General features: G+C 54.1%; 11 protein-coding genes, 1 long non-coding RNA gene and 1 other non-coding gene across 15 annotated transcripts in view; 4 read left to right on the top strand and 9 right to left on the bottom strand.

Moving 5' to 3' along the window:
- LOC119093838 (uncharacterized) overlaps nt 1–9,976 on the bottom strand; it is a 10,330-nt gene extending 354 nt beyond the window's left edge. The window contains exons 1-2 of the mRNA XM_037216851.1: nt 9,672–9,976; nt 1–170 (exon numbers count right to left, since the gene is read on the bottom strand). The exon at nt 1–170 is cut by the window's left edge and continues 354 nt beyond it. Of these exons, the coding sequence (XP_037072746.1) occupies nt 106–170; nt 9,672–9,909 (303 nt within the window). The 5' untranslated portion in view covers nt 9,910–9,976 and the 3' untranslated portion in view covers nt 1–105. The remainder of the gene's footprint in view (nt 171–9,671) is intronic.
- Nucleotides 9,977–10,195: 219 nt separating this feature from the next.
- LOC119094504 (uncharacterized) lies at nt 10,196–11,192 on the bottom strand (the record flags this gene model as incomplete). The annotated part of the gene is made up of 2 exons (XM_037217561.1): nt 10,239–11,192; nt 10,196–10,197 (listed from the first exon to the last, which is right to left on the bottom strand). Coding segments are annotated over exons 1-2 (828 nt in total), but the record flags the coding sequence as incomplete, so codon positions are not given.
- Nucleotides 11,193–20,721: 9,529 nt separating this feature from the next.
- Nucleotides 20,722–25,647, top strand: LOC119093708 (E3 ubiquitin-protein ligase Siah2). 2 transcript variants are annotated; one of them, XM_037216710.1, is made up of 3 exons: nt 20,722–20,819; nt 22,259–22,619; nt 25,473–25,647. In XM_037216710.1, exons 2-3 carry the CDS (start codon nt 22,329–22,331, stop codon nt 25,632–25,634), a joined length of 453 nt encoding a protein of 150 aa, XP_037072605.1. In that variant the 5' UTR covers nt 20,722–20,819; nt 22,259–22,328; the 3' UTR covers nt 25,635–25,647. The 2 variants fall into 2 exon arrangements, with proteins under 2 accessions (XP_037072605.1, XP_037072606.1); XM_037216711.1 differs by having other exon boundaries at nt 20,807–20,889.
- Nucleotides 25,648–29,821: 4,174 nt separating this feature from the next.
- Nucleotides 29,822–39,905, bottom strand: LOC119094503 (lys-63-specific deubiquitinase BRCC36). The gene is made up of 9 exons (XM_037217560.1): nt 39,362–39,905; nt 38,079–38,212; nt 36,811–37,018; nt 36,535–36,614; nt 35,709–35,831; nt 33,891–33,999; nt 33,465–33,601; nt 33,018–33,266; nt 29,822–29,860 (listed from the first exon to the last, which is right to left on the bottom strand). The coding sequence occupies exons 1-9, from the start codon at nt 39,420–39,422 to the stop codon at nt 29,822–29,824; spliced, it is 1,140 nt and encodes a 379-aa protein (XP_037073455.1). The 5' UTR covers nt 39,423–39,905.
- A 1,445-nt stretch (nt 39,906–41,350) lies between these two features.
- On the bottom strand, nt 41,351–43,213 carry LOC119093273 (corepressor interacting with RBPJ 1). The gene has a single exon (XM_037216206.1). It carries the CDS (start codon nt 43,004–43,006, stop codon nt 41,600–41,602), a length of 1,407 nt encoding a protein of 468 aa, XP_037072101.1. The 5' UTR covers nt 43,007–43,213; the 3' UTR covers nt 41,351–41,599.
- Nucleotides 43,214–48,391: 5,178 nt separating this feature from the next.
- Nucleotides 48,392–62,216, top strand: mus81 (mus81 structure-specific endonuclease subunit). The gene is given in 16 exon segments (XM_037217559.1): nt 48,392–48,618; nt 52,062–52,225; nt 52,916–53,045; nt 54,699–54,781; nt 55,172–55,271; nt 55,675–55,833; nt 56,134–56,324; nt 56,634–56,725; nt 57,412–57,494; nt 57,954–58,093; nt 58,722–58,724; nt 59,016–59,163; nt 59,197–59,272; nt 61,090–61,228; nt 61,853–61,953; nt 61,955–62,216. Coding segments are annotated over 15 exon segments (1,842 nt in total). The 5' UTR covers nt 48,392–48,618; nt 52,062–52,090.
- TRNAK-CUU (transfer RNA lysine (anticodon CUU)) lies at nt 61,671–61,743 on the top strand. Its single transcript has one exon. It is a non-coding gene; the product is annotated as a tRNA-Lys (tRNA).
- Nucleotides 62,217–62,300: 84 nt separating the features above from the next.
- On the bottom strand, nt 62,301–64,670 carry LOC119094501 (uncharacterized). The gene is made up of 4 exons (XM_037217558.1): nt 64,447–64,670; nt 63,835–63,956; nt 62,804–63,055; nt 62,301–62,312 (listed from the first exon to the last, which is right to left on the bottom strand). Exons 1-4 carry the CDS (start codon nt 64,553–64,555, stop codon nt 62,301–62,303), a joined length of 495 nt encoding a protein of 164 aa, XP_037073453.1. The 5' UTR covers nt 64,556–64,670.
- Nucleotides 64,671–64,877: 207 nt separating this feature from the next.
- On the bottom strand, nt 64,878–70,090 carry LOC119093638 (zinc finger protein 593 homolog). Its single transcript, XM_037216628.1, has 5 exons — nt 70,037–70,090; nt 68,464–68,631; nt 67,407–67,507; nt 66,805–66,923; nt 64,878–65,131 (listed from the first exon to the last, which is right to left on the bottom strand). Exons 2-5 carry the CDS (start codon nt 68,557–68,559, stop codon nt 64,983–64,985), a joined length of 465 nt encoding a protein of 154 aa, XP_037072523.1. The 5' UTR covers nt 68,560–68,631; nt 70,037–70,090; the 3' UTR covers nt 64,878–64,982.
- A 3,158-nt stretch (nt 70,091–73,248) lies between these two features.
- LOC119093581 (uncharacterized) lies at nt 73,249–74,762 on the top strand. Its single transcript, XR_005093639.1, has 3 exons — nt 73,249–73,398; nt 73,768–73,863; nt 74,325–74,762. It is a non-coding gene; the product is annotated as an uncharacterized LOC119093581 (long non-coding RNA).
- A 14,237-nt stretch (nt 74,763–88,999) lies between these two features.
- Nucleotides 89,000–106,617, bottom strand: LOC119094499 (Golgi resident protein GCP60). Its single transcript, XM_037217557.1, has 12 exons — nt 106,527–106,617; nt 103,952–104,124; nt 103,455–103,596; nt 101,740–101,880; nt 100,663–100,773; nt 95,579–95,666; nt 95,173–95,259; nt 93,372–93,411; nt 92,775–92,899; nt 92,200–92,365; nt 90,660–90,787; nt 89,000–90,261 (listed from the first exon to the last, which is right to left on the bottom strand). Exons 2-12 carry the CDS (start codon nt 104,088–104,090, stop codon nt 90,178–90,180), a joined length of 1,251 nt encoding a protein of 416 aa, XP_037073452.1. The 5' UTR covers nt 104,091–104,124; nt 106,527–106,617; the 3' UTR covers nt 89,000–90,177.
- A 529-nt stretch (nt 106,618–107,146) lies between these two features.
- Nucleotides 107,147–112,644, bottom strand: LOC119093501 (dnaJ-like protein 60). 2 transcript variants are annotated; one of them, XM_037216461.1, is made up of 6 exons: nt 112,618–112,644; nt 111,334–111,433; nt 110,908–111,001; nt 110,294–110,487; nt 109,708–109,878; nt 107,147–108,037 (listed from the first exon to the last, which is right to left on the bottom strand). In XM_037216461.1, exons 2-6 carry the CDS (start codon nt 111,405–111,407, stop codon nt 107,884–107,886), a joined length of 687 nt encoding a protein of 228 aa, XP_037072356.1. In that variant the 5' UTR covers nt 111,408–111,433; nt 112,618–112,644; the 3' UTR covers nt 107,147–107,883. The 2 variants fall into 2 exon arrangements, with proteins under 2 accessions (XP_037072356.1, XP_037072355.1); XM_037216460.1 differs by having other exon boundaries at nt 112,509–112,618.
- Nucleotides 112,645–138,768: 26,124 nt separating this feature from the next.
- Nucleotides 138,769–140,201, bottom strand: part of LOC119093196 (solute carrier family 22 member 15) — a 10,935-nt gene continuing 9,502 nt past the window's right edge. Inside the window, exon 7 of the mRNA XM_037216109.1 lies at nt 138,769–139,943. Within this exon, the coding sequence (XP_037072004.1) occupies nt 139,722–139,943 (222 nt within the window). The 3' untranslated portion in view covers nt 138,769–139,721. The remainder of the gene's footprint in view (nt 139,944–140,201) is intronic.

Raw genomic sequence — 140,201 nt, 5'->3', positions numbered from 1 at the left:
TGCCGGCGGCGCCGCACGCCGCGGACGTCCTGCGCCGCGCCCTCAGCCGCGCTCACACTGGCCCTGCGCGCACAGCCACTGGTCGGCCCCGGTCGGCGCCGCCGGCTACTTCACCGCCGGCTGCTGGTGCTGGAGCGGGAACGGCACCATCTCCATCGCCGCGACGCCGTCTGAAACGAGAGAGAGCGTCGTCAGGCGCACATCCGCCGCCGCTGGGCCGTTCTTCACGCGACGGGCGCGGCGCGGCGGCCGGCCCACGACCGGCGACACGCACACCGAGCGCGCCAGCCCGGCTCCTAATTGCGCGCCATTACGTCCGCCGATGGGCACTTACCCCGAATTGAACCTGGCCGCGCCAGTTGGGCCCCCGCTGGCCAATGGCGGCCATTACGCGTCATTCAGGGCGCCCGGGGATGGCGGTGGAGCAGCTCGTCTGGGGCGGCGCGACCCGACGCAAACAGCCGCTGATTCCGCCGGCCGCGCCGCCTCAAAGGAAGCCATTGTGGCCGGGCATAAACGCGGCGCGCCCGGCGCCCGACGCCGGCCTTATAAATAACCGATCGCCTAATGACGGTGCCCGCTGACGGATGGCCTCCGCCGGCAGCCGCGGCGCGCACAGTGCGACCATTGTGGCGCGCGCGCTCCCACGGCGCGCCGCGCCGCCGGCGCCGCGCGCCATCCCGCGCCGGCCGCCGAGTTTCGGCTATCGTGCGGCGATCGCGGCGCCGGCGCTTTAAATTCTGCGTCGCTGCCGCCGAAATGCCGCAGATATCGGGGATGCCGCTGCCGGAATAATAACATGACTGCGATGGCGCTGCGGTGCGCCCCCTCTGGCGCTCCGCTTATCGAATTCCTGTCCAATCATCCGCCATCTGATTAGACGCTTCGGCGATCAATAGTCGTCCGTTAATGAATCCTTTGAGAGCGGCCGTAAAGCCTGTCTCGGTACCGCGGTCTGACAGGCCGGCGGAACACACGGGAGGGGCGGGGATGATGCCGGCCGGCGGGTGGGGAACACCGCGTGGGGGTTGGGGGACGGGGTGCCACGCTAGCCCCCGGAGCGTGGTAGAAGCAAGGCGGACTTTCTCCACGCCGCATCGGCCAACATCCTTCAACTCCCACAGCTCCTCTGTGTCCGTGCCAATAAATCTCCGCCGGTTTCTGACGGTCTCACCACGCTCTCGCTATCTCACCGCCGGAGCCACGCCGACACCGCAGGTCTCACAAATCCAAAAAAAAACGTTGACAATGTTGCCGATTTCCCACCAGTTTACGATGACATGGTGCAAGCGCAGTTTTGTCCAGTCACAACGTCGAGCTAGGTTTTTGGCTGCTGGCCTGCCCCGTAACATCCATCCGTTAGACTCTTCGCTCCCACTGCGCCTCGGGAGAGGCTGACGAGGCTGAGGATGACATTAGCTTTTAGTTCCGCATCGCTGCAGACCGGCCAGCCAGCCAGCCAGCCATAGTTTAGGCGGTGCAAACCGTTCAAACAGTTGGAAACTGGTTTTCAAAGCAGGCGTCCATCTCGTAGCAGATGCACGGACGCAGCAGGTCAAACACAAATCCCGTGATAATTATCTGATCCAGCAACCAGACAGCCGCAAAACCTAAGCTCATGTTGCGGCTGGAAAGACGCTAAGCCGTCAGCGGTCTGCGTTAGCATGCTGCACGCCGCATCAGTAATACACGGATTTAAAAAGGCAAAGCCTTCCCCGGACAGCCCGCTTACTCGACGATCAATACGTCTGCAGACCCTGACTCATCGGGCGCGACTGCCGCCGAGTCGCGGTGAGTCAGCCGGCCCGAGTCGGCCGGGGTGAGGTCACCCGGCTGACCCCCGTCGCGCCGCAGGCGCCGACTCGGGTCAGCGCGCCGCGGCCGCGACGGGCACAGAGCGCGCCGACAGGAAGCGCCCCATCGGCTGCCAGGAGCCTGAGTCGGAACATCCTGTCTGGGGGCGGGGCGCGAGAGCACGACCTCGAGCGAAACTCGAGCGCCCCCGCTCGGGCCGCGTAAGCCGGAATAGGCGGATTGGGGCGGACAACCGGTGAGTGAGGCCAGGGCAGGCTCCCATGACGCGGCGCCGAGCGGATCACTTCCACAGAGCCGACCGCCGCGGCGGGGCGGATGCTGGCCTCGGCGGCTCGTTCCGACGAACAAATACCGACAGCGATGAAAACCCGCTCACTCGAAGAGGCAGTTCACGCCAAGCAGGTGATTAGAGGCAGAGCAGCTGGGCGCCCTAAAAGGAAACATCATATCGCTTTGACCTCCTTTTGGGACTTCACCGTTGCCCTTTTCTGGCGCAGTTCCCGGTCTTCCTCTGCGTCTGCGTGCCTCTGCCTCCTTTGCTCTCTCTGTTTCCCTCCCGCTCTCACCGCCCGCAGGTTCAGGCGGCGCGTTCGTGACTGGGGGTCATTAGCCATAAATGGCCGGTGTTTTATGACCGTCCAGGTCATCACTGAACATACTATTGAGCCATTCACTCTGCATTTACGTTAATCTTGAATGACGCCGTTAAGCCGCGCCACGAATGCCGCGTGGCACGGATCCCGCGGCGCACCCAGCGCGGACCGGACGGCGCGTCGGCGCCCCCCCCCCCCCCCCCCCCGCCGGGGTTCGGGGGGGGGGGGGGCGACGTCCGCCGAGCGGCCTTAAAGCGGACTCCATGGCGCGACTATCAATGACCGGCTCTCACCCGGCGCCGGCGCGCCTGTCTATTCACTCACGGCAGACTTCAGTGATCATTTACACTAGATTAACGTTATCATTCACACTCGGCCAGATTTAATGCGGTACAGCAGGTGCGGTGATCGTCCAAGCTGCAGCGAACTATTATTCATGGCAAGACCGGATCGTCATTCACAATGGCCCAACAGATTATCTGTCACGCCACATCAGAGTTTTGAGCAAATACGGCATCGGAGCGCGACTAATGACGCAGATACGGCTAGGATATGAGCGCTATTTTTCACCACACCCGGCAACTTTCCTTCGTAGCGATCTAAGGGTAGCTAAGCACGAGCGCATCACCATGATAAACGACTGCCGTGCTTAGTAATCCGGGCATTAGCGAAACTGCCGCATTTATTTTAGAGGTCGTAGCCAGCTGAGTACACAGCGAAATATGAAAACACACCGCCATCTGCCCTGTAAATTACTAGGCTTTATGGCGCTTTTAATTACCCGCCGGTGATAAATATTTTTTCACGGCCGCGGCGGCGGCACGGCCGGGCGGCGCCGTCTCAGCGCCCACCGTCCGCCGGCCGCCGCAGCCCCGTTCCTTGTGTCCAGCGCGGCGGGTGGCGCCGATTTCGCAGCACTGATCGACCAAATATTGACACGCGGCGAATATTTGCCCATCGGAGGGCGAGCCGGGCTTGTCGCGGCACTGTTTGCCGTCCGATTACGGGGTCCGGCCGGAGCGGGGCGGCGTGGGGTCGACACGGCGGCCGCGGGTCCGCCGCCGGTCCCGCCGTAGGGTGCCGGCGTCTAGATTGACGGCCCCGAGCGCGATTCGCGCCTGGCGCAGCCGCGGGGCAGCCTATCTCGCTAACAAGCGCCGCGCCTCCGGTGGCGCCGCTCGGGGGAGATCGCCCGGCATTGAGCGATCCATCGTCATCAGGCCGACAGGCGCGGCTCGTCAGGCGCCGCCGCCGGCGGGTCTGGCCGGCGCGCTCCGCGGGTCACGAACGCCCCCGGCGACCCGTCAGCGCGACAGGCCGCCTGGGGCGAACCGCAGTCACGTGACCGGGTCGACGGCCGGCCAGATGGAGCCCCGGCCGGCTTTGGAACTTGACGTTAATCCTGGACCCCGGCCTTGCCTGCGGTTTGGCAGTATGTTGGACTCTGGAGCCCCGTATAACCAGTCTGCTTCGCTTTGCCCGGCCCTGGCCCTTCGCTCCATATGCCGGCCATGTCTGGAAGCATATCTAATATGTCCACCGCGGGTAACGCACGTCCTCAATGAATCATTTCATTGGAACCGCGGGCGCCGAAAAAGGATCGATTGCTGCCGGCTCCGTCTGTAGATTGCATCAGCTGAGGCATGTCGCCGTCGTGTTAGCGTTCCGTCGCGGACGTCCGGAGTTTCATCAAGGGGCTGGTCCGGAGCTTGAAGTTGGGCTCGAAGCAGGCTAAGTTTACCAGCCGATCCTGTCTCCGCCGGGCGGGGACTGATCCTAATGTCCAGTCGCTGGCAGCTCGGAGGCAAGCACTCTTGATGAGCGTCAAAATGTCAGCGGCGTGGCGGCGCGATGCGCTCAGACACATCGCCCTAATGACGCATCGGATGCCCTAATGACACGTCGCGAACAGATGCAAAGATAGAGCCGACGAAAGTCCCAGCACGATGGCAGAGATAGTCCGCGGTTGGGGCGGGGTCGCGAACTACATGTGTTCAGGGGAGTCAAAGACCTCCGAAGTATCTGACGACAGATTACGCGAGCAGGGACATGGCTTTTCACAATGCACTGCAAACCGCGCCGGTGTCGTCGGTTGTCGGAACCGTACAATCAGCCACCGGGCCACCGGTCAGTCCCCGAACCATCACGCCAATGGAACACCCCGTCCGTGCTACCCGTGCCCCACGTGCTCGCGTCCCACCGGAGCACCCTGTCCGTGCCACCCGTGCCCCATGTGCTCGTGTCCCACCGGAGCACCCTGTCCGTGCTACCGTGCCCACGTGGTTCCGCTCCCACGGGCGGGCGGCCGCGGCTCACAGCCCCCTCCCTCTTCCTCGCCACCCCAGGTCTGTGCCTCAGCACCGCCATCATCGCCCCTAGACGGAGTGCACTCACTGCCGGCGCACTCGCGGGGACTCGCGCCGGTCGGGGTCGGGACGGATGACAAAGCGGGTGCCCGCCCGCCGTGAAGGGCATCGCGGCGGCGGGGACCACCGGGGCGGACCTGCGCCTCTGCGCTGTCGGGGCGGGTCCTGAGGCGGCGGAGCGCTGGAAATCAGCTGTCAGGAACCCAGGAAGCGTACCTCGAAGCACGTCAAGCTCCGGGCGTCCGCCATCTTTCCCATGCGTGCCGCTGAAGTGTGTTTTTCGAATTCAACTGAGTCAACTCCCGCGGGAAAATGATAACCATTCCCGTTTGCTATTGCTGACACTTTCGTTCCCAGGACCATTTTTGGCAGTTCCTCGAACAGCAGCTGCCGTGTTCCCTGTTGGTCACCTCCGGCGTGTGGCCGATAACGCAGCTGACCCCGTTCTCACGGGCCCGGCCACTGCTCCGTCGCCGGCCTCCCTTATCCTTCAAGGATCGGCCCACGGACCTTATCCCTGCGGTGATCAACCGGCGGCAATCTATCCCTTCATCGATCTACCATCCGCCGGTGACCAGATCGGTGTCGGATCGGTGTCCGAGAAGCATCCTATTTGGCGCCTTTTGAGCTTTTAGCTCCTCGGCTTCGTGGCGTCACTCCAAACGTGAGTGACGTCAGCGAGTCAGTGCACAGGGCGGGACAGGGGGCTTGTGAGAAGAAAGCGGGACAATGCGGCGAGAGAAAAAAGCCGTGTAGCAACGAGGCGCCGCTCCGCTGGCCCGGTTAGCGGCCGTGAGTTTAGCCGAGCGCAGGCGGGCAGCGGAGCGTGGACACCAAGCATGTGTCATTTGGGGTAGGTGCGGAAAACGACCTCGCTTCAGCGCCGCTCAAAATAGGCCCTCGGTTGCACGCGGCGCGTGCAAGGCCTTCGAGGAACGACGTGGTTCAATGCCAGTCACTCCTTCGAAGAAAAGCTTTCCTGACCGTGAATGGACGGTTTCGAAAAGTTTCTGTTTTTCAATCTGTATGGCCGTTGACAAATGTTGGGAGACAGCCGACAGTCTTCCCATGCCCATTTACGCTATTGAAAGGAGTGACTGGGGCATGCAAGACTTATGCCAAAATCGACATCGATTCTCACTCGCAGGGCACTGAGGCTGATTCGGACATCGAGCGGCGCTGCATAACTTTAAGTTTGATCCTTTTCCAGCTCGAGAAGAAATGGCGCACGATTGAGGCATACAGCTGCGAATAATACGCGTCACTAAATGAGCTTTGGAACAACCGATGCAAAATATTACGTAACCAACATATGAAGAGAAGAGAGCCACAGATGATGGTGCTTCATCTGGTTTACATATAAACTGAAACGCCATTAACTTGCATTCAATTTCGGGGAATCGATTCCACCCTGACTCAACAAAAATGTGGTTGATTCCTGTAGCCCGCTCCGGCTATAACCCGAGTCAAGCTCAAACAACTCTGGGCGCGGTATATTACACCGTTACAGTGTTGATCAACACACCCGGACCTCAAGTTCAGTTAGTTCGCAGACTCACTGGTTGTTAAATGCACGGGTTCCCTACTTGGCGACTGCACAGGCTCACTGGCTGCCGGAAGTGGGTGGCGCCGTGCCCTGGCACTTCTGCTCCGCCTGCGTCGGCCTCTGAAACGCCGCGACGGCGACACGAAAGGTCGTAGCCGTGAAATAAACAGCCATAACTGTGCCGCGGGCCATTGAGGCTGCGGCTCTACGTGTCGTAACCACGGCACGACGTGCCACAACTGCGACGAAGGCCATCATAACCGTTACGACCCTGCAGGGAAGACGCTCACAGCTGTCGGGGAAACGACGCTTGAATCTTCTTAACTGCGCTACTTTACGGTTAGCCGTGCAGAACATAACCAGGACGGAACAAACCGAGCGTGACGTATTGACACATCAAAGAAAGATGTCGGCTGCCTTCGAGTCCCACGACTCAGGCCGTTTTCTTGGTATGCCCTGGCCCCAAAGCACGCCTCTATCCTTTTACTTTAACCGCAGCACATTTAGTTTAGGGACATCTCACCGTTTGACTCTCTGCCTTTTCTCGGCGAACCAAACAGAAGTACGCTACCTTCCCATGTCTAATTAAATGCTACATTTGTCTTACGCGCAGACGTATGTGACTTTCCTTGCACTGAGAGGAGCACTTAAGAACCCAGACTTCCGCGCCGCCTCGCGAAGTTTAGGCCATTTCTGTGACGTCACGATCCGACCGGTCCTGATTAAGAGCCGACGGGTGGCGACGGGCGAAATCGATCGCGCCGCGCCGCCCCCGGGGGAGGGGCTCCGTCAGACGGGCCCCAGGCGGCGTTCGTCGGGACGGCGGGACGGCGGGGGGGGGGGGGGGCGGACGGTGCCGGCCGCGCCCAGCTGGCCGCCGGCTCCCCGACAGGCGCAAACCCAATAGCGCCGCTTCTTCATCGGCCGCCTAATGACATTTGTCACGGGAATGCGCTCATTAAGCGTGGCCTGAGCGATAGTCGGCGGCGCAGCTGACGCCGTCAGCAGGGGAGGGGGCGGGGGCAGGCGGCACCACCCGGAGCGCGCAGTCATCGAACGCGTACGGGCGCCGCCGCCGCCCTGCGTGCCGTTCAGCGGCGGCGGAGGCGGCGGCCAAAGCGGGGCGGGCGCCCGCACGGCCCTCTAATTGGATGGGACCAGCCTAAAAGCGCTTTTGACAATGCTATTACGCCGCTTTCAGCGCCGCTGACGGAGCGGGGCGTAGGCCAGCCAGGCGGGGAACTGATCCCATTTCCCGGCATCACGTCGCCGCGTGCCGTGGCCCATTAGCACGGAAAATTCGCCATTCAACTGCACAGCCGGCCGATACCAGCCTGGGGCCTCCCAAAACTCGCCTGCGAGATAACCATCAGAGGCCTTTAATGCGAGCGTCCGGCACGGCCGCAGGCGGCCATTGTTACACCATTTGCCCCGAGTGGCCGGCGGGGGCGCCGCGGTCCCTCATTAGTCCTGCATCACTCTGGAGCGGCGCGGTTCGCTCCGGACCACTCCTGCCGGCGGGCGCGGCGCGCTTGCGCGGGCGCAGGAGCAGCACGACGGGGTGGCCACGTGGCGTCAGGAGGGCGGCGGGTGACACTTCATTACCGCCGTCCTGCGCGCGTCCGGCGAGGCCTGGCGGACCTGAGGCCTGGCGGACCTGAGATCTGGCGGACCCGAGGCCTGGCTGACCTGAGGCCTGACGGACCTGAGATCTGGCGGACCTGAGGGCTGACGGACCTGAGGCCTGATGGACCTGAGGCCTGACCGACCCGAGGCCTGACGGACCGGAGGCCTGACGGGCCGGGGAGTTGCGAGCTGACGGCAGCACGGTCTGGTTGGCCCCTCAGTCGGGCGCCATCAGGCTCAGCGACAGACAATCAGGGGACGCGCCTGAATGTCAGCCATTGAACGCAGCGGCTCCGAGTCAGCCATGCAGGCTCAAGTACATTCAGTAACGAACCGTTCTTCGCCAGGGCCCTTCGTTCCCGGCTAATTGGCAACGGCACTGCGTCGCCTCTGCGCATCATTTGTATTCGTCGCGCGCGCCGCTCGACAAAAGAACCTCGCGCTGGGCGACACACAACTCGCCGGCGCAGCTGAGTCGATTTGTTAAGGCGGGGCACTTATTGCGTTACGACCCATGCGAGGCGCCGGCGCGAGGAGAAACGACGACATTGCGACGACTGACGACGCGGTACAACGGGGGCGACGCATCGGGGGGGGGGAGGGGAGGGGGTTGACAACGACGTCCCCCGCCGACGCACCCCCACCGTTCCGCCGTAGCTGTCAGAAACTAATCGCGGCACAGGCTGCTGGAGTTATGAGGCCGCGCCGGCTGGCGTAAAAAATGATTCATTTCCAATTTCCTGCGGCGCCGCGATCGTCCGATCGCCGCTGAATGACGAGCCTATCCGAGCGACCGTGCCCGGCCAGCGAGCGCGGAACGCTGATGAATCGCCTGCCAGATTACGATCGACGTACCTTGCCAAGACAACCGGCGCACACGGCCGCTGCTGAGGGATCACCGCTCCGTTCGGGCACCGTGTGTGCCGACGAACGCGGGAGAACACGCATCCCTCGTCCGCCCGCACGTCCACGGGTCAGGTCGTTTACATCGGCGCTGGCGGAGCGCGGGGTCGCATAGTGATCTCATACGGGCGGTCCAGTATCAAATGTTTGCCTGATCTGCATTCGTGAAACGAAACAGATGGCCATCATCTCCAGCTGGCTTCTTTTTATTGCCGCAGCTGGTATGCTATGCCAGATACGTAAGCAATGCTGATCCCTTGTCAGTCCAACGAGAATGAAAGACAAATGATGGCGTCATAAATAATTGAGAAGCGGCAGGCTATCGATACATATAAACCGGCCGGTACACAGAGATGCCAGACGGCGATTGCCCAGTATCGGGCATATCGACATTCTCACAACAGGTCGTATCGGTCCGGAATAATCGGGACGACTTTCCCCGCCCCCTCCCCCCGCCGCCGCCACATTGTTTCGCCCAGCCCCGCGATAGGCCCGCCCCACCCATTACGGCCCGTATACGCCTTAACAAGCCAGCCCACTGATACCATCGTCACGGCAAAAACGTGCCAGCGGGCTGGCAGCGCATTTATTCACGGGGATGCTATCGCGCGGGCAGACAAGCGACCCCGCCGTGTTCCGAGCCCGTCAGTGGAAGGGGTGGGGTGGGGTGGGGGAGATGCGGACAGCCGTCACCGGGCCCACCGTGTCCCGCCCCATGCCCGACCCCTGACCGGGTCACAGGCCGGCCGACGGACAGCCGCGTCCGCCGCCGTCGGCCGGGCTCTGGCGCCAGCGTCCTGCCGCGCCAGCCGAGATACTTACTGTGCCAGTGGCCGAGGCGTCGGCGCTTGGCCACTTCGTCCAGCGCTGTCTCGTGCCGCCGCTTGCGCTTGGCGAGCACGTCACGGGCGGCGGCGTCGGAAGGCGCGCCGGCGCGACGACACCACTCGGCCGGCTCGAGCTCCACGCTGGAGTAGCCGCTGTCCGAGTCACAGCTCACACTGGGCGTCACGAACGCCAGCCGCGTGCTGCCCGGCTCGGGCGCAAACCGCTCCAGCATGCAGTTGTAGCGCGGCGGCTGCTGCTGCTGCTGCTGCTGCTGCTGCTGCTGCTGCCGCTGCTGCTGCTGTCGCTGCTGTTGTTGTTGCTGCTGTTGCTGCTGCTGCTGGAGTTGCTGCTGTTGCTGCTGCTGCTGCTGGAGCTGTTGCTGCTGCTGCTGCTGCTGCTGCTGCTGCTGCTGCTGTTGCCGTTGCTGCTGCTGGCGTTGTTGATGTTGCTGCTGCTGGAGCTGATGTTGCTGTTGAAGGAGCGCCGGCTGGTGCTGGAGGGGCACCGGCCTGAGCTGCTGCTGCTGAGGCGCCGGCCGAAGCTGTGGCTGCTGCTGCTGCTGCTGCTGCTGCTGCTGCTGCTGCTGGAAGCGCGGCCAGTCGCACGTCACGCCCGGCCTCTGGAAGGCCGGCGGCACAGCGGCAGCGGTGGCGGTGACGGCGGGGGCGGCCGGCGGCGGCGCGCACGCCTCCAGCGGCATCCGGCGGCCGTAGAAGTTGCACAGCTGGCAGACGCAGGCCGAGCCGAGCGTGCGCCGGTGCCGCAGGTGCTCGAAGTACTGCGGGTGCACGATCAGCAGCGGCTCGCTGTTCTCCGGCGGGTACGCCTCCTTCGGCAGGTCGTATTCGACGGTGGTGTCGACGAACAGCGGCTGACTCAGGTCCCTGGCGGCGTCCGTGGAGGAGCTGACGCGGCTGGAGCGCAGCGGCGCGCAGCAGAGTGGCGCCGGCGGTGCCGGCCGCACCGGCACCGCCCGGCCCGGGTACAGACTGGGCGGGCCGGCCGCGCCGCGCGCCTGTTGGCTCCTCCCCGAGTACAGACTAGTCTGGCCCGGTGCGCCGCACGCCTCAGTCCTCCCTGGGTACAGACTAGTCTGGCTGAGCGCGCCGCACACTTCACTCATTCCCGGGTGCAGGCTGGCCTGCGTCTTGCCGCACACGTTCGTCCTCAGAGGGTAGAGGCCGCCGGCCGCTCCGGGCGCACCGCACAGCTCCTTGGCCGACCAGAGGCCGCAGGCGGCCGCCGCCAGCTCCTTGGCGGGCTCGTAGAAGCCGGCCGGGCCGTGCCGCCACACAGCCTCCAGCGTTTGGGCGTGGTGTGAAGCCGCCGGCCCGAACGGCACGCCCGAGGCCGTCTGGTGCACGTCCGGGACCATGGCTGCGCGCATTCAGAGTCGGCACACGCGCCTCAGCTGTGCTGACATGCCGCCGCCGAAGCACTGAACGATCCCGGGCTCCCGCGTCACTATCAGCTGATCAGTCCCGGCCGGCGGACGCGCGCGTCCTCCCCGCTCGGCGCCGGTCGGCTGTCTGAATACCGACGCCCGGCGCGGCCGGCCGGCCAACGTTCGACGCCCGCCCGCCAGGGGCGCTGTCGGCGGGCGCCGCGCATGTAAAATACGAGATTCCGATCGAGGCTGGTTCCGTCCCCATGGGCGCGACCAATGAAAATAAATTAAGATTTGCCGCGTGTCCCGCGGCCGCGCGATGGATGGCGTCCCCCGCTGCGGCGGCCAATGGCCGTAACTTGCCTGCCCTCGACAGCGCGACGCTTTCGAAGACGGACGAACGTGTAGGAGCGGAGCGCGGAATGCTGCACATCGATCACGACCTCCCGTGAGTCGGGCACGGAGTAAACAGACCCCGGCTCGCTCCGGCGCGCCGATGTCCGTGCGCCGATTGCGCCCCAAGGTACACAGTCGCTTCATTTGTCAGTTGGGAGCGGCCGCCGCCAGCGCGATAGTAAAATCCGCGACACCGCTGTTTATTTTCCGAGCCGAGTGTGAAATACGTCCACGGCCCTCCCGCGAGCGCAGTTTCAAATATTTATTCGCGCCGGACAAGATGAGCGGGGCGGTTTACCGGCGCGAGACATGCGTGTCAGACAGGGAACATGGTCTCAGGGCCAGGAGGAGGGCTCACCAGCTGTAGCCAGCAAACCCTGCGCGGTTTAACGCAGTGCCGTTCCCAGGGTCGGCACGGCCTGCAGTGTGCTGAAACTCGCTATCTTCCTCTTCAAAATAGCTTCCAAATGAATCTGTGAAATCCTGACAGCATTAATACCGTGCTATAGCCACGTTGTTTGTTGGGCGTTATTTGCTGGCCGTAACTTGACAAATGTTGAGCAAGTGCCAGGGCACCAAAAGCCGGCCTCATAGATACCTGAAAGGAAACTTTTTTCACATGCATGCAAATTACAACATGCATCGGGTGTACAGAGTTCCCCATGCCTCGGTGCAAAGTACCTCGTCATAGCGCAAATGACTGCCGTACCGGGTTTTTGCGGTCAGTGCACACGGCGTGCCTTCGGAAGCACGACGTTAACACCACAACAAAGACCAAAAATCGGCTCCAACAAGCGCGGAGGTGGCGCCTGGCCGGGGCATTTCCCGCGGAACTCAACGATCGGCTGACTCTTTCGAGGGGTCATGCAGGAAGGGCGGCGAGCGGCGGCCGCAGCCGGGCGCCAGCGGATTGGGGCGCGGCCCTTGTGACGTCACATCCCCGGTGATTGTCTCTCGGCGCGGCGGCGCCGCCCCGCTGCCGCCGCCGCCGCGCCGACGGCCTGTGGCGTGGGAATTGGCTTTCATTCGCGCGGCAAGACAAGCGGCGCGGTGATATGCAGGTTTTAACATCATTTTTCTCCTTTGACATTCCAGTTTGATTGCTACATTGTTGTAAAATCGGATTGCCCGCTGCCGTGATTACGGGCTGGAGCATTAGTCACAATAGTTTTTCCTGTCGTTTGCTTCAGAAATATGTGCTACTGCCATTCAGCTTTATTGTTCCTCTTTCTTTAGCTCCGTCCGTCTCTAGCTTTCAGGACAGGAAACAAAACTTAAAACTGGTTTGGTGTGCCTGTGTGTGATAGGTAGAGGTGCGCATGCACTTAAAAAACACGCACAACGGTGATGGACAGACAGGGGCCCGTGCAAATGCGGGGACACCAAACATCGTCAAGGAAACGAAATAAGGGCGCGCCAAACAAGGGTCTACATCCCATGGGTTCTGATGGGTTGGGATTTCATGGCTTGGGTTTATGATCCCATAAGGTTATCTGCTTATAAGATTCTTGTATCGGATCATGGGGTCCATACCGGGCCTCAGGCACATGTCTGCCTGATTTCACACAGCCCACTGCAGCACACTGAAACGTCGAGTGCCGTAGAAAAGCTGAGACGTCAACACGAAAGGCAACTGCAAAGAATTTCATACCTTACGGACCTCCTAAAACAACTCACAACCACGTGAAAAGGCAAAATAATCATTACAGGAGTCTGCAACAGAGACGCGTCCAGGAGTGTGTGTGTGTGTGTGTATGGAGGGGGGGGGGAGGGGCCTTGCCCCCCCCCCCAGTTCTCGAGAGCTCAATTTTTTTGGCATTTCCTACCCCCCTGAGGAAAATTTTGCCTGCATGACACTGTGGGGACCGTGGCACCGGACACGCATCTGATGCTTCCTAACACAGCGGTACGAGATCTCCTGGCGTAGTCCCCGGAGGCACCTCACGGGGGTTCCCTGAGAGCCGAGCCCGCTGAAGGCCCCTGTGCGAGTCTCCGAAGGGCTCCTGTCGAGGCTCCCCACCAGGGCACTTCTCGTCGCCTCCTGACGAGACCTTTGTTCGCGGGAAGATGGGGTCAGTAGATCTCCGCACGCAATGGCGTGCATCAATTTGCAGTTTGGTGCCACGTGCGTGCCTCTGCAGGCGAAAGATCCGCACGCCTGCAACACTTGCTCATAAACTTCGGCCATCCAGGGTAATTTTGTCCACGCAATACGTCATATACCCATTGCATGCATGCTTTCATTAGTCCTGTTGACGTGATGTTATGATTACAATGGCATGCACATGATCACCCTGCTGAAAGACACATCACAGATACACAACCATCAGCAGGGAGTTCACACAATCGACCATAAGCACGCACGGTTGTGAAAAGCACGTCACGTCTACTGCTGCTGCTATAAAGAGGCACGTCACCTTTACCGCCTGCCAACACGTCACACGCAAGTAAAAATGCACGTCGCTTCTACTGTCCGCTGGCACGCCATCACGGCCCAGAGCCGCCGAGCGTCGACCTTGTCCACCCGGCCCGGACCGCCGATCGGCGGCGTATCAGCGTCAGTGAGTCGCGAGGCAGCCGCAGCCCCGAGCCGCGAGGCAGCTACAGCCTCGAGCCGCGAGGCAGCTGCAGCCCCGAGTCGCGAGGCAGCCGCAGTCGTGACCCGCGAGGCAGCCGCAGCCCCGAGCTGCGAGGCAGCCGCAGCGGCGAGCCGCGAGGCAGCCGCAGTCCCGAGCTGCGAGGCAGCTACAGCCTCGAGTCGCGAGGCAGCTACAGCCCTGAGTCGCGAGGCAGCCGCAGTCCCGGGCCGCGAGGCAGCCGCAGCCCCGAGCCGTGAGGCAGCCGGCAAGCCGCGAGGCAGCCGCAGCGGCGAGCCGCAAGGCAGCCGCAGTCCCGAGCCGCGAGGCAGCCGCAGTCGTGAGCCGCGAGGCAGCCGCAGCGGCGAGCCGCAAGGCAGCCGCAGTCCCGAGCCGCGAGGCAGCCGCAGTCGTGAGCCGCGAGGCAGCCGCAGCGGCGAGCCGCTCGCCTCGGCCGGACGGAGCCGGTTGTTTGGTTCTGATTAGCTGTGCCGGCCCTGCCCGCTGCCGGAGGCCGCGAGATATAAATCTGGGTCGGGTCCCGAACCGGCGACCGATGCGGCCGGGCGATACCGCCCCGAACAACACACCAATGACTCTAGATATAAGAACGCGGACGGGTTCTTAGCTGTCAGCTCAAAAGTTGCTCAATCAGCCTTATCGGCGTCGTTAAAAGAGTTGTGTAACGGATTTCTCTCTGACATAATGGAGGCCACCTGCTGAACTATGTGGGAGCTTTAGAACTTTAATTCCGCTCAGCAGTACAACGTCTCTACTTTGCCTCACAATTAGGCTGCAACTGCTGGTGGGTGCGGCATTGTGTCCCAATGTTTGACAAGTGTGCTCACAGAGGGATCAAATTGATTTTGCAACATGTCATGCTTTTGCAGAAATGTGTGTGCATGCAGGCTGTCGTTCTGTAAACAACATGTGCTGTACGCTGTGCATAATGGCATGCAACTGTGCGGTTTCATTCCTGTCGTGTAGTAGCAAATACCGTCACCGTATAATATCGTACCCGGTTGGATATTGGCTATCCGCAGACCCCAGTCACCGTTTGCAAGCGCTGAACCACCTGATCGAATTTGCAACTTCGTTGTCACTGGGTCACCGTTGTCGAGGCATAATGGCGCAGCATTATGCAACATTGCACAGTGTTATAGTTACAATAGCGTATTATCGCGTCCGACAAGTCTCTCGGTTTGTACCGACTTTGCGTGAGCTATTCTCAGCCTTCAGCGCAGAAAAAATACCAGTCCAATTAGTTGACTAGGTTAATTACACCGAGGCCGCAGGCGAAGCGAGTCTTAATTGGCTGTTGGATACTTCCACTTTAGAGGACCGGTCCGGGTTGATTCGGCCAAAATCCTTGCTGCAACCAATATAACTGCAACCACCGATGGCAGCTTCATGCATTTTTCAGCGCAAAAAACGCGATTATGTGAGGCTGCGTAAATTTTCAGACATTGCAGCAATCTGCTTCATCAATCGCGATTTTCCTACATCGTTGCAAGACGACGATAGAATAGAGCCGTGTTCACTCGACCAGCATGGGAAACGTAACATTTGTGGACAGAATGTGTGTGAACCGAGCATATCCCATTTGATTACCATGAACTGTGTGGAATTTGTGATCAGAAAAGATGTGAGCAAAATCTAAAAACTTCCTTTCCGACCAACAATGGGGACGTGACACCAGCTCAATGTAAAAAAGACTGCACAAAACAGCTGGAAACTGGCCTTAGACATTTACAACCCGGCGTCACGGCGAAAGCATACCGCCACTATTCGGCAGCGGGGAGAATGGACAAGCGTGACGTCATTACCGCGGGTCGGCGCGTGCAGCCGGTCTCGTTCGTTCGGACACAAACCCGCGATCAGCCGCCTTTGGGCAATTTCAAGGACTGATGTCGGACCTCGGCGAACGGAGCGCTATTGAAGGCGTGGAACGAGCTGTACGGTAGGGGCGAATGCGGCGCCCACAGATGACGTGGGTAGTTCGATGCCGCCTGGCCCGTAGGCGTGTCGCCGTAACCGACCGGGGAACTGCCAACGTCGTCGTTTTCGAAACCTGTTCCGAGCACAGCACGATGCGCAACAAACACAGGTGATTTGGAAAGTGAAAATGCACAGGCCACAGGCGATTCTCTGCTTCAGTAACAAACATCTACTCAAAACACTGTCGTTTCTAGCAGTGCTTCGCTCTCTCTCTCTCTCTCTCAGTCACCTTTTCTGTAACAGACAGCAAAGGCATCGGCGTCGACGTTCTCGTGCCCTTTAACATCGGTCCCCGAAAACGTCAACATCTCCGTTGCGCAGAGGGCAAGAATCTCGACCTTCGTGACGTCCGTATCTGGACGCAAATGTAACGGCCTGCACCTAGTTGATATGCAGCGCCCATGGCCGACGTAGCATATCCACCTTTGTTAAATTATTTACATTCCACTTTACAGCTCACGTCTGGCCGCAACTTTCATAGCTGGGGCCACAATGAGCAAAACGCTCTTCAACGCACAAGCCAACAAAGTCAGGCAAACAAGCGGCAAACAGGCTCCTTCAGGTTACGTGCAGTGTGCTCTTACCGCATGCTAATTGCGAAGGTAACACATGATCCGCTTTCTATCTGAGTGGGTCCTCGATCGCACATTCAACGCCCGAACGCGGCTGGAAAGGGTGCGCTCCCGCGAACAAGCCCAGCTGATTGGCCGGCAAACAGCTTTCTTTTGAAGGTAGATGACGTAAACTTTACCTCGACTCCACAAACCTCGGTTCACACATTCACGTCAACACAACATTTACACAGTTTGGTCATTTTCTGGGATGGAAATGGAATGAGATCTCCAGCAAAGGCCGACCAGAGGTTCGACGGATAATCCCATTTGGGCGTGCTGTAACTGCCATCTACCGTTCGCACGACAACGTTTAGTGCATAGATTCCGCAGAACACAGGTGGCGCTTTACTTGGCGAAACACGTTGACTGCTGTAGTAGTGATGCGTGCACGCAATACTACCCCAGGCAACACGCCCAGAACGTGTCATCTAAGGTGCGATAAAACTCAATTATGAACTTAAAGAGTTTGAGTCCGGGTTCAGCCCTCTTAACCTGAACATGGACCCGACTGGCCCAAGCCGTCATCGACCGCGCGTAGAGATCATCTAATTGCGAGTGAGGCAGTACCACATCGTAACCACGCTGAGCCGAGCAAGCCGAGCGGGACTTAAATAACCAGTTATTTCCAGCGGCCCGGCCAGGCTAGTGACGCTTTTGACGGAATTACGTTTTTGCGAACACCGATCGCATCGCCATAAATTTTTCGGCCACAAGTTGCCTGGTCCTTTAAAACTGTGCCGTGATATTTACAAGGCTTTTGCATGCAGACTCTTTGATCATAGCAAATTTTGGTGTGGTGTTACATTATCGCCACTATGCCATTTCCTCGTCCAATTAACATGGGAAAATTAAAGCTTCCGAGTGGGAGAAAAATCATGAACGCGAATGGGAAACCGGTCCAGGTCTTGGCGGCTAGGAGGCGTGGCGACATGGGACCAACGTACACTGATTGATGATGAAATGAACAGCCTTACCAGCAAAAAGGCGGACCAAGATATGTGATATACAATCATGCTCAAAAAACGAATCCATCCGTTGTTGGGCATTTTTCACACGCTGGCGGCTGGGGTTCAATTGACCCCCCCCCCCCCCAGAAGGTTTTCCAAAATACTTTTCAGATGGCACAGTGTAGCCGTGAAAATTTTGCATGGATGTAGACAATTAAATAGCGGATCATTTGGCATAAAAAATTGTATATACCTTGTAAGGATCGCTGACCCACGGCAGGTCAAAGTCAGACCACAGATTCAGCGAAATTCGAGTGTTAGACGAAGCCATACATTTCTAAAATACTTTCGTATGCAACACAACAATTGAATGAACAGATTTCATTGACCTTGGGTCAAGTATGAAGGTTAGACCAAGGCCAAAATCAGCCTGTTTTATTAGCATAGAGTTTGCAGTATGTGGTAGTTTCTGGTGCTGATATTGAGTTTATTGATTACAGGAGCTGCATGAAGCATCGTCCATGTACTTCTTTAAGGTCAGAAAAGGTCACTGACCTAGAATAACCCAGGTCAGTATTCTGTTTTCATGAGCATGCTGTCTAGCGTAATCTTTGTCGCATATTCAAAAGGAAATCTCTGGGCAGTCTTGTATGATTTTGATCACCACGACCTTCGAAAGGTTAAGCAAGGTCACTGACCTCAAATGAACATGTTGACTTTTACTTAGAATATATATTAAGTTCTGGGGCGACTTTGGAGACCAACGTGCAGTTTGAGCTATTTGACCTTATTGAACTTGAAGATCATGACCTAGGAGCCACAAACTTTGATCTAAGTGAGTTCACGTACATACCAATACACCCTGTGAATTTGGTATCTACAGTTCTCTTAGTTCCTGAGATCTCAGGAGGTCAAATTGACCCCTACACGAGCGAAAGGTATCCAAGCGACTACGCACGCGCGTCTTAAGGATCCGCCGATCTCGACCACCAGAGCAGGCGAAAGCGTTTACTGTTAGGCAATGTTAAACCATGCTTATGCGGTGTAGCTGCACACGCGCGCGCGCGCGCGCGCACACACACACACACACATACACACACACACACACACACACACACACACACACACACACACACACACACACACACACACACACACACACACACACACACACACACACACACACACACACACACACACACACACCATTCTCTCAGAAACCCACAGACAATTCACTGCGTTCTTAATCGATACAGACAAGCCCCTAGCTGTCGCTTTCGCTTTGAACTTTCGATCCGGTCACAAAAACGCACCCCACTTGAACGGCATCCTCTTCGTCATCCAATCCCCTCGCAGGCCCAATGTTCCAGCTCAGGTCATTCCGAAGTGTGTGTCGGGGATCTCAGAGGGACGGGGTTCGACTCCCCGCGGAGCCCGCCTTTACTGCCAGGGTGAGAGACGGGCGACACCATATAGCCAGAGTAGCTGAGTGTGCCGTAAGGCCTCAGTGATGACGACGACGGCGAAACTCGTGTGCGGAGTGAAATATTGATGCTAAGTTATTGATGCTAGTTAAGAATCTTCGCCTTCTAAGCTCACCAACAGGGATATCATAACGCAACAATCAGTTCAATCCCTATGAGTTCTGAAAAAACAACGGACTCCACTGCCTTAAGCTTAGGTATTATCTGCATGGTGATAATGATCACGCTTATCACCTCGTCCATTCTTTGTCATATGAGGTATCTTAATGGTAAACTAAAAGGGTATCGTGTAAATCGTGTTTCTACACAAGCGCAGAGCTACATTCCTCAACAACAGAACACTCGTTGCCCTCGGTAGGATCCTGGTGGTCTCCTCCGATCCAGCTGTCACTGAACAGCCTCCGAACTATCAGAAATATCAACAAACAAACAATGCTGAGAACAGTTAGTGTGGCAAAGCTGCTACACCGAGTATGTTCTAACGGTACGCTGCTTTCCATGGAAGTTGGTGTTGCTGCTGTTATAAAAACGGTGTGCCGACAGTGCTCCTGACACAAGTGCTGCTAACGACAGAACTTCTACGGCACGACTTCTACACACCATTACTTTCCAACACAAGAACTTCTAATGCATTAACTTCTCGGCGACAAAACTTCTAGCATAAGAACTTCCACACGACGATGCTTTTGCGCGACAAAAGGTATATCACAAAAACTTCTGCGTGTCATCACGTCAGATGGAAGAACTTCTAACACATAGACTGCCACGCAAAAATTTTTAGCGCAAACTTCTACACGAAATTCCTTCCAGGCGACAAAATGTTTAATGCAAAACTCACGTAAAGATATTTGCGATAGAAGTCATGTCGTGGAAATTTGGTAGTCAATTCAATGGAAAAGGGGCCTGCAGTTTGTCACCGAGGGTCAGTGGGCGAGGTGTTCAAGTCCCTGTCGAAGAAAAGTCCCAGCGTACCAACGTAATTATGGAAATTCGATATCGTTTGCATGAGCTCCACGACAGAAGCTCTAACGCAATTACTGCTAACTTCCACAACCTCGCAGTAATTGCGTTGGAAGTTTAGTCGTGGATTTCGCACAAACGATATCGAATTTCTATAATCACGGTAACACGGTGGAACTATTTTTCGACTGGGGCTTAACCGTCTCGTCCACTGACCCTCAGTGACAACCCGGGAGTCCCTTCGGTTGAAATTGGACGTAACATGCATATATTATATATATCCATGCGAGTAATACCTTCTTCAACATTTGAGGTAGTTTAGCGTAGTCATCTCTCACACCGATCGCCGCGACGACAAAACAACTCTTGGCTTGGAGCCATGATCGAACCCCACGCCTTCCCGCGGACGGCCCTGATGCGAACACGCTCCCCCTGCTGCCAGCCGTACGCCAGCCCCGACCAGGACTGACTTATCGCACCCACGAGCCGGCAGTGGCAGCTCGGGGTTCCCCTCCCACTGGGACTGGCCGCACCTCCCCCATCAACTCTCAGTGACAGCCAGTGTCCTCTGTGTTCAGCCTCAGGCCCCGGGACCCATGGCGTGTTTGTGAGCGCTGCGAACGCCTCTGCTGGCAGCTGGCACCGCCGGCGTCCCGAACTATCCGTCCCCGACGAGCCGCGCGCCAGTTATCTGTTGGCTCCGGTCGGCGGCGGCGGAGACGCGCGACTCGCACCACCCGAGCAGGGCAGTTACGTCGCCGTCTCGTCCGGCACGAGCAGGTGGGCTCCTCGGCCGTCCCACTCGGGCCGAGCAGACGAGTTAACCCGCCCTTTCACCCGCTCCGAGAAGGTGTGTTATCTCTACAACAGGTACTACCCCTCCCCCTGTTATCCCCCCCCCTGCACAGATGCTTTACCCGCCCCTCACCCAGCCCAAACAGGTGATTCGCTGCGTCCTTCCACCAGAGCCAGAGCGGGGCGGTTGATTTACCTACCCCGTTCTCTCACCCGATGCGCTCAGGCGAGCATCGCATTCCACTGTAGGACGATGTGCAGGTTTGTCGGGCGGTGTTTGGGTGGCAGATGGCGCGTTTTGAACGCGCTTATTGGCTGAAGTCGGGAGAATGATCCGCTCAGATGCGAGCCTCGCGCCGTGCGCCAGCCGCAAGGTATTTTTGCAGCGGGTGTTGTGCGGGGCGCGCCTATTTCCTCGGAGCGGAACGTCAGTGGCGGCGGAAAGAAACTCCCATTAACGCCCCAACGTCCCAGTAAAAAAACGGCCAAGATAACAATTTCGTATTGAGCGACGGCAGAGGTGAATTGCCACGGAATGACAGCCAGGTGTAACGCCCGGCAGGTCGGGACACTTCTGCGTATCGATGCTGTGTCTTTGGTGCATCATAAGCCGCAGATCAAAGTCATCCGATCAGAAGTCTTTAGAAGATCTATTGCTTGCACATGAGGATGCTGGGTGTTGAAGGATAAAAATTACGTTTGCAATAACATTGTTTGCTTCCTATGAATCGACGTGGGAGCGTCCGCTGCTGTACTGTGAAACGTGTGATCTGATTGGTCCTGGCATCAGAAGTCGGCGTATCAAGACTAATGTAAGCGACTGTATTGCAGACAGTGACCCTCTTTCCACAAGCTGATTCGGCTCGAGTGATCTGACGCGTTAGTCGTCTGTTGGGATTTACTAACAAGTGCCGGGGATCAAGCCATGTTTGCCACGTGCGGTGGGTGGGACGGCCGGCACGCCATGATGCAACGCAGGGCTGCATAACACCATGGAACGTTCAGACGGGCGGCGTAACATGCCCACAGGCTCCCTTGTTTGACCCAATCCGACTACATTTATGTTCTCTGCGTAGCATGAAGTGAAAATTATCGGCATCGAGCATTGCCGCCCCAACTGAAGCAGGCATCTTTTAGCTGAGAAAGTACGTTTGGGCACGTGTGTACACACATTTCTCCTTCTGTTCGTACATACATTCTCCATTCTCTTCATACAGCTCTGCAGGTTGCCAGAGCAGCGAGCCCGCCCGCCCGAAACTAAGCTGGATCGGCTCCTCATTGGTAATCTGTACTTGCGTCAGTTTAACGAACGACTGCATCTGAACACCGCCGAAGCCATGAGCCGCCTTGAAGCCAGACAAACCCTCCGCCCCACGTGCGCTCCACCAAGTGTCCCGGTGACCTGGTCGTGACTGTGCCGACAGGCTGCAGCCGTGACACGTGCCGCCCGTCTCGTGGCACGTGACGCCCGTCTCCGCCGGCCGGAGGGTCGCCATGGCCCAGCAAGGGGACGGCGGAGGCGGCAGTCCTCCAGCGGCGGCGCCTCAGCCGACTTCACCGGTCGACTACCCGGCCCTGCTCCGGCTGTTCCAGTGTCCAGTGTGCAACGACTACCTGCGTCCCCCCATCCCCCAGTGCAAGAAGGGCCACACGATGTGTGAAAAGTGCCGCCCGGCCGTGAAGGGCATCTGCCCGCTCTGCAAGCAGGCCGTGGCCAACCAGACTAACATCATGATGGAGAAGATGTGCGCCCTCATCAAGTTCCCCTGTGGCCACGCCGGAAAGGTATGCGTCACACGCGCGCGGTGTGCTCAGGTCTGGCGATCGTGTCGGATTTGGATATTCTGGTCACTGCAGGTGACATTAAGTATCGTATGTGATCATGTCGTGGTCCATGGCTTCGTACGTTCCCGCCATGGTCTCCTAAAGCATTTTACGCACCTCACACAACCACGCGTCTCCTGAGATTTCTCGACTTGAAGTCATCTATCAGAGATGAGACGCGAAGCTCAGCGTTGGCCCGTCTGAAGAGATGCTAGAAGGCACATTTAATCCCACCGATGGTCAAACTCAGCCGTGATACCATGTCAAGCCCAGCTGTGAGGCTTAGCAAACCATGTGATATGCAACATGTTACCTACCATACAGATATCAGGCAGACAGCACCAACACTAAAGCTAATGGCGCCAGACGCCTCTGGAAACCATCTTACGAGATGGGATCCAACGGAGGCCATCGGCGCAATCCTGAGATTATCGGCGCATTCGTCATTCCCGCCTTTCATGAAAGCTCAGCACGTTCACCAGCATCTTCGTCACATTTTCACCGGTAGCGTTTGCGCGCCAATTCATAAGCAACATTCATCGGAAAATCGTTTGGCAGTGGAGGTGCAAGACTGCGAACCAGGCTGGTCGCCACATCCCGGTACTTTGATGTTCAGTTCTGGTGAACGCTTAGATCAGGCCGGCGAAATTTTCCGGAAATTTTGCAACCAGAGGAACTTGGGTACATACAGTCAACTGTCGAACTAGTCTGGGACAATTGCCACCCCCATTACCTTGTTATTTCGACGATATTGAGGAATTCCGTTAAGTTACGTAACGTCTATTCGTAATTCGTTTTCGTATTCGTAATGTGATTCGCGATCTTTCGACGGCAAGCGCTTCACCTGCAGCAGACAGCCTCATTCTGTCTTTGCCTGCCCCGGTCGCTGAGGTCTGATGCATCTCCGAAACAATGATCCCGAGACCAACTGTTCGCTTTACGGCATGCACTTGAATCCACACGGCATGACGCACACAGTGACGCGCATCTACGCGCCAATACAATTGTCCGTTTTTGCCCAGTTATCTTATGTTATCCCGTGTTGATGCGGCACTACCTTGTCAAGATCTGCGCCTGTTCCTAAACCGCGTTGAGTAGGTTCTCTCGGTCTACAATTCAGAAAAGGTCAAATTTGGGTGATATCACCATGCTGCGAAAATACCTTGCCTGATGATGCAACTTACGCCTGTACGGATGCATTAGAACATCGAAGCAAAACGCTTAGCGAATTGTGCCAATCCGTTAAACGTTTTGTCGTAGCATGACGCTACGACCAATACGGGTGCAGAATGAAGCCAGCCCTCAAGAGCGTAAACATCAGGAGTGGGCTCCTGAAACTAGACAACTTCCGCTCGATGACGTCACGAGGGGCTCGGCCAATGACATCCTTCTAAACTAGTGTGATTTGCCTGCAGGGCATATGGCGTGGCAATTTTCGGTGTTAGCACTGCTAGAATGAGTTGCTGGATCACGTGTGTGTGTGAGAGACACGGAGGCGAGAGCTCCGGCCTGAGTGCAACTGAGCTCCACACAAGTTTAGAGAGCAAAGTGTGTCAAAGTGTGGAAAGAAGAGTCCAGGAATCTCTGAGTCTGGGAACCGCTGAGCTAGCCAGCGGTGCAGAAATGCGGGTGATCGCTGCATGATCCTATCATTTAAAGGGAGTATGCTGACTTTTTATATTTGTCATTTATTGTTAGGCTAGACGAGTCCAAGCTGATCTGCGATCCCAATTGTCTCTAAATCAGTCTGAACAACTCCGCATTTCGATTTGAAGTAGCCGCTCCAGCGGCAGAAATCTCATTGGACTCCCTGCTCATCGTTTTGAAAGCGATGCACTAATTTTGCAAAATGCTTGAGCAAGAGATGCTGCGAAGCCCATAAACACGCATGAAGTCCGTGAAGTTTCTGAATTCCATACGGAATCACATGCTGAGTTGGAAACCGAGGCACGTACCGCCGCGTGACGCCCTGAGTCACGTGGCATGCTCTTATTCTCACCACGTGATGCTACGAGTCATGTGGTGAGATGCATATCATTCATCCCGACTCCACTGAGTTTTCCGGTGACATAAACAGGAACACTCGCCAGCCCGCTAAATGGTCAGCGTGCGGAAGGGCGCGTAGAGCGACGAACTCGGTGACGGGGTGCAGAGAGGAGTTGCCACCAGGTCAAAGTCTTCTCCACTTGGGCACGCTGTACGTGAGGTGGGATGGGTATCAGTCGTCACATCAGAGTATAATAAGGTCTATAATGACCTACTGATTCAGATCAACCAATGCGCTTCTCGGTGGTTGGCCTTCGTCGCCCGCTGTACCAATCACAAGCTTTCATTCGTGTGACGTCATTCATACCAGAAGAAGTGCTTTTTGAGCTGGCAGACCCGCCATGTGCAAGTTAAAATAGCTCATAAATGGCTACCCCTAGTCCGTAACAGCTAACGACGTCCGTTAGCAGGTTCCTTCGTCATCATAATGACGGCAGTTGTGACGGCGGCGGTCGCGACAACTGCAGTTGTCGCCCACTATTGATACTATCTTAGTCTGCCAAGCAAGAAATAAGTACAGTGCTGTGACAGAATGTTGGCAACGTAATTTGGGCTCGAAAATAATCAAAATCAATCTCCCAGTGATATAATTAGACGTGACCGATTCTGAGGTTTCACCAGAATATGCTTTTTGAAATATGCTCGAAAGGTGGGACGCTCCCTCGTCGGGAATCCAGGCAACGCCGCGTTTATGCCGCAGTGGGGTGTCGCACCGTGCACAAGGCTCGCCTCCTGGATCCCACAGCGTGCGGTCTGCTTTCGTTGCAGGGCTGCGCGGAGCTGGTGCCGCTGCGCGAGAAGCCACACCACGAAGCTGTCTGCGACTTCCGGCCAATCCACTGCGAGTACGCCCGCAACGGGTGCGGCACCGTGCTCTGCCTGCTGGAGATGCCCGGCCACGTGCGCCAGTGTCACTTCCGACCCCACTGAGTGTAGTCGCGGCGCCGCGGGGCCGCGCGGCGCGCGGACCGGCGCCCGGCGTCGTCCGTCGCCCGCGGCAGCCGCGTGCGGGATGGTGGTCCGTTTACAGCTGGTTCCGTCGTAGCAGGTGAGCTTCCGGCTTCGATGAGTGGGCGATGCCACCTGATGGGGACAGGGCGCTGTGTCTGGTGGCTGCTTGGGAAGAGCGCTGAGCTAGCCGAGTGCGACACTGCGGCGCGTGTTGGGTGGTCCTGGCACCGTAACAGGCAGGGTGAGAACGATCCCCTTAGAGCCGAGGGGCGGAGTACAGCAGACGCGCTGCTTGGGTAGGCTGGTGGCAAGAGCGCGCCGCGGAGTCAGCGGGACGTCATCGGAGAAGGTCGCCAACAGCATTGTGTCTTAGGCGGGCACATGGTGAAGACACGCCAACGAGAGTAGAAGCAGCTGCCAGTGAGGGAGACAACGATAGCCGCTAGAGATCAATGGTTCCAGTCTGTGTGAGTTTAGGTGCGAATGTGGGATGGTTTTGGAGACCCCGAGGCAGTGAGGCTTGAAAGCAGTTAATCAAAACTAGTTATGGTGGGAATATATAAGCTGTTTTCCTTAGCTCAGCATGTCAGAATAGGTCACACTGACATAATTTTTCGTAACTTTCTTTGTACTTGAACGTCACGCCTATAACTGTGACTTTAAGTGCGCTCCATGATCAGCTCGCCATCTACATGTGTTTCTCGCCAGAAGTCAGTTGGGAGATCTTATGTTGGGCTAGTTCTTACTCAGTGCAAAGTAGGGACGTTGCCACCGGCAGTGACAAATTTCTCCGGAATAGTCGCTGCGATGCGATAGTGATCAGCTGTCGCGGTGCATTTCGACTGTAGACCACAAAGGGTCAAGGTCCCGCATCTGCAGGGCGCTTGAGAGACAACGGCCATACGAGACACTGTGTTTCATTCAGTGCTCTGCTTGTCGCGACGTGCACTTGTTCCTCGGCATTATCGTATGAATACACAGGTGCTGCACTAGCACGACCCCAGTGGCTGTTTTCCTTTTGTTAATGCGCCTGTCGAAGTCGCCTGTGATTGGATGAAGTAAACGTGACTAAGTGGCAGACCGATACCCAGCCTTCGCCATATAGGCAAATATATATATTTCCCACGCGATTTTTCAAACGCGTCGAGTTCCGACGGACTCTGTACATAACACCTGTCCTGACGTATTACTCTGGCACCACATCTGTCAGCGAAAAAATTCGCCCCTCTCAGCTTCCCATTACATCGCAAAAGAACACGGGCATCCACATAGAGAGGCCCCACCCCGAACCATGCGCGGCCCAGCCGACCAGGACCTATTTCAAGAGCAAATCACTTCGGATGGGGATTTGGGTCAGCCGGATTCTGAATATGACATAATCTAAAATCTGCGTATTTCGCCGACCTTGCTGTGATGTCGAAACTTGCAGACAACTTCCACTTTCCATGTGTTGTTTTAGTTAGAGCCGAGTGAGCTTTGTTAGAACCAAGTTTGGACTCCGGACTGCAGAATAGTAGGTCGGCCGCAACACGGATGAGCAAAACATTTCTGTGCACGCTGGACTCCGCGTTCAAACGCGGTTGCCATTGATACACTATCTACAAAAATGTAGTTCTGTCTGTACGTGCGTATGTCTTCTTTTGCTTTTTTGAACGGATTAAACAGATGGTAATAAAAGCCTGAAATTTTCACAGCAGGCATGTGCAAGAGCGACGAGTGCGCACGCGTGCCGACGACTCGGTACGGGTCCGATCAGCGGCTTACGGTCGGTCAGCGGGGTGGGGAGGTTCGCTTTCAAACCCAAAAGGGCCGCTATGATCATATGCGTGGTGAAACAGGTCGAGCGGTAGTCAAGCCATAGATCAGATATTCACTTTGTTGCGCGGGCAGTGACTAATCTTGGGATCCCTATTTGTAGGAGAATGCCGATGTACATGCATAGCGAATAGCGCCGGTGCACAAAATGTGGAATCGCAGACTGAGGACAACCGTGGGGACTAAATGTGCAGACAACTTATGCAGCACTACTTGCCACTATCGGAAACGCCGCAGGAAGTGAGCACTCGACAAGCTGCGCATTGTGTATCAGGCTGAAATTGCGCGGCATCGAAGCATTGCTGCAGTGGAAAGATAGTCAGAAATACAGCGACGAAGTTAGAGACATGACTGGCCTGTGCTTTCGGCATACAAAAGAAAGCACGGCTGATAACCAACCGACCACCGAGCACAGACTGTTGCTTGAACTTTGCACTGGCGCATTTGCACGCCTCGACATAAAAGGCTTTGCCCGTTTCGTTAAATATGCATTCCAGTGCTAACAGCCCGCACTGCAAACTTTGGAAGTGCTTCAACGATGTTTTGTAGCCATTCAGCAAGCGTCCTCAGCAAGCGATGAGTTAGCGCCTTTGTTTTGGCCGTGATGAGTCGGCGGCGGAGGCATGATTTTAGTTTCATGCTCTGTTAGATGCCAGTGTCAATCATTGTGCACAGACGGGGGCGTACGCGCAAAGAAGACCCAGGGGCACTTGTCCCCCTTTACCAAATTAATGACATGCACAGGCATGCACGTGACTAAATGTTGTCAGCTGAAAGTTCCAGATGGGCACGTAAAATAAGATCGGAACATCGGATGCTATTTCACCGCACGCGAGCATTTCTGCACGCCTGCGGCACGCGGAGTCAGGTTTTCAGTGAGCATATTCCAGTTGTGATCCCAGCGTGGGGCGCGTAAAAGCAAGCCGTACTTTTGGGGTCATCGCAAAAGTCAGGATGACATGATTCCGTTCGCTTTTGCCACCGATCCAAAGGCGTGCATGGCGGCTTTACGAAGATTGTTTAGGTGCATGTGTGTGTCCATTAAGATCCCAACACAACACATTGGCCGCGTTCAATGATGATGGGTAAATAGAGGCTTGCGTTGCGTTGCACAGACCGTGATCCGCCGCGCTGTAAAAAAGATTGTTCGACAGCACATCACACGACAGCAACAATGAGTAAGCACGGGCGGCGAAAGCGAGGGGAGATGCATGGGAAGCTGTCCCCATTCACTCCCCGTCGCTAAAAAAAAAACAACTGTTGTAGCAAGTGTTGAGTGAGTGAGGTAAGAGCAGTCAGCTGAAACCCGGATCCACAAAATCTAAACCGTGCAGTATGACGCTGCATGAAAAGAAACGATGACAAATCACGTTTGCCTCCAGAATCCCTCGGTGGATTCGTCGTCACCGGAAGTAATTTGACTGACAGATCCCAGGGGCCAACCGGCGGACAGATCGCAGGGATCGGCAGACCGACAGATCCCAGGGGCCGACGGACAGACAGATCCCAGCGGTCGACAGACCGACAGATCCCAGGATAATATGACAGATCTCAATTGCAGTCACAAGTCACTTGCGTAATATCACCTTTGCCACGTTCAAAACTACACATTTTGCGTTAACTCACCAGTTGGATTCGCCTTTTTACGCGGTGTGCCCTATCTTCCCCGTGGTCACAACTGTCCATGAAATTGAGCCGATCAGAATGAAATCCAGCAGAAGCATCACAAACATGAAAAGCACCTGTTAGTCACATCCTCGCCCAAATTGTGGCGCACATTTATGCTAATTAAATTCCCGATGACAGACTTGGGATGATAAAAATAAGATGGAAAGCATTCGATGTCATTTTAGGGCACTGGGTTCATTTTGCGGACCTATCTGTCTGTCTGACCTGTGTGACGTTTCAAAAGCGACTTTTCGCTCAGTTTTTCCTGTATAAGAACAGCCGCCTCACCCTAGAATGCCTGGCCCCCTTACAGAATTTATGCATCCACCGCGACTCCCATCTTTACCTGAGCCGTTTCAAAGTCCTTGTGGGACGTGAGCTGCCCGCGCGGCAAGGTTTCCACGGAGAGAAGAGGGATTTCGCGACTTGCTGAGTGGGGGAAACTCAACATTTACCGCTAGGGATCATCTCCCCCACCGCACTTGGCGTGTTAAAATAGTCGCTGCGGCCGACTGATCACGGCGACAGCGGGCGCCGACAAGGCGGGGCGGGTCGGCCGCCGCCGTCGTGCCGCCCCGCCGCCGCGCCAAACGCCCCCTGCCGGCCGTGGCCCGTGTCAGCCACGCCGGCGGCGCCGCAACGCATCTGCCGAGGGACGTATCCGTGTCAATACCAAGGTCGCGTCAGGCCGGGACGCCGGTGGCGCCGCCGGCGGACGGCTGCTGCGGTCCCGCGGGTGCGCTATCAGTGACAGCGCGTCACTCAGAGCGACGCGTTTCTGCGGCCACGCGACGCGGCAAGGGGCCGGCCGGGGCCGCCAAGAGCGGCCCCGCCGCGAACGACGGCTGCACGGACGGACGAACCCCGGGGAGGGCGCAGGGCCGGCGCCGGGGGACGGCTGCGCGCAGGCGGCGCTGGCAGGGACGTCCGCGTAAGGGCGGCGCCAGGAGACGTCGGCGCAATGGCGGCGCCAGCAGGGACCTCGCACGGGCGACGCCAGGAGGGGCGTCGGGACAGAAGCAGAACCGGCGAGAGTGCCAGAAAGTGAAAAACCAACCGCACTGGGCATGCGTCGGCTCCAAAGCACACACAGATGACTTGATCTCTAACTCGAGGCGCCCTCGTCTCGGTGTGATCCAGGGCGTATTTCGTTGGCCGATGGCGACCTATTTATGAGACCAGTAAAAGCAAACAAAGTGGCCAAACGGTCAGCAGAATTGGCCAGGACGGCAGGACAAGACCTACAGCTTACAGGCAGCACAGCCTCATGCTCATCCATGAATAGATGGCACTGTTCGCCCCACACACGCCGGTGAATGTCCATTTTTGAAGTGTGCTAATGAGGTGCTCCTTCCGATGGGCCGTCAGAAGCGACAGTATTTTGCCCGTCGCCGCCTGGGGCTGGCCGCCATGACAAGGGCGACAATAAACGTCAACAGCAAATATGCGGTGAATGTTGGCTTGCCGGTCCTGGTCTAAAGATACCTGGGAGTACCAGATCCTGCCGTGAATGTGTCGACCGTCGGCGATCTGCACTTTGGCAGTGCTCCAGCCGCGGCCAGCAGGCGTCCGGTCTCACACCACGGGGACGGCGTGCGGTCGGCCGGCGTGACCCACATGGGGCGATGTCACGGAAGATCATGAGAGGGACCGTTCTGGTCAGCCCGGCAGAGGAACTTTACCCAAGACGTCTGCGATGCGATCGAGTTTTGAGAGTCCGTTCCTTTCATGCATCACCATTGATCTAATCTTAATCTGTGACACACTCAGGATGGTGCTGTCCTTCCTAAAACAAAAACATAGTTCCGCTCCCGGGTCAGATCCGTTCAAAGCAGTCACATTAAGTCGCACTTTACCATTAGCACTATTATCGGCAAGCTAGGACACCATAAGACCCGGGAAGCGAAGACACCATGAGAAGCGGTCGCACGGTGTCGTCTGAGGGTCTGTAAGACACCAGGACGTGACAGGACAGCATTCGAGCATTGAAATGACGCCGATAACATGAAGCGCGCTTGCACTTTGCGGCAACCAACTCGCCATCGGAATAAGGAGCCGTCCACGCGACCGTGCACTAGCCCGCGCGCGTGGAGCCCCACCGATTCCGCTACATCGCCTGCCCCGGCGGTGCACTGGACCCAGAATGCTGGCCTGACGCGACCACACGAGACAGCGGCTCCACGGGACGCGCGGCCACACCGGGTCCGCCGCGAAGCTGCCATCGGCAGTTATCGGCAGCATAGCTGGGCGCTGACGCGTGCCCGCGGCTGGCGGCGAACGCTGCCCCGCCTTCGCGGAGCCGGTGCATCACCGATGAGCCAAGTATCTCGGACCTGGTGCGGACGGCCCTGGCGGGACAACGGGCCCGCTCGGATGGCCGACGCAGGGACAACAGGCCCGCTCGGATGGCCGACGCAGGGACAACAGGCCCGCTCGGGTGGCTGACGCAGGGACAACAGGCCCGCTCGGATGGCCGACGCAGGGACAACAGGCCCGCTCGGATGGCCCACGCAGGGACAACAGACACACCCGGATGACCCGCGCTGGACCAGCGACACGTTGCTCCCTAGAAAACGCCTGACGGCGGGCGTGATACCGTCTGCCAGTTTTCTCTGCGTGCCTGGAGGCACTTTGTCTCGGCTTTGCATGCCACTCAGGCACGTCTGTCCAAAAGCCTGGGTCCGAATGAATATAACGGTCATCAAGCGGAACCCCTTATATTTCATTAACTAAGGTCCAGGCGTCGCTTCGTTCAGGTCCGTCCCGCATAAACACCGTGATCACGTGTGACTCTGAAACGACGATGGTTACAAAACAGACGCTCAGCGGCAGTAGCGGAATCATGGCGCAACTGGCGTCGCACTTGGTTGGACGACAGTCCACCACCGTCCAGCGCGCGCATGCTATAGGATCACAGCCTGATACATGCGGATTCACATGCCACATGAGGCATGTCACCGCAGCTGATGTCGGCACACAGCAGCACGTGCCAGTCTACGGCGCCGTGCTCACGCCATCGGCACAGGAGTCGGCACTGGTACCAGTCAGCCCACATGCAGTTGCTTGAAGGCGGCCCTCCGTGTCCAACCCCCTCTCACCCACGTCCTGACCATGAGCGTCACGTCCCGGCGGGCCGATCTCAGCAGGCGCCAGGGAGGCGGCTGGGGTCTGAGCGTGACGCGCGCCAGCTCCGACGCTCCCACGTCCGACCCCAGCCCGGGAGGCTGCGCCGCCGCACCGGCCCGTCGCGTCATCCTCTCCAGGTCTCCCCTCCCGGCCCGCCGAGCCGCAGCCGCCCGCCTCCCAGCGGCGCTGTCCGTGTCGGTCATCCCTCACGGGCTGACATCTCGGCCAACAGTCCATCACCATCGAGCTGACATATCGCGGCAGTCTCCTGAATTCCACCCCGAGTCAGCCGCTTACGAAAAACAAGCACCTGTCACAGCACCCGTCCGCACCACCTGAGGCTAGCGCTCACCGGCCGGCGGCCGCCGCCTCCGCGCCAGCTCTGCGCTCTCGCCCGCGTCCGCGTCGCGTTCGGACTTCACCACCACCGGTCGCGACCGCGGCGGGGGTCCGGCGCCGCCGCTGCCGTCGCCGTCGTCTTCGGATTTCCCCCTCGGCCGTCGTGACCGCCGCCTCGGAGGTTGCCCCACGCTCTCGGTCGGGGCGAAGTCGTCCTCGGCCAGCGGTGGCAGTCCCCGCCGCCGCGCCGGCGCCTTGCCCGCGGTCGCGCCCGCGAAGGACTCCTGCTCCACCACGGCCCCCGCGCCGGGCTCCTGCCTCACCACGGCCCCCGCGCCGGGCTCCTGCCTCACCACGGCCCCCGCGCCGAGCTCCTGCCTCACCACAGGCCCCCGCGCCGGGCTCCTGCCTCACCACGGCCCCCGCGCCAGGCTCCTGCTTCACCACGGCTCCCGCGCCGGGCTCCTGCTTCACCACAGCCCCCGAGCAGGGCTCCTGCTTCACCACGGCCCCCGAGCAGGGCTCCAGCTTCACCACGGCCCGCCGTCGCCGCGGCTCCACCCCACCCCCTTCCGCGTCCGCGTCGCTCTCGCACTTAACCCTCGCCAGCGTCCGCTCCTCGCACACCCGCGCACTCTCCGCCGCGTCCCGGTCACCCTCGCGCTTGGCGCGCGCCGCGACGCGCCGCCGCTTCGCCTCTGACGGCCCGGCCGCACCCTCGGCGCGCGCCACCGCCACGGCGGGCGTGCTGGAGCCGGAGCCGGAGCCCGACTCGTTGGCGGCGGCGTCGCGTGCCGGCCGCCGCGGCCCCTCCTCCTCCACGGAGTCGGCGTCGGCCGGCTCGCGCTTCATGGCGCCGGCCAGCCGCGCCAGCAGCGCGTCGCGCTCGCCAAGCAACCGCTGCAGCGTGCGCTGGTTGTGCATCAGCCGGTCCTCGAACCAGCGCACCAGCGGTAGCGTGAGCAGACCAAGCGTCTGCGTGGTGTTGCGCACGAGCACTGCGGCAGAGGCGGGCACGGTCGCTCGGAGTGCGCACAGGGGGGGGGGAGGGGGGGGGGAACACAGGGCGCAAGCACACATGGTAACGAACTACTGGGTACGGCCGCACAGCAGAAGGGACAAAACAACGAAAGAACTTCGCACGGGAGGTATGACACGCGTGGGTGATTTGCGGACGGCACAGCGCTGGGCGCAGAGCATTCTAAACTGAATCCCTACCAACCCGGCTGCGTCCCCTTGCCCGTTCACGAGGAAGGCACAGACAGCTGGCCGGGCCCGTCTCAGTACCTGCCTGGTTGTGCATCTCCGTCAGGGTGTCACCCTCGGTGGCCGCGCGGACGGCGTCGAAGGCGGTGACCTCCTCCTCGCAGAGCGTCTCCGGCAGCCGGACCAACGCCTGTCGGCCCACCGGCCGTCAGAGCCGACCATCGGCCCGCGGCGCCGCACGCGCCGGCCAGCCGGTCAGAGGGCAGCGGCGGGTGCGTCCACCGCGAGCGGGGCCGCGACGGGCTCAGTCACACCAGGGAGCGCGCGGGTGGGCGGGTGCGCCCGCCGCGAGCGGGGCCGCGACGGGCTCAGTCGCACCAGGCAGCGGGCGGGTGGGCGGGTGCGCCCGCCGCGAGCGGGGCCGCGACGGGCTCAGTCACACCAGGGAGCGGGCGGGTGGGCGGGTGCGCCCGCCGCGAGCGGGGCCGCGACGGGCTCAGTCGCACCAGCAGCGGGCGGGTGGGCGGGTGCGCCCGCCGCGAGCGGGGCCGCGACGGGCTCAGTCGCACCAGGGAGCGGGCGGGTGGGCGGGGGCGCCCGCCGCGAGCGGGGCCGCGACGGGCTCAGTCGCACCAGGGAGCGGGCGGGTGGGCGGGTGCGTCCACCGCAAGCGGGGCCGCGACGGGCTCAGTCGCACCAGGGAGCGGGCGGGTGGGCGGGTGCGCCCGCCGCGAGCGGGGCCGCGACGGGCTCAGTCGCACCAGGGAGCGGGCGGGTGGGCGGGTGCGCCCGCCGCGAGCGGGGCCGCGACGGGCTCAGTCGCACCAGGGAGCGGGCGGGTGGGCGGGTGCGCCCGCCGCGAGCGGGGCCGCGACGGGCTCAGTCGCACCAGGGAGCGGGCGAGTGGGCGGGTGCGCCCGCCGCGAGCGGGGCCGCGACGGGCTCAGTCGTACCAGGCAGCGGGCGGGTGCGTCCGCCGCGAGCGGGGCCGCGACGGGCTCAGTCGCACCAGGGAGCGGGCGGGTGGGTGGGTGCGTCCGCCGCGAGCGGGGCCGCGACGGGCTCAGTCACACCAGGCGGGCGCGGTGGGTGGGTGCGCCCGCCGCGAGCGGGGCCGCGACGGGCTCAGTCACACCAGGCAGCGGGCGGGTGCGTCCGCCGCGAGTGGGGCCGCGACGGGCTCAGTCGCACCAGGCAGCGGGCGGGTGCGTCCGCCGCGAGTGGGGCCGCGACGGGCTCAGTCTCACCAGGGGCGCGCGGGAAGTGGCCAGTTCTGCAGGTTCTGGGACAGCGCGGCACGATCAGAATTATCCCTAGGTTAATGTGATATAAACAGCTGCATGGAAATCGAGTCGCAATTGCAATGCAATTGCGGCACATTTCTGTAACGAATGAAAACCTGGTCTACGGCGCGGCACTTCGCCTTACCAGTAATAACGCTGCATCTTTTTATGATTTTTGCTTCGGCTCACAGCACCAAAACGAGGCAGCCTTTAACGTCAAGATGTAGGTAGGTTTCGACATCGTGCAAACGTCTCCCTTCCATAAGCGGCACGCTACAGCCAAAACTTTCTAAACCAATTGCGCACAAAGAACGAACGGTTGGCAAAAATACCAGTGTCGTAAGCCCAGAGACCGTGGAACTTTGTACCACATAAGTAAAACCTTCTTATGGCAGATCCAATCCCACGAGTTTGACGCATCCAACGATCGCGACCCCTCCTTCCTCAAGCCGGCACCATCTGACACCATCTGGCGCCAGCCGGCACTACCTGACACCATCTGGCGCCAGCCGGCACCATCTGACACCATCTGGCGCCAGCCGGCACCATCTGACACCATCTGGCGCCAGCGGCACCATCTGACACCAGCGGCACCGCTCGGCCGGCGGCGGCTCACCTTCAGACAGTGGGCCGCCAACGTGCGCGTGGACTCGATGCGGAGCGGTATATCGCGTCGCTTCAGCTCACCGCCAGCCTCGCGCGCCGACTGGAAACAGGCCGCCTGCACCCGCTCGCCGCCCTGCCGGCACCGACGGCTCAGCCGAGCACGACGCCGGCCGACCGCCCCGCCGGCACCGCGACCGCGCGCCAGGGCGGTGTGACGTCACACGGCCGGCCGGGGCCGAACAGCTGCGGCCGCGAAGGCGGCGCTAGCTGCGCAGGCGGGACTGGCACCCAACGGCACCTTGGCGTTTTACCCCATACAACGCAAAAGAGCATTACAGACAATGGGCCACACAGGGAGCTATAAAATCATACCTTACTGGAAATGAAGACAAAAACTTATTCCAAAGAGCGGTTTTTGGTTACAAAAAATCCAGGATAACAGCAATGCTAGGACTTTTGCGCTTCGTACCGTACCGTAACGCTGTGGACCAAAACAAACCAATAGTTTAAAGCACCATTCGGTGGGGCATTCCTGCCACAGGACTATAACTTTCAAGAACCCGACTTAATAGAATAATTGTAGCGTCAAGAACAAACCCCGGCAAAAAGTGGGAAAAAAAGAAAAAGAAAAAAGCAGTGCAAGAATGCAGAGGACCCAGCAGGTTTCCAAACACTGACTCCTTAAGCAAGGCCAACCTTTTAAAGGAGAGCGGCCAGGGACTGACTGGCCGCATGTGCCGAAATGGTCCATATTAAGGCATTAAGACAAACCATCACCGTGCATGCGTGAGACCAGCTCTTGGGCAGCAGCCATTTGTTCGACGCATGTGACCCACCTGTCGGTTCGGGAATACCGAGAATATCACGCCGGCAAAGCCCCTGTCCATCGTCTGGAACGATTCCTGCGTGTTGATGTCTGAAGGCCGGGCGGGCGGGGTCAGCCACCCCTCGACAGCGATCGAAGCGCCATCTACGCGGTTCACATACGGCCCGTGCCGCGCACACATAACGTACATAGCCCACACAGTGCACCACCGGACACATGCTAAAGCAGCTTCGCTAGTTCGCGCTCCAGCGGAGCCGCACCAGCGCCGACAGAGGGCGGCGCGTACCTACGACGGACGGCCAGACGGTGATGTGCGGGTGCGAGTGGTACCAGCCGACCACGCGCACTGTGCGGCCCAGCTCGGCGGCCAGCCGCTCGGCCTCGCGCGCCGCCGACAGCAGCTGCGGCGTCGAGATCTCCACCCGGTCCTTGCGCTTGTCGGAGCGCACCAGCACCATGGCCGAGCACACCCGGCATACGTCCTCCGAGTCCAGCTGGAACGCACGGGGGGCGTTCGTCGGCGACACGTCGGGTGCACCTGCTCAGATCTCAGAGTGGTGCCTGCAGCAACGCCGTGGATATCTACAGATAAAAGCTCTCAGTGCCTGATGGCAGGCTACCAACCAAAATGATCAATGTCACGAGATTATTTTCAACATCCGCTCACATTTCCACATCCGAACCGAAGTCATTTCCGCGTGTATTTGCCGTCACAGCCGACCACTGTCTCGCTGGCATCCATCAACCTCCTCTCTAACGTCCGTGCGCGCCGAGGCTGACGGCCGGCGCTTTGTTGAGCCCACGGTACCGCGCTGTGGCGGCAGGCTGCCCACAGGTCCCCGCAGCCGCCAGGTCATGGGGCGCCGCCACCGATACCTCGGCCGGGGGTGGTTATCGTACGTCGAACGTCGCTCACTCGGGCGCTTTACCATTACGGAGGTGAGAGGGCCACGGGTCACCTGTCAGCGAGGACGACTGACAAGCGACGACTGTGAGATCTGAACAGCATGGCCCGTTCAGCACTGATTTTTACTGGATTTGTTGTGTTAGCATCTCAGTTTGCGGTACTATACGATTCGGTCCCATAAGGCCCAATGCAAAACGTAAAATAACGAACGAAAAAAGCAACAAGCCAAACGGTACATGTTAACAAGGCGAAAATGCTTCCACGGGTAATGTTTAGCAGTTATCATGATAAGCCTGACGAGAAACGCTGCGCCCTGTCCGCTTGTTTGCTTTCCGCGAACTTTTACATTAAATGCCTGTTGAACGCCAGCGCCAGCGCTAGCTCTTTCTACACTGGCGTGGAAAGGGCTAGTACAAGCTCCTCAGGGAGAATACTGCTCTGGCTTGTCAGATAGCCTAACACCAATAATTCCAACTTCTGACAAAGCAAACTAAACCTAGCACATCAATATCATATCAGAGTAATAAAACTCCTCAGAACAATCATCTCCAAGGCATAAAAAACAATATTCATAGCTAAAATACTCAAATAAAATACTCAAATCATTTATCGCTCTGCCGACACTGAAGTCGTCATTTGATACTTACATCTCCTAGGAGGAGACCCATCACTTCTAAGCTCTCCGTGGAGAGAGCATGGGTCAAACATACGAAATAGGCATCCGATGATATTCGTAACTCGCGCAGACTCATCTTTGCTTGGTCCAATGTCTGTTCGAAATCTGCAATGACACAGCTGTGATCATTTAGAGCAATGGGTTATCTATTTTGATGATGAATTGAGTAAGGCTGGATGGAAACAGTCAAATGTGATCCAAATAGATCAGAAGTTAGTGCACATAGACACATCTCTCAAAATTTGAGAACCACTTGCAACTTATGTGCTGGCTTCTGCACTATCTGACTTACTCAATTAACATTAATTTCTATACCTCATGAGTCCCCCCCCCCCCCCCAGAAAGTGATTAAAGTGATATGCCAGATATTCCCAGGCAGAAGTCAAATGAGCAAAGTACCAAAAGGAGAAGGCCTGCATGCACAAATGCAAGTGCATGCATGCACATGAGCAACTATGAAATGCAAAAAAAACATTTTCACACACCAGGTGTGCACCACAATGACAAAGCAAGGCCAGCCTACATGATAGCCTACTACCACACTGAAACATGCACATGCTTTGATCATACATCCAATGACAGACATTCCAGACATACATCAGTCAAGCTGCATTCAGAAGACATGAGGAAAACAAGATGCTGTAAAAGGTAATATTAGTGTCAAGGCCTTGCATGGAAAAGCAGCTTGCTTCACAGACTAACTGCATGAGCTGTGCACCAAACAGCTGTGATGTCTATATGTCAAACAGACCTGAAACTTGGTGGCTTCCTGAATATTCTGCCAGCATGTATGCTCCAAACTTTAAGGCCCAGGCCCATTCAAAGGAAGTTGTACATAATTCATGCTTACAAATTGAGTGTCATGGCAAGATAAGCAGCATTCCACATGACATGAGGTCTGAATTTTTTAAGCAAGACTTTCAGATTGTAACCAAGCCTATATGAATGCATAGGCCTCTCCACTGGTATTACTGTAACTACTGTTACTTGCCATGATATTCATCATAGGCTTCTCTCCTAACTACTGCAGCTGTCTATGATCAATGGTATGAAAATAACTGCAGGAGATTGGGGAAGCAGGTGTAGGAACATCTAATTTTCCTAGCCTTAAATGTTGTTTGGATAGTTTTTGATAACCTACAGCCACTGCATTAAGATCAGTATGCATCCACACAGCATAATTATGCTTATAGTAGCCCTGCCTTGCAGTATTGCTCAGACACCCAACACACATGCACACACACATGCACATACCTTGCAAAGTTGTGGGACTTAAGGCCATGATTCCACATTGTGTAGAAAAGATTATGATCATCAGTTTAACAGCACCTGCCTGTTACTCAATACATTACCTTCCAAAATTCCATTGGACTGAAAGGGCTATAATCTAGTCCAGATCCTGGTGGCTGCATTCAAGTTATCATGTCCAGGCCATGCCTTTCCATTTTTGTTGTTTGCAGTTATCACATCTTAAAGAAATTATCTCCCATACATTATATATTTATTGATATTGAGTACCTATTTACAATTATCCACCTACTATACTTGGAAATAACCTGAGGAAGTTTGTGTCAATTTTTGGTCCAGAACAGTAAGCATTTCCTGATCTTGATCTGTGGAAGCTTGGAGAGCACTTACTGGTGGCAAATACAATTTGTATGCCTGCACCATACCTTAAGGTGAGTATCACAACCCTCAAGCAGCCCAAACAGATCAAGGGGGTCAACCAAATCACCAATCTTCCTCCCCAAAGCTGAGAGTTTGGGCATTAATGACTTAAGACTCATGAGACAAGAAAGAAACCCAATGAGCGGATGAAAACCAAGAGTTTGGAATTTGCCCCCCATGCCGGCCTCCGACCCCCCCCCTCGCCCACCAAGGCAACGTTTTTTATCCGCCCTTTTATCCACTGGCAGTGCTGAGCTCAACTTACAAACCACCGAAAAATCCCAACCTCATCACACCAGAACACAGAATGTGGGTACCAGCATGAGGCAACTGGGCATCACAAACCTCGCAACACGCGCGCGACCTGCACGCCTCAACGTACCAGATTAGTTCTCAGATTGGCCGCCAGGGGACAAATAATTCCCAGTTCCCGCGTCAGGTAATGTAGTCGCGGTCCAACATCCCTGAGATAAGGTGTTTGAAACTAAGGTGAGCTATCACACATTATCTGCGACTTCGAACCTTAATATCTTATCTAGTTCTTTGAGCAACGATCGTCCCCTGTTTCCTCAATGTGATGAAACCAAAAACTCCTTGCATGCGATCGAACGTACCGCAGGCATGCGAATAAGTACAACCAGTAAGCATTGTAATGAAATATATCGGTTTGATGCTAACTACCGTCGATGGGCAAACGACGCAGAAACGACACCATTTCTTGACACCCGCTGTTCTTTACAGGCGTCCCGCAGTGCCGTGGCCATGGTACACGCCCACCCAGGATCGAAATTCGCATAGACCGACGATTCTACGACGAACGGCCCAGTCCACAACAGTTCTAGCTCATTCGAGCACACACACGACTAAAACTCCAATTCTCTATACACAAAATGGAAATGCTGACAATACTAGCCTGCGTGCCAAATGGTACGAGCGGTACGATTAATTCGGTACTATTAATTTGAACGGTAGGTGACGCTGCAGAAGCCGCCCAGGTGGCGTCACTGTGCCGGTGTCACGCCGTTACGCAGTGCTGTGCAATCACGCAGTCCGCGCGGACGTCGCATGCCGGAGGCGGCAGGTAGCCGCACATGTCTAGGAACGCGGGGAACCGTGCGTTTCGCAGGCAGCCATAAAAACTCTACTTTCCAAAAATGCTGAGCCTTAACTCAATGACACCACCTTGAAAGAACTGACTCCAATATTACTTTTGAATATCCACTTTTAAGGGGTTTCACCACCTTCGGCTGGGTTCACATATCAGTCGTTTGAAAAGTGTTCCACCACACCGAAGTGGGTGCCGTTATGACCGTTGCGTTTCCACGTTTCTCTGACTTTAAAAGCGACCACCAAGCGAGCGCTCTCCCCACATCTCAGCCTCCGTCAGCCTCGGGAGCCGTGAGGACGTGCTGCAGACACCTGGGCAGCAGCGCAGGCAGCTGCTGCTAGTGGATGGCTTAGGTGGATGTGAATGTGTGGAGAGTGGATGTGCAGGTCACTTCTTGCACACATAAGGCGAGTAGCTCTTAGCTGAGGCCCCTGCAGCACAGCATAGTGGGAAGAAATTTAAGGTACCATTCACATCCAGCATGTATTTACAGGATACATGAGTGGTCAGTGAACAAGACTTCAGCCCATTTTCATCATGATACATGTGGTGCAATTTATGGTGCAATGGGCATGATGTTCTACCCATTAACATGTAACAAAGGAGAACTCAGCATCACATGTGAACATCAAGAAGATCCCCAATGATGTGCTAGTTCACTGAAACATATCAGACCAAGCATAAAACAATCATCTTTCTTCCCTTGATCTTTTCACCTATCTTTTGTCATCCTTCTCATGCTTTACATGGTGATCATGTCTTCTGTGCTTGTGGTTGTCATCTCTTCTTCTGCCCCCTCTGTCCCTCTCTGGTGACCTGGTGCTGGATGGTGCATCACTTCTTCTCTTCTTCCTATCAGGTGACCTGCCATTGTTAGGTGATTCATCACTTCTGCTTTGTGCCTTTCTCACAGACCTATCCTTTTGGGCATGTCTGGATGATCTGCTGTTGCTTCCAGGAGAACTGTGTCTCTCTCTCTTTACTTGTTCAGCATTTTGCCTACCATGTTTCCTTTTCCTTGAACTGCTGTTGTGTGCTGAATCATAACTAGATGAACTGCTGTTACTTTCTGGTGTATGATGCCTTCTCTCCCTTCCCTCATTTCCATCCTTCTGCTTTCTGTGCCTGGATGAGACTTTCTTGTCATCTGAACTTTGCTTTGCTGACCTTTCCATCTCATCATTGTGCCTCACATGACTTTTGGTGTGGCCTGTGCCATGTTCCTTATCATCAGTTACTGATGAGCAGTATTTTTTCTTGTGCTCTTGAGTCGTTTTTGATTTTCTCTGAATGCTCTTCTTGTGACTTTTCTCCTCTTTGGTTGTTTTGCCTTTCCTTTCACTGTCATCACTCTCTGAACTTGAATCTGATTCAGATGAAGCCCTTTTTGACTTTGTCTTTTTCTTTTTCTTATGCTTCCTTTTCTTCTTCTTTTCGAGCTTGACCAGTTTTTTTAGCAACTTGAGTTTTTGCTTTTGAGACAAAGACCTGATGAACTGCATTTCTTCAGTCTCCTCTTGGTCTGCCTTTTCATCATCAGGAACAAGCTGATGGACAGGAATAGGGGCAGTTCCCTCAACAACTCCTGCCTTCAAAGCAAGACCACCATCTCGCATGCCTCTCATCAGCTCAAGTGGGTCAGTGGATGTTGTTGGGTTTGTTAGCTCCCATGGAGCAGTATATAACTCACACTCCTTATCAGTGTTGATGTGACCCCACTTCTTGCACTTGATGCACCTGACATTCCTGACCTGGATCCCAAATGGTTGATCCCTTATAGTGTCATCATCTTTTGACAAATAGCTTTCTCTAGGCCCATTATACTTCCTTTGCCATTCAAACTTGAACTCAGGCTCACCATCTTCTCTTTCACGCTCCTTTTTCATCCCGGCAGGTGGTTCATACATGAAATTCAAGCTCAGTTTCTCTTTATTTTCCCCTTTGGCGAGAAGAGCTTTGTTATTGTAAAGTTCCTGCTCCTTGTCATACTGAGATTTCAGTTCCTCCTGCTTTTTCTTTTCAGCATCTGTTTTCTGCTGGGCCATCCATACTCTTTTTAAATTGTCAATGGACCCAGGGTGGAAGAACTTCTTACACATAAAATTGTTAAAACCTTTCCCCATGCTTGAGTGTGGGTGGTTGCAACACTAGGATCACGGGATGCGTGCAAACGACCTTGACCTGTACACAAGACGCGGTACTCCGAAGCCAGCGAGATGTACCTGTTGAATACAATCACTTGAACAGAATTCACCAGTGCCACTTTTTCACCCGATACATCAGACTCTGGAACAACCACGAATTAGACAGCACCTTGTGTTAACACTGTTGGAACGTAAAGCTTTGGCTGGCATTGAAACAATCCCGTCATATTTGTCGACCACGGGCAAGTGTACGCCACAAAAATGAAAACATGTCACCACTCTCATGCATTATTGCATTGTCCGTTCGCTCTATGCAATACTGTATCAAAATTCAACATTTGAGGCAAAAGACGCCTGCTGCACATGATATCAAATTGTAATATTTGAACCCTTTTCTCTCATAATTTTAGTATTGCATTAATGAAAAAGTGGAATCTTCCGTTGATTTCGGTGTCCTTCGGAGCTTCAGACACGAAGCTCCTCACTCCAAAGGAAAATTCGCCGGTTTACAGGATGATACAAAATTCAACGCATTCAGTTCCCACTGCCCCCAGCAAAAAAGAAAAACACAAGCGAAACGCGGGCGAAGCATATCTCCAGAGCACGGTTCGTACGCTGAGTTTTTACTCTCCTGGCACCATTCTTTTACAGCTTCCCTCAGTTAGATTCGTAACATGGTCGGTGAAAGCAAATTCTCAGTCATTATATCAACACATCGCATCGCATTATTCAGAGATTCCTGGCGTCTAATGTAGGCAAATCAGCATAACATTAAAGTGATAAATCAATTTTCAAACTGGGCTCAGAAAATAAGTCGCAGGTCAGGCGTCCTTCATTCCACACCTCGCAGTCAAAATAATACGGTTCGAGCCACCGTTAATTATTTGCGCCGTAAAATACCACACGCACACACATGCTTGGCCCCAGCGATGATACCACGCGACAAACAGCCATACCGAGACCGACCTGTGAACGGGACATACGAGCTTGATCCATCAACCACGCAATCTCTGACGGTCCAAGATTCATTCAGCACAGACAGCAATGCCGAACAACCCAAGCACGCACACCGGAGATGAAACGCATGAACAATTGTTTGTCAGTGATATGGATGAGCGATAAGAAAACTCTCAGTAGAGTCCACAGAACCCTACCGAGGCGCAACGTGATGTAGATTTTACGACCACTGGGTCTGTGTTCGACAGATCAGTAATGCAGCTTAAGACCACGTTTGTCGAGAACGCAAGCCGCGCATTAAGCAACCGAAACATCCACCAGTCTCAGCCGAGCGCGGAAAAACGTTCCCGGCAGCGGCAGTACAACCACACCAAACAGCTGAACACAAACAGCCCATCAGTTTGGGAGGTGAGCGTCTCGCGAACGTCACCAATAACGGCGCCGCAGTCTCACAGCACATCAGTCGGTCGCCGGCGGATGACACCCCGCGCCCGCCGGCGGCACCACGGACCCCAGTGTGGGGCCAGACCGTCACTAGAGGAAGCCCGGCGACTCTGCCGCCCACGAGGACCGATGCCGCGGGCGCGGCTCCTCCTCGGGGACCTCCTCCACCAGCGGCTCGTTAGCCTCGTCGTCCCAGACGAGTCGCGCGCAGTCCCAGCTGGCGCGGTGGGTTGGCGGCGGCGGCGGCGGCGCGCCCACCGACGGCCAGTCGTCGCGCGCCGGCCTCGCCCGCTTCTCGGCCGCCGCCGTCGGCGACAGCGCCATCGGCACGCCCGCGCCCAGCGACTCGAACTGTACCTCGAACGGCGGCTGCAGTACCGGCTGCGTGCGCCGCCGAACCGCCCGCTTTGCCGGCGGCGCCGCGACCAGCGGGTCACCCTCGGCCGGCGGCCGGTCGGCGGCGGGCTCGCTCAGCGGAGGCCGCGGTGCCTCCTTCGCCACAGGCCGCTTCTTCTTGGTGCTGAACTTGAGCAAGTTGGCTGCCACCATCTGGTCGTATAGCGGCTTGAGCGTGGCGAAGCGGTTGGCGCCGCGGCGAATGATCATCGGCGATGGGAGCGGGATCTTCATGGTGTTGCGGATGTAGCCGTAGCCGCGGCGCGACACCAGCTTCTTCAGCTCGATGGCGCGACGGATGTCCTCCTCGGTCCAGCGTGGCTTCTTGCCAGAGCGAATGACGCGCAGCTGCATCGGCGTGAAGATCTGCTCCAGGCCCTTCACGAGCAGCTCTCCGCGGCGCTTCTTCTTCTTGTCGCTCTTCTCGGCCTCGCGCGTCTTCAGCCGCCACTGCGAGCAGTTGGCGCTGCTCATGCTGCAGCGCCGCTCCAGCTGGCGGATGCGCAGCTCGCGGCTCTGCTCCTCCTTCTGCGCGAGCCGCTGCTGCCCGCGCACACCCGCCTTGAAACGCCGGTGCTCGGCGGTCACCTCCTGCAGGCGCAGCTCGCGGTACTTGACCTGGATGCGGCTGTACATCAGCGCCACCTGCAGCTCGAGCGTCTGAAGGCGGAGTGCGCTCACCGCCCGCCAGGCGGCCTCCGGCGTCAGCGGGCGCAGCGTGTCGGCGCTGAGCGGGTCCACGGGCGCCATGTACTGCTCGCGCTGGGGACGTTCCTCGCGCAGCGTCAGCAGCGGCCCGGTCGCCGCCGACTCCGGGATCTTTTCCGACCAGTCCGGATGCGCGTTGCGGAACTGCACCTTGGCCACCAGCTGCTGGTACGTGGTCTCCAGCTGCTGGATCTGCTGCCGCTTGGCGTTCACGTCTAGCATGTACTGCGTGAGGTGGCCGGCCGGCAGCTTGAGAGGTGGCGGCGCCGGCGGCGGCGGCGAGGCGCGCCGCGACAACGGCGGTCCGGCCCGGCCTCGCTCGGCGGCCGCGCGCCGGCGTCGCGCTCAGCGTGGGCGCCACCCGGCTGCGGCCTGGCAGGCTGGTGACCACGCGCACCGGACGCGCGTCGCGGTCGGCCGACGAGAGCACGCGGACCAGCGGCAGTCGGCGGCCGTCGCGGGTCACCTTGTCGATCTTGGTGCGCCTGCCACGGCCGCGGCCAGGCAGCGGCGTTCGCGACTGGCCTGTAGCTGGTGGTGAGGACTTGCTTAATGAGATGGTTGGCTTCCAGTCACTGCTCTCATCCTCACTGTGCTGCCAGAGATCCTCCTCCAACAAGTCCAAAGGCTGGTCATGGTTCTCAGTGTTGATGTTCTCATTCTGAAGATGACGGTCACAGGCACTGTTCTTGGTGTTGATGAAAGGCGGATGATCCGCAATGACCCTCAAATGACATTCATCCATCAGTAGTCTCCTGTCAGATGCTATCTATGTGTACCTTCCCAGGATCATGCACCTGCAAAGACCATAGGAGGCTGTGATTGGGTGTCACCAATGTACTTTTTATGTGGAATAAGTGTGAATGCTTTCCTCAAACCATTGATTTCAATGTCAGCTACCCCAGCTTTCACATATAACATGCATTTATATACTGCTTCTGTATTTGAGTATTCTTATGGCCATTCAAGAGCAAGTCTCTGCTCAAGTTATTTCAGACATCTTATGGAAACATGTACCATAACAATCAGCCAGTATGTCACGCTCCACCAATGTCAGTGCACAATACACAATGGCATGCTGGACATTATGGCTTGTGAAGTTAAAGCTTTGTCATAGTGATTATGTTCATCCAAGCTTTCAGTCATCATAAATATTATAAGCAAGCACTGCCATTGTTTACATTATCTCAACCACATTAACAGCTTTGTCATTGTCAATTTTGTTGAAATAATCTCCCTCCCTACCTACCTAACACCAATGGTCAGCAGCAAGACAAAACATCCCCAGCTGCCAGCACTACTTAACAACATAACCAGCCATTCCTGTTAAGAGCCTCCAATGAACCTGAGTCAGAGCATAGCTTAACCACATTTCATCCATAACAAGGGGGGTCATCAACCCACAACAAACTAGGAGAAGTGGTGCCTTAAATTGGTGTCCATCTACTAACACAGTACATACCTTTTGGCCAATTTGAGTCCATCCAATCTCCACAGGGTGGGGCTCATATCTACAATCCCCACAAACCGCCAAGGAGAAGGTCTTCTAATCTATTTTTTATCCAAAACATTAGCAAAAGAACACTTCAAAGAGTGTCAGTAATGAAACCAACTTCTGTCAATTCTTTCCAAGCATTGCCAAATGCTTAATGCCTAGCTTTCCTAGAAAACATGGGTACCATGGCACCCAGATGCCATCCAAAGATGTGATGTAACAAATAATGATGCATTCTTTTCATGTGTGGGAGCAGTTGATTATGATGGTTGCAAAGCTCGCCGCCTCTCGTCACTATGCTCGTTCACTAAAACAATTATCTGAGGCCTATGCTATTTAATGACAGGGAATTTAACTTACCGTAAACCCCGAAATACAGTATCTACCTACCCACACTCACTTCTCTGCCGCCCGTCCGACGCAGAATGCCAATCTCCCCTTTGCTACTGTCCCACACTGCTATCGTGCATGCCCCTGCTCTGACCCGAACCAATTTTGTTTGATATAGCTTACGCTGACGTGATTGACGCAGATAACACAAATGACAAAACTGTCCACAGCTAAATAATGAACGGCGGGGCATTGGGGCGCTTGCACCAATTGCATGATCAGTATGACGTATGCACTTATTCAGGACTCAGGGCAGGGATGTAGTTTATTTTTCATTTGAGAGGGCTTCAGCCCCCTCCCTCTCGACTGGGGCTTGAGTCCCTCCTGGCTTTGAGATAAAAGAGGTCCGAATCTGGTTAGAAACAAGTTTGCTGGCGTATTTTTGGGGATTTATTTCCTCATTTTTCACTGTTCAGGCCCCTAACCCATGGTGCGAAACTTAACCCCAAGGCTCAGGAACAGGGGTGCAACCAGGATTTCAGGGAGCGGGGGGAGGGCGGCAGAATTTATCAAATAGCGAGACGCATGGCGATATTTTTATTTCTTCCTTCCTTCTGTCCTGACCCACCTATGATGAAAAACGTAGAGAAATCTGGGCCTAAGAAAACAAGGCGGGCACCTGATCAGGAACCACCTTATCAATTTTCTCCAATTAACACTAGCCGGACTTTGGAAGCGGCCACATAGTTTGATTCAAGGGCGGGGTTTCGACAACATTAGTTGGAGGGGGGGGGGGGGGGGCGGCTGAACAGTGCAAATGACCCAACCTACGCCAAAAAACATACTTCTCCCAGATAGGCCCTCTTTTTTCCCAGAGTTGGGAAGGACTAGAGCCCAAGTTGGGTGGTCTAAAGCCCTCTAACTGAATTGAAAACTACATCCCTGGTTTGATCAGCCCTTCAGGAGGTGGTAAACCCGTTCCGGCGGTAAAATAACAAGCTGTGAAATTTGGAACGCATGTCCGTCACCTGTTGAACGCGTCAAGTTTTGATTGTTGCAGCGGCAAATTTGACTGCTGTAGCGTTGTCTGTAGATCCGGGGGTGATTTAGTTAAAAAACAGACAGAAAGCATTGTAGCTTCGGTGGGTAGGGGCACTCAATACATGCAGTCCCACTGTTAACTGGTCTTCAAGTTCTTGAAACTTTGTGCCGTACGGTAACGCCTTCGAAGGGGAATTAACTTAATCATCTTCTGGATCAGGTATGGCTGTTCAGGAACATGATTATAACATGCCCACAAATCGCTGCACAGACCTGATGTAACCTGGCAATCCACCAAGTGATGACTGATGACTATAGATTTTGAATGTGCATGGGTTTGCCGTGTCATGGCCGTGATCATTCCTTGATGGTCCTGGGCTTAGAATGTGGTGTGCCAGACTAAGTGCATGTTGCAAAACTGGGGGCTTGAAGCTTGACTGTGTTATCAGTTTTTGCTGATAAGATATGTGCATCATCCTAGACTTTTAGAGTTATTTTGGCCATTGGCTGCTTTGTGATTGCACATGAAATCCCTTATGTGCCCCAGGGTACCAGGGTACTAGGGCCCCAGGTGAGTTGGTACCAGTGGCCCAATGGCCACTGGTACCAACTCATATGATGTTTTTAAACCCATTTTTAAGGTGAATAAATTTGACACCTCCAGCCTGACATAACTCTGATGTCTGTTATTTAAGCTGATGCCCATACTCACATGCAGTGTTGGAAAAACTAATGCTGTCAAATTTTAATGTCCAGTTATTCTCTCTACTCTTTTGGTCTGGAATTTTAGCATTCTCTTGATATGGTCTATTGCATAATATCAATTTAAAAACTGCCATATTACTTTTTTTGGATAACAGCTGTAGCTGGCATACACAATATGGTATGTCAAGTTAATGTTCATTGCTTTTTGGGTTGTCATAATTTAACCATTGCACCTCATACAAATATTGTGCCCAATAGCATCCTGTGTGTTATTGGGGCTTTATGGCACACTCAGCTTCTGAAGCCACATGGATTATGGTGGCACCTGCCTTGTACTGGCAAAAAGGGCAGTGACTTCTAGCACAAGGTGTTTTCTTCTTAGTTCAACAACTTGAAACTAATAAAATGCTGGTTGTCATAAAATTGTCCTTTATTGAGGCAAAGCCATGCTGTGGTCATCCCACAGTCATCATTTCAGTGTTGCAGAGCTTGCTAGTAAAACAGTCGCTTCAATGCACATCTGGAAAACGAGAGCCACAGAGTTCCATTGTCCATGGTGCCGCCCTTCCTGCTGGGGTGAGAGGCATGCAACCTCATATAGCTTCAGCTGCTGATTGTGTCATAAAAACCATGTTGATGACCAGTGATGATCCATGTGTCACAGTACAGGACCTGTGTGTCTGTCTGTTGTACCCTGGCATTTACATGCCACATGCTGCACCCTGATAGCTTATCATATCTCCACAGACCACTGGCATGGCTACCGACACTGCTAGGGCACGGGCGGTTTGTTCATTGCATGCGTATCAGGGGGTGACGAAGCTGTCTTACTTGGAAGCTGGGTGGCGAGCGGCCGGAGAGGTGGGAGCTGCGCTTGGGCTGGCAGAGGTGACTCTGCTTGTGTATCGGCCCAGCTGGCCCCTCTCCTACACTCGCTGTTAAAGCGATATTGCTGGGGCTGGCAGGGGTGACTGCTTGTGTATCGGCCCAGCTGGCCCCTCTCCTACACTCGCTGTTTGAGCGGTGTGGCTGGAGTGAGGCTCGTGTCGCTGTGATCAGGATGAGGTGCAGAGCGTGAGGTGAGGCCTTTAGGTGCTTCTGGGCCAGTCCTGACCGCCCGAGGCTTTGAGCGGTGCTCCGTGTTTTTGGCACCAGTATGCAATAGGTTTATACATGCACCCAGGTGATGCGCAGTATAGTCCTTCCTTCGTTGGATGACGCAGCATGAGTGGCAGGAATGTCTGGCTCGTAACGTTAACGCTCTGTTATGCTACCGCCCGGATGTGACGAATCTATCAAAGTCAGACTCGTGGTGTAGGCCAGGAGGCTCTCGTAGTTGACCGCTTTGTGAAGGCAACTTAATGTCTCAAGGACAGGGTTCGCAAAACCAGGAACGCCTGGATGCGATGGGGTATACATTGGAAGCCTGCCAAATGGCGCTGACGACAGTTCCCTGTCCCCGAGCATGCAAGAGCAGTCATCTGGAGGCAAGAGCCTGCACTCGCGCGGCGATTTACAGGAGCTGTCCGTACGTTTAGCCACCGGTGAAGTCCCAGCGGGCACTGACGTAATGATCTTACATCGGTGATTGCGTATTGGACTCATTGTTTATGTGACCTATCGATGCGTTGGCTGAGCACGACAAGACAAGGTAGTGCAGATTGCGGCTGATCTGAAGGGCTGCGCTCAATGTATTTGGGTATTTTGTCCTGTTTGGAGTCTGAAAACACGTGGCAGTGGGGTCGAGGCTCTGGAACACAACCTTGGGAAGGACCACCAGGACAGGCTACTTTGCATTCAGCTTCAGAAACGTGGCAATCTGAGCGTGGTTGGACCAGAGTTCAGCTCGCACAGTTAGTAGGGTAGGCCGGCTGTCACCGGTGACACCGGCGGGCCGGCGCTCTCAGCGGGCGTGGGTGGTGGTGACGGATCGGCCGTCACAGCTGGTGACAGCGGCAGACTTGTTGGCCGTCACAGTATTGCGTAATGCTGCGGTCCAGCCGTCACAGTCTCGCGTAATGCTGCGGTCCAGCCGTCACAGCATCGCGTAATGCTGCGGTCCAGCTGCCACAGTCTCGCGTAATGCTGCGGTCCAGCCGTCACAGTCTCGCGCAATGCTGCGGTCCAGCCGTCACAGTCTCGCGCAATGCTGCGGTCCAGCCGTCACAGTCTCGCGCAATGCTGCGGTCCAGCCGTCACAGTCTCGCGCAATGCTGCGGTCCAGCCGTCGCAGTATCGCGTAATGCTGCGGTCCAGCCGTCACAGTCTCGCGTAATGCTGCGGTCCAGCCGTCACAGTCTCGCGCAATGCTGCGGTCCAGCCGTCACAGTCTCGCGCAATGCTGCGGTCCAGCCGTCGCAGTATCGCGTAATGCTGCGGTCCAGCCGTCACAGTCTCGCGCAATGCTGCGGTCCAGCCGTCGCAGTATCGCGTAATGCTGCGGTCCAGCCGTCACAGTCTCGCGCAATGCCGCGGTCCAGCCGTCACAGTCTCGCGCAATGCTGCGGTCCAGCCGTCACAGTCTCGCGCAATGCTGCGGTCCAGCCGTCACAGTCTCGCGCAATGCTGCGGTCCAGCCGTGACAGTATCGCGTAATGCTGCGGTCCAGCCGTGACAGTATCGCATAATGCTGCGGTCCAGCCGTCACAGTCTCGCGTAATGCTGCGGTCCAGCCGTCGCAGTATCGTGTGATTGCCGAGATTCGTTGCACAGAAACCTGTAGGCCGTAGTCCAGCTTTAGGACGCGCAACTAGTTTACTTCCCTGAAAGTGAGCAAACCACCCGCGACTTAAGTATTATGGTCCTACTCTTTTATTTCACTGGACTGCCACCTGATATTCCAATGGTCACGTTCAAAACAGTCAGTGGGCTTTTGGGTTATCACCATGAGATGCCCGTTTTTGTTTGCTTCTGTGCCTTTGTAGTGGCGCGTGTTCATAGTCCTGTTTTGCGTTACAGATCCTGCAGATTTTCCTATAACGTAAAGAATGGAAGTGGAACCAGAGGTGAAAAGGCTGAAGAGGATGTTTAAGGACCCAAATCCTCTATTCAGAACTTGGTTGACTGAGTGGAAAAATGAGGCGGAGAGCAAGGGCACCAAAATGAAATTTGTGTACGCAACGGTAAGTACCTTTGACACATTTTCGGTAGTGTATTTGCATTGTCTGCTAGCAGGGGAACAACATACATTTATATGCACAGTATGTGAGTCACGATCTCCATTTTTATCAATGCCATTGTTAAACATCATTGTGATCTCGCGTAGTCGATGCGTTCGATAACGCCTACTCAAGGTTATTAGTCCTGTCTCGGGATTAAACGTGTTGATATTGTACTATGAGCACTTGCCCTCCTGTGCCGTCACTAGTTGTGCCATGTGTGCAGCTGTTCACCCTCGAGCGCAGGGGTAGTCCGGGATGGTAGGTCACGGAGCAGGTACTCTCCTCGAATGTTGTCGGCGTTATACTTTGACCCTTTGACGCTGTCTGACCAAGGCGGTACACGACTAACGAATAATGTGAGACGCTCGTCAAATAGCCCGACCTTTCCAGCACCCAACATCTGCATTGCGCGTGTTATGCATCTGTTAAAAGCACATGAACATTTAAGTGTTCAGGTAAGCACAGTTGGCTGCAAGCTCAATGTAATAATCACTTTGCATACGCTTCTTGCCAGGTGTGCATTCTGAGAGCACAAATGGAATGACCTGCCTTTGATCCTTTTCAAACCTCGTTGGGGCCAGCCATCCGCTGTCTGTCTAAGCACCGCATTTTCCTAGCGCGTCAGTTAAAGACTAAGCCGTGAGGTTGCAGGCGCTGAAGTCGCTGCGCCAGTACCCGCTGCCGCTGACGTCCGGCAAGAGCTGCAACATCCTCAAGGGCTTCGGGACCGCGCTCTGCGCCCGGCTGGATCAGCGTCTGCAGCAGCACGTCGACAAGCACGGTACGGCCCAGCCCGGGGTCGCTGTTCCGGGGAGCCCCCTCCCCCTGCCCTCCCCCTGGCGGTCGTTTGTTGGACGTGGCGGCAGGCTACAGGAGCTGTGGTCGGACAAAGCGCTGCAGCAGCACACATCGGACGTGGTGTGGTGTACTACGACCGCTCCTGTCTGTGGTGTCCGGGTGGTGACGTGTCGGTGGTGCAGCGGCTGGTGCGGCGTTGTGACAGGGAGATCACGGAATAGCTGCGTGATGGTTGTTTGTCGCATGCTCGTGGATAAAGAGGCTGGCAGACTTCCGCGCTGGTTGGTCGCAGTTGAAGCCATGAACGTTCCGGACTGACGGGTCCGGATATATTCCGAAACGTTTGCGACTCAAGTAGACCGCTCGGCACTTGGCCCAGCGACGCCGCGGCAACACATGACGCCTGCAACACGGGCTTCTTGCTTTCCTAAGAACGTGATAGTTGGACGGCTTATGACCTGAAGGAGATGAGATCGCGACTAGAAAGCCTCGCGGAACACGAGACGTGTTGTCTGAGGCGCGGGATCGAGGGTTGAGGGCGAGGGCAGGTATTGTTGTCCTTTTGTCCCAGTTGGCCAAGGCCGCAAAGCGGAAACCAGTGGATAGCTTGGTGTCGGACGGGTCAATCACGTCCGGTTTACGTCACATCAAGTCACGTCCGGTTTATTTTCCGAGATCAATCACTGGCCTTCCAGTTCCGGTCAATCCCACCGCGTGGGAATGTGGAGTAGAGTGATCACGTCTTTTCTGAGCATAGGACGGCACCTTGAAGGCAAATGTGCATGTGAGGGTATCCTGGATAAGATTAAGTGCAAAGAAATGGTCCGAAACGAATCTGGGGCCAAGCCATACCGCCACTGGTCTAGGGTAGTTTTGTACTCCTGGTTTTATGTGGACTGTCACCATGCATTGGCATCGACAGCGAAAACACGAAAATGTTGTCAACATTACCGTGCAAGCCGTAATACTGGGATATGTGACACAGCTTTCTGATCTTGTATGACCTGAATTCAGTATTTGAGACGTGCCTAATAGACGCATGATCAGCTACGCAGAGTTACAGAGTCACCCTCACGTGCCGTTTTCCCGCTGTCTCACAAATCCCGCGTGGGCAAGGGGACGGCGCCCATTCCACCCTGCGAGGGCCAACCCGAGTGCACCCGTGTAACGTTGCAAAGGGCAGCTTGTGATATGAGTAGGATGTGAACTGGATTAGGGTGCAAGGTTTTTAGGTTGCACGCTTACAACGCTCTTCCGTTTAGAACTCACCGACCCGGCAATGGCCCGCCTAGTCATCCCGAGGATTCCCCCACAAATGCTGACTGCAAACGCTGAGTGGCCGGCTCCGGCAGATGGCGCCCGAAGTGCACGGCTCAAAACGGACAACACGGACGGCGAAGGGCCGCACGCTCGCAGACCACTGAAATCGCCTGGGTTCCGCTCCACATCCTTGTGTCCTCACTGCTGGCCTGGGGGTGCCGGCTTCGTCACGATGTCGCCCTGCACACGGCCCTGGCGTCACGACGCTCGCCGACGGCTCGGCGCCGGCGTCACTGTCGCTGGCCGCCCCGCCGGCCGTGTGTCGGGCGGCGTGGGCCGGCCGGGTACTGAACGGGACCGTCTGTCGTGCTCGCAGGCCCGCTGCCGGCCGCCGGCGTCACTGACCGGGTGGAGATCAACGGTGCCGGCCGGAGGAGGCAGAGCGGCGCCGCTCGGAGGGTGGACGACGGCACCCGCCGCAGGAAGAGGAAGCCGAGGACGCCGGCCCCGCCGCCGGCCCCGCCGCCGGCCCCGCCGGCCGTCGCTCCGCAAACGGTCAGGGGGTCCGCCCACCGTCCGCCGCCTGCTCGTGCTATCCCGGATGCTCCGCCCTGCCTCGGACGACCCGTATGCGACCGTTGCAAGGTCATGAAGGGATGATGCTCAGGCATGGCGTATAGGTCTTGTGACGTAGGAAGGCATCCAACGGGTGGTTTTGCCAAACAGTTCCAGGAATTCGCATGCATGTAAAAACAGCGTCATTGGCGTGCGTGTGCGCCCCCTCGCCTCGTGCGCCATCTGCCGAGTAACGGCGCCGTCGACTGACGCCATCTCCGCACCCGTTGACAGAACGGGAGGAAGTCGGCCGAGTACCGGCCGCGGCCCGGCTCCGGGGCGTTCGCCGTGCTGCTGACCCTGCGTCGGCACGAGCAGCAGCCCGGCAGCACCGGTGCGTCGCTCGTGCCCGCCCCGGCGGTACTGGCACGGCTCGCACTGTCCTGGGAGTCGCCGACGCACGCTCGCGCCGTCTCGCTGTCTGATGGGGGCCTGGGAGATGACGGAGTCTTCGTTGACTGGTGGTGACGTTATTTGAAAAAAGTCGTGCGACTCAGGAGGAGGTGGCGCGGTGATACCATAACCGAGATAGATGGGAGGTCACCAATCGTCGGTGCAAAATCCTGTCGTTGGGCGTTCGGCGTTCGAGACGCTTAGGATTTGCTGCTCATCCGTGCCTCCGTTGAATTCCAGTAGCGTTTCATACAAACCTTTAAGATACATCGGTGCACGCCTCTGCAGACACGCTCAATGCTGCCCCGTGCCACGCTGCACGTGCCGTTGATGTGCTGCTGCAGGGTTCCTCGAGAAGGGGGCGCTGCAGGAGCAGGCGCAGCCGCTGTGCTCGTCGTCGTTCACGCTGCCGGAGGCGGGCAGCTACTACACGGCCTGGAGCACCGTGTCGAGCCTGGTCAAGCGACGCCTGGTGCAGAGGCAGGGCTGCCCGGCCAGGTGAGGTCACTGCCGGGGGCGCCGGACTCGGGGTCGCTGTGGTCCGGCCGGGCCGCAGAGGTCAGGTCAGATCCGTGACGGTGTGGGCCAGGTCAGTCCACGGGTACTAGGGGCCAGGTCACACGAGGGGCGGCGGAGATGGAGTCAGACCAGGGTCGGCGTTGGTTGTTAGAAGGGGTGTTGGCGGTGCGGGGTTAGACTAGGGTGTTGGACGTGCGGAGGTAGACAGGTCCGGTCGGCTGACCGCTGGGTCGCGTCGGTAAGTTCCTGTGTCCAGTGAAGGCTGCTGCCGCCGGCAGGTTCAGCCTGAACAGACGACGGACGTCAGCTGGCCGACCGGCTTCAGGTGTCGCCCGCGGCCGTCCCCAGCCAGCGGGCTCGCTTCGACGGTCTGGAGGCGTCCCCAGCGCCCGTCCCCAGCCAGCGGGATCGCTTCGGCTGTCTGGGGGCGTCCCCGCCGCCCGTCTACAGCCAGCGGACCGGCTGTGACGGCCCGCGCCCACCGTCGGCGGTCGTCCCCAGCCAAGCCGGCCGGGCCTCCATGGGCGCAGTGTCTCCTGCGGCGTCGCCCCGCTCGCCGGCCGGCTCCACATCGGACCCAGGTACGCACTGGTCGCATCCGGCGGCCCTTCAAGCCGGCGTAGATCCGGCTGCACGTCCAATTACGGTGTCAGCACTTAGTCACGTCCGCTGCGCCCTCCCGTCTCGAGCGTCGCAGCCCCGCCTGTCACGTGCGCCCAGCCCGTCTGTCCACTGAGCCGTCGTCTGACGTGCAGGCGCGCCGCCGCCGCCGCCGCCGCTGCAGTACCAGTACATCTCCGACGGCGGTGCAGACGTCCGCGGCAAGGACGAGGCGGCGGTGCTGATCGACGACGAGTTCGTGGGCTTCCTGTGCCGGTGCCGGCGGCCGGCGCTGCTGGCGAGCGGCCGCCGGCACCGCGCCCACCCCTCCAGGTGTGTGCCGCGCGGCCGCGGGGACGACGCCAGCCGCCACCGGCGGTGGGCCGCGGAAGCGCGCCGGCTGGCTGTGGGCGTGTTTGTAGATGCGGCTAGCTGGTGCAGTGCGATGCGGTGATAGCTGACCAACCGCAAATCGGTGTGGTGCGAGCAACCAGGGGTGCCCGTTTGTTCGCTCCATCCGCGCGCCGCTGCTGCGTGCTCTGGCCCGCGTGACGCCGGCGTCCGGCCGCCGCAGGAGTGAGCGGGACGGCACGGCACACGTGTACCTGGAGGACGCTGCCTGCGCGGACGTGTGCCCGGGGCTGCCGCCGCCGCCGGCCGCCAGGCTCCTGCACGCGATGTCGGACAGCGACGATGGGGAGCGGCCGCCGGCGCCGCACTGCGACGCGCCGGAACGGCCGCGTCCTCCCGGCCTGGGCCGCGCCGCCGCGCCGGCCGCCCCGACGCACGAACCGATCGTGCTATCGGACGACGACGACGCTCCGCCGACGGAGCCGCCGTCTCCGCCCGCCCGGCCGGCGTCCCACACAGCGGCGTGGCCGGCGCCCCACATAGCGGAGCGGCCGGCGCCCCACACAGCGGCGCGGCCGGCGCCCGCCGTGTCCCCGGCCGGTTCTGCGGAGCGGGACGCGCGGCCGCCCTTGGTGCTCCAGCCGAACACCTTTGACGTCATGCTCTGCGTGGACAATCAGGAGACGTCTGGCAAGTGAGTGCACGTTGGACTGGCAGCCGCGCTGGCTGTAGGCGCTGCGAAACGCGTGGACACGCGCGTATCGCTCATATACGCCAGTTGTGCGCCGGTGTGAGTGGCATCTCGCGCTGCAGCGGCTTCGCTGTGTGTGGCTGGTGGCAGCGCGGTCACATTTGAGGAGAGCACAGTAACACCGGTGCTCTGCCTCCTGCCCTCTGTCGTGACGGTCGATCGCGTGTGCCGGTGAGCCGATCGCACCTGTCTCTGCCACGGTTAACCGCACGCACGGCACGTTTTCTCCCCATTCTCGTTGTCTTTGCACGAGTTAGTAGCGTCTTGAGTCGATATGACCGAGGGCGTGCAGGGACGTCCCGTGACGCCCTGACCGGTGATATTACCTTGGGCCGTATCTCGGCGCATGTCAGAACCTTCTAGGACGTCTTGGGACGCTTCTGACCGGTGACCTGACCCCAGGTCGGGTGCCTGGCGCCTGCCTGCGCACCTACCGGGACGTGGTGTTGGCCGAGCTGCAGAAGAACGGCGTGGTGGCGGACGTGCGTAAGCTCAGTGTGGGCGACTTCCTGTGGGTGGCGCGGCCACGCACCGGCCAGCAGGTGAGGGGACACGGCCGGCCGGCCTGCTGGCTGCCTCCTTCCCTCCCTTCCTCCCTTCATCCCTCCCTCCCTCCCTCCCTGGCGGCCACGTGCTGGGACGGTTGCTATGCGCGACAGTGCTGCGATGGTGGCTGGAGTTCTGTTGCGAATTTGGATGCAGCTGCAGATGCGTGCTGCGCATTTCTGAAAATTAGCGTTGGGTTTTGTTGCTCGTCACACCAATGTGCGCGGCTTAATGTGAGTGGCATGCTTGCGTGTTGTTCCAGAGCGTTTAGCCAGATTCCGGCCTTATGAATGTATTGTTCCCTGCTGACCGTGGATGCTGGAGGAAATTGAAACAAACACATTGCCAATTGTCAGGATTACAATCCAACGTCGACATGCCGTCTGCTGCTGGACGACTGGGTGCGTTGTCACCTCGCGGGCTCGCTTGAAGCGACAGTGAACCAACTTTGAATCCGTGCGATCCTGGACATGTTACGTCACGGTCAGCTGCCGCTGCTCCGCGCGCCCCCGGCCGGCACCGGCGCAGCCTGGCTGCCGGTGGAGCGTCGCCGTTGGCCGCTGTCCGAACGTGCCCGGTGGTGCGACCTGGACAGTGACCTTGTTGGACCTCTGATCTGACCAGACCGTGGCCTGACCTGACCTTTGACCCGGCCCAACCAGTGGTGCGACCTGATCAGTGATCTGAACCGTGACGACCTGACTTGCTTGTGACCTGATGTGACCTTGCCATGACCAGACCTGATCAGTGACATCCGCTGGCGGCCTGTCGTGTCCTGACCTGACGCCCTCAGTATCCGACCTGCCCTGTAACCTGACCTGACGAGTGACCTGCCTGTCCGTGCCTCCTGGCCTGCCTCCTGACCAGACCTGACCTGACCCGCCTCCTGACCTGACCTGACCCGACCCGCCTCCTCAGCCGGAGGAGCTGGTGCTACCGTACGTGGTGGAGCGCAAGCGCCTGGATGACCTGGCGGCGAGTATCCGCGACAGCCGCTACCGCGAGCAGAAGTTCCGGCTGAAGCGATGCGGCCTGCCGCACGTCATCTACCTGGCCGAGGCCATGGGCTCCGGGCCACGAGCCCACAGCGTCGGGTGAGACGGGCCGGCCGGCCTGCCGCACGTCATCTACCTGGCCGAGGCCATGGGCTCCGGGCCACGAGCCCACAGCGTCGGGTGAGACGGGCCGGCCGGCCTGCCGCACGTCATCTACCTGGCCGAGGCCATGGGCTCCGGGCCGCGAGCCCACAGCGTCGGGCGAGACGGGCCGGCCGGCCCGCCGCACGTCATCTACCTGGCCGAGGCCATGGGCTCCGGGCCGCGAGCCCAGAGCGTCGGGCGAGGCGGGCCGGCCGTCCGGCAGCACGCCGTTTGGGGTCGCGGCGGCCGGCTGGAGTGCAATTACCGGATTGTTAGCAATTAGTGTACAAGAAGAGCTTACAGCTAGTGTACATAGCTGTAAGCTCTTCGGTCCCACTTCCTGGCGTGGCCGTCCACTCTTGTGTGTTGAATTCTAGGTTCTGCATTGCAAATGATTATGAGAGTAATAAGTTATGTTGCATTGTTTGGGAACTCTAATTTTTCATTTTTGAAGTTTCTCAAGTTTCCTGGTCGGAGACCCTGACCGAGTGTCAACACGGAATTGATATTTCATGATCAAGGTGTTCGGTGATGTCATAAGTGAGCTTGTCAAACTGTGCCGGTGTCAGGCTGGAGCGTTTTAAGAAGTGGGTGTGTCGGATCTTGTCAGACTGTGACAGTGTGTCAGGCTGGAGCGTCGTGAGAAGTGGGCGTGTCGGATCTTGTCAGGCTGTGACAGTGTGTCAGGCTGGAGCGTCGTGAGAAGTGGGTGTGTCGGATCTTGTCAGACTGTGCCAGTGTCAGGCTGGAGCGTCGTGAGAAGTGGATGTGTCGGATCTTGCCAGACTGTGCCAGTGTCAGACCGGAGCGTCGTAAGAATTGGATGTCGGATTTTGTCAGACGGTGCCAGTGTCAGGCTGGAGCGTCTTGAGAAGTGGGTGTGTCGGATCTTGTCAGACTGTGACAGTGTGTCAGACTGGAGCGTCGTGAGAAGTGAGCGTGTCGGATCTTGTCAGACTTTGACAGTGTGTCAGCCCGGAGCGTCGTGAGAAGTGGGTGTGTCGGATCTTGTCAGACTGTGACAGTGTCAGGCCGGAACGTCGTGAGAAGTGGGCGCGTCGGATCTTGTCAGACCGCATCGGCGTCTCAGATAAGAGGCATCATGAGAGGCGGGCGTCTTGCACTGTCTCCGACTGTCAGCGCGTCAGGCCGGAGCGGCATGACACGTGAGAGGTCGGACCTTGTGAGACCTTGCCATCGTGTCAGACCAGAGCATATGAAGAGGTAGTTGTTTGGAGTCCTTTTAGATGGAGGCGTCGCGGAGGGGGGGGGGGGCGCACCGGGCCGTCACAGATGATGTCGGACCTCGGCGTCACCAGGCGCGGCCGCGTCGGATCGGAACGTCACCAGAGGGGATCGTGTCCCTGGTTGTGTCAGGCCGTGTCAGTGATCGTATCAGGACGTGTCAGTGGTCGTGTCAGGCCGTGTTAGTGGTCGTATCAGGCCGTGTCAGTGGTCGTGTCAGGCCGTGTCGGACCGGAGCGTCACTAGAGGGAGTCGTGTCCGTGGTTGTGTCAGGTCGTGTCAGACCGTGTCAGTGGTCATGTCAGGCCGTGTCAATGGTCATGTCAGACCGTGTCAGTGGTCATTTCAGGCCGTGTCAGTGGTCATGTCAGGCCGTGGCAGTAGTCATGTCAAGCTGTGAGTGGTCGTGTCAGGCTGTGTCAGTGGTGTCAGGCCGTGTCGGACCAGAGTGTCACCGGAGGGGCCGTGTCGGACCAAAGCGTCACCGGGGATGGGCCGTGTCAGTGGTCGTGTCAGGCCGTGTCAGTGGTCGTGTCAGGCCGTGTCGGACCGGATCGCCCCGGGGGCGGTCTCGTCACACCGCGCCGCTCCGCTCCGCCGGCCGGCAGGATGCCCGACTCGACGCTGCAGCAGGCGCTGGCCAACTGCCAGGTGGTGGACGGCTTCCGCGTGAAGCGGACGGCCGACCAGCGCGAGACGGCCGCCTTCCTCACGCTCATGACGCGCCGGCTACAGCGCCGCTACCAGGTCAGCAGTGTCCGGCCCGGCCCGGGGGGCGGGGGGGGGGGGGGAGCGGGCGGAGCGGGCGGGCGGCGCGGGCTGGGCGTACTACCCTGGAGCTCTGTGCGGGGGGGGGGGGGAGACCGGGTGGGAATGGCCAGAGGGAAATTTGTAATTTGCCGTCATCACCAGCCGTCGCGCAGGATACCAGACCGCTGTTTGGCTTCCGGATGGCCAGCTCAGGAGCCGCCGCGGGGTGATCCTCGGCGGTGCGACCGAACCTTCAGCGGGCGCGGTGCGGGGGCGCGGCTCGCATGCCACGGGCCACACAGTCGGCCTGGCGTCGGCACGTACAGGTCTGAGTCAGAGGTCAGGATTGCGTCAGAGTCGCCGCCGCAGTTGGACCCGGACCAACACCAAACGGTCAGGCCGTGCTGGCCGCTGGCGGGGCTGGTGTGTGGTTCGCCAGGCCCGGCTAGCTCAGTCGGTAGAGCATGGGACTCTTAATCCCAGGGTCGTGGGTTCGAGCCCCACGTTGGGCGGCGCGTTTTAAGCTTCTTCATTGACCTGCCAGTTGCAGCACCTCAGACTGCCGCACGCCGGCCACCTCCGCGGTAGCTCGCGTCCCCTCACACCCCGTGTCGTTCCCAGCATCTCCGGTCTGGAGAGCTGTCCGCGGGACCTCCTGCCGGCGGCGATGTCGGCCACTCCACAGCGCCTGCTTCGCTTCAGCGAGTTCCACCAGCTGTCGGCGAAGCGGCAGCGGCTGACGGCCACCGACCTATTCGCCAAGATGCTGCTGCAGCTGGCCGGCCTGTCAGTGGACAAGGCCGGCGCCGTGGTGGCCGCCTACCCGACCGTGCGCCGCCTGCTGGACGCGTACGCCGACTGCGACACGCCAACCGAGGCGGAGGCGCTGCTCGCGCCGCTGCGCGCGCCCAGGTCGGGTCGCCCGCTCGGCGCCGCCGTCAGTCGCGCCCTCTACCACCTGTACTGCGACGCCCAGCTGCGGTGAGGAGGGGCGACCGGGCCGGCGGCGGGCCCCGGACGGACCGGCCACGGGGGCTGGTGGCGTGCCGATCAGCTGGCTGGCGGTGCGTCAGGTCCGGGTCTAGAGTCACGTTGGTTGGCAGGCGTCGAGCTCATTGTTTACGGTTGTTTGAGATGGAATGTATAGGGCTTTATAGGGAATATATAGGGCTTTTAGATTGTTTTTGGCCGATTGGAGCGTATTGGAGCGAGCAACCGGAGCCACTTCATCTGCGGGTGTGCGTGCGAAGAAGACACGGCGTCTATTGTTTCATGTTTATACTATCGAGCCCGTTAGTACCTTTCATATGTCAAAATGTGTAAGTTGTCATAGCATAAGTGTTACATATATCATCACTGCAGCTCAGTTACGTGACGTGTCTCGTGTTCATTCCAATAAAATTCCGCGTGAAACTCTACTTGATACCCGTCTCCGAAAGCCCCAAGCTCAACATTGCCTGCCTCCGCGGCCGACCGCTGAAGCGGTGCGCGCTGTGTCTGCCCACACGTCGTCGACTGGCCGGCGGGCCGCGGCCGCGCCGGCGCTCAGCGGGCCGCGGCGCCGCTCCGCGCCTGCAGCACGCCGCCCACGCCGAGGATGAGCAGCGCCCAGAAGGCGCCCCAGGCGAGCAGCACCGCCGGGAAGCCGCAGTAGCCGACCGTCTTCTCGGCGGCGAAGTCGCAGCCGGCGCGGCGCCGACCCTCGCGGCAGTGGCGCCCCGCCGTGCGCGCCACGAACACGCAGACGCACTGCACGGGCGCCGCCACTGTAGCCGTCGAGAGGCGGGAGGTGCGGCCCGACTCGGGCACAGGCAGGTGGTCCGACTGAAACGGCGACGGGTGGGGTGTCCAGGCAGCGGACGGCAGACAGAGGGGAGCGGCGAGAGGCGGACCAGAAGGGACGCCAGGGAAAGCGGACGGGAGACGTCAGGGCGGGGGGAAGGGCACTGGGGAGAGCGGACGAGGCCACCAGAGGCCCGAAGAAAAGATGCGGGGAGCGTGAGAAAGGGTGACGAATGGACGGTCGTGCAGCATTTTGGATACGAGGGAGGAAAATCCTGTTCTCCGGCATGCCCCCGCCCAATGAAAAAGCTATCTTACAGAAATGCGTTAAAGCGAGGTTGAATATCTTTGATTCCTTGCGCGAATATCCCCAACGCTGCCTTGTTTGAGAAGGCGGCACTAATTTGCATGGACATTTTTGCCGCCAGCCTTCAAAGTTCCGCGCGATGCCTTCACGCAGCAGGTCCGTCTCGGCCCGACTCTTCAGCTTGCCAACCTAGAGCCGCGGCCAGCCGCATATTGCGGCCCTTGGGATGCGAACCCACATGCCCGCGGCACGCTCGTCAGGCTTGGCGACACTCCACCGCATGAACTGAAGGGACGCAAAAAAAACGCCAGAAAATCCGAGCATTGGTCGTGGCCGCGCTATAATGCACTCGCAGCACGACGCATGAGGCGCAGGATGTACGGCGTACCTGTTCCACTGCTTCCGTTGTTACCGCGCCGGACCAGCACGACGTTAAAGACGACATATGACGGAAACTATCTGCACACGTAAAAAAACGCCCGCCGCCGCCGAACGCCGCCGTTCCGGGCCTCACCTGCGGACTCTGGTTGTCTGCCGTCTGCTTGACACCAGCAGTGAGCGGCGGAAGCAGCGGCGGCAGAGGGCCGGAGGAGGGGCTACGATGTGTGGGGTGCAGGGCGGTCCAGTCAGTCGGCTCTGTATGGCACACGGACGGTTACCAGACATTGAGATGTGAACTGGCGCGGAGACAGGTCCAAAACTGGTCTTCACGCGATTTTTTTGCGAAATATCAACGTTTTCGCAGATCGATCGTGATAAACGTGTCACACGTAAGGATTCAGGTCCCTTCGATATATACTATACACCACGCGGCGTTATTGAGCGATGACGGAGGTAAAGCAGGGCAATTCGGGCCCAGCAGGCTTGTCATGCTGTGTAACACGGCATCAGTCTTTCCTCACCCGTAAAATAGTGGCACTCGTGCTCATACATAAGTTCGTTCTTGACACAGCACTTAGTACGTGTGGAAACATGAGGTCGCAGTAGAGACCCCTGGCGATCCAGATATCTCCTGATCCACACGCAATCTCCGCGAGCCCACCGCGTCCTGCTGAGTGGATCTGGCTGGTGTGGACCACAGCACCCGCTAACTCCACCGCACTGGCGGCCCGCGCTCATGCCTCACCTATGGCGATGCGCGGCTGGGAGGGCGCCGACACCACCAGCTGCGGCACGTCGTGCGTGGTGCTGGTAATCACACCGGGCAGGTCGGCCACGCTGTTGTCGCGCGGCATTGGGTGTCGACTCAGCTCGCCGCTGCCCCACTAGACGGCCAGTGTTGGATCGCCCGCGGCCACCCGATGAACGCGACGCCTCCGGAGAATTTGAGTTTGCAAAATAACCCCCTAGTCCCTCCCGCCCCCAAACCCCTCATATATACCCCAAAACGCACATCAGGGCTGAGGGCTGAGTTGCCTTGCCCTTCGTTCAGTCATTTACGGAGTTCACAGCAAACCATTTTCAACGCACGTGGTATAACCGAACCGCAATCCACCATCACGCAATGCCGCCGACCTGGAGGACACTGCCCGTCAATTTTATACGCCATTTGCCCCGATCCCTTTATTAAGCGTCGCGTCCAGGACACGCAGCCCCTAGCAGGTAAACATTAGTTCAGCACACAACATCACAGAGCAGCGGTCGGCGGCGGCGGCCAGCGCACTAGCCAGCCGGCTGGGGTTTGTCGGTCGGTGACGCCGCTGCCTCCGTCGCCGGGCCCTCCTCTGGTGCCGGTCGTGGCATCTTGGCCTCGCCCTCACGGCGCAGCGTCTCCATCCTCCGTTTCTTGGGCGGCACGTAGCTGCCCATGCCTGCGGCAGAGCGCGAGGTGAGACAACCTGACCGGAGGGACTTCGCCTGGGGAGCTTCGTAAGGGAAAGCCGTATTGCGAGAAAACCCTGGTCTGCATGCGACGTCTAAAGGGAGGCATCGCCAGGGGAAAATCGCCTTATCGCCTCACACCTTCAGAAACAAACGACGCAATCCGCACGAACTGGCGCGAAAGCATCAGGCGCTTGAACCAGGGCGCCCCTCTCTCCACACCGGGGCAATGACGGTGTTCCACGATGAACACTTCAGCTCATCAGCCACGCACCGAGTCACCACTGTTGACCTGTGGCTGACCCACACCTGTGACTGTCGTCGAGCTCAGGTCACGCGGCCCAATATAAAAACATGCAACGTTAGAATGGATACAAACCCAGGCATACAATCGGTGCAAAAACATCAAACGTTGAAGGCGCCGGGAGCCCAGAACGGATTCCCGGTGGGAAATAAACATGGCCAGGTATCGTACAAAGTCCATCACGTTTATTATGTTCAGTGTGCACTCCACCCAGCTTTATCATATTTATCCCGCACCCCAGCAGCGCGGTGCTCGACCAACTTCAGAAGTACGAGGACAACGGCGAACTCCATATATTTTTTTGCGTATTGGTCTGATCGGCTCGCCCCGGTCCCGCGAACCTTGGACGCACGCCGACCCGCCACCTACTAACGAACTATAGTGCTCAGATGTTTTGGACGCTTGTTTCCGTAGTTGACGTTAAACCGTAGTCGTTCAGCCGCCTAGCGGAAGTTACCGGAACTTGTGTTTGGTCATGTCACCGCTGCGGAAGGCTGCGTGTGGGGCGACGGCCATTGTGCGTGTTGTTTGTGTGGTGCGGCGCAGCTGGCTGTGTGGCTGCTGTAGGCTGTGTACCGAGCTTCTTGGGTTGACATTAATGCAAGTAATTGTTTGATTTAAATATAAGGTAATAAACTTGTGTTGGGAACGAACATTACACGAACCCAGGCTGCTCACCGCGGTGCGTTCTACTTCTGTGTCCACCCAGCACAGGTGTACTGTTTGGGCCTCGATGACGTGTGTTTTCCTTAGTAAGACGACGATCAGTTATCGTCGCGTATTGATCACACAGCGCTCAAATAGACATCTGTGCATATAACCCGTGTCACTTCACACGCTATTAAAATCTATAAATTAAAATAAAAATAACACGCTATTAACAAAGCTGAAATGACGGGCGATCGAATTGCGCCTTGGATTAATTCACGCTGAATTAAATTGCACGCACCCCCCCCCCCCCCCCCCACGAACGTAGAAACACACACACACACGCACGCACGCACGCACGCACGCACGCACGCACGCACGCACGCACGCACGCACGCACGCACGCACGCACGCACGCACGCACACACACACACACACACACACACACACACACACACACACACACACACACACACACACACACACACACACAAGCAAAAAATAAAAAAAAACATGACGAGCACAAACGCACTTGAACCGTAAAGAGCAATGTACCTCCTGGTCAGCCTATGTACCTCCGGCTCTCTCAGACCGCTTGCTCCTACCCCCTACCAAAGCATCCCTGTCTAGGCCGTTTGTCACAGCGCCACCCATCTGACGCACGGAGACCATTCGTGCTCCCCCCCCCCCCCCCCCCCTGCGTTGACGTACCAGCAGCTCGCTCCGACTCGGCCACCGAGTACGGCTCGTCCTCCAGCGCCTTGAGCCGCCGCTTGTGCACCTTGGTCCGGAAGTGGTCGTCGAGAGCCGTCTGGTCGATGAAGTGGCGGCTGCGAACATAGCGGGCCGCACATCGGTCAGCCGGCTGGAGCCGAGCGTGCGTGACAGCTCCGCGCCGCCGATCGCTGGGCTCTGGGTGCCAGCGCCAGTCTAGGAGACATTACTCTTCTGCAATGGTGCATTTGTATCCTTTTAAATACTTGATCATTCTCCACGGTTCAGTGGAAATGAGCATGTTTTAATTCGGGGACGAAGGATCGACAGGGAACACGGTAGCTATTGCACGGTACCACGGTACCAAACATATATATTTGCTGATAATCCCTGCATATTTTTGAATAACCCTGCTAACGAACTACAACATCCAGGAACTCAAACAAACAATGCCATTTTCATACCGCATCTATAAGCAGCATAATCTACATGGCAGACTGCTTCGGGAAACACCATAGTTCGTTCACCTTCCGCGCTTCCGTGATATCGCACCAGGCTAAGAGAGCTCTCCATAGTGATTATCCTGGAGCAAAGCTTACGAGCAGTGAATGCAGTAGAACTGGGCGAAGCCCGGCTTCTCCAGGTCCATCTCTTGGTTCAGCAGCTTTTCGGCATTCTTCTTCTCCAGGTCCGCATCGATCTGAAGTGAAGACACGGTGTTAGGCGCTATTAGCTCGACCAGATGTGCTTCACGTTCACCGAATGAGGGCCACTGGAAAACTTCATATAGTTGGTAGGTGCACTGATATTCCATGCCATGCAGCACGGTGCCTTGCAGGCAGCCGAGAATACGTGGAATTAGCAATGTATGAATAAACAAATTGTGACTGTGAACTGTCATCATCGAGGAAGACGAGACATTGCTAGCACGACTTGGCGCTGGTTCTGTGCGCAGATATTCACATTACAGTGACATCAGAACCTTACACTTGCCTGCGGTGAGACATTACGACCTCGCGTAAGGCCCACAGTGATAACCGAACCCTGGCCTCCGGTCCAGCTGATGTGAGCGGACGCTCGCTGCCGCCCGGGGGGCGCTCGTTCGGCCCCCAGTCCGGCCGGTGCGGGCGGACGCTCGCTGGCGCCCGGTCCGGCTCGTGGGGGGAGGAGGGCGCTCGCTGGCGCCCGGTCCGGCTCGTGGGGGGAGGAGGGCGCTCGTCTGGCGCCCGGTCCGGCTCGTGGGGGGAGGAGGGCGCTCGCTGGCGCCCGGTCCGGCTCGTGGGGGGAGGAGGGCGCTCGCTGGCGCCCGGTCCGGCTCGTGGGGGGAGGAGGACGCTCGCTGGCGCCCGGTCCGGCTCGTGGGGAGGGGAGGACGCTCGCTGGCGCCCGGTCCGGCTCGTGGGGAGAGGAGGACGCTCGCTGGCGCCCGGTCCGGCTCGTGGGGAGAGGAGGACGCTCGCTGGCGCCCGGTCCGGCTCGTGGGGAGAGGAGGACGCTCGCTGGCGCCCGGTCCGGTTCGTGGGGAGAGGAGGACGCTCGCTGGCGCCCGGTCCGGTTCGTGGGGAGAGGAGGGCGCTCGTCTGGCGCCCAATCCGACCCATGGGGGAGGAAAGCGCTCGTCTGGCGCCGGGCCGGACGGTGCGGGCGGGCACTCACCTCGTCCAGATCCTTGGTGCGGCAGCGGAGCCGCCAGCGCTTTTTCAGGTGCGTGTCGCCGTGGTGCATCTTCTTCCGCCGCTGCGGGCCTGGCATGTTGGCCTGGCTGGGAGGATGGGGCTGAGGTGTCCGGTCCAAACTCTGCACCCGCACACCGACTGTCTACCACTGCAAGCACAAACCAAAACCAAAACTGAAACAGTGACAATGCAGGGCTTCTGCGCATTGTATGTTTGTGCACCTACAACAAAAAGTGTTTTTTGGACACTTCAGCTTCAGAGGTCCTGCAATGGCCAACTTGCACAGGTACTGTTGTATACAGCTGATGCAACCAGTGTGCCGCTTGACTTTAATAAAAAAGGAGAAATCCATTCATGGTAAAGAATGAGTTTTCCATGAGTGAAGTAGTTGTTCAGTGAGTCATTGAGAAAGAGTCTCTTTGACAGCTTTGGCTGAGAAGATTTTGACACACTGCTCATGTGCCCTCCCCACATTAAAGGAGCTGCAGCTAACCAGGAAGTTATTAAATAATTAACAGATCACAAATCAGTGTCTGCATAGCTCAACAGGCAGAAAAATTCCATGCCACAGGTATAAGGTCATGGCACACCCAATCCATTTAGATCTCACACTGTAGATTATATCTGATTGCTATGATGTCCCATTCTTATAAGAAAGAAGAAATGTGAACACAATAGTGAATGAATTATTATGACTCCAGAACCAGACAAGGGCTATTTAACATCATCTTTCTCTACTTCCAGTAGTTTCCTTCCAGACAAAAGCATAGTGTTCAGACAATGAAACAGAACAGGATAAAAAACATTGGGCAAGTTGAACCATTTAACACCATGTTCTGCTAAATTCAGAGATAACAGCATCAGTAGCAGGAATGGGGCTATGAATTCCAGAGCTATTAGTAGGGTTAGGATACGAGTCAAGTACAAGCATGGATGGATGCTTCATAGATGTGAGGGAGAGGGAGGGGTACAACATATACCACTTCCAAATTAGTCAAAAGCATCTCCCAAAGTTTGAGGTTTGATAAAAGGTACATGAGGTAAGCATAAAAGGTTTGAGTGATGCACATAAGCTAAGAGAAAGTTTATAACAGCTAACTGAAATGGATGCAATGTTGCTAAGAGGAAAAACAATGGTGGGACCCCTTCTTAGCCTAGACTGCAAAAAATTGATCCTTGAACATGATATGCTGATTATGCCTGACACAACAGCAACAACACAGCAACACGTTCAGCCAGTGCACACCATAAGCCCAAGGATTCAGACTTTGGAGCGTGACCACCCAGCATGCTGAAAAGCCAGTGAGAGGCTTTTTTAACTTAGGATCAATATGACTTATTATCAAACAATTGTTACAAATAATCTTGAACATCACTAGAACCACTCCTAAATGGGAAGGGTAACAACGGGCACTACGAAAATAACATTGCACGTGCATTCACGATCATCTAGCCATCTCTGGCCTATCACCAAGCACAAAGTTCTGTACCCAAATACTTAGATGAAGAAAAAAGGACAAAAAACATTTAAAATGGATAAGATTCTCCCTCACATTCAGCAACGCCAAAGGCTCTGAGGAACACGTGCTCAGTTGTGTTGTCAATTGGTCACATCCAATGATATGTCTCACATGCGTCAGATAAGACTCAATATGTCCTGTTGACGACATCTAACAACAGTCTTTATAACTTATAGTTATACGTTTCAGTAATAGGGCCCAAACTTTAAGCCGCGTTCCACGTACCGGAAGTGAAACTGCTACTGCCGGTGCTCGCAAGGGATGCCATGTCATATTTTCAATTAGGTGACCTCTGACCCTACGTATTCCCGCTACAGGGATGCCATCTATCTGCAGCCCACACTCAGCTACATATGTAAGCTCTGCCGTCCCGGTGTCTCGCCTCCGGCTCACTGGTACACTCAGTATGTCTAAAGTCACTTTTGTATTTGACACACGTCACAGCACTACGAACAGCCCATCCCGCGGGCGCGTCCGCCCTCGCGCCGGCGGCTCTCCGAGTCTTCTCCTCGTTACTCCCCCTATCCTGGCCCCCGTGGCCGCGTCCCCCGCATGGGACGCCTGGTGCCGGAGGAGGAGAACGCGAGCGCCGCTTAGAGGCGCTCGCCAAACTAAGTAAACATTCACTGGCTAGCACATAGGTGGTCTCCGACACCTTACACATACGTATGAGAAAAATTCGCTCCGGAGGCTGCAGAGCCGGCCCACCCGACCGGAACCGAGGCGCCGAGCCCGCTCGAGTGACAGAGACACGCCCAGCTTCAGAACAGAGCTACGCTCGTTTTCAGGACACCAGGGCACGACGCGCTTAGAAAGTGCCCCGGCGGTGCCAGATCAATCGCCTGGGCGCCAGCTGGACTCGGCCGGGCGACCACGAGCCAGCAAGGGCGAAACCGTCCAGCTTTGCCGATGGCATATGGGGAGGCGACCGGAGCCGACCGGAGCTGACCGGAGCCGACCAGAGCTGACCGGAGCCAACCGGAGCTGACCGTAGCCGACCGGAGCTGACCGGAGCTGACCGGAGCTGACCGGAGCCGACCGGAGCTGACCGGAGCTGACCGGAGCTGATCGGAGCTGACCGGTGCTGACCGGAGCCGACCGGAGCCGACCGGAGCTGACCTGAGCCGACCGGCGTACCTGTCAGTGGATCACATCGCTTTGGTACGCCAGAGATTTTCCGAGGACGCCATTGAGGACAGGGGCAAGCGTGTCCTACTTCAACGAACCGCGCCGCCATCAAGGACGCAACGAAGGGGAAGCTGCTCACTTTTCACCATACACGGCGTATACAAGCCCGTCATCATCCCTGAAGCAAGCCCTGCCCGCGACCACGCCCGACTGGGAAGGACGGCTCTGGGAACAAAGGCCTGCGTCCCGCGGCATAGCACGCCGCTTACCGGCACCAACACCGCTGCCACCCAACCGTCGGAGGCATCCCGTTCGGGCGCACACCTGCGACTGAGTCGGGGGTGACCAGAGCACCGCTGCTGCAGTCGAGCCGGGGTGACCAGAGCACCGCTCCTGCGGCTGAGCCGGGGTGACCACAGCACCGTTCTTGCGGCTGAGCCGGGGTGACCACAGCACCGCTCCTGCAGTCGAGCGGGAGTGACCAGAGCACCGCTCCTGCGGCTGAGCCGGGGTGACCAGAGCACCGCTGCTGCAGTCGAGCCGGTGTGACCGGAGCACCACCCTTGTGGCTGGGACGTAGTGGCGCAGGAGCAATGTTCTGGTGCCCCTCGCTCCAGAAATCGCGAGCGCGCTGGATCAAATCTTGTGATGCAATTTGTTTCACCAATCGATTCTGCAAAAGAATGGATGTTTTCATGCAAAGATGGGATAGTCTTATTCACTTTTGTACACATTTCGATCTACCCTATTCACCACTAATGATACCCTTACTTTTTGGGCAAAGAGCCCCCTTGAGTAAAACACTAGGGGGCACATTATTGTTCCCGGTCAAGAGCTGAGAGGCCTTTCCGTCCCACTGCGGGGTGTCTTCCAGCCGCCATTCTGGCGACACGAAGCGGAATCCCCTGGTCAATCCGACGGCCCTTAGAGGGATACATCACATCACATTGGTCTCCGTTCAGACGCGGGAGACCTTCTGATCGGCGCGGTTGGCGCCGGACCGACACAGGAACCTTCGTTGACGTAACAAGATCTCTTATCGCAGCAGGTGGTCCAATAATTGGCACATAGACTGTTGACTGTTGAGCCAATTCTTAATGAATAATGAATATATTTTTGTAACAGAACAAGCAGTAGAAAAGTACCCATATTTCATCTCATACTAAGCCATCAGTCAGCTTTCTATCGCTAAGGTAAACATTTTTGTCTTCAAGTAAATGAGCCATCGTTTTTGAATTATGATGAAAATATTGAGAGATAAGAATGAAAACGTCATCAAACACATACTAGATCGTAAGATGTCAGCAAAATGTACGCACATATACCTTCATGAACCTCCCAGCACCTATGCATCACTGATCCCAATTTACTGGAGGAATGCTTTCGATCACATTGGCTTTACGTCACGCCGGATCCTTACGTAATTGAAACATCCTGTCTTCCAGAACAAAACGTCTCTTCGAAATCAATGGGACCTCATTTTCGTCCGGAGAGCTGCCTCCTGTTGTACAGCGGCTTGAAATCACCCAACTTATCTGCGTGCCGAAACCGTTCCCCTTACTGGGATGATCCACCCTCGCCAGGACACGTGCAGGTCGCCCTTCTACAATGCGGCAACGTGTCCTCCGTAGTTAGCATGGGCTCAGCGCGGCTGGCCGCTACTGGCGAGACGTCCGCTCGAACCCCGTCATCTGGACAGGCTCAACACGGCGATCGCGAACGCTCTGTAGAAATGACTGGCTTGAAATATTGATGCGAGCTGCGATGATTGAAAAGCAATACTCTGCTGGCTGTGGCATCACCTTCGGATTCCTTCCGTTCTCTCTACCCGTAATCTCATACTGTAGAAATAGTATGGCCCGACAGACTTCTCGTCGCTTAACCGACGACAGTTAACCCAAAGAAACCGAAATGTTCTCCAGTTATAGCAGGCTGCAGCACGTACCCAACGAGGAACTTCAAGGGCACTACATTCCGAAACTGCCGAAAACACGTCTCCGACAGCCACGATGGGACACGCCACCTGCCAAGCTATTCTGGTCGTTGGACGCCGGCGATGCATTCTGGGCAGGGCCGGTCCTGAGCAGGCCGCTGCCGACCGACGTTCTGCGCAGCGGCCCTGTACCGGCCCGCACCGGATCAGTGCTCGACGATCAGCGTCGGCGGCAGCGTTCCGGCTCATTCGCTGTAGGAGAGACTTCGAGAAAGGACATCGGGATAGCAGGGCCGCCGCCACCACACCGCAACGATGGGCAAGGGAGGACCAAGTGAGTACTCGCGTATTTTTCGCGAAGCCCGCGCCTGCATGGGCTGTTCTGTTTCGTTTTGCGGTAATCATAACTTTACTGCGGTCGATCGTGTGCACGTGTTATGTGGGCTGTGAGTATAGAACTAAAAGTTGTCCAAAATCGAAACTCCTATCGGGTTGGCGACCACCAGGGTGGGTTTAAGGAAAAGCTGTAACATTCTATCCGAAAATGCAATCTGTGCGCGACCCCCATCATACGTCGCCACACATCACCGGAGCTATTCAACTAATCCGCGAATGGAAGGCGTCAGGAGTCGAACCAGACCTGCAGAGGTGGCGGTGCCCGTGCAAACTGTGGTCGGCTGAACGCAGCTAATTTCGTTCGTAGAGAAGGGAGCCGCCGCGGCACCCGCCGCTCCGGCTACCAAGAGCGAAGCGAAGAAGGGTGAGAAGGCGCCCAAGGAGGCCAAAGGTGGAAAGAAAGGTACGGGAGCTGATTGTAGTGATTTTCGGCTCACCTCTTTTACAAAGCAAAGCCCGGTGGTGGAAGCGGCTTGCTTTGCTTGTTGGTTTGTGCGAGGTCCAAAATCTGGCAAGGTAGGCATTGATGATGTGCCCCCGCTGATGTCAAAAGGCAAGACGCTCCTGGTGAATTAATCTCAGGGCTGCTACCTGTCTTAAAGACTAAAATTTGCAACCCATGGTAAGATGCGTCGTAATTTGTCGGCGATTATTTGTCTACAATGCAAATAGGCCCATTTTAAAGTCTGGGAAACACGTCACTTCCTAGCCCTTCTCACGTTTTAGCCTCCTTGACGGTTTGGAAAGTTCCACTCATGCTATGGTCTCGTCGGGATAACTCGGCCATCGTTGTATCATGACAAGGTCTCGCGGCATGCGCGTACCCCTCGACGACAGGCGTCTTCAACAGCTGCTGTGTTGCAGGTGGCAAGAAGTGACGGCGGCGAGTCGTGATGCCACGGCGTCCACATCTGCTGGCTTCACTGGGCGACGCGCTCCTGGCTTCGCTGCCGATCGTGGTCGAGACGCATCATAAAGCGCCCGTGAGCTCGGTCCGAGCCGGTCGAAGACAGAGCTGTTCGCCCTATTTCGTTGTGTTCAAGGCTGTGTGACAGTTTGCTGTTCCTCTATCGTACCTGTCTGGCACAAGAGGCACTGCCGAGTGCCAGTTGGGGCACGCGGGCGTCTATCGTAGAACGAAGCAAACGCGATGTACTGTGGTCACGCTCACAGTCGAACGGCCGTTGTGCGCTCATCGCCGAGGCTACTGAGCTTGTGTGTAGTGCTTCTTACAGGCAAGATGGCCTACCTTGATTGTCCAGTGTTCAGTGTCACCAAATAAATGAGGAGTTGGTACTTGAATGGTTATCATTTCAGATATGCGCCATTGCATATATGGTCAGGTTTTGAAATTTCTACGATGCTCTTACTCCTTACCGAGTGGTAAGGAGCACGAGCATCACAAAGACACAAGTGGTCAATGAAGTAAGGTTACTGGCTCGAATAGACAACATTTATCAATAGTTACACGGATATGTTCGATAAACTTTACCGTGGGGTCAGCTTCGGGCCTGCGATAGTCCGTGGACGAAGTGTTCCCGGTTCCTTACATACTTAAGTGAGGCTCGCGCCACGCGACATTAATGAGCTCAACAGGAGAATTACGGGCTCTGTATAAAAAACTAGCTGCAAATTTTGATGTCGCCTCTTTGATGATTTAAAGTAAATTATTTTTCGGCATCGCCTCCATCATTGCCATTATCATCATCTTCACCATCGCCTCCGGACTCTTTCCCCTCGCCATATGTAACCTCAAAGCTAAAAAATCAAGTTTCGCCGCGCTCAACGGGAGCCGCACACATTTTGCTCCCCGGATGTAGGTGCGGAATTCTGGGCCCGGCTGGGTTGAGCCGTGGCGGGCGTTTTTTCGTTCCCCCCCCCCCCCTAAATCTAAACTTACATCCCAAGCGACGTGAATGTGCTTCTGAATGGAGGCTGGGTCAACGAGGCTCGTTCAGCTGACTTACGGCCATTCGACGCTAATCAAGAAACATGAAACGCTCTATTATCTCAGCCGGCGATTTTTGTTAGCGGCCAAAGACAAGCTTATTTTGAAAAATGGCTTGGCAAATAAAATCCAATAAGTTTAGATCAATGCTTTACACAACATGTTAGGTGATAGGGAGGTAGCCCAACGTGTCTCTTCAACTCATCAAGTCTTTTTAATAGAATTGGCACAACAATTAAGTACACTTCAGGTGAAAAAGTGAGGCGACTGCAGTGAGCTTCAGATCATGTCAGATCTTGTGATGACCTTGTGCACGCAAGTATAAATGATACATTTCGGACACAAAATGCGATGCCAGGTCCAAATGGCTAACCACTTGATCAAATGCAACCTATTCAAAGATAAGTCGTGAATATCTGAAAATTGTCAGTTTTTAGCGCAAGGCATAATGTCCCATTAACTTGAAAATGAGACCTCATGACCTGAAAAACCCTGTTTTCAAAAACACTACAAGTGGGAATAACTCAAATAACGGGGGAATTTTTTTGGTCTTTACGTGACATCACTGTGACCTCTCGACATCAACGCATGCAAGACCGGCAACCGTTGTGTACAAATATAATACGTGATGATCGGTAAGCGGGGCAACCTAGCCTGTTGAAAACAATATAAACATGTTTTAGTTGTTGGCAGATATAAACCTGTACTCACCTGCTTTATTTATATGTACGCACCACCTGAATGCACTTTTATGCCCCATATGATCGAACAATGGGCACCACTCAACTCGGCATTACATTTGCTGTCCGGAAATGCATGATTTGTGCTTCCTTGCTGAAGGTCATCACGCGACCTGACATGATATCATTATCTCATTTGCCCATGCACAAATTTTCTGAAAGGTGGGTGAAAATTTAAGTTTTTAGGAAGTGTTGTCATGGATTGCCCAGACAAACACCACATTCATTGATGCCAGATAAACATGTCAGGCAGTGCAGCGCGGTTTCGAAGGTCTCGATGACAGGACAGCTCTATTTCCGCGGCCGGTTTCTCCCTGGCTTGCCGATGGCTCAGGCCCACATCATTGCCGCAACAAGAGAGGCCTCGGCTTGCAGTCCTGAACACGACGAGGGTCTCGAGCCGCCTCATCGCAGCGGAAGGAATGCGAGCCTTTCCGCCTCGGAGGTCCGGCTCGACACTGTGAGCCCCCGCAGCGGCCGTTTTCCGGCTAGAACCGGATCGGAGCTCGCCGGCGATCGAAGTGGGGTTCGGCGCGGCGCGAGCTGTGTGGGGCAGCGGCGGCGTCCTGGATCTCATTCGCTGCTAGATGGACTTTCAGGAGGGACGCCACAGCGACAGGACTGCAATCACGCCGCAACAACGGCCAAAGGAGGATCGACTGAGCACTCACGTGTTCCGTCCGGGGTCCGCGCGGGCAAGCGCTACCCTGTTTCGTTTTGCAGACTGCATAACGTTGTTACCTTGCATCGTGCGCGGGTATAGTATGTGCTGTGAGTTCAACCCGATGACGCGTGATTTATTCAAAAACGCCGAGCTGGTCCTTTGCCTCTTGGTTGTCGACTGCCGGCGTTCGTTTGTGGCAGCGTGGTGCTGCTAAACGCGCAGCCTGCGTTTATCGCAGTCAGCTTCGTTTGCAAGTTAGCCCTTCCTTGTTTGCAAATTGAGCGTTTCAATCTTTGATGAAGTGGCAGTATGCACACACATATGACGTTGACTATTGCTGCTGAATGAAAGCCCTGCAGATAGAAGCTACGATTGACCTACCACAAGGTCGTTTCCTATTTGAAATGCAAGGTGTGCGAATATCATGCTTGTTGACTTGCAACGCCATAGTTCTAGGATTTAATTCTTCTTAATGTGGTGCCGCTGGCCTTCTTTCTGCCCCGGCCCTATGCCTCCGTGTCTTCCAATTTTGAAATAAGACTACCTTACGCGGAGCATATCCCTGCCCAGTGCGACAGTCGCCGACTTACTCCATGTCCCATGATGAGCTTCCTCCATGTCCCATGATGAACTTCCTCCATGCTCCGTTTCCAGTTCCTCCTCACCCCAATTTGAAACCCCCACGCCTTCTGTCAGCGGAGTACTGCAATACTTAAGCCACCTTCGCCATGGGGCGCAAAAACCACTGGAGAAGCTCGGCCGAATACGTCTATGGGGGTCTATGAGGCGTTGAATCAGGCCCGCAGAGGAGACGTAGTATGTGCAGGCTCCGGTCGGTTACACACAGCTAATGGGAGCCTTCGTTCGCAGAGCAGGGAGCCGATGCCGCCATTCTGGCCGCTAATTGTGAACAGAAGAAGACAGAGCAGGCGCTTAAGGAGGCCGAGACGGGGAAGAAAGGTGCGAGGCAGGAGTCGGCGCACTGAGATAGGTTTCGGTTCTTCTCTTTTGCAAAGTTAATCCCGACAGAGGAAGCGACTCGCTTTGTTTGCCCTTCGGCGTAAGTTCCAAAGTGAAGTCAAGGCTTCGACGGGTCTCCTGTTGCATCAACATTCGGATAACTTTCTGCGTTCGGAGGTAGAACTTCTGAAGGTCTTTTGGATGCAGTGCAGATGGATGGATGCGTGCTTGAAGTTTTTTAAACATTGCGCATTGGCCCACTCTTAAAAAAGAGAAAGCTCCTTGCCTTCTAGCTCCTCTAACAATATGACAAACTTCACCCACGGACAAGGCATCCATCACGGTCGTCGGTACAACATGGCGACTTAACACGTGTCTTAATAGACGTCCCTGCTTGGGCGACAACTGCATTCTCGCAGTATGCGCATACCCCTCGACAACAGGCGTCTCCAACAACTGGTGTGCTGCAGGTGGCCAGAAACGACAGCGGCGAGTCGCGCTACCACGGCGTCCGTATACGCCTCATTTCGTTGGGTTCAAGGCTGTGGTGAGTTTGCTGTTTCTTTGCCGCCCATCGCAGGATGAAGTAACTCCAGCTCACTGTAGTTATGCTCGCAGTCGCGCAGCATTGTTTGATCATCGCCGAGGCCACTGAGCTTGTACACAGTTATTCTTACATGTAAGAAGGCGTGCCATGTCTGCTCAGTGTTCAACAACGCAACGAAATGAATGAAGAGTTGGTACCTGAATCACTGACATCTTTTTTACACGCATGTAAGTACGTGGCTGGCAGGGGTGTAGTTTCATTTTCAGGCGGGGGACGAGACCCTGCCCCATTCCCAACACTGAGAGCAGTGTGCCAAATTCGCGAAGAAACACGTTTTTGCTGCATTTTAGCGGTGGGCTGCGCACCACCTTCACTACCTCGGAGTCGCCAGCATATCCTGCAAGACTACAGCCCTGGTGGCTGGTCAGTCCTTAAAATGACTGAGCTATACATTCTCGGTTTCGAACAGTTCATTCACAACAGGATATTTGGCCGACTGGATAATAATTTGCATGTTAGATACACGGAAGTTTCGCCATATATTGCAGAGTAACCTAGCATTTTTCCCTGCAAGAGCGTCTCAACGGAGTTTTGGTTTTAGCACTTGTAAAGTGCAATAGAAATGATAATCTGTGAGGCGGCAAAACATTCATTGGTTTTCGAGACATGCCAGCCGTTAGTTTAAAACGTCACAAGACGTACGTCGAATAAAAGGTGAGTGGTGATATTTCCTTCGTGCTCCACCTACTCGGGCTGAATGTGCTTTTTGAGATCCAGAACATATTTTGAGAGCAAACCAAGGGGGGATTTGCGAGCAAGCCACGGGGAAAAGGGGATTTGGGCCAGTCGAATTCCGGATGACGAAAAAATGAAATCAGCGTATTTTTCCGACCTTGATGTCATGCTGACAGGTGCAGACGATATTTAATTTCGGGTTTGTTTTTCAGCTAGAACCAAGTTATCTTCGTTAAAACCAAGTTTAGACCCGGACTGCAAAATGGAGTTGGCTACAATATGGAAGTGTACAGCATTTCTACACTTGCTCCGTGTTCAAATGAGGTTGTCACGTAATATGCTATCTACAAAAAAAAAAACGCACGTCTGTCTGTAGGTACGTCCATTTTTTGTCGTCTTTCGCTTTGTGACTCATGTGCAGGTCAAGCAGAAGACAGTCGAGAGATTTCACAGCGCGCATGCGCAGCTGACGACTCGATACCGGGGTGTTCACGGGGAGGGAGAGGGGACAACCCGGTTTACTGATGGGAAATTTGACGGTCACTTATGGGGTTAGTGGGTTTTCCCCCAAGATAACATGTGTAAATAGGCCCTGTTGGGATAACAATCAACTCGTTCAGTACAAATACAGCCAACGATCTTCTTGATGACCCAAATCCCTTCCACAGGTTGGGCCCATGTAGGCGGTCAGCAAAATATCCGGGAAAAATGCTTGAGGATGAACGAACATGCATAGCCTTGAACCAGATAGCGCTTTTTCGCCTCGGCTCCGTTTTCCATCGCATGATCAGCTTACTTCTGAATCGGCTCGTTTACGGACTGAAACTGGTCATCTCTGTTCAGCCGACTCAGATTACAGTAGATTGGCAATCATTAATGCGGTGGTATTTCTCGGTTCAGTGTCACTTAACCCTGTGATTCCAGGTCCTAGCGATCAAAATCCGTCGTTTGCTCGGCGCTGCCAAACGGCCTGCCAAAGCTGACTGTCAATGCACCGCAGCTGAGACAAAATCGCCGACTCAAACAGCTCTGATTTCGGCACCCACCGCGGCTGAGGCCAAATCGTTGACTCAAGCAGTTCTGATGGCAATGACGGACACATTGACACTGACACTGTCACTACGATACCATGAAAGACCATCAGGGCTGGACAGAGGCGTTGCCGATTTCGTAAACGGAAGATCTGAAGCGGGAATTGTGCTGGAATGATCAAACGCGAGAGCGCTGCAGCTCCACAAAAGAATAAATCCCTGACGAATGGCGTGCGTGTAAAGAAAGCGGATCGTTCAGAACAGAGCAAATCCATTAGGCAAACGCAGAAATCACAGCAACAGGTCAAAATTGACTGAAATCTCACAAATGTCTCGGCGATACAATGATTACCAGGTTGGAGAACTGACAGAATGGCCAGGACTGGCGCGACTGACGCGAATTGACATGGATGATTCTTTACCAGTTCATCAACAAATCATGGACATTGCCGCCAGCCCGGCTGCCCTGCCAACCCTGTCCGTCTTCACCGACAAACAGCGAAGCTGCATACAGCCGTATGTGTGCTTCTGACCCCTGGGTCGATCGCCGCGCAGTTGGCGACACCCCCCCCCCCCCTCTCCCCGTGACCAAGCGCACCGGACCACTCGACTCCAGAATCAATACAATCGACAGATTAAGTGCGGGGGAGGGGCAATTGCGGCCAACATTTGTCTATGATGTATGCTGCGCGGGAATCTTTGAATGATGTCCTCAGTAAGGAAAGCGGATCGTTTCCTTCCTTTCCAACCATGAAGCAGCATACATAAAGGAAAAAATAAGGCGTAGTAGGCAGCACGTCCTGTTTGGAAACCACCTCATGCTATCGTGAAGCCATGATTATTTTCACCTAGACGGTGATTTGATTGAATTCGAATGGCTATCCTAACCAGGCCTGCGCAGTGACGAATTTCAAAAGCTGATACTTTGCACATTCTAACCGCGACTTCACGCAACTTTCTAAAATAAGAAGTGCATCTCAGAATATGATATTTCGCAACCACTGCTCGTAGCTACGCGTTGAGTTTTCCGCAATAAAAGGCGCAGTTACCTACAAGCTTGGTATATTTACTTCAAGGTACTTGCATTCAAGCCGTTTGATCAAGTGTAGATTTCTTGCAACACTGCAATGCGATCAAAATGCGACCTTGCAGTGGCAGTTGATGCAAGAAACGTGATATTCGCCAAATGCAAAAAATACGCACAACACGGGCGGAGACTGAGCCCAGATACCGGTGACCCCAGTCGTAACGTTTCAAAACCAACGCGGTCTGACGACCCTTGAGGATCGATGCGTGCAGCCAATCACGCACGAGAACGCAGGCTATGGTTCTACCCGTTTCGGAACGTTTTTTGGAAGTCCTATCTATGCGCCCAGAGGTGTTAAGGAACCAAGATGAAAAGTCAGACGCGCGAAAATCAATATACCACTTCAATTATTTTCTTCCTAAGGGTACGCCTGTGAGTAACAACCGACAGGATGCGACCAGTTTCGCGTTTTGAAAGTCAATCTTGAATACTACATGCCGTGGAATGAATCGAAGGAAACAGCCATGAAAACTGCACATGCCTGTCGTTCACCTCACTTCCACCAATAACCGATCAAATATTCAAGTTTACTCACAATTACCTTCAGCGGAAATGATAAGAGCCATTCTGTTTCGTCGTCTTAAATTGCCATGACAGGGCAGACCCATCGTTAGCTAATCGTGGAGTGATAGTCCGTAGAGAAGTACCCGAACGTCATCCCCAAGATCGCCCACATCGCCTGTCAGGCACGTGAAAGAGGGGCTTCCCCGGTCACTGATCAGATCCACATGTCTCTGGGTCCATCAGTCTTCGGTGTAGTAAAGATGCGTGCGCACATGATCATTGGTATCTGATGTCTGACATGGGCATAGGAACAGGGGGGGGGGGGCAGGTGGGTCATGCCCCCCTCACTTTTCAAAGTGGTGGGGGGGGGCAGCCGTGTTGACTGTTCCCCCCCCCCTCCCCTACTTTTCAGATTATTGCTGTGTTTAGCTTACTTTTGCACCACATTAAAATATACATGACGATGTACCTATTTCAACAGCCATCTTCCTCAAGATGCGTCATCTTTTTCGTTTGCTTATTGACTATCGCCTAATATCACAGCCGCAGGCCGACGCCACGCGGCCTATGGAGACTGCAACGCCGGGCGTTCAGCCTTTGGTGCAATGACTTGCGAGCGCGTATATTCAAAACCACATTGCATAATTTTTATCAGTAATCAATTCTGACTGAATCCTGAACATTTTAAGACGAACAGCGATTAGCCATGTTATTACAAGCTTGGGACCCCATTTCATCTACAATCTACGTTCAGGGATTCCTCAATATCTCCGAAGAAAACGGAAAAAACACGGAACTAGAGCCTGTGTGACAATTATTGGACCACCTTTGGCGATCAGCGATGTTCTTGCGTCAATGAGGGTCCCTGTGCTGATCCGGGGCCAACTGCGTGGGTCAGAAGGCCTCTCGTATCAGGGAGGGAAACAATGTGACATGATATATACTTCCAATGGCCACCGGATCGACCAGGAGATCCCGCCGCGTGTCGCTAGAATGACAGCCAGAAGACGCTTCGCGATGGGACGGCGTAAACCTTCAGCTCTTGATCGGAACCGGTAATGTACCCCTGGTGTTCTACTCAAGGGGCCCCTTACCCGGAAGGTAAGAAGGGGCCCCATTATTATTGAGTAGAGTGAAGGTCTCATTATTGCTGAATAAAGTAGGTCGAAATGAGTTTAAAAGAACGAGCAAGGCCATCCCATGTTGGCCTAAAACGCTCATTTTTCAGAATGAATTAGTGAAAAAGTGCATCAAAAAGTTTACACATGCCCGCCCGCAAATTCAAAAGCAAGGACAGCGATGGTCTGGATTGCGTCTTCCGTAAAACCGAACGACTTCGGCCCCTGCATGTGCCACCAGACGGCGGGCGCCGTGCTAGTCTCTCTTCTGGACAAATTAAAAGTTACAGAAACATGAAAAAATAGAGAATCTATCTTCATTCTTCCAGTTTCACCACCAGATTCCGGCACCACTTCGCGGTGTTTTAGGGGCCAACCCGGTCTTATCATCAGTCTAAAAATTGCACACGTGAAATATGCGCACAGACTGCCTTGTAGATGTAAGATTTGATGTCCTGAAGCGTGCAAACGTACTTCTCACAGAAGCGTCATCATTTTCGCCCACCCGTTGGCCACGGCTCAGTATTAGCCGTTGAGCCGACGCTGCGAGGCCAACGGAGACTGCAACGCCTGGAGTCGAAGTTTTTTCTACTAAGATTTGCGAGTACGCATGCTTAAAATTATGTCACCTAACTTTTATTACTAACCAATTAAAGTTTTTAAAGGTAATAATTTTAGAACCGTTAACATTTTTGTCCACCAGTGGACCATGGCGAAAAGTTACCCACTTAGCGCTCCGCGGACTGCAGAGACTGCAACGCAGGTTGTCGAGGTTTTTGTTGCTAAGATTTGCAAGCGCGCATGTTAAAAACCACGTTATTTGAATTGTATCACTAATCGATTCTGACCGAATGTTGAATATTTCCAGACAAACATGGCTTGGCGATGATAATACGCAGTTTTGACCACTCGATCGACAATCAGAATTTTCACCCTCAAATTTCGATCAAACATCGATCTACAATCTACATTGGCGATGTCCTCAATGTCTGTAGAACGGAGATGAAACATTATGAAAAACCTTCTGAATTGTATCGAGTTTGAAAGAGTCTACTAAGCCATTGCAAATTAAGGACACCGGTGATTTATTCCATGCGGTCGTTAAACGCCTGATGGCTGCAGTTCATTGACCGTAACACGCGGTTGGAGTGGGGGGGGGGGGGGGGGCAATTGACTCGCTCCCCGAAGGCTTTTCCAGACTGGTTTCCGAACGGCGCGACGCAGCCACGCCAGGTTTTGCCTAGCTGTAGACAATTGAATAGCGGATCGCTTGGCATAAAAAGATTAGATGCACTTTATAAGGCCGCTGACCTAAGGCAGGTCAAAGTCAGGCCATGGTTTGAGCGAAGGCAACTTCTAGGGAATCGTTCAATATGATGCAGCAATAGAGTGTTAGACGAAGCCATACATCTCTGAGATGCTTTCTTAGGCAACACAAATATTGAATGAGCAAATTACGTTGACCTAAGGTCAGGTATAAAGGTCAGACCAAGGCCAAAACCAACCTGTTTTATTACTCTAGGGCTTGCTGTATGTGATAGTTTCTTGTGTTCATTTCGAATTTGTTGATACCAGGAACCGCATTACACATCGTCCATGGATTAATTATGACTCAGAATAGGTCATTAACCTAAAATGACCTAGGTCAACATTTTGTTTTTAGAAACATACTGCCTAGCATAATTTTTCCCCGTTATTCAAATGCAAAACTCAGAGCAGTCTTGTATGATTTTGGTCACCATGACCTTCAAAAGGTCAAACAAGGTCACTGACCTTAACTGAACATGTGACCTTTTGCTAAGAAACAGTTATCTAGGTTCTGGGGCACTTTAGAGACCAACCTGGAATTTGACCTTGTTTGACCTTATTTGACCCGAAAGTTATGACCTAGAAACCTCAAACTTTCACCTAAGTGAGTTCACGTACAGGCCAACACACTGTGAATTTGGTGTCTCTAGTCTTTTAGTTCCTGAGATCTCAGGAGGTTCAAATTGATCCCTCACCCGAGCGAAGGGTATCTAGCCGGCCACCCGGGCGCGTGATAAAAATGCAAACAGAATAGATTTCACGGTAGCTTCTGGTTTCTGTTCTGGTGACAACGTAAAAATAGCAATGAAACGAAGAAAACCGTATCCCTTGTAAACAAGTTAACTATACCCATGGCTATTTTTTAGGGGGATCACCATGTTTTCAACCATTTGTTCCTCTTAGCAAGGATCTGGCTACCCCCTGCCTACACACAAAAGCAGATCAAGTCATCTACGTTGAATGACGGGCAATTAAATGTCCGTTGGACCAATTCATACCTAAAGTAGGCAGCTTACCGGCGGCATTTTTCTGGGATGGTGTGGTGTAGGGGAAGATAATTCGGAAAAAGGTACTTTTGCAGGTGTCCAACACATGTTTTGCACCCCAATTAGCAGTGCTGCATCGCAGTAGCAATGCTGAACCATCATACCATTAGTTCGCGGTCAGGCATTCGGAGACAGCCGGGCCTGGGCAGTGGCCACCGACGGTGGACGGGAGCGGGGCTCAGACAAGGAATATATGACAGGAGGGCCTTCATTCTGTGGCCTGGTTTTCAAAGAAGAATCTTCAATTCTATGGCTTTTGTCACATGGTTTTGGCAGTTTAAAGCTTCCGAATTCGTTTCCGCCTAAAATGCCGCGACAAGTCTTATCTCCTGAAAAGCAGGCAGCGAAATGAAGGCGCATGCAAAATTTGTGGTGCTGTGAGCTATTGAATCACTTTCAAAACTTCCACCAGCCTATGCTCAGGCCATATTTTGGCAACTGCCCTGTGGATACAGACGCCTCCTCAATGTCCCAAAATGCCTACCCGCTCGTGACATTTCGGCTCCCCAGGAAAGACAACGTTGAAATGGACGAATAATTTTGGGAAGCTGGATAGCCTTATTTCCCGGATGACATGGATGATTCGCATAGGCAAGAGTGTACACCAGTGGGAAATAGCTCTAGATGCATATATGGAATAGCTGTCACTACATTTGAATAAATAGCGATAACCACCACCACTACCCTCCTCCCCCCCCCCCCCCCGGTCATCGGGCTTGTTTTCCAGAAAAAAGTTGGTGAAGTACGCCCTGAGCTTGCACCCCCTTCCACTTTTTAAAACGTTCCTACGCCTGTGATGTCTGATACCACTTACGTCGTCCCATGCCGCACGAAGGCGTTATTTTTAGCATCCAATCCTTGGATTTTGGATTTCGGCTTACCAAGGTACACCACTATGTTCTGCAGTCGGGTTCGCACATAACGCATCATCTGTGTGTGTGCAACTCCGCTGGTGCCGCTGATATACACTAGCAGCTATTCCTACGGAAAAGGTTTTCGCATCAGCGTCTGCACGTTTCCTGTAGGTGGCGACGGCGCGGGTCCCTTCCCGCTGACGAAAGCGCTCAGCTCGGGGTCGCGGTTACCGCCGCCAGCGCCAAGCGCGCCACGTGCCGGTTGATACCGGTTCGTCAGTTGGGACCGGCAGTTGCCAGGTGCCGCCACCAGCCTGCGGTAGATGTCACTGCGCCGCTGCCAGGGCGGCCGTCAAAACGGGCTAGTGCCGTGACTGCGGCCGGCGCCGCCGATGTCGGCGCCGACTCGCCGAGCGCACACCGGATGAAACCGGTTCGTCGGTTGAGACGGCGTCCACTCGGCGCCGCCACCGGCGCGACGTCCAAACTAATATTGCACTACGTATTTGCCCTGAGGTTGGTGGGGAGTGGACGTTCGGCAGAGGCAAGGGGAGTCAGGGGTAGCGATAACAAGCCGGTGCAAAGCGGTGGGGTAAAGTGAGTGCACGGTGGAAGGAGGGTGGGGTGCGGGGACGACGATAATGAATCACCGAAGCAGGCGAACGGTGCATGTTTTGGAACTGAACTTGCTTGCCGTCACCTTCGATCAGATATAGGAATAACAATCAACGATGCATTATTTTCGAGGAGCGTGATGCTATCACCGAAGCCGCACCAGACCACCATCGACGTTGAACCCATTGGGATAGACATCGGGAGATGGAACGGGCTTGCCGTCATTCAGATGGAGGAATGAGATGCATTCCTTTTCAGGAGCGTGGTGTCGGCACTGCCGCCGCGCCAGCCTGGCATCGGCATCACACACCCTCTCGATGAGCTGTACCCTCCCTTCACCGTTTCATCCCGCCTCATCGCAAGGCGTGTCAGGGGGCAGGACATCGGGGCATGTCATGTGACATGCCCCGTCACACCGGGAGCGTGCCGCGGAAGCATGAGGGCTTCATGCTTCCGAGGGCATGATCAGCTTCATGGTCACACTGGCGACAGCGCCGGCTTCGCACACACCTTAGTCGGATTTCAATTTCAACATCAACAACCTTCAGAAAAACGGCGAGCAACATGGCTTGAATCCAACGGTAGATGTCCGGATGTCAGCCCGCAACAGCCCACGGCTGGCGGTCGTACCGGCCGGCTGGCGCCGACACACCGCGTGCTCAGTACAGGTGCGGCAATTTCCGGGGCTGGGAGGGCTCGGCGCTGCCAGACTAGCTGCTGCTCGCGCGACGTGTCTCTAAGATGTTTCTAATTTGTCTCTAATGTCTCACCGTCGACACGAAACGTCTCGCTGTGCCATACTCTCAGGCTGATTGTGCGTTCAGCTCCATCGCATTGGACGCAAGGTGAACATAACGCATAAGATGAACAGGAAGCAAACACTTCCCCACAGACTGCCAGGTGTTCTTTTGATGTGACCCAGGTAGAGGCTACCGTTGGCGCGAGCTGCAGCTGGCGCAGCCAACATACGTGGTCTGACGCCAAGATTGATGACAAGGCAGACGTAGCAGGAGCGGCCCTCGCCCAGGTCAGTGAGTCCATCCCGTGGGGTGCGTTTGGTCGAACGCAAACGTGACATTATTTCACGCGTCAGCAAAGCCCCTATCGAAGTCAAGTCGGACGATTACATTACAAATTCATAAAAGGTTGGACTATTACAAGCTCATGGAAGATTTGCTACCCGACTTCACCCAGACAATTTTTGTAAAAAAAAATACGGCAGGCCCATGCTGCTGCCGCCCTATAAATTCACTTCGACAGGAAAGGGGTTTGGCGCTGGCAATAACGCTAACTTCAGTTGAGGCACGCATTTGTTTCGCTGAGGCAATCGGGCCTCTACGGCAGGGTTCTCGGACCAGCCTGCACCCCAACAACTGGAGTCCGCGTCTTTGACCAGTCGTATTCGGAGTAGGGGACCTCAAACTTGCAGCGGGCAAACACGATTTACCGGACACGACCACGAGGAATCTGTTCGTGACTCGAAGACAGCAGACACCGACGGCGTCACACTCCGATCTCCGCAGCCGTTGCGACCGTAGTGAGAATACGGCTCGCCCCGGAGTCCCTCAGTTCGCTATAACGTCTCCATGGCTGTTTTGACGACGGCGTCACGTATGGATTGTTTTAGGAAGTTTTAAACAATTCCTTTAAATAAAGTCCTAGGCGATGCCAAGCCGTGATGCCCAGCTTAGCTAACCCGTTTTCTGGACGATAGGTAGCAGGGCCGGACACCGTCGGCGAATCCGCAGTCGTGACCACATCGTGAACGGAATGCATTTATGCATCCCAGATCCACGGTCGGAATGTCCTGGCGTGCGTTTTCAAGAGTGACCCCCCTCGCCGCTGACCAGCCGGCCCCGCGGTCAAGCAGTCGACCGATGGCTGCTCTGAAACACACCCCGTCTTAGCAATGCACGCTTCTCTAATTCGGGCGTTGTGTGGGACGGGGATGGTGAATTACGAGCACCCATCACTTTTTCTAAATGCCAGCAAGAAATTTGAGGAAAAGAACATGACCTGAGGCCACTCGAAGCGCATGTACTCATACAAAATTTTCCGAAAAAAGTCGAATCGTTCTTCAACGTCACACAGTCCGCTTCCATGACAAACGACCGCCACAATAGCTTATCATGCGCTAAAGCATAACGGGGAAACGCTAGCTCAGACAAACGTATGAAGAAAAATGTCGGCGCGCGGGTGCTGTGAACAACCAAAATCCAAAATGCCAGAAAATATTTCGCAAGCTTGAATTAATCCACCATTGTCCACTGTGGCAAATAACAGGCTACGATCAAAACTTCCCACATGCGACTGCACAGATACGTGTGGCGTCTTCTTCGAGAAGGCATCTATAGTACCGACACCCACTCAGAACAGACAATCCCGACAACACAGCTTTATTACACATACCTGCAATCTGCCTCAATGCCAGGCTTAAACACGCCCATCCGAGCAGCAGCCACCCATCCGGTAGAAATTCATTGCACTGGGCAAACAACGGACAGCCAGCCCACGTCGCTCAGCGGCACGTGGGGGACCGAACATGGGGGTTTGGCGTGCCGTGAGGCTGGCGTACGACCAACACCGGCCGAAGCTCGGCCACCCCACCGTCTCAGCGCGCGCTAACCTCCACCGGGGTCCTTCGCGCAGGGGATCCCGGCGCTGCCGGCCGTTCGCCCGTTAAAACGCGTAATATCCAGCGCCGTGAGTCGGCGCAGCCCCGCCGTCATACGGCGAGGCGGCGGCCGCCGACAGGCCGGCGTGACGGGAGACAGCCGGTGGCGCCCCGGGGCGTGACCTGACCCAGCCCTCGCGCACGCACGGGCTCCGTCGCACCGGGACCGAGCGGCGGGGGCGGCGCATCCCCGCAGGGACCGCGGTTCATTACACGCGAACGAGACATGAGTAGCACGGTAAGCGCAGACACCGAACTGCCAGGCGACCATATGCAGTAACGCTAACAAAACAAACGCTTGCCAAACACGTCAGGAGGTGCGTCAAAGCCAACGAACACATGACACTCCGGGCCGTATTGGGAAACATATTAGTAAACGTGACAGGCCCACATAACACTTTACAGCAACAACAGATACTGGGAAATAGTCATCCACAACAGTTGTTTATGCCTACTCAGTTGCCCAAAATCACCATATCCAATGCTTTTGGCAGTCACCCGACCCAACCAGCTCCAGGGCCACTTACACGTGACCCCTTCCCCCCCCCGCCCCCCCCACCGCAACGCACCGGGAAGAAGGCGAGAAGGTCTGGAGACGGCAGTTCACAGCTCCAGATACAGCTCAGGCAGCGCCGCGGAGACGCCACGACCGCCCGCTTGGCGGCGCCACTGTCGTCACCCAGCGACATCTCATGCCAGCCCGGCGGGAGGTAACAAACAACAGGACGAAGCCTGGCAGGCCTACGAGGCGCCCCCAACTGGCGCACAGTACAGCCGGCGGAGCTCTCCGGCGTCAACACCAGATTACGTCACGAAGTCGAATGCGCATAGCGAGAGCGTTCTCACCACGTGCGTGGTAGACACGCCAGCGAGGGGACGCGTCAACTCATCGAGTGTAGTAGACCCGATAATAGAGCGTTTTGGAACGCCACAGGCTATAGGAGTTGTCGAATTTCAGCTGGTACACGCCCTGCAACGGAGACGAGGAGGCGTGAACGGCGCGGGGAGCCGTACGCGGCGATGCCAGGATACGCAGCGCCTGTCATCTGGTGGCGATGTGGCGCATTTGGCTTTCTACGAACGCAAGCCCACGTAAAGTCTGCCATGGCGGCTCAGTCGAAGCCTCTGCAGGGGTGAGACGTGCTGCTAGACGTGTGAAACAAGGACTACGATGCCCTGACATTGATCTCGCTTCAAAGCCCGTTAAGTACCACCAAAAACGGCATACAAACGACACAACGACGCCCGACAAAGTCAAAATCCTCGCGCGCGACAGGCCACCGTCACGAAGCAGAACACCCGCGTGTCGCCGACGCTGCCTCCCCTGCGGGCCGCACCGGACGCGGCTGCGAGCGAGGCGGCGCCCACCTGTCCGGGGTAGACGTGCGAGCCGGCGTACACCTCCTGGTGACAGTCGCGCCGGTACACGGGGATGACGCAGGCGGCCGGCTGCTGCTGCTCGCGGCCCCCCTGCGGCCCCCGCTCGGGGTCGTCGGCTGGCGGCGGGACGCGACACGGCGTCAGTGCCGGGCCAGGCCGGACCGACGGCCGCCGCCGGCCCAGCGGGAGGCGAACAACACACCGCGCACGCTGTCCTTGGCTGGGTTTCGGCTTGGGGTCGCTTTCTTGTTCGCTTGTTACTCAGCGCGTGCGTGGCATGTGTTACTGCATATACACAGCCTGTGCGTCGCACATGCCACGCATCTGCAAAGTGGCTTGCCCCGGTCCTTGTACGTTTAAAGCATGGACAAATGTATTTCACGAATTGCTCAGGGGCATGAGGCTGCTAAATAGTTTCTGGTCCTATCTTGCCTGCAGCGGGCAGACAATTTTGCAAAAAAGTTTCAGTACAAAATTCCTGAACAAAAAAGGAGAAAATGGACTCTTTCGCGCTTTGTCTCCGGCCGTAACACTACCGACTACAACGCTTTAATAGCGAAGCACCGCAACGTGGCACTCCTCCATCCAACTGGGCCAACGTTAAGAGCAAAATTTTGCAGAGTTATAGCGTCAAAAGAAGACGCTTCATAAAAAACATTACCAAAACTAACGAAGGAACTGGACCAGCTTACTACGCTTGTTCCAAAAATACCTTCTGCAGGCGTGCAGCCTGCCGAGACTTGAGTGTAAAATGGAGAGTTGTCACATATTCCCCTGATTCACCTCGTGCAACCATTTTTGTTTGACGTTTTCTCGGCACGCTGCGGCAATGCAACGGAGCCTTAACTAGGGCTAACTGAGGGACGGCGTCACCCAATGATAGCTTCGCTGCAGCAACGCCCTGGTCCACAGCGTTACGGAGGGAGACAGAGCGCAACAGCGATCACATTTCAGACGTTAGTGAGTGGCAGGGGCTAATGAACTACTTCGAGGAGCCAGAATTATTTGCAACGAAGAAAAATGAAGAAATTGGATGAAGAAAAAAATTCAATGAAGAAAAAAGTAAGACTCGTTCAATGAAGAAAAAATTAGACGATACTTTGTAGAAGGTAACCTCTTTTACACTGATTGCGATATAATGGATGCCTTAGGATGATGCATAACACACAGAAGCGTACGGTATACACGCTTGAAAAGTGATCGCGAAGTTATGCGACAATCGTTTCTACAATATGTCCACTACTGGGGAAAAGTATGCACCACAAAACTCAGATTTCTATACATTTCACTGCAGGGTACAAAGAGAACGCTAATACACTGATAGCACGCATGCGCTGAATGCTCTGCGACGGAGTGAAGCAGACCAGGTTCCCAACAGCCACACGCCACGTCCCTGTTCGGCTGACACCCCTAGGAAGAGAACTGCACCAAGTCCCATCCACGCATCAGGCGTGCCACCTCGCCCCGGCGGCTCACGCAGCACCAGGAGGCCGCCCGCCCACGCGCCCGTCCCCCCAGCGCTGCTCACCATTCTCCGGGTCGTCCTCCTCGTCCTCGCTCTCGCTGATGTGGATTGTCACCTCGTTGTCGTCGGACGGGCCCCACTCGAAGAACACGCCGAAGCCGATGTCGTAGCTGTCCGTGGCGAACTCCCAGAAGAGGCACGTGCCGTCCTCGTGGGTGGGCACGCGTATCTACGGGGCGGTGACACGGACGGCGGCCGTCACCATACGCTAGCCGCCGCCGCCGGTCGCGTTGGCGGTGCTCACAACGCCTGTGACGGCCTGGCAGAGCACCACACGATGGTGCTCTGCATTGCAGCGGTGTCACCGTTTCTTCTTGCCGAGCACTGTATGTTTTAGCTCGGACGGTGTCGAGCGACATCAGCCGCGATAGAAACAATACGGATATACATGATAACGCATCGTATTTTTACTCATATACTTCTTGAACTAAGAACATTAGGACCTACTCGTCCAGGCCCATAGCTCTGCATCCACTCAATGCGCGTCGATAACGGCGACGCGGGCGCCTGAGGCGCCATCGCACGGCGGAGGCCCACACCAGTAGTACCGCCGGGCGGCGTCAGGTTCGCTCACTGACCGTGACTGTCTCGCCGTGGCCGACCTTGAGGACAGCGTCGCCGCCCTCGGCGCGGATGGCGTTCTTGAACTCGGTCAGGTCCTTGCGGGTCCACATGCTGGCGGAGCCCACCTCGGGCACGGCCTCTGCGGCGGCCGAGCGAGCACAGTCAGTGCTCCGCATCAAGGCACACTGTACACGCCCTCCGACTTGACATGGTGGACGTTTCCGTTCAGTACGAACAACCCACTGCGACATGACGATACGTCAATGACGCTATCCCTCAGAGCAAAACACTCCTGAGAGCATGATACAAACAGGCAATCGATTATGAATGACAATTCTTACCTCAGCACTCAGCAGTGCAAGACATCTTAAGTGCAAAATGGCCAGGATCGGGGTATGGCGTACGTAAGAAGTCATTTCTTGACACTCACAAGGACGTCTAAACACTGCTCAAACTACTCTGACATCTTATATAACATTGCTGCACAACTTCGGCAGTTTTGCCAAAAGACCCCACAGCAGCCAGCACACGTCCCGTACGGCGGAGGACGGTCAGGTCGGTCAGGTCCGTCACGCCGTCCTCCCGTCCTCATCCGGGAGCGGCGCGCTCACCGTCGGCCGACTCCGTCTCCTCGCCGGCCGACTCGTCCAGCAGGCCGTCCGTCTCGCCCTCGGCCGCCGCCTCCAGCAGCGCCTCCGTCTCCCGGGTGGACATCCCGCCGCCGCCCGTGTCCGCCGCCGCCGCCGCCGCTGCGCACCGATCCGGCACGGACACTCAGGACACCGCTGCACGCGCGCTCAGGACACCGGCGGACACGTACTCAGGACACGGGCGCGCACGTGCTCAGGAAACCGGCGGACACGTACTCCGGACACCGGCTGACCCGTACTCGGGACACGGGCGCACACGTGCTCAGGACACCGGCGGACACGTACTCCGGACACCGGTGCACACGTGCTCAGGACACGGGCGGACGCATACTCAAGACACCAGCGGACGCGCACTCCTGACACCGGTGGACAAGCTTCGGACACGCCCAGGGCACTGACGGGCCCGGGTAGTAATGGCACCAGCCAGCACATATTACTCCGTACTGTGAAATGTTCGTGACGACACAAGTGCTCAACCCCGTGATTGCAGGCCAATGCATGCAGCCCCCACCGACATAAGGGAGGAAACTGGTGGCGACTGAAAACGCCCACAACTAATTCGGCCAAGATATTTACCACGGTTCGAAACAGCTGGAGGAAAAGCATGCAATGATGTCACAGAAATAATTTAACGAATCGAAAAGCTGGCAAAAAGCCGGCTATAAACTCCCCCAGAAGTCGAGCCATCCAGCCAAGGCACCAATTACTGCACCTTGTTAATTAATATAACACTAATTAAAGTAACGCATGGAGGTCACAAGACCAGCGCAGTCGACGCGCCATAAAGCCTGAATCATCATCATCCGTCATTATCATCGTCATCATCATCATCATCATTATCATCAATGTTCAAGTGTACAGGCCATTGTTATGGATGCATGTGTGAGCTTGCGAGTTAGCGCGCGTACACGCCGCATGCCTTTGCAGAGGCGAACCGACTGAGATGAATGCCACCCACAGAGCGGTGGCGTCCGTGCGAAAACTGCCACACACACACACAAACGCGTATGCGGAGTGTGCTACGCCGGAAACACAATGTCGCGTGAAGTGGAAATTGCCAGTTTCCATGCCTAATCCGTTCACTCCCTTGTCAAATTCTGTCTAGTCTTCAAATCTTAATTCCTTCATTCAGTAGGTTCCATCAACATCTTAACGTCATTATCATTTAAGTCGCCATTTCCGCTCCCACACAGCAATCCAGCAGACTCTCCAGACAGGCCACCATCAAAGACAATTATCCAGCCACGCACCTATCTGCACAGCTCTCCAACCGCACACCGGTATACTCCACGTCAATGGAGACTGCATCCACCCAACTCTCCGCCAGCCAGTCAGTTAACCAATCAGACACCACCCAGGCAGACTGTCAGCCAATCAGTCACCACCCAGGCAGACCGTCAGTCAATCAGTCACCACCCAGGCAGACCGTCAGCCAGTCGGTCACAACCCAGGCAGACCGCCAGCCAATCAGTCGCCACCCAAGCAGACCGTCAACCAATCAGTCACCACCCACGCAGACTGTCAGCCAATCAGATACTCGGCCAGTCTCGGCCAAGCCATCTCTGAAGCCAACGTCAGCGTCAAACAGCCAACCCACCGCCCGCAAGCGAGCACACACGGACGACGTACCGGCCGTGCTAGCTGTCGCGCTTGTCACCGTGCTGGCCGCCGTGCTGGTCGCCGCGCTGGTCGTCGCCCCGGCCGCTGGGACTGGCTCGGCCGGCGGCTGGTCGGCCGCGGCCGTCGGCTGCGACAGCCCGGCCGTCTGCTGCTGCAACTGCTGCTGGTACAGCTGCTGCATGTACTGCTGGTAGTGCTGCTCCTGCAGCTGGCCGATCAGCAGCGTTTGCTGGGCGCAGCGCGGCGCGTCAGCCACGAGCAGCGACAGCGCGCGCCTACAAGACGACGTGAGGCCCGTCGAACGAACAAGGTGAACATTACTACGACGCGCGCGATTACAACAGCGCGGGTTTCAATGTTTCAACGCCGCCCGCACGTCTCTCGCGCAACGGGTGCGTCTCACATCTGCCGACACGGGAGCAGCCGTTCGTCACGGGCAGGGCCAGACCTTGCCAGTGCCGCTGAGGGCGGGTGGGGGGCTTGCTAAGAGAGAAGGGCTGCCCGACATCGTCCGCCATCCGCGGAGAGACGACAGCGGTGACGCTCACCTGCTCAGGGCTGCCCGGGTACTGTTGCTCGGCGTACGCTCGGAACTGAGTGGCTGTCTGCTGGTTCAGCGCCTCCTTGATGTGCTTTCTGCGAGGAGAGAACGCTACTGCTAACACAGGAGCGGGGAATGACGCCTTGGTATGCGGTGTAGTCACGCACGTTGCCGATGGACAACCGAGGTATAGGGGCATACGGTCACGACGTACACAACGGCTCCCTTGAGGTGACAATGGCTCCGATGGAACATAACACGCAGCCCAGCTCTCACTGCGAAGGCTAGAAGGCGTCAACACATCTTAAGCCTCGCTGAGAACTCAAAACGACGCGGTGCGTCAAAAGAGCGCCGCGAAAAAGGCCGAGCCGGCTCCGCAAATGTGCCGTTCGCGTTCAGAGGAAGGAGCACGCGGCAACGTCCTCCGCCTGGCAACCGGAGCCCGGGCTCGGTGCCGGCGGGCTCGGTGCGGGCGGGCTCGGTGCCGGCGGGCTCGGTGCCGGCGAGATCGGTGCAGGCGGGCTCGGTGCCGGCGGGCTCGGTGCGGGCGGGCTCGGTGCCGGCGGGCTCGGTGCGGGCGGGCTCGGTGCGGCGGGCTCGGTGCGGGCGGGCTCGGTGCCGGCGGGATCGGTGCGGGCGGGATCGGTGCCGGCGGGCTCGGTGCGGCGGCTCGGTGCCGGCGGGCTCGGTGCGGGCGGGCTCGGTGCCGGCGGCTCGGTGCGGCGGGATCGGGCGGGCGGGATCGGTGCCGGCGGGCTCGGTGCGGGCGGATCGGTACCGGCGGGCCGGTGCCGGCGGGCTCGGTGCCGGCGGGCTCGGTGCCGGCGGGCTCGGTGCCGGCGGGCTCGGTGCAGGCGAGCTCGGTGCCGGCGGGCTCGGTGCAGGCGAGCTCGGTGCAGGCGAGCTCGGTGCCGGCGGGATCGGTGCCGGCGGGCTCGGTGCCGGCGGGCTCGGTGCAGGCGAGCTCGGTGCCGGCGGGCTCGTTGCAGGCGAGCTCGGTGCAGGCGGGCTCGGTGCAGGCGAGCTCGGTGCCGGCGGGATCGGTGCCGGCGGGCTCGGTGCCGGCGGGCTCGGTGCCGGCGGGATCGGTGCCGGCGGGCCCAGCGCTGAGACCGCCGGCGGTCGGCCGACCGAGGGGCATCGACCGTGGATTAGACACTCCTTGAGCGGCGGCGACAGGCCCGCCTGTCTGTCCCGTGATCAATACGGCCCGGTGAGGCCGCCGGCCGGCCGCGGCCGGGGATCAGCTGCCGCAGCGGCCATCAGCGCACGGCTCGCTAACCGCGAACCTCCGCTGGTGCCGAGCGGGCGGCGGCGGAGGACAGGCGGGGGAGGCGGCAGCAGCGGCCGGCGGGTGGCGCCCTGGGACGCCGGACCCGGCAGGAAGGAGACTTCAGCAGGTCAGCTGAACCCCGTGGCGTCAGCGTCCTCAGAGCCGGACGCCGGCTAAGCTCACCACACGCTCCGGGCCCGCCCAATAAACGAAAGACGAGAGACTGTAGGGGAGCATGCCTCAACGAATAGACGACACAGCGAACGGAAAAAAAATGCAAACGAACGAAGGAACACACGAACGAACGAACGAGCGATCAAGCAAACGAGCGAGAAAACGAACGAGGGCGCCCGGGCGGACGAACGAAAACGCAAGCAAACGGAGGGATAATCGAGGGCACGAGCGAGCGCGCGGACTGGCGATCGGACACGACCACACGGCCACCGACCGCCGCCGACCGGAGCGGCATGCGTGACAAGAGGACGTTGGGCCCCGGTCACACAAACCCCACGAACGCACCATGGGAGGCGCAAACAAACCCCACGCACCGTGGGAGGCAAAACAAATGGGGACGGCGGCCTCCTGATGATTCGCTTTGATTCATTACAGATGTGTTGCGTCTCTGGTGACAACAGGCGACGGGCCGATTATGCAACCAGACAAGGAACTGATGAAGCCAACGACGTCGAAAGCGCTTCCGCCAGTGGAGCCATTGGGGCAGTTAATAACCACAGAAGGACCAATAACCATAAGCCTCATAGTCTAATAAGTAGGTTAAAAAACAGGACAAAGTGGTCTTGTTTGGCTTTTGTCTTTGATCATAATGCCATGCTTCAGCCATGCCTCAATCCAATTAAGCACCAGTTTATAATCACCGACCATGCGGAGTAGCCTGGGGACCAGCGGCACAACCGCGCAAGCTGGGCACGCACCCAGACTGTTCCGTGCCGGACTCGGTTGTCTGGCAACGGACGCACGGCCCTGGGACCGCTCGCCACCCGTCTGACACACATCCGCAACAGCCGAACCGAGGCGTCGCGATGCGCCGGCACGCACGCCGCGCGCCGGCCGTGCCGTCGCCGGCCCTACGCTCTGGGTTCGGCGGCCAATATTGGTTCGGCGACACAGCGCTGATAGCTCGAGCCCGAGACCACATATGAAGCGTCCACCGATCGACCCCCGCCCCTCGCAAGCCCGATCGATGGGCGGCGGGCCGACAAAAACCGGCGTGCGTGCGTGCGGGAGCCGCGGGACGGGGCGCCGGGGCGCCGGGGCTCACCGGCCACCGGACCACGAACACGTCCGGCCCAGATCTGGGACAGAATTCGCCCGAGCGGTGCGCATCAGGGGCGTACAAATGCACGCTTAATGCGCCGGAACAAACCGCGCGCCCCCGACGGAGACAGGCCGCCCGCCGAGCGGCGTCGCGCGAGGCCGACAGCGCCGCTCACGGGGCTCGCGCCACCAACAGCGGCCGGGCAGCTGGGGACGCGGCGCAGCGACGCGCTCCTGTCCGGCGCCACGTGACACAGCAGCCGATCCGCCGGCGGCACGAGCGCGCCGCGCTGTCTCCCCCCTCCCCCCACCCGCGGTCACCGGAACGGAGAGCTCGCCACAAACGAGGGCCCCAGATGACGGCCGAGGTCTCACTGCACTTGGACCCGGAGCTGGCTGTCCGGCAGTCACGGCGGCAGCGCTGGCCGGTGGTCACCACCCCACTGTCGCCTCTACGCGACAGCTGCACGTGGCTGTCAACCGTCACGCGCGAAAGTCGGCCTGGTTAATGGCAGGTGATGTCAAGGGCGTCGTAACAGAATGCCTGCACTTTGGAATGGGTTCGCCAGTTATCGCGTTCTTACGTGAGACTTCTTTCGTTCGATCACCTCAAAGCGAGGGCCGATCAAACGTATCCGGGGAGGGGGTACAAATATGGTATTAAAGCCCTGGGAACCAAGCATCGCTGCAGACGTTCCGTCTTTTCATTGTATTTTTTGCTTTGCCTGACCTAGGCCACGCTGTCCCTCAGACCCACCAATGTTCTGAAGGAGCTTAAATTAATAGCAGCTTCCACCCTATCCACGGATCTGAACATTCTGATTAACATATTTGTGGGATGACAAGAAAATACCGTATATGGAACATAAATAAGACAGTATTAGCCTTATTCCTCGGAAAAACCAAGAGAATGGAGGTATAGTTAGGTTGACATTTCGACAACATGACTTTATCAAAACAACAGCAAAAGACTCAATCATTTCGGCAACATGTATTTCGATAAATACATGTTGCCGAAATATCCATCTAACTTTTCCGAGGAATAATGCTAATACTGCTGTCTTGTCTATATGAATGTTGTTCCTCGCTAATGCACTAAACAACTTATGTATGCATAAGACTACAGTCCTGCAGATTCCTCCGTTCAATTCATTCCAAAAATACACCCGAGACTAAACTCGATTAAAGACGCGCACATAACCAAACGGGAGCTGCGCCACATTTGCCTCGGTCGGGTTCCAGCACCGCCAACCTCAGACGGGCGAACCCCTCGATCACGTCTGCTGCACCCGCTCACCGGCACTGCCCGCGCTCCAGCCACCGCATGTACTGGAGCGGCTGGCATACGAGCCGCCCGCCTGCCCCCGACGACAGCCGACCACAGCGCCCCTGGCGGCCTGATCCCGCACAGCCCCATCCGGCGTCAGTTCACGCGAGACCCAGCTGGCGTACAGTTTATGTACACTCCAGCTGCTGGCCAGTCCATGTACATCTGCGCTGACCGATAGTTTGCACACACACTTATGCGACGGCCAATTGCTGCACCTTCTACCTGGCAGTCGGCGCTGGGCCATGCCAGCCATAGATTGCCAACCCCCCGCGGGGGAATACTTGTGGTGGACCGGCTGCTGAATGATGGTGTGCCCGTCCGACCAATGGGCAGACGGCGCACGCGACACGTCACGCTTCCGCTAAGTCTCGCTCCCGTTCTCAGGTGCGCCGTTGGCGACGTCAGCCATTGTAACAGGATATTTGTCGATCGTCCGAACCTTGCTCGGTTTGGGCTTGGCGAGGGCATTGCGAACCTCGGCTAGACGTGTCCAATGGAACCACCAGCACTCTCAATGAGGCTCGAAAATTGCTGATCCACGCAAAGGAGGATGGATCCAAAGATCCGCCCTCGTTCTCTACACGGATTATCATGGCCACAATCAGCAATGCTTATAACAGCAATCTACCTTCGGGAGCTGCCACCCACACCTCTGGTCGAGTCGCTGAGCCCTTCCAATATACTTTAGAGTTTTGTTGAATACCCCACGCCTCTGGTCGAGTCGCCGGACCCTTCCAATATACTATAGGATTTTGTTGAATACCCTGCGTGTTGATCAGTGTCTCCTGGTACAACAAAGCTGATTTCTCTGCGTGTGTATGTGTGATTGGGGCTTTACGACGCACTCAGCTGCTGAGGCTATATGACGTCGCCTGCCTCTCACCCTGGCAGGACGGGCGGGCACCGCGGGGAATCGAGCCCCGCACCTCTGGTTTCCCTGACGCGCAGTGGTTAATGCAGACGCGTTAACCACTACACTACCGGCACCCGAAGCTGCTTTCTCTCATCCTAAATTGTGTCCCGATAAAGGAGTACTTAGCATGATCAGGGTGCGCGACAGGCGCCGCTGCCGACCGAGCGGCGATGTGTTCGGGCAACTCCGATCGCAGCGCTCAGTGGCACCGTCTTCAAGACCACGCCTCGTCCGCCTGAGACGCCCCAGGTCGCGACGACCGAGGTCAGGGCGGAACGCGCACGGCCAGCCGGCACTCACTTGGTCTCCTCCTGGCGCCTGGTTTCCTCCTGCTCCTGCTGGAGCGCCATCTGCTCCAGCAGCTGGCGGCCCTGCTCCTGCTCCTGGCGCTCCGTCCGCCGCGCCGCCTCCCTGCCGGCCAACGGGCGCCGTTAGCGGACTGCGGCACATCGGAGCCGTCAGCGGACCGCGGCACATCGGCGCAGGACGCGTGAGCGCGGCGTCACTGGGGCACTGCCGCCGCACAGAGCGGCCGGCGGCGCACGTCTCGCCCGACGTCAGATGGGACGTGAGAGCTCACGCCGCCGCACGCGATACAAAAGCGGCTGGCTCGTCATAGAAGCGAAAGGAGTGGGAGCATGGCCGTGAGATGCTGGAGCAGATGGTGCTCCAGCAGGAGCATCTTTTTAAAGGTCGCCCGACGCACCTCTGGGACGGCGTTACGGCAATCAGCAGCCCCCCCCCCCCCCCCACGCCCTAACAGAATAACTCACAGGGAATGTTCCACATCCGAAGATATTGAAGCAAGCATCAGATATGATCGAGCAGACTCACTTACCAATAGTGGCATACTTTTTATGCGAAAAAGACCGCCCTAAACAGCACAATTCTGTTTCGTAATATACTCCTCAATGCATCATGGTTTTGAGAGCCAATTGATGGCCGTTATATCTGGAAATCGCGCTCACGAACGCCCGATATGAACGCCTCGAAAATTGTCTATTTTTTGTTTTGACTACCGCGTGACTTTGAAATGACAGAATTTGAATAACATCATTATGACGTCATGAATGCCAAGGTGACCTTGAAAGTCTCCCCACACCCTTCCCCATTTTCTTGAGCGCGTAGCTCAGAAACTAGACGAGGTTAGATCTTCAGAAGGGCAGTATTGTGAACAGCACCGAAATATTTTTAATATGGATACTTCAGTTCAGAATCCCATATAAACGTGGAACGCTCCCTTTAAAGTCAGGCAGGGGCTTGATTAATAAAACTCCTCTCAGAGCTGCGCACAGGCCGTATCCAAGTAACTCCCGAAGAACAAGACGCTACGCCGCCTCCTACGTTCACCCCATTTCCCCTTCCCAAGCAGCTCACATTTTCAGCTGCTTGGCTTCCATGTCAAACTTGTGTGCCTCCGCGTATGGCTTGAAGGTCGGACACAGCGAGTCCAGCAGGTCGACGTACTGGGTCATGGCCTGCTCCCTGCTCACGTCACCCAGCGCCTGCCACGCCTGCCTGAGGAGCGCACATCCAAGGTCACACTGAGCCCCAGCTGGAAGGCGCACGTCAGAGGCCACATTAAGCCCCGAGCGCCTGCCGGCCTGTCTGGGGAGCACACGCCAGGGGTCACACTGAGCCTAAGCGCCTTCCACGCCTGTCTGGGGAGCACACGTCAGAGGTCCCACTGAGCCCCTTGCTAGGGAGCGCACGTCAGCAGCCACGCTGAGCTCCCAGCGCCTGCCACGCCTGCCTGGGGAGCGACGTCAGAGGTCCCACTGAGCCCCCAGCTAGGGAGCAAGACACAAACTGGTTCTCAACACTACCAAGCCATTATAATTGTACACCCCACGGAGCTGCTAACACACTCAACGAAACCCGTGAAAGGACTCAAGCGGCGTGGCGAGCAAGACCATAACAGATATGCGAATTGCCGGTTGTCATCACGTAGATTATATAAAAAACTACGCTAACCAAGCTAGAAATCTTGACTAACCAGCACCACGGATTCAGTCAATACCTATGAAAATACCTTTAACGAGGACTTGTCGGGCGGCGTCAACCGATGTGGCATTCCGGTGCTAATTCGTGGACAACACGGCTTGCAAGCCGTCCGACGACAACCCCGGTCAGGTTTTGCAATTTTGTTGTCCATTTGCACTCGTCCACGAAATTGATTCATTTGCAATGATTTACGGTTTTGACGGTCGCGGGCCAAGTATTTCGTTGAATACGACAATTTTGGGTGAATATTGAGCACGGTAAACACGTATAGCCTTGAAGATCCAACCAATCAATATAAATAAGCCACGGGCCTTACATTCGAGGTGGGTTTCGGTGACACTGGCGGCTCTCCAGCTGACCACTGGCACACTTATGTGTACCGCAGTTTTGACATCGCTTATGCGTTGGGGTCGGTACATTCGCCAACACCATTCGGTGGCATATCTTTAGCTGCTCTGGTTGAAAGATATGACACCAATTCTTCAAAAAAAACGTCCATTAACGGACGGCTCCATTGTTGTACCCAATAGCGCGTGCTGATATGCAAACCTTGACCAACATTTTTTCCGGTACGATTGTCTGTTTGCTCGTATATCGATATCATCCCGTGTCGCTGCGAAGACGGCTCCTCGAAATCTGGACCAGGTTCCGACCCGTGTTCTCCAGCTTTTTCACAAACAGAAGCGGGCATCGGACCACACACATGCAATGGCACCAGCACAAACTTCCGTCAAGTTAATGGATCAATCATATAACATCCCTGCGCATTGTATCCATTACGTGCCAAGCCAACATACCATCTGACGACACATTCAATGACGTCACAGTAGCTCCGGCCAGGGTTTGATGACGTTGATGACGCTAGCATACATCCCCTAGCAACGGTTCTCTAATCATATCATTACTTCGGTGTGCCACCTGTCGCACTGAGTGATGTCACAACACGTCACAGTTGTGATCATGTCCTAATAACTGTTTATTCCATTATCAGTTGTTCTGCCCTTCCGGTCCGTGTCCGTTATTGCACTCTGTGCCGGCTAGGTGGCGGCGCCGCGCCTTCCGTCGCGTCTGCTGTGACGTCACCGTACCTTCTGTCGCGTCCGATGACGTCAAGAACACCGAGCGGCGGCAGATTCTCGGGCCGGCAGGGACCATGCGCCACCTGCTGAGTCAGCGCCACAAACTGAAGCTTGTTGTCGTACGTCTGCTGGATCACTTTGCCTTCCTTCTCTGAAAATTACCATTGGAAGCCTGTCTAGATGTATGTAAGACAGTAGCAAAAGCACTATTCCTCTAATAGCCTTATTCCTATTACTACCGTCTTATCTATGTGAATAATGTTCCTCGCAAGGGCAATTAACAACTTATTTATACAGATGTAGTTACATTGCGCAAATGTAACCCCACCTTTGTCTGGATATCCTCATATCATGGTACAAAAACCGTGAAGCGACACAACATCTCTAGCTAGCATAGCCACTGGCCAAGCATGACAAGGCAGAATCTGGTTAGGAAACTTCTTGCAATTGACGTGGACTTGACATATCCCTATTTGCACACAGACTGTGCTATCAGCAATGCTCACCTTTGTAAAACTTCGCTGCAAGCTGATAAAGATGCGGAAGTTGGAGTCCCCACTTTTCTGCAGTACCATTGCTGACATTGTCCTGTAGAGTCATGGAATGGACCGCTTGCACCGCTTCTTTGATGTCATCAGATGCCATAATTCCTCAATAGTGAGGGGCAGCTGAGACACACCTGTGGAGCAGCACACCCATGAGTCTCCCCCAGCACTTGACACACCTAGCTGCAAAGGGCACACCAGGGGTCACACCCCTCAGTGGATGGCTGCCCATGGGACGCCAGGGCGCCTTTCGTTTACAAACGTGCCATAGTTAAGGCATATATACTCGTAGGTTGAAATTCTCATTTCAGCAGGAAATTGGAACACACTGGCCTCAAACCCTCAAACTTCAACAACTTTAACTTTAAACTTGAGCCTCAAATCTTTACAGGACAACATGTCAGCATGTGCCATATCAACATAGTACAGAAAATGTGACAACACGAAATCAGGTGTGATGTCACAAGCAGCCTGAAAGGACCCGGTGATCTATCAGGGAGCATTAACTGAACTGAGAACACAATATTATGCTCTTGCCCTGAATTTCACTCTGGGTTCTGAGGGTTCTGCTTGGATGCCACAGGGACCTGGTGTGAGCAGGCTACTGGGACCAGGGACAGATATGCTCAGGCCAAGGAACTGTTCAAATAATCATTGAGCTGTTCACTGCCCCTAGCACATGTGTACATTAAATGGAATCAGCAGATGTCAATGTGCCCACTGTCACACTCGCCTCACTACAACTTTCATCCATGGTCTCTTGTACCTTATCAAGGTACTTGGCTGAAGCACCCACAGCTGCCAAGGCCAACAAATGTCATCTTCCAACCACTCTGAGCCCTTTAAACTACTTTGTAGCTGAAACCCCTGCTGTATAATGAGTTCACACACACAAAATTTTGAAAAAGGCTGTGCTTTATTAAGAAAATGTATATATATATATATATATATATATATATATATATATATATATATATATATATATATATATACATATATATAATGTAAACAAACACATATGAAACCATGGATATAAATATGAAAAACATGTGGGGTATGATCAGTGTGACATCCCGGACACACACACTGAAACAACAGAGTGAGTGGCCATTGCATAACAATAATGCTAGCACAGCTAATCCAAATGATGGCTCGTTCACCATGGATATTACAAATAAAGTTATACATACTTTGTTCCACCCAAAACAGAAAGATTATGTGAATTTAAAGCAGTATGATACAAGCAGAACATAAAACTGAGATCTTGAGAAAAAAATAGCCAGTTTCTGATAATACCAAGGATATTGGCAGTTTTAACTACTCTGCACACAATGACATCTACAAAATCCCCAGGCATTGAAGTATATCATGAAGGAAATCATGCATTTTACAGCCTGGTACCACATACAGTGAATGCATACCAGGCATCATACTGACTCAACCCAGCATTACCCATTGTCAGGGGTCCCGGATGTAGTTTGCTCTCTGGCAGGGAGAGAGGGCAATGGGCAGGGGGGCTTCAACCCCAGGGAAACTTTAAGAACTGGGTGAAATGCAGAAAGAACCCAGTTTCCATCATTTAGGTAGGCTAAGCCACTTTTTATTACCCAGCCCTAGAACTTATTTGGTGAAAATACATCCCCACTCAATGTGTTGCAATGCTTGCAGCCATAGTGATCCTTTCCAGTCACATTAGGTCCTACCAGGCAAGGTGAATACCACCCACAGTGGGAAATCCACATCATGATCAATCAAATCACATCCAAATTATGAATGACACCCTACAACATGGCACAGCTTGCAAGAAAAAATACACCACATGCTTCCGCACCACGTCCTAGCGCATGCCAGCATTTTGACTGTCTTTATGACATTTTGTGAATTTCTCCACACTTGCATTAAAAAGCTTGCAGAAAATAATAGGGCCTCTAAGAATGTGAACATTAGGTCCACCATGAGACACAGGTACAGCCAGGTAAGACGAATTCCTCCCTGACAAACAAATTTGCAGAGTAAACACTCTAGAATGGCCTGTTGTTACCACCTGACATTATGCCTGACATTTAGATGATGAATGGAAATAGCACAAGAGGATGGTCAGAATAAACTTAGCAAATGCTGCCTACAAAGTTTGATCTGATGAATAAGGCATTCAAATGGTTAAGTAGCCTGTCAAATCAAGTTGGGACAGTGACATTCTGCAAAAAAAACTATCAAAACTTATCATTACTCAAAACACTGGCCTTCAAAATTCTGCAATTGATGTCAATAAAGCAAAATATCGCTCATAGCTCTTGCATTTAGGTGCATGCTTTGCAATTTTTGAGGGCGTGTTACCGCTACCCTGGACATGCAGAGCGTGGCTTGTATTTTTAGTCTGGTCTGCCGTCGCATTGCAACGCCTCCAATGCTTCACCGGTTCGGCCGCCCACGGGCGCAGCCGGCTTCAATAGCGTAACCGCATCACAAAACGGATAAAACTACATTATGGCCCTTTCCCACCACCACCTTGGTTACATTTATCACACTTTCCTACCCGCGCACCACCGACCTCACCCCGCTCGCCCACAAACCGGAGCCTCCGATGTTTTTAAGCGACTTTTAGTGATTTGCCACGTTGACTTCCCTATTTGTTTGCCTTTCCTTAGTGCTGCTCAATGTGACGCAGAAGAAGTGGACGATACAGTTCAGCTACCATATCTAGCCATGGTGGAAAATTTGGGGCACAGAAACTGTCCGGAGTACCATTTGCTCTACATGAGAATTCGCCCTTAATTCGCCCAAATACAACTGTTTCAGAAAGGAGTGGGAAGACAGTATGGTATGAGGAGGCAACCATCACCCACCGACTTTTCGAAATCGAGTACCACCCACGGCGCTCCATGTGAAGAAATGCAGTAAGTCCAATTTCTTTTAGAGACAGAACATAAGTCTTTTTACGGCAGGTGCCATGATGGAGTGACGAGTGTGGACGCGCAATAACGCCACACTGGCAAAAGAGTCTCGCGATGTAGGTCGACAAAGCGTCCAGAATCATTCGTCAGTGCAAAAAAAATCTGCACAATCCTTAAAAACGTAGCAATGACAAAACAGTGGGATCCACAGCTTTATAATATAGTTTCAGCGGGCGCAGACGTACAATTAGAGTACAGTGACCAATAAGCCACACGACGTAACACATACGTTCCACACGCTCGCCACCGTGTTACAATCATGTGCCACGCAGAACATCGCTATCACAGTAACGCGCCATAATCCCGCATAGCTTTCGCCAAACGGACGAATGATGACATCACATACATCACGGGGGCGCACCACACTCAAAACGGTCCTCCTTCCCGCGGACACATACAGCCGTACTGCACTGCACTGCGCGACCGTGCGGACGACACGTGCGCAACGTGAACGCGTGCGCATCGCAACCAACTGATGCGCACATTACATTGCACGTGGTAAAGGAATGACGAGCCTTGTGTCATTCCGTGCATGCTATTCAGGAATCACAAATTGTCCTGAGGTTTGGTCTAGACCAAGAGCGCGCACTGAGGCACCTGATGCAAACCAACAAGCTTAAGCAATCACTTCGAAAATCATCCGTCGAACAGCAGCACGCACACCGCATTTTAAAATATACATCTGGTGCCGACGAAAACCCTTGACAACATCCCTGTCCCACGGGTACTCGGGATACAAGAATTCTGACATCCCAGTCTATGTCAGCTTGCCTCTCACAAACGCTCAACGCCGTGTGTGAAGAGCACTAATCGCACGCATTTCCCACTGTCGCCGCCCTGGAAGGGATGCTTATCAACGACTGACGGCGTGGGGAGCATAAGAGCAGTGTTTTGACACTATGCCCAATTCTAAATATATCTAGCATCTCCTAGAGGCACTCAGTTGACTGGGTCAGCTTTCAATGACTTCAGGAAGTCCCCAATCTTGTCCTTGTCCTTAGGGTCGATCGCCTTCTGTTTGGCGTCAGTGTACACGGCGAAGAGACGGCGATTCTTTTCATCAACGTGCATTGTCGCCATCTGGTGAGAGGATCTGAAACAACCACGGGCGGAAATGGCTGAAGACTGGAACGAGAGGAAACGGCGCCAGACAGCAGATCAAATGTAAATGGTAATGCTGGTAATGCTCAGGGAAATGGCATGTAATAATGGGAACATTTTATGAATACTGACACCAGTCATTTACTGATGGTGAACACAAACCCCACGAAGTACAAGTTCGCGCCACCCCGTAGCGTAAGCGACATGAGTTGTACAGCTTTTAAAACCCAGACAAGCAGGAAGCAGAACACACGTGCCATGCATGCATCCACACATGCGTCTCCATACACGTGTCATAAATGCTAAATTGATAGCAAAGGCCAGCGGGCAAGGTAGGATGAAAAACAAGCCCAGCCGCCGTTTATTTTAACGTTTTTTCTCTACCCTTTCCAACGACACAGTACGCTATGACCGACGACCTGGTAGTACGTTGGGAAAGTGTGTTAGGCGTGCTGACCGACTTATCATTAACTGTAAGCTCACACAACTAGAACTTGCCATTTGTGCGTTGGTCTCTTTTATACAATGATCTGAGAAGTCGAGTAAGTGACCTGATGTGTCCCATACATTACGACGATATCATAGCTTTGGTGTAATGCTGATATTATAGTATCCAAACAACCAATGCACTGCCAGAAACCACCCACAACGTGACAGAAGCGAAAACAAAGACTTAGCTGTCTCTAGAAGCAGACAGCCCTCAAGCTTTCATTACTGACCTAACTTGGCAGTGTCACGGTGCTGTACAACTGATCACGAATAGTACACCACACAAATTAGCGCACAAACAACAAACATGATAGACGTAAGACAGGGACGCGAGGACTGGCCGCCTCTAGCAGCAGTATCAAACCTTCCCTTCTGACGTCAAATTCCGTTGACCTAATTTATCACGGCGGGTTCAGATCGCCTAAAGCATTGCAGTCGGTACATTCCATCACGCCGAATAGCTAGTTTCTGGTTTTTGCCTATTCCGGTTGCCCATACCTGTTACCATCCCTTAAAAATAAAAATAGCCGGACCCATGATCTGCGCACGACTGAGCGTGACTCGCTCACATTTCAACCAATCACGTTCTCCGTATTCCGTCGGTCGGTATGACTTGGTGGCTGCGGTGGTCACTGACAGCACGTGGATAAAATGAGAGGGAACGCCGCGGAGAAAGCTGTCTTAAGATGACGAGCAAAGCGTCCGATGGGAGAATTTCGCCAAATCTGCTATCTCAACCGGAAAATCGGAGCTCTTCAGGACGAACTTAAAAACTTCACTTTGCAATCACCAAAAACACACCAATAAAAGTGCGTTTAAGTTTGGACATGACTGGGTCAATCTCCAGCTTTCATCACGCCGAGCCATAACAATGCCCAACGAACGCGTCATGCCCACATGGGAGCACCCTCCATAGCACCATTCGACAGAACGGGTGCCCTTACAGTCCTGTTTTTGAAAGTGCTTTGCACATCGTTTCTGGCCACGTAGGTTTTTCATTAAGCCGGTGCTTTACTGTACAACTACTCTTCCCGGTAAATATTCCGCTGGAATACCGCCGGCTTCAACGACGGCAACCACAAACAGGCGACACCAATCGAACCCTGAACGTTCCGATGCGCCCCAGCTGACCAGTGCGTGAGCAACAACAGACGGCATCACTGGCACACTCACCTGATCGCCAGCACGTGCAGGATGATCCCGAGCGCCATGAACAACACGCAAATGAAGGCGATGGGTCCGTTCGACTGGCGCTTCAGGCCCCTAATGCCGTAATACGGTTTGTTTTCAAACTTTTCATCGCCGGCCCGGTAACGCATGCCGAATATGCTCTCGTCCCAGAATCTGGAGAAGGAAGATGGTGAGCATAAGTCGCAAAACGTACAATGACTATATCTCCTAAATGCAAGCAGAAAGATGACAAATACATCTTCAAACCAGGCCGAGTTTGACGTCATTGGGGTTTTACGACGCACCTAGCTACTGAGGCTATATGGCGTACCTCTCGAGGCTATCGAGCCCTGTGCCACCGGTTTTCCATACGCGTAGAGGTCAGGCAAAGTTTCTTGCCGTGATGATAAAACGCTGTAGACACAACCGAGGACCATTGGACGAGAACTGCCCGGCTTCACAGCAGGAATAGCACGCACTACGTTATCGGATCACTACAGAAACCGCACACACTTTTGCGTCAAAACACAGCACGGCCGCTGGGCGTGAGAATCAAGGCGTTCGTCAGGGCCTTCGCGGCCGCGCTCACATTCTGTCGTGGGTCGCCGTGGTGTCGACGTCGCCGTGGCGACGCCAGACGCGGCCGTCTGGAGGCGCCACCGTCGGCGGCCGCAGCAGGCTGGCGTCGTACAGCGCTCGCGACTGCCGCCGACTCAGCGTCTGGTAGGCGTCGTTGAGCCGCACGAACTCGCTGTGGCTACCGGGGGAGACGTCCGGGTGCACCTGGTGGCGGTCGGCAGAGGATGGTGTGAGGCGAGGGACGCGCGCCGAACGCGCCGCGCGCGGCCGGACGCGGCTCGCATGCTGGCTTTGGGGGATATCCTTGAACTGGCCTGGCAGTCCAGCATTTTGAATCTTCTGAGCCACATCATCAGTCACAGTCAAGTAACATGACCATATTTGCTTGTTGGAAACTTTCTGAAGCTATGTTTGCAGCTTCAGCATGTACTTCTAGAATGATGTTATCTGAATGAAACAGTGCATTACAGACTGTGATCAAGCCAGGGCACATTCAACATATAATAGAACTGGCAAGGAAAGTGACTGGGTATCAGCAGATTTCACATGTTTAACTGTGATAAGACCTTATTTTCAAACAAGACACACACAGTCAAACAAGGAAGGAGTTTTACTATACCAAACCTTCTTTGATAACACCATGTATGCCTCTCTTATTTCCTTGGTTGAACATGTGTTTGGAAGTCCAAGAACTTGGTAATGATTCTTGCTCTCATGCCTGCAAAGACCACATGTAATGTTGAAAATTCCAAGAATCTTATCCCAAAAGTTGACAATGCAATTTACAGAGCATCATGTTATTTTTCCTCCTGTGGGGACAAAGGACTTATGGAAATTGCAGGCTTCAGGGAAATCAGAAACACTGTAAAGAAACAATGTGTTCAACATTAATTTTAAATTGAACTGTAAAAGGCACAAGTGCAGACCAAAAGACATGAACAATACACAATACATGAGTATACCAAATGAAGTTCAACCACAGGGTTATCTATTTGAGTTATAGACTTTTGTAATTAGCCTTAACAGTAGGGGTTCAAAGTAATATCTTACCTAATAGTTTGGAGCAGACATAATCTACCTTTGAGGAGACTGCTACAGTGCCCAATCCTGCCAATGCAGTCCATACCAATGTCTTGAGATATTTCACCTTCTGTAAATCATGGATGACAACAATTATTGATGACAAACTTATTAACATGACATATTTGCTGGATGGCTTTAATGCAAAAATACATAATCAGGTGAGATCTATTGGGGTAGATGCATGATGCAATGTTAAACATAGTATACATACTAATAATTCACATTTAAGCATCCCAATCACCATAGGGATAGGAGTGGGGGTAAGCAGGGGGGGGGGGTGGCAGTTAATTGGTGCCACAACATCCCCACTTTTCAATAATACCTGACAATTAGCCCTAAGGTAATGCATGGAATTAAATCTCAATTATCTCTGATATCATACTTAAAAATTATTTCAGCAATCATATGTGTGATGCATTAAAACTTGCATCTCATTTTGCTCTTGTGGGGCAAACCTTGACTTCAACCTTCAAAGCCTGAGACTAAGTAAATCCCTGATTCTAGTAACATCACCAAATTTTGAATGAATTTAGTTATAACTGAATCTGACATCCCACTCCCCAACATGATTGTTATACTTAGTTGCAGTGTCAAAATTTAAAACAAACCAAACCAAACCAAACCAAACAAACCAAACCAATGGATATACAACAATGAAAAATGATGCACATTCAGTTTTAAAGAGTACCACATACATTGTGCCCTACTTTCTTCATGTACAAGACCTATCAGCTCATTGGTATTGCTCATTATTTGCATTCTTATTTGAGGCCATTCATGGCTGCTTCAAGAGAATGCCATTCATCCCTCCTTGAGTCTGCTTATTAGAACCTTTGAAAGGGATCAGTTTCAGCTTTACACAATACAAATTTAATGGATTTATGAGCAAGCTGGATTTGGAATTCCACCCCACCATTTGCTACCTTACTTGAATGAATTAAAACTTTCACTTAAGTCCTAGGAGGGAGAAACCATTTATGAGCAAGTGCGACCACAGAGTTCAAGGCTTGCCCACATCCATGCCACTGCTGCTGCCCTGAAAAAACAACCTTTACATCCTTGACTTAATAACCTCAAGCATGTGGAGAAAAATAAAAAGCCCTATGATCACAATATGAATACAACCAAACATCCAGACTTACCTATCACAAGGAAATGGCGTAGTAATTACGTGGTCATAAAGAAGTGCATCTGATGTAACAACGTTTCCAGCCTGAAACACATTACGTAACAACCGACGGTGTTCTTTACCTTTCGGCCGACAATGTTTTGCGGAGGGAAGGCCGTCAGTTTAGGTCTGTAATGAGGACCGGCTAATCAGCTGACGAAAGGTCGCTGCCAGGCCGGGTACATCATCCCAATGACAAATTTTGTGCTGCTCATGACGTCACTGGTAGACATGTGAAGATTGGTCTTCTTTTACTTCTCACATCACAGGGGTTCACAAGCTCTTTATGACGACAACATTGAAAACCAAGCAGGTATTCGTATTAACACGGGTCTTGCATCCTACGGATGACGTCGCTGGGACGAATAAATCAGTCATCAGTTGGGAACTTTCAGCGGGACACGTTTTTCGGCTGTGTTTTCCCGCTGCTCATGCCCTTCGAGGAAACTGTTACGGTGTACGTGCATCTGCCTATGTACTCGTGGTTTACATTATTTTGGTGATGCCATCTGAAAAAATGAAGTAAAAAAAATGAGCTGCGTTTTACCTGCTGCTCATGACGTCACGTGACACGAGTCATGGTCTTTGCTTAATATCATCGGGAACCTGATAGTGGCGGAAAATCACCTTTCCTAGCAGGCTTCCTATAGCGATAGGCCATGCCCCGGGACAGTGTGTCAACATGTAAGCCGAGTGGGGCGATCATTCATGTCTGAGTGGGGAAAACGGTCACGGCTCGGGGCGGTGCGTTACCCCGTAGGCACGCCGACAGGGATGCGTCACGGTGGCGCCGGCCAGTCGCACGCAGATCATGTTGCGGGGATGACACTTGGAAGGAGTATAAAAGGTGCTGCTCGGACGCGTAGGGTAAGTCTCCCTGTCGGCGCTGCGAGCGGCAGTTCGCCGCTGCGTGAGGGTGGTCCAGCCGAGATGTGACCCCCGAATACACTTCCTCAAGAAACTACTACAAAGAAGGTCCAAGTGATCCATGAACAAACCGCATTCAGACATGTCCACGCTGAGTTGCCAATGGGGCAGGAGAAAGGCATGAACTGACAACGTTTTCGGCTACTGGCATTATCTGTCTTTAACAAACATTCAAAAACAGTGTCAATCGGTGCAACCACTGACGGACACCATTTTGACACGATTTAGATGGCAATCGTTTCTCCCAGTCTTGAAACGCGGGTTCCGTGAGTGTTATGGCACCCTCACCATTAGACACTTTCTGAGAATGTATGCAGAGCATTAACGTTATAGCAACGGATGGGAAGAATCGACTACAATAAGACTACGAGTACCCTCACTTTCTGAGGCGTTCATCCGTCTATGTTTCGGGTGCCAGCGCCAGACCCTGTATTACATTTGCAGGCCAACTCTACAACTTACCTTCTGGTATAATATGGCCGTTGATCGGCATAATCGTACCTTTTACCTTTCGGCCGTCAGCGTTATCCACCCATTTCAAACGTGCCAATATAGTTTCAATCGATGCAACCGCTAGCAGCACCATTTTAAGATGTGCACATACTTTCCTTCATGTCGTGGAGAATATGACCTTTCTATTCCTGAACACGATGTCGTTCGAGTAAGCCAGTCCGGAATTACCAAAAGAGTCGTTCATAGGCATAAGCGGGGTCTTTGCATTTCGGCCGCCAGCATTATCTGATCATTTCAGATGTCAGTGCATTTTCCATCGGTGCAATCATCGGCGGAAACCTTTTTAAAAGTGTTTATAAGCAATCAAAATGTGAAATCCTCGCAGATTTCTACTGCACACCACCGCGGCCTATGTGGCACATATACACAGCGTACATTAAGGCCGACACAGTGACCTACTCGCCTGCGAGCATGAACAACTGTTGCAGCTATAGGATATACCTCCCAGGAAGCGTATTTATCTGACAAATAAAGGACAATGGTTGCACATGGCGAAGCAGAGGAATTAAGATACCCTATGGAAATGTGCCTGTGGCTCCTATGCCGAGGAAGGTTCAAGTGCAACAGCATCCCCCCTTTCTGAGAATGTAGAGCATTAAACGTATGGAATTCGATGGGAAGAATCGCCAACAATGTGACTAGGGGCGCCCTCCTCCCTTTCTGAAACGCTCCTCCGTGTGTGTTACGGGTGCCAGCGGCAGACCTTTTATCACTTTTGCAGCCAAACTTTTCAACTTACCTTACGGCCGCCTGCTTTGAAATCTCCAGCTGAACTGCATGAAATGGCTTTGCTGCATTTGGAAACTACTGCAAGGCGCTCCAAATGATTCCTGAGCATAATGCCACTAACGTGGCCTGGCCTCTGAGATCCATTTTAAGCTATCGACATGGCTGGGGCCTGCGATTTACATTGACTGGGGCCCCTTAAGTCAACTAGCGGCCTACTGTGTCGGCCAGGGACTCACCGTGACGTGCAGTGAAACACCATTTAGTGATATAGACATAAAGCCGCATGCACACATTGTTGCAGGCTTGCGTGCGATTAGCTGCTGCACCGGCCTAAATACACGCTGTCGTTTTGTGTCTCATAAGCCGTGGCGCTCCCCGGCAATAATCGGCCGAGGCTAGAATGTTGTCATTGTCCTGACCGCAATGCTCGAATATCACATCAGCACATGTTTCATGGTGTCTGCACATAGGCGCATGCACAGCTTGTTCCAGTCTCGCATGCGGTTACATATTGCGTCGGCTTTAAAGCATGTTGTTGCGATGTGCGCAGTAGGTCGTGGTGCTCCCCGGAAACGACCTGCTAATGATGAAATATTTCAATTACCCTATTAAACAAAAATTGTTTTCGGTTATGATCGCACCGATAAAAGCTACACCGCAGCCTTTGATATGGAAAGACCATGCTTGCGGCTGAAACGGAAGAGCTGTGTTTTAAGCCTATCACCGGCACTATTGGTAACTCTCGTTCTATTGTGTGCTTGTTGGGATGTGCACCGCTTTTCCGCGTGTCGTATATGTCAGTATAATTTCCATCGGTGCAACGACTAGTGGACATCATTGGAAATGATCACCGATGGAAATTATACTGACACGTTTGAAATGGGTCGATAGTGTTGGCGGCCGAAACGTAAAGAGTCCGCTCATGGCTATCACCAGCCCTATTGGTAATTCGGAGTGGACATAGCTCAATGACGCTGTGTCCAAGAACCATTTGGAGCACCTTGCAGTGGTTTATAAACGCAGAAAAGCTATGACATGCAGTGAAATTCGAGACTATACAGGAGACGGCCGGAAGGTAAATGGAAGTGCTTGGCCAAATAGGTAATATGTGGACTGGCGCTGCTTGCCGACACCTAGGCAGAGGAATGGCGCAGAAAGAGTTGTCGCCCACACTCATGTTGCATTCAATTTTTTCATTGGTTGTCATAGGGCAAATCTAAATAATCTTGGAAGGGGGGGGGGGGGGGGTATCACAAAACGTAGAGATCCCACGTTTCTACGCTTGCAGCACAAAAGGCACAACGCGATTGATTTTCCCGTCCCAAATGTGATGGCTTCTCCTTATGTCATGCACGACTATTACACTCGATTTTTTAAACAAACACACGTTTCACGACATTCACATATAGCTGTACGCAAACCTTGTGTCATACTCACAGGCGGGTAGGTCTTGCGTCGGCCTGAAGGTACGCTGTGGGTTTGTGCCTAATAATCAGTGTTTGTCCGCGGTAGTGCTCTGCCGAACGATGCATATTGCATTTGTTTTCTAAGCATTTTTAAAATGATTTCAAAATCATTCAACATTTCAGCATCATTCGACTCTGCGAATTAATTATTTATCATGTTTATAAATGTTTACGGTCACCCATTAAATAATGAAATGTACATGGATGTTTATGTACCTGTTACTGTGTAGTAGTAGTGGCATGTAGTGATGTATACATATACACGTATATACATATACATATACATATACATATATACATGTATATGTATATGCATATATCTAGGTAAAGTGTTATTTTTGACGACAGACAGACGGAGCTCATAGGGCTTGCACGCTTGCTTCGCTGTGCGTTGGTGCGATACGGGTTGGTGTTGTTGGTGGTCAGTGGAAATGGTGTTCTCATGGTGCTCTGGACCTATTACGGACTATACGCCTCTGTACGCCCCATCACACATCACGCTAATGATCTTCGCAATGTTGTTGTCAATTGACTAACCTCATCTCTGCTGCCGTTGCATTGGAAGTCGGAGGGTGCTGAAAAGTAAAATACTCCAAATGGCAGTCCAACCATCAACATGGGATATCAACACTATAAAAGCGTTTTAACAGTACACAACGAGCACTACCATATACTTGGCGATTCGTCAGACCTCATTCGTACAGCCATTCTCGTCATTCCGATGCTCGGTTGTGCATAGGCTATTAGACACATGATGGCCCATTACCATGATGACACATGATGGACTATCTGAACTCTTGCAATTACCTACCACAAATCAAACCGAGGTTAAAAACTTTATTCAAGGCCGGTTAACATTCCACGCTCCACCGCCTCAATGCGTAAGTAGTCATTTTTTCGTCATTCATCATTTGCCTCCATGCGTGGGCCCCGGTATGCTAGTTTTTTCCGTGTGGATCTGATTGTGTACCATTTGGGTCTATGGCTGGAAATCTCCTTTACATATTCCGCAGTGTTATTTCTACGTCTTATACAACTGGTGCCTCTTTGGCACGAGACATGCGTGCACTGACCTATGGTGTCTCTGCCCTCTCCCCACCCAGCCTCTAAATGCACGCATCCTCAAAATTAACGGAACGCACCATTCGCTCCCTCTCCTGTGGCGCATCATATTTAATGTCGACAGCATCATAATACTCTGGAATTTGACGCGGCGTTGCTACAAACGGTCCGCTGCTAGACGCCTAGCGCCTACTCTATCGCGCATCCTATTTCAAGAGAACTGCAGAAGCACCACAAAACTGCTCTCTGTTACCCTTGCCCTGAGCACGCATCCATTACTAAAGACATCGTAAAACAGTGGAGCGAACTGTGCTTATGCAAAACTTTTGCTATCTCATCCACGTTCTACATTCCTGTACCATTGTTATACATCCCTCGGTCTTATTCGATGCCGGGTTCACCGCAATCTGGCCTTTGCTGTTACGGCGATCGACGGCCTTGGCCGATCAGCTGATCGTTCGCGCCAACTCGCCTGTGGTCAAGCGCGTGCATTTTGGCGCGAGCATGAAGATGTTCGTATTGGCCGGGCGGGAAAGGTTTCAAAAGCGTCAAAGCCAGTCACTGGACCGGACCGCAAACAGATCGCGACTTGGCGCATGGGTTGGTCTTTGGAGGCGGGATCTAGATGAGGTCAAGCAAGGAGCAGGCAAATATCGAGAGAAGCGAATATATGGCCTGCCATGGCTGCAATTATCAACAACATAGCAACTAGCTTGTCATGAGGCATCACTGCTGATACCCAATGCAGAAATAACATAAAGCGCATGACACAGCAAGAAGAGGCACTTTCGAGAAGTTTCACAAGAGCACAATGTTGGCACCGTTCGCTAACGGGACGCTTCTATCCGGAATGTCATCCGCTTGAGCTACCACGACCTTTTAGGCCGGCACTAGACCACTCCTTGGCGCTAAGTCTGATGCATGACGTAGCCACATGTTCATTAAGTAGCGAAATGCATTTACATACATACGCATATGCCACACCTGTTCTGGAAAGGTTTCTTTTGCTGAATGCTTTATAGGTATATATAAATAGATATTTGTGTATATATATATATATATATATATATATATATATATATATATATATATATATATATATTTACATTGAAACAGTTTTAGAATGGTGGCCTCGAATGAGTGCACTGGAGGAAACTATACTGACCCGTTTGAAACTTACAAATAATGCTGGCAGTCGAATCGCAAATAGTTATTCTACGCTTATCACCAGTCATGATATTTCAGAGTGAACTTAGCTGTTCCTGAATCATTTGGACCCATTGGCAAAAGTTTTTAAGCGCAGCAAAGTTTGGGCATGCAGTGAAATTTGAATTTCATTACAGACGTCGTAAGATTTGGTAAGGTTACAAAAACGTTCGGTTGGAAGTGATTTCTTGGCTTGTGCTATCGGCGGACACATGGGCGGAGAAACGTGTCAGAAAGGTGAGGGTCGCCCAAACTTATTCTGTATTCCAACGATTCGTGCTAAACATTCTCGGACGGGGAGGGCGGGGGGACACAATACCCATGTAACCGCCGTTCCCTTCCATTTGAGACAAGGAATATTCGTATTGATTTCATGTCACATGTCTGTTGTTTTCTCTGTAACGTAATGTGCAACAATCAGATCTGATTGTTTTAGGGAAACACTCGCTTTATGGTCCACACATATAAGCGCTCTCAAGCATTGTTGTAGAGCATAACAAGCATACATATTTCACCACATGCTTCAATGGCAGATTATAATTCATGCGCTATTCATTATTAAGTGAGGAACCACAAGCATACATAAATATAAGAAGCCATTAATCCGCAGAGTTGAATGATGTTGATAAGACAATAGTTTTAGCCTTATTCCTCGCAGAAAAAAACAGGACAATAGAGATATAGTTCGGTTGTATTTTGGCAACATGCCTCTCTCGAAACAATAGCAGAGGTTTGCTACTGCTCCTGTTGTTAAATTGCTGTTGTTATTGCTGGTCGAAGGTTGCTTCTGCTATTTTTTCAATAAAGCTCGTTGCCGAAATATCAACCGAACTATATCTCCTTTGTCCTGGTTTTTCTCCGAGGAATAAGGCTATTTCTGTCTTCTTTATGTGAGTAGTGTTCCTCGCTAATGCACGGAACAACTTACGTAATTTTGAATGATACTGAATGATATTGAAATCATTTTAAAAATGCTTAGAAAACAAACGCAATATGCGTCGCTCGGCAGATCACTACCGCGGACAAACACTGGTTATTAGGCACAAACCCACAGCGTACGTTCAGGCCGACGCAATACCTACAAGCCTGTGAGCATGACACAGGGTTCTCATACAACTATATGTGAATGTCATGAGGCGTGTGTTTGTCTGAAAAATCTAGTGTAATAGTCACGCATGAAATGAGAGAGAAGCCATCATATTTGGGACGGGGAAATCAATCGCGTTGTGCCTTTTGTGCTGCAAGCGTAGAAACGTGGGATCTCTACGTTTCATGGCACCCCGCCCCCCCCCCCCTCCAGGATTGTTGAGATTTACCCTCTGGCAGCCAATGAAAAATTAAATGCGAAACGAATATGGGCGGAACCTCTTTCTGAGCCTTTCCTCTGCCTAGGTCTCGGCAGGCAGCGCCACTCCACATATCACCTTCCCAGCCAAGCACTTCCATTTACCTTCCGGCCGTCTCCTGTAAAATCTCGAATTTTACTGCATGGCATAGCTTTTCTGCATTTATAAACCACTGCAAGGTGCTCCAAATGGTTCCTGGACACAAGGTCATTGAAGTAAGTCCACTCCGAGTTACCAATAGGGCCGGTGATAGCCATGAGCGGACTCTTTACGTTTCACCCGCCAGCACTATCTACCCATTTCAAACGTGTCAGTACAATTTCTATCGGTGCAACGACTAGTGGACATCAGTGCAAAGCTGTATAAATGACATCTGAAATATTGTAGCCCCGGTTAGCTTTTCACGGGCAGTACCACGTCCTCCAGTGCGCATAAATAGAGCGTGCGTTAAGGCCTATGCAATAGCCACACGAGCCTTCGAGCGTGAAACACGGTGTGTATGCGGCTAAATGCATTAACCATGAAAGGAATGTTTACATGAAAAATCAAGTCAAACGGTCGCATATCACACGTTGAAACGAATCACATATCCCAACGAGCATACAAGAAAAGCAGAGTTAACAATAGGGCCGGTGATGGGTATGAGGGGCCGATTCGGCCGTCAGCATTATCTGCCGATTTCAAGTGTGTCAGCTTGGTTTCCACCAGTGAAATCACTAGCCGACACTATTCCAAAACTGTCTATATGACAATTCATGCATTCTTGTTGGTGGGTTATTCCCGGGGACCAGAGCTGCTAACTGGGCAAATAGGAGCAGCGTGCCATGTGCCCAGTTGTCCGACGTAATAACTAACAGCCTGGGTATTACGCCGGATATCATGGTCAGGACCCTGAAAGCATTGTAGCTCCAAGAGATTATTCCTCGGGGCCCACCATGACCCATTGGGCACAAAGCCACAGCGTGGGTTAAGGCCAACGCAATACCTAACCGCTTGCGAGCCTGATACAAGGCTTGTATGCGGCTATGTGTATATGCAATAAAACGTGTTGGTCACGCATCACAAAACAGAGAAAACGCTACGTCAGTACAGGAAAATGAATAAGAAAGTCCACTTCCGGCTGGTAGTGCCTGTCGCCAAATCACCACTTCGAACCAATACTCATTTCCATTACGACCGCCTGCCATGAAATGCTCAATCTGACTCCATGACCTAACCTTGCTACATTTAGAAAGTACTGGGGGTCCAAATGATTCATGAATAAAATTGCATAAAAATCAGTCCAACCGATGTTGCCAATAGCGGCCGATGATAGATATAAGCGGACTCTTTACATTTCGGCCGCTACCATTGTCTGTCCATTTCAAACGTGCCAGTGTAGTTTAAGTCGATGATATCACTAGCAACACCATGTTAAAACTATGCATGCAATTTCGCCATCATTATGGAGACAGTGGACTCATTCTTCCTGAACAAAATGTCATTCGGGTATGCCCGCTCGGAGATACCAATAGGGCCGATGGTTGGCGTAAACGGAACTCTTTACGTTTCGGCCGCCAGTATCGTTTGTCCATTTCAAACGTGTCAATATAGTTTCCACCGGTGCAACAACTAGCAGACATCCTTCTAAAGCTGTTTACACGGTATCCGAAATATCCCAGGCCCGGGTAGCTTTTCACGGGCAGTGCCATGGTCTATTGGGCACATAGCCAGAGCATGCGTAAGGCCTACGCAATACCCACACGCATTCGAGCGCGAAACACGGTGTGCACGCGGCTAAATGTATATACCATGAAAGACATGTTTACCTGAAAAACATGCCTAACGGTCATACATGGCACGCGGAAAAGCGGTACGCATCCCAACAAGCGCGCAATAGAACGAGAGTTACCAAAAGGGCCGGTGATAGGCTTAAAATACAGCTCTTTACGTTTCGGCCGCAAGTATGGTCTTACCATATCAAACGCTGCAGTTTAGCTTTTATCAGTGCGACCATAACTGGAAACCATGTTTATTTAACAGGATAATTGAAATAGTCCATCATTAGCAGGTCGTGCTTGGGGAGCACCACGACCTACTGGGTACATCGCAACAACATGCATTAAAGCCGACGCAATATGTAACCGTCTGCGAGACTGAAACAAGCTGTGCATGCGGCAATGTGCAGACACCATGAAACATGTGCTGATGTGAAATTGGAGCATCGTGGTCAGGGCAATAATAACATTCTAGCCCCGGACGATTATTGACGGGGAGCGCCGCGGCTTATGAGGCATAAACGACAGCTTGTATTTGGGCCGGTGCAGCACCTAACCGCACGCGAACTTGCAACAATGCATGTCTGCGGCTTTATGTCTATATCACTAAATGGTGTTTCACTGTACGTCACGGCGAGTCCCTGGCCGACACAGTAGGCCGCTAGTTGACTTAAGGGGCCCCAGTCAATGTAAATCGCAGGCCCCAGTCATGTCCCTATTTTTAAAATGGATCCCACAGCCCAAGTCACGCTAGTGGCATTATGTTCAGCAATCATTTGGAGCACCTTGCAGTAGTTTCAAAATGGGGCAAAGCTATGTTATGAAGTGCAAATGGAGATTTCAAAGTAGGCGGCCGCAAGGTAAGTTGAAGAGTTTGTCTGCAAAAATGATAAAAGGTCTGTCGCTGGCACCCGTAGCGTAGCATAGCACGGATGAACGTTTCAGAAAGGGAAGGTGATCCTAGTCACATTGTTGGCGATTCTTTCCATCCAATTCCATAAGCTTAATGCTCTACATTCTCAGAAAGTGGGGATGCCGTTGCACTCAAACCTTCCCCGGCATAGGAGCCATAGGCACCTTTCCATAGGATAATCCTCTGCTTCGCAATGTGCAACCACTTTCCTTCATTTGTCAGATAAACACGCTCCGTGGGAGGTATATTCCTATAGCTGCAAAATAACGTTTGTTCACGCTCGCATGAGACTAGGTCCTTTTTCGGCCTCAATGTACGCTGCATATGTTTTGTAGGCCGTGGTGGTGTGCAGATCTGATCATATGATGTTGGCGGCCGAAACGTAAAGAGTCCCTTATGTCTATGAACGACTTGTTGGTAATTCGACATTGACTTGCTCGAATGACATTTTGTTCGGAAATGACAAGGTCATTTTCTCCACCATATGAGGGAAAATATCTGCATATTCTTAAAACAGTGTTGATGGTAGTTATAAAGATTGAAACTGTGTCGGCACGTTTGAAATGCGTGGATATGGCTGGCTGCCGAAAGGTAAAATCTACGATTATGCCCATCAGCGGCCATATTAACTCGAAGTGGACTCACCTGAAAAGCATTTTGTTCACAAACGCTTTCAAACACCCCTCCGTCGTTTTCAAACGTAGCAAAGCAACGTCACTCATTGAGATTGGAGAGTTCATAGCAGACGGCCGGAAGGTAAATTGAAGAGTTGGCCTGCAAATGTAATGCAAGGTCTGGCGTCGGCACCCGAAACAGAGACGGAGGAACGTCTCAGAAAGTAAGGGTGCTCATAGTCATACTGTAGTCGATTCTTCCCATCCACTGCCATAACGCTGTGCTCTACATACATTCTCAGAAAGTGTCTAATGGTGGGGGTGCCACAACACTCACGGAACCCATGTTTCAAGTCTAGGAGAAACCATTGCCATTAAAATCGTGTCAAAATGGTGTTCACCAGTGGTTGCACCAATAGACACTATTTTGGAATGTCTGTCAGAGACACATAATGCCGGTAACCGAAAAAGTTGGGTCAGTTCATGCCTTTCTCCGGCCCCATTGGCAACTCAGTGTGGACATGTCTGAATGCGGTTTGTTCATGGATCACTTGGACCTTCTTACAGTAGTTTCTTGAGAAAGCTTGCTGGGAAAGGTGGTTTTCCGCCATTATCAGGTTCCCTAGTGATACGAAACGAAGACCGTGACTCGTGTCACGTGACGTCATGAGCAGCAGGTAAAACGCAGCTCATTTTTCATTTCATTTTTTTCAAATGTCATCACCATAATAATGTAAGCCTCGAGTACGTAGGTAGATATACGTACATCGTAACAGTTTCCCCAAGCGTCGTGAGCAGCGGGAAAACACAGCCGAAAACGTGTCCCACTGAAAGTTTTCAACTGATGACTGATTCGCTCGTCCTTGAAACGTCATCAGTAGGATGCAGAACCCGTGCTATTACGAATACCTGCTTGGTTTTTAATGTTGTTATCGTAAGTGGCCTGTGAATCCTTGTAATGTCGTGAGAAGTAAAAGAAGTCCAATCTTCACATGTCTACCAGTGACGTCACGAGCAGCACAAAACTTGTCATTGGGATGATTTGCCCGCCGGGCAGCGACGTTTCTTCAGCTGATTAGCCGGTCCTCATTACAGACCTAAGCCGACACTCTTCCCTCCGCAAAAACATTCTCGTCTGAAAGGTAAAGGACACCTAACCGACAACCCTCAAGACATAAACCGTTGAGTACTTGCCCTCGAGAGTGGTTCATCAGTAGCCCATTATTTATGGTCTGGCTCATGTTATCATAACTTTTATAAAATAACAAACCAGCTTTGAATTCAAAGTGTTGTTCAACCACCTACGCATCCCCACGCCGCAGGCATGGCCTTGCCACCAAAGTGCGGATGCGGTTGACAGGCAACAGCAACACATCATCGAGAACATTTAGAATTCTGACGAAGAGGGGCCTGGAATTCAGTGCCGATTCGTACTAAAAGCTACGGAGTTTTATCATGTTCAGAATTTGCATCATATTTCCTTCACAAAGAAAGATCAGGCACCGAGTAAACAGAAAAGTACCAAAATTTTGGAATCGAGACATATACAAAGCCTTCGACTCCCACACACGATACGCGCGTGAATGTTTGGTAATTTACGTGCCGGTGTGCATTGAATGCTTCGTTCCACGGTGAAAAGGTACGTGCCTTTTTCAAAGGCTTTAACATTAACAGGCACGGCCAAAGAGGCGGTTGTTCCTGTCAGAATAGATATCAGATTATGTACTGCAGGGCCTCGGATAAGGAATTGTCACTAGGGAGGGGAGATGGGAAATCCACAAAAATTATCACAGCCCCATTCCTTATTAAGCAAACCTCTCAGTCAATTTTCCTGAATTTCTAGGACAGTACCGACCGGAAAATCAATGCAACAACCATGGGTGGAGCTTCTCCAAAAATGTTGATGGGCCCAGACCTCTCCAAAAGCATTACATGAGATTCCGCCCGTAGGAAGATCGACCAAATCAATGACGAAGTGAAATAACTCCGAAGCTATCTCCGTTTCAGGTTATTTTACCCGCAGCCGTCACCTGAGCAAAAACGAGACATGTTTGATGAGTTTCAATGATCTGCACGACGTTCCTTTGTTCTACTTCTTCTGCAAACACTGGAGAAACCGCTGATAAGCTTTTCTCACGAAGTAATTGATCTGAATACAATAACAGCCCGCACGGTGCACCTCACGTAACTAATTTTCAGCAAACCGGCTTCACGTCTTGACGTAAATGCATGGTAATGGATGAGCGCAGACTTAGTACATCGGACGCCTATGCCATCTTGCTGAGGCCCGAAGCTGCTATGGTAGTGATAGATGTCGTGCATCAGGTTACAATATTTTCAAGCTGTTTTACAACCTCACCGCAATTGACCTACGACCTGTCTGAGCTCGTTAACTTAATGGTTAAACACGGGCAGTTCTACTCAGGACGGCTTTGCTTTTTGTACGTCCTGTGTCATGCACATGACAGTGCACCATTGCATATGAAGTGTTGACAATTGGATGACAATGAAGCAAATCACGCCAAGAGTGGCATCAAAGCTGGAAACATCCAAAGGAAAAGTCAAAAGTAGGTCACTCACATGCATTGCAGGCGGCCATGGTCAGACTGGAGCCAGACAACTTCTATAACGCCACAGTTCGTTGACACGCGTGCTCCCAACGTGAACCAGTACACTTTACAGCAATCCCTCGGAGCGGAAGAACTTATTGGCAAATTCACGCTGCTTGTACTTCTTCGGGTGCGGCCGACGGTTGCGCCTGTCTTTGTTTGCCAGGAAGGCCGCTCCGCCGGACGCGGGTCAGACCTCGCGTTGCCCACGCAGCTGACATTGGTGACAATTCGGTCGTTCACCGTTGACAGACTCATGCCCAGGCGATGGCTGCTGCGCACAGTGTTGTAGTGCGACACGGCACGCTCGGTGCCCATACTGTGCGGGGTGACGCAGAAGAGCGACGACAAGAGTTGCTTGCAGACGCCTGTAGCGTTTTTCGTCATCGCCACCAGCTTGCCTTTCATGCCAGGATGCCGATCTCCGGCGTCGCTCATCTTGCGCCACTGGTCACAGGCGTCTCTCGTGAACTGGGCCACGCAATCTCTGCCGAACAGCCGGATGCCAAGTTGCGACCGGCAGCGATGAACTGTTTCGCTGACCTGGACTCAATCATAGCGACCATGCCCTGCACACCTTCCTCCCGCTCGACATCCAGCCTGTCGCCCAGGAAGTTCGTCGCGGCCTGAAGGATTTAATTACTCACAGGTTCAAACGTCCTCTTCGTCAAAACGAGGCTGTTGTGCGCTCTGACGGCTTGTTCGTCTGCAGCTGCGACGAACTTTTCTTCCTGTCGACCAGGCAGAGGCTCCTCTTTCATTACGTCCAGCTGCAGCAGCGTAGCATTGCGGGTCTCCGGCACATCTGGTAGCACCAGGTCCCCGCATTTGATTTTTTTCGGCAGGTGGCGGAAAATTCCGCAGGTGTCGGCCATGACGCTCGTCACACGGACTGCGCAGGCGCCCGCGGCCCATTTCTTGATGAAGCCCTCGGCTTCAGCCTTCTCTTTCTTTCTGCCGGTTGCTACCGTCTCCCGCCATACTTCTCTACAGGCCGCTAGGTTCGTCAGGACAGCGTTGATTGACGACAGCAGGTGTTCGGCGAAACGGACCTCGAAGTGCTGGGGGAAGTAACCACCTTCTCGCTGCTCTCACGGAGCTTTTTGTTCCTGGACTTCGATGTTCTGAAGTGCGTTATCAGAGCACACAGGTCCGTCTTCCAGTGCAGGATCTCCGATACCGTCTTCTCCACACTCTCGAGAACTAGGTCACTCCTATGACACACACACCAGATGGTGATCAGGTCACGTCCCAGAAGGTCATTGAGCCTTTTCCAGAGACCATTGCTACGACCCGTGTCGGCGCTCTCTCCGTCCGTGGTCAAGCCAACCAGCTTGTCGAGAGGGAGATCTAGCCCTTCAACAGCAGTTTTGACCGCCTCTAGCGGGCCTCTTGCGCCATCTTCTTCCGGTTCCACCACGCTTAGAATGCAGGCCTGCAGCTCAGCGTCAGCATCGACCACTCTGGCAGTGACGAATTTGTTGTCTTGCTGCTGACGGTCCATACTTCCGTCGACCTGTACGCTGTACAAAACTCAAGCGGCGATCTTGGCGTCGATCTTGACCCGCTCTAACTTGGCGACGACGTTAAGCATCTCCCGGTACATATTCAGATCTCCGTAGTGAAGAGCTACAGGAAGCTCCGTTAGCTGCAGATCCACTGCCCAACTGTCCTCGCTTGTAGCTGTCCAGACTCGCTGCTCGTGCAGAGCGTTCAACAACCACTGAACATTCAGTTTGGCTCCCTTGTACCATTCGTCAGTTGTCGCACTGCTCTGGCTCGGTTCCGCTGGAGTGGCATAGTGCGTCTCCGAAGCAGTAGGGTAGATCGTCGAAACGGCGAGAAGCGTTCCAGAAGAAGCGGGTTGAGTTCACCGGGTGGAATCCAGGAGCAGGGAAGTTGCAAGGATTAGAGCTGACCACCGAACAGGAGACAATTATCACCAGAAGTCACAAGGATATTAAGGCAGACATTTTCTGACTGTATGTATCAAGTTACCAACCTTTTGTTTCTGCTTATGAAGACCGGGACATCATTTTCGGAGATATCATGGCATGGCAGTAGTGCAAATACTGAGCAAGTGGTTTGCTCCTTTGTAAGGAGTTTGAGGTCCAATCGTGTGTCGCGTCATGTTTAGCCAAACACCCTGACAACAAAGCACGACAACGCTCGTATACATTCTACATAAGCGTCAGGTTTTCAGGGCATAAATATCTCGCCGCAGATCAGTTACGCCAGGGTTATCACCACAAGAGTCACTTAACATGATTACGCGTTTTGTACGCTATCTTCAGTGGTAGATCAATGGGATATGCTTTGTTTTGTATTAATTCAAAATGTGGATTTTATGGCAGGTTACAGTAAAACGACACGGAGCGCAACTTAATGAGCTATCGACTTGTTTTGCAATGCACCTAACATCAGTGAGATGTAAACTAAGAATACAGCCGCTCAAGCCTCCACAGGTCACTGTTAAATTTATACGGCCTGCTGATGCTGATATGTTATCAACAGTATGGCACCAACATTTACCACCATCGTCGTCAGAGCACCGTAACCTTAGGTAAGGTCACAACTCAACGATATGGGTACATGCCGTAAAACATGGCCTGTTCGCCCATAACCGGCAGTTTGTTAGACTGCAAGGTAAAATTCACGCTGAATTCGAATTCACGGTCAAAATAGCCCTTAATGACAGTGGAGATCAAATAAACGTCATCAGAGGTCATCCGAGGTCAATGACCTGTTTTGACATCATGTGTGCGCGAAATATTTTTCGGTCGTAAATGGGCAGTTGTAGTACGTAAAAACAATGTTAAAAGCAAACTAAGATGCTAAATTAGATGCTAGATGGACATAAGAACTTCCTCGCGCGTGCCGTGGGCAGCAAAAGTAGTCCTGGGAACCGGAGGTCGTTGAAGTGCAAGACACGTAAAATGCATCTCTTGACCTCTCACAGTCATCACTGGCCGTGCTCTTAACTGAAAAACATGTTTATAATGCCCCTGTTAAAACACCGAGCTCTTCCATTCTGAGCATTTGCAATTTTGACCTCAGTTGACCTATAGCTTGACCCTTGCGTCACCTAAAGCGGCACTCCGTGCTTTGTTACTTCCTCACCTCGGTGCTTTGTTACCTCAGGTAGTCATAAACATAGTTCAGCCAGAAAAGCTTGGTCACGGGCAAAAAGAAAGAAAAAATGTTTTCCTAGTCCATGTGGGCCGTTTCGGAACAATCACGTGCTTGACTTGACCCACCTGAAGATAGTTTCATTTGACTCTCCATAGCCTCAAGATTCAGTAGTTATTGTTCAGCATCAGTTTTCCCGGTTAGAATATGGCATATGCTCATTGAATGCCACTCACGCATCTTGATCTATCCGTGACCTGTGGTGACCTCAACATTGACCTGGGCAGAAAATAACGTGTTTTCGCCTTACATCGCCGATACCTTTCCGCCGGTGCCTTTTTCCATGCCATGGAAGGGGCCGAGGTCATGGCGGGTGGGGGCGGAAATCCCCCCCCCCCTTTCTCGGCCGGGCGAAGGGCCATCTGAGGCCCGGCGGGACGTGCCAATGATGACCGGAATCAAATCCTAGTGGCGCTTTGCTGCTGGTTCACGTGATGACATGATCGGGAGCGCAACATTTACACAGGAACAAAAAATGGGTGGTGATCACGTGTCGGGAAAAGATGGCTTGCAACAAATGCCCAGCTGTTTTGGTCTAAAATACTTTGATGGGTAGAAACGTAAAACAATAGAAACAAAATGTTGTCCTAACTAACCGAGCACAGCCATCTTTCTGCAGCAGGTTGTCCTTCGTCAACGTCCCCTTCGCCATCATCAGCGGCCGTCGTGTGGGAATCGGGAACGGGAATGGGCTCAGATGGAGGCTGGAAACATGGATACAGGAATTAACGAAAACCGTACTGAGAGGTATAGCAAACATTCGGAAGTGATACTGGTCCGACATCAGCGCCATCCTAAAATCCACATATAATGCTAACCGGACTCGGCATGTTTCACTTGAACTGGTATTTATTTACCAGCACCTGATCCCAGAACACCCAGCGCAAGCCACCCTACATTAGCAAGGATGTACGTACGCCCAAATGGGCGAGTGTGTTGTGAGGGAGGAAGGGGGGGGGGGGGGCGGGTGGTGGGTGGCGGTACCTCCTCTTACATTTAGTCTTTCCGTGTACAACCCACGAAAAAAACGGGAACGGGGACGACCCTCCTCCTACCCCCACCCCATCCCCCATTCAGGTCGTGCCTTTCTGGTAACGGTTTCTGGTAAGTGTAAGGTATGGTAACGGTTTCTGGTAAGTTTCATTGTAAGTCTAAACAAGTTCAATGCTGATCCATCGTACGTTGTATAGGTTGCCACCGCCGTTGAAAAATTCTGAGTGTCGTGGTCCGACTTCAGTAACTTCAGTAACGGAAGACAGCCTTTTTCTGGAGTGGCAATACCCGCTGAGATTTTGGTAATACTTGTGTCTTCCAGGATCCCTGCAACTGGTCCTATCATGCCTACTAGGGGGGGGGGGGGGGAGGGGGGGAAGGGGTAATGAGAATCGGGAGTTGTTTTGCGGCCATTTATCCAGTCCCAGCCCCTTGCCTCTACGTGGCCGTGCTGAACGATGAACATTCCCCTGGGTCAGGGGCCAGCTCTTTCTGGCAGTAGACTGGAGGTTCAACAAGGGAACAGGGTCAATGAGCCTGGACAACATAATGAATGAAATCAAATATATTAGCACAAGCTTTCGAAAGCTGGCTGAATGTCGTTTTCAAGGAAATTGTATATTTCTATCGGTCATACCAACTGAAATTCGGGCTAAGGAATGAATGGAACACCTGTCTTTAAATAGTTTGCAATAAACAGTGTAAGTATACATTGGAACCTAATGTTAAAAAACATTTTAGATCATTCGTCGTGTTTAAGGCGGGACATATCATAAATAATCATAAAACAGGTAGATTCATGTTCCTACCTTCGAATTTTAATAACTACGATAGCGGGCTCCCGAGCGCCACACACACTGCACCGCCTTGACTCTCCAACGCCGTTTTTGCGCTATCTGCGTGGTTGCAATATTTCTGCTCATCAAGAACTATAAAAAATGTACGGGCCAAGGTTAACAATAATTATGCAATGAAATGCGTTTCTTATCGCGAGTAGGTACGTTTTTGAAACAGACAGGCCAGAATAGTCCGAACATAGCCTAAACTAGCCCAACCTAACCTCACCTCACCTCACCATCACTACCTCACCTCACCCCAACCTAACTCCCTAACCTAACCTAACCTAACCTAGCCTAACCTAACCTAACCTAACCTAACCTAACCTAACCTAACCTAGCCCAGCCTAGCCCAGCCTAGCCCAGCCTAGCCTACCCTAGCCTAGCCTAGCCTAGCCTAGCCTAGCCTAGCCTAGCCTTACCTCACCTCACTCACCTCACCTCACCTCACCTCACCTCACCTCACTTAACCTAACCTAACCTCCCCACCCTATCCCCTTCAACCCAGTGTCCCATTGGCACCCATGTTCCATCCCATATATATGTACCGTATAAAGAAGTTTTGTTTAGGCACCATATTCTCATTTTGCTTGTCATTCCCCACCCAAAGACGTCATATTTGCCCACCATGTCGATCAATCTACAATCAGTACGGAAGACTGCTTGGATACGCAAGAAACATATTTCATTGGATTCTAATTACCTTGGCCCCGTACATTTTTGTGGTTCTTGGTGCGCAGTAATGTTGTGATCACGCGTAGCAATGGCGCCGGGGTCGCGGTTGCCGCGTGTGTGCGGCGCTTGGATGCTTGCTATCGTAGTTATTTAAGCTCCAAGGTAAGCGTTTAGACGACCTGTTAAGCGATTAATTACAATATGTTCTGCCTTAAAAGCGGCGATTGGTGTACAATGCTCTTTTTTAACATGAGGTAGCAATGTGTACCGTGACCAATCAGATAGCTACCTTCTTCGCAGAGAACCACCATATGTCCACTGCGGAACACAGCGACCTGAACGAGAACACCAATCGGTTGCCAATCGACAACGGACCCGCTACAAGCAACTGAATTAATGCTTATAGCAGGGGGCCATCATCACAGCTTGAGAAATTGGTCGGGCGGACGACTCCTTGACGTTAGGCGGCGACGTCACAAAGCCGCACTGGCTTGAGCAGCGGCGTTGCATGGCAACGTCGGCTGCGTCGTTTGGAAACCAGTAGTCACGCAGAAATGCTGTGGTCGGTCCTGTCTATTATCGTGCAGCGTGGCATCAAGTTTGTATTGTTTGTGGCCTTGGTGCGTGCTATTATGTCGCAGGTGGGAGAAATTCGAAGTGGTGTGCGAGCGTTGGACAAGAGTGAGCATCAAAGGCGGTTTTTTTGGCAGCGAGATGCCATCCCGTGAGTCGACCTCTTGCAAGAATATTAAACAGCGCAATGAAGGCACTTTAGTTTTTTATATTTCTAGAAAACGACCCAACTGTCCAGAAATCATGAGTGCACCGTTGCCCTTGGACTAACTATAAATGTGGAGAATGCGGTAATCTGATCTGATCATTTTCAAGATCATGACTAGTCCTGGCCATCTGGTTAAGACCAGCCCCACACCCAATGTTCAACGATGCCTTCTACCAAGTGCAGTTCCTTCTATGCAACTGGACGTCGCCGGCACGCCGAAGTGAGTATGCGTGTGCTTAAAAGGAAAATTACGGTATGTTTCATGCAGAGATCTTTCAACCCGATTCACAGTCCAATGCATGCATAATCTATGCCGCTCTGTGCAGTTTGTAGACTACAGTACGAGATTCTTCCAACCATAATCTTGTTTACAAAGTGGGGCCTGACTACTACACAAGTGGCACAGCCATCTGTGGTACACGGGCGAAGGGGGTGATTGTCAGGGGCGTAGCCAGGGTTTGCGACTTGGGAGAGCAAGTTTGCACGAGCTAGTCCCAGCCCCATTGACAACACATCTAAGCACTGTGAATTGACTAACAAACCCCACAACCGCTAATAGGTACAGTACCTAGCGCATCAATGAGCTACCGAGATTAGTTTGCTCTGGTGCCTTAAACAGTTCTTTCAGCTGTGTGCCGTACATGTTTGCCCGCCTATATGCGAGTCTTGCTACTCATGAACCACTTTTGGCCTCTTCGTGTTACTGTCCATGCTAGTGTCTGAGATTTCAAATAAAAGCTATTTGCCTGGTCGCCAAAGTTCAGGATTGCACACAGTAATATCGTGGTAAAAAAAACTGCTGCTGTGCCTAAACCATAGATCTTCAACCTCACGAGCAGCGACGAATGGAGGGGGGGGGGGGGGGGCTCGGAGATTCGCGTTGTTCTCGTGATTTTTGTGTCGGAAAACAGTAATCGCGGCGCCGCCCTCCCCCCCCCCCCCCCTGGCGCAGCCGATGCACTGAAATGGGACCATGAAACGGGGCCATCCAGACAAACCCGTGGTTATAGCCAGGAACGGCAGATATCAGAACGGTGCACGCACTGCAGTACTCGTCGGCCATTCACCGTCCCTCTTACCCGCTCGGATTATGTCGGACCTTAAAAAGTGTCTGGGTATAAAAACAAGCATGTGACAACGAAAGAAAAAGCATGTCCGGGTCCAACACGTTTTGCTGTCGCAATGAGAAACAACACTGGTGACTTGTACTAGGGTCTAATTATTGCGCCTGTTAGGTACGTGGAAATGACTGTGCTCCGTTGTGTCGCAGATCTGAGATCCAGCTGTGGTGGAAGTGGCAGGGCATGCGGACGACGTGGAGGCCGCCTACCAGCAAACAGTCGTGAGGCGTCCGGTGCCCGCCCTGAACGAATTCGGCAAGGACGACGGGGTCAATGAGTCGGGCGAAGCAAGCTCCATGTCGGTGACGGCGAGAGGACCGAAAATGGCCCCCGCCACGGCGACGAGATGGACGAGGTCAACATCGAGCACGGGGCGCTGACCCTCGTTGCCATCTTCGTGGCGGCCAAGTGCAAATACCTCGATCCAAGTATGGGGCTGACGACCCGAGAAGCACCACCCAGCGGTGTGCCAGACAGCTGGATACACGCGATTAGCCAAGGTGGTCGGATGGTACTGTTGCCGGCCTGGACGAGCGTTGTCAAGGCTTTCGAGATCGTGTTCCAGCTGGGGATGGGCCGAGGCATGGATCGAGACATTGGTATCGTCGACCGCCTCACAAAGCTCCTGCTGAGAAAGTTCTGCGCTGGATGGACAAGCGGATTGCTGGGAAGCTGATGACGACGCGCATCCATCTGCGCCTCGGATGACTTAATCAGGCTGGGGCTGAGCGAGCTGCTGCCAGGCGCGCAGCCAAACAGGTGCGACATCAGGTGGACAGCGTTAGGTGAACATCTTTGTGCTTATGTGAGCATATGTAAGTGACCATAAGTGAGTATCCTCACCCTTCTTTGTCTTGTATGCTTGTGTGTCTGTGTGAGGCATAGACAGTTCCTTGTCAGATAAACGTTTGGATTATTTCAGACTGGTTATCATGTCGCATAACTCTAGATTTAAGATGAAAATATATACTTGTGTTCTCCGCCCCTCCCCCCCCCCTTCCTGTTAGCTTTGTGTCCTCGCCAAGTGTGCACAATGAAGTGTACGCTGGGCGCAAGAATCGTTTTAGTAGAATACGGTGAATTATGAGTCATACGTGTGTTCGATGAACTGGCTGCACGGCGTGACGGATATTTTTTATCAACGCCACGCGCCACGACCTTCGGAGGTTTCGTGTCATAGCTGATGCAATGTGCAATACCCACAATGTCCTATGTTCTACTAGGCAGCACATCACTTCCGTCGTCTCAAAATGCCTCCGTCACACACCAGTGCAACCCGGCGTGTCATGATACATAGTGCTGAGGTTCAGCGCGACAGTTCGGACGATGATCCTGATGCCGGTCATTTCCTCCTTTGACAGTGGCTGGACCTTGGGCAGGCTGGCCAGCCTGCATTTAAGCGGCTATAGGCTGGCCAACTTCAGTACATCCCCATAGACTCAATAGTTGGCATCGGGGGGGGGGGGGGGAGGCAATTTCGGTCACTGCGGGGGCACTCCCCCCCCCCCCTCCCCCAGTTAACATGTCATCCGAGGCCCTGATCCACTGCTAAAACTAACTATGGAAGACCTGAAGCATGCAGGGTAGATGGGCGTAGAGTCAGTTTGGAGACTCTAGTCCCTCTGCTCTCGGGGTACTGGTTCAATCCCAGGAGAAGCTAAAAGAAGACCGCAAGTTTAACCATATCTTGCTAGTATCTCCCGAACTCCCTAACTCCCAGCTTAGTGGAATGACCCTCCTGATGATTTCACTTTGTGTTTAGTCTGTTATGAATGTATCCACTTTTTTGGACACTTACAAGTAGTTGGTGCGGTGGACCACATACTCGCATGTGCTAAGCTCAGGCCAGGCCAAACTGAGCTGAGGTTTCAGATTCTGTTGGTGTCAAAAGGTTTTTGTGATACATTTGCCTGAAAAATACCATTCCAACATGGTAATTCTATAAAATAGTAGCTATCTACTGACTGAAACTGATGGCAGCCAGTGATAATTATGCACCAAACTTTGAGTGCCTTTATGATGTATGCATGCTGAAATTATTGTAGTAATGCTGCTGCTATGCTGGACTGGTGAAACAAGTCTTTTTGCACACCTGCCTTTTGTCAGGGTTTTGAATTTGATACTGAATATACAGTGCAAGCTTTTTAAAAGTGCTCTGTATCTGTAGCTACCAAGAAGTATTGAGCCTGTACCCCGCCTGATTCATTACAGAGACATCGGTAGACATTCGTTATGTCCAGATAAACACACATACCTTGTCTCGTGGAGTTCCCGAGTTACCGCACCTACTGGTATAACCGCCGCCTCGTTCGCTCGTTCCGCCCGCTGGCGCCTGCACGCTCCACGCCGATGGCCCAGCTGTCATGCCCTTTCACGCTGACCCCTCAAACCACCCCTCCTTGCCCACGACACAGGGTCACGCTTGTGGATGAGCTGACCGATAATCAGACCCCACGCCCTTGCCCACCGCCGCGTCCCCCGGCCCTCCGTCGAGGCGGGAGACGCTCGCCCCCCCCCCCGTCTTCAGCTGAACCCCACCCCCTGTCCCATTGCGCGTCCCCCGGCCCTCCGTCGAGGCGGGAGACGCTCGCCCCGCCCCGCCCGTCTTCAGCTGAACCCCACCCCCTGTCCCATTGCGCGTCCCCCGGCCCTCCGCCGAGGCGGGAGACGCTCGCCCCGCCCCGCCCGTCTTCAGCTGAACCCCACCCCCTGTCCCATTGCGCGTCCCCCGGCCCTCCGTCGAGGCGGGAGACGCTCGCCCCGCCCCGCCCGTCTTCAGCTGGACCCCACCCCCTGTCCCATTGCGCGTCCCCCGGCCCTCCGTCGAGGCGGGAGACGCTCGCCCCGCCCCGCCGTCTCCAGCTGAACCCCATTCCCTGTCCCACCGCGCGTCTCCCGGCCCTCCGCCGAAGCGCGAGACGCTCGCATTAAGACGGTCACGCATCTGGCAGCCACGTCCGAGTCGTCGAGGCGTCGAGGAATAAGGGGACACCCATTACAATTGCCCGTTTCCGTGGTGTGGTTCCCTGAACCAGCAATGACAACTGTAACACGCGGTTTCCTTCTTGCATGCTCTGGTAATTCGCCCCGCTGTTCCGCGCCTCTGTAACATTTGAGACCAAATCAAACTGCCGGGCACGAGATACACACTGACCCCAGCGCCACCACTGGCTCGGAACAGAACTAGCACACGGAGCGTGCAGAGATGTGCCCAGGTACACTTAACTGGGACGCATTCATCCGAACAGGTCAGCGTCTCGGATAAGCATTCCTGTACGGAAGGTTTTGCATGGACGGTTTTATGCTCAAAGCGCATACCAAGCTGGGCTTGTAGCCTGCTCCTTGATCTCACCAGCCGAAGTTATCCCGTCATGCTCATGAAAGAGCTTTCGGTATGACCTTTCCAGACATGACTGCAAAAGATTTGACGCGCCGCACAGCGATTCGGCACGGCCGCACGGGTCAGGATGGCCTCAGTCTGGCCAGCTGCCAACATATCCGGTTTTCAGTGGGCGTTTTTTAAGAGTCAGGCAAAGCCGAGGCGCGCTCCGGGGCACGCGCCCGACACCAATTCACTGTGAGTCCGGCGCATAGCAAGCCCGCGCTGCGCCACTGGTTTTTATTCCCAAATAAAAGTGGGATGCACAGAGGGGGCGCGCTGAGGCGGTTCAGCAACCCCCACGGTTTCAACAGATTTACCGTTCATAAGCTAAGTTTGTTTTCCTGCTCAATGCAGCCCAACATGTCACGAATTTCTTACGCATTAAGTGGAATAACTCCGTTTGCTGGTGCCCACAACAAGGTTTGCTGGTGTGTGTATGTGTGCCTGCAAATGCTTGACATTTGACTGTGACAAGCTTGCGGGACACTTTGGATATTGATATTGGCTCTTAATCACCAATGGCGGTCAAGAGCACATGTCCTCAGTTTCATCTCAATATTTTGGAAATTTGCATTAACACGTCAAGAAACCATTCTGCATTCTGTCAAGGTGTGGGAGAGGTCAATTGTGAGTGTAGCCATGGGATTCTGTTGGGCGCCCATGACACAGTATTTAACACGAACACGATACTTCATAGTCTGTCAGACCCACCTTATTGGGTCCTCAATCTTTGTCTGTACATCCGCGATAAGTCCTGGTTTGGTCAGCTTCTCTCTGAAACACGTGTGAGGTAAAATTGCACTGCAACTGTACCTGGAGGTGCATTTCTGGCATCAGAAAACTAGTCAGAACGGCTCAACACTTCCCCGTGGTATAGACAAGAAAGGGATAGTTAGGTATGGTAGACATCAGCAACATTGCCAGGGGTGGTAAAGCTAGATAAATTGGTGCTTTGTGGAATTTGCATTGGAATTTGCATTCCAAGGAGTTATCCAGCTTCAATAAAAGGAACTGCAAAAGTCAACATCACCTTGAATCATCTGGAAGACTCATTATGTAAGGACATAGCAAATGCTCATGAAAGAGCGTTTCCAATTTTATGCAAAAGACGACATGCATCCGCCACATTTATGGGTGCACATTTGAGTACACCATGGTGTTTTTATCCAGGCCTGGGCGGTAGCGAGCTAATAAACCAGCTGTAAGCAGTAAGCAGTTGACCCCCGCACCTGGTAATGGGAAGGTCGATGAGAGGTTTTTGTAAGGTTTTTTAAGGTTTTTTTAAGGATATAAGGTTTTTTAAGGATGTCTTTCCGGCATGTTCTGCGGTCGCGCCTGAATTTTTGCTGGCCTCCGGTGAATTGTTTGTGCATGTTTTGGTATCAAAAGCATGCCTCTAGCTTTTCAGGATTATGGGGAGCGACGGTTTTTTAGGAACACTGCGCAGCAACCCACGGCGTGCACAGGCGCGGGCGGCAGCCGACGAATCCGCCAATTACGCGCGGTGGGCCTATGCTGTTACATTAATGGAGCTATGCTTCATAGGTATGTTGCGGTGTTGAAAATTACATAGATGCGTCTTTTTAAGTTCTATGTTGTTTTGTGGCATTGGTTTGTAAAGATGGGCATGTAAAACTGAAGTAGTTCGATCTTCGGGTAAAGTTGAATCAAACTGAAATTGCTTTTGTGAAGCATTCATCTTTAACCTCACCTCATAGGGTCAATTATTGACGGCAGCGTAAAGCTTATTACCAATCGTGTAATCTCGCTGAGACCAACCCACCGTTTCCTTTCCACTACGCCCTACCCTTTGTACCTCAGAAACGGTAGGGAAACGGGGAGGGGGGAGGGGTCGCATCGACGTCGCTCCCCTTTTAAAACCGTGTAATGAAAAACAACGAACCGGGCGAGGGTCACGTTGATAGATCAACTGTGAAATGGTCCCTTTTACACATACCACAGCAAGAATGAAACAGATGTTTTCTTGGAAAGATTATCAAAAGATAAAGAATGAAAGATGCGCAAAATGTTAAACTTGCACGGCGCCCCTACTCCACTACCTCGAGACATTAACTATAAAACATATCGTATATTTTGGGAGTAACTATTAGCGTTTTAGCGCTTGCTTCGCTGCGCCAATGAAAAATGCACAAATTTTAATTATGCATCTTTTGCAGCTAGATTCATACCTCTACCTGGTCTATGGGCCTAGATATGGCGCAAAATGTGAATAACGACCGGTAACGGACAAATCCATCCTGCTGGCTAGTACACACGTCGCACGCGGCACATGCTACCTTACAATCTACACCATGTGATTGTCGACTCTCTACCAATGCATGCCATTCTCGAGTACGTCCGTGCTCTGGGTACACACATGTGGCAAAAAGACGTGTAAACTCTTCGAAAAGGGCGAAGTCCACCTTGCCAGTTCGTGTGAGGGCTATATGTGGCCCATGTAACTGAAAACGTGGTGCCACTCAATAGCCAGTTCCCTTCGGTTCTGACGTATGACACTACCGAATCCAATGGTGTACCAATGGTGCAGTACAGCTCGACAGTTTATCACAGAGAACAGCAAACAACAAATGTTCACCCAACGGACCGCCGCATCGCAATCCCGCATTCCGTTGCGCTTTCCATGTGGGGACACTTCATGCCAGTTCTGAAATGACGCTTAAGCTTGCTGAAACGCTGAGCACGTGTTAACAAGCTCCATGTTCCCCACTGCACTGAGCTTACAACCGATAAAGCGTATTAATGATTTGTTCAGGACTTAACACAAGGGCCAGATGTCATTTAAAGCTGTCTTGGGTAACGAGAAGCATAGATCACACGTGGGCCTTATCCACTGTTTCGCAAACCCGCCGCGATCATTTGCAGTCAGGAAGAAAATGCAACACTGAAGTGTTTAAGAGTTTGTCACAGACGACAGATCATAAAAATATGGACGTGGCCAACTGAGCACATTGCATGCAGCAGCGAAATGCATGCCGATGTAACGAAATTGCCAAGAGCACACCTAATCGCGATATATGTGTTGTGGCAAAAACACCTACGTTCTCTGTTCAGTCTTGATTTCGTTTCATTGCATTCCTATCGCTGTCACAATCGCCCTCCAGTTCGTCGAGCTGCAAGGCTTGATACATTTCGACGTCTTCTCCAATCATTTCCCCAACTGTCTTTGGCAGCGGCTTTCCCACCGTCTCAGGCAGCAGCAGGTCCAGCAGCGCCGACAATGTGATCAGCGCTCCAAACACGAAGAAATGAAGATCTTTCCTCACCATATTCTGCGAACGGGTAGCAAAAGTATGGTAAGAAACTAATGGCACCTTAGGGGCAAAATACGTTGATATTTTAACGATCTTTTGTACTTCAAGTGAGCACTGTGTAAAAGAACCACTCACTTCTCTTCAGACCCGTTCCGAATTAAATTTCCCGCGCATTTCGTTGATTCTGGGTCTGTACGCGAAAAGCAGCAGCTCTGAGTTGACTTTGATTCCAACTCAGGAAGTGCGACTCAAGGCTGGAATCGGTCCTAAGGAAGC

This window comes from Pollicipes pollicipes, unplaced genomic scaffold (genome assembly GCF_011947565.3).
Source record: "Pollicipes pollicipes isolate AB1234 unplaced genomic scaffold, Ppol_2.1 Scaffold_4002;HRSCAF=4701_pilon_pilon_pilon, whole genome shotgun sequence".
In the NCBI taxonomy this organism is placed as follows: Eukaryota; Metazoa; Arthropoda; class Thecostraca; order Pollicipedomorpha; family Pollicipedidae; genus Pollicipes; species Pollicipes pollicipes.
The sequence above is the reverse complement of the archived record's forward strand: the minus strand, read 5'-3'. Positions and strand labels throughout refer to the sequence as shown.

Bases quoted from the DNA above. Each gene is read 5' to 3' on its own strand.
- LOC119093638 (XM_037216628.1), bottom strand. From the start codon at position 68,559: ATGCCAGGCCCGCAGCGGCGGAAGAAGATGCACCACGGCGACACGCAC. The intron at 67,508-68,463 runs GTGAGTGCCCGC...TCTTCACTTCAG, and splicing joins GCACCAAGGATCTGGACGAG to ATCGATGCGGACCTGGAGAA. The intron at 65,132-66,804 runs GTACGTCAACGC...GCTCTGCCGCAG, and splicing joins CGAGTCGGAGCGAGCTGCTG to GCATGGGCAGCTACGTGCCG.
- LOC119093708 (XM_037216710.1), top strand. From the start codon at position 22,329: ATGGCCCAGCAAGGGGACGGCGGAGGCGGCAGTCCTCCAGCGGCGGCG. The intron at 22,620-25,472 runs GTATGCGTCACA...CTTTCGTTGCAG, and splicing joins CCTGTGGCCACGCCGGAAAG to GGCTGCGCGGAGCTGGTGCC.
- LOC119093501 (XM_037216461.1), bottom strand. From the start codon at position 111,407: ATGGACTGCATTGGCAGGATTGGGCACTGTAGCAGTCTCCTCAAAGGT. The intron at 111,002-111,333 runs GTAAGATATTAC...TGGTCTTTGCAG, and splicing joins TGTCTGCTCCAAACTATTAG to GCATGAGAGCAAGAATCATT. The intron at 109,879-110,293 runs GTGAGCGCGGCC...TTCCTTCTCCAG, and splicing joins ACGGCGACCCACGACAGAAT to ATTCTGGGACGAGAGCATAT.
- LOC119094503 (XM_037217560.1), bottom strand. From the start codon at position 39,422: ATGATCATAATCTTTTCTACACAATGTGGAATCATGGCCTTAAGTCCC. The intron at 34,000-35,708 runs GTGAGCCGCCGC...GTGGGCCGACAG, and splicing joins TGGCGGCCCACTGTCTGAAG to GCGTTGGTCCGGCTGCCGGA. The intron at 29,861-33,017 runs GTGAGGCAGGAG...GCGGGACCGCAG, and splicing joins AGCCTGGCGCGGGGGCCGTG to CAGCCGTCCGCCGGCGGCGC.
- LOC119094499 (XM_037217557.1), bottom strand. From the start codon at position 104,090: ATGGCATCTGATGACATCAAAGAAGCGGTGCAAGCGGTCCATTCCATG. The intron at 100,774-101,739 runs GTGAGCTGCTTG...GTTGGCCGGCAG, and splicing joins GAAGCCAAGCAGCTGAAAAT to GGAGGCGGCGCGGCGGACGG. The intron at 95,260-95,578 runs GTGAGCGTCACC...CGCTGCGCCCAG, and splicing joins ACCCGGGCAGCCCTGAGCAG to CAAACGCTGCTGATCGGCCA.
- LOC119093273 (XM_037216206.1), bottom strand. From the start codon at position 43,006: ATGGGGAAAGGTTTTAACAATTTTATGTGTAAGAAGTTCTTCCACCCT.
- LOC119094501 (XM_037217558.1), bottom strand. From the start codon at position 64,555: ATGCCGCGCGACAACAGCGTGGCCGACCTGCCCGGTGTGATTACCAGC. The intron at 63,957-64,446 runs GTGAGGCATGAG...TGTGCCATACAG, and splicing joins CCAGCCGCGCATCGCCATAG to AGCCGACTGACTGGACCGCC. The intron at 63,056-63,834 runs GTGAGGCCCGGA...TCGCCGTTTCAG, and splicing joins CAGACAACCAGAGTCCGCAG to TCGGACCACCTGCCTGTGCC.